This window comes from Manis javanica, chromosome 10 (genome assembly GCF_040802235.1).
Source record: "Manis javanica isolate MJ-LG chromosome 10, MJ_LKY, whole genome shotgun sequence".
NCBI lineage: Eukaryota > Metazoa > Chordata > Mammalia > Pholidota > Manidae > Manis > Manis javanica.
Genome location: NC_133165.1, coordinates 24,018,239 through 24,150,100, shown reverse-complemented (window position 1 = coordinate 24,150,100; position 131,862 = coordinate 24,018,239). Strand labels below are relative to the sequence as shown.

General features: G+C 53.0%; 4 protein-coding genes and 1 long non-coding RNA gene across 25 annotated transcripts; 2 read left to right on the top strand and 3 right to left on the bottom strand.

The window, feature by feature from the left end:
- Positions 1–17,177: 17,177 nt before the first annotated feature.
- ENDOU (endonuclease, poly(U) specific) lies at positions 17,178–32,392 on the bottom strand. 5 transcript variants are annotated; one of them, XM_017652743.3, is made up of 10 exons: positions 32,186–32,392; positions 27,679–27,801; positions 25,458–25,529; positions 24,891–25,025; positions 24,305–24,476; positions 23,718–23,917; positions 20,790–20,903; positions 20,065–20,171; positions 19,188–19,330; positions 17,178–18,598 (listed from the first exon to the last, which is right to left on the bottom strand). In XM_017652743.3, exons 1-10 carry the CDS (start codon positions 32,238–32,240, stop codon positions 18,478–18,480), a joined length of 1,242 nt encoding a protein of 413 aa, XP_017508232.2. In that variant the 5' UTR covers positions 32,241–32,392; the 3' UTR covers positions 17,178–18,477. The 5 variants fall into 5 exon arrangements, with proteins under 5 accessions (XP_017508232.2, XP_017508233.2, XP_017508234.2 ...); XM_017652744.3 differs by having other exon boundaries at positions 24,305–24,473; XM_017652745.3 differs by lacking the exon at positions 27,679–27,801.
- A 7,444-nt stretch (positions 32,393–39,836) lies between these two features.
- RAPGEF3 (Rap guanine nucleotide exchange factor 3) lies at positions 39,837–60,891 on the bottom strand. Of its 5 annotated transcripts, XM_017652738.3 has the most exons (28): positions 60,586–60,886; positions 59,897–60,109; positions 54,412–54,465; positions 54,222–54,328; positions 53,917–54,038; positions 53,618–53,786; positions 52,906–52,990; positions 52,535–52,595; positions 52,357–52,433; positions 52,060–52,206; positions 51,429–51,541; positions 51,055–51,143; positions 50,683–50,761; positions 50,337–50,487; positions 50,174–50,256; positions 49,345–49,384; positions 46,882–46,963; positions 46,426–46,572; positions 44,510–44,607; positions 43,900–44,025; positions 43,630–43,811; positions 43,280–43,370; positions 43,100–43,150; positions 42,138–42,225; positions 41,729–41,793; positions 41,255–41,309; positions 41,087–41,158; positions 39,837–40,259 (listed from the first exon to the last, which is right to left on the bottom strand). In XM_017652738.3, exons 1-28 carry the CDS (start codon positions 60,589–60,591, stop codon positions 40,141–40,143), a joined length of 2,772 nt encoding a protein of 923 aa, XP_017508227.1. In that variant the 5' UTR covers positions 60,592–60,886; the 3' UTR covers positions 39,837–40,140. The 5 variants fall into 5 exon arrangements, with proteins under 5 accessions (XP_017508227.1, XP_017508222.1, XP_017508221.1 ...); XM_017652733.3 differs by having other exon boundaries at positions 43,280–43,316; positions 52,060–52,433; positions 60,586–60,891; XM_017652732.3 differs by having other exon boundaries at positions 52,060–52,433; positions 60,586–60,888.
- Positions 60,892–61,104: 213 nt separating this feature from the next.
- SLC48A1 (solute carrier family 48 member 1) lies at positions 61,105–79,425 on the top strand. Of its 2 annotated transcripts, XM_073214879.1 has the most exons (5): positions 61,105–61,235; positions 69,953–70,170; positions 72,228–72,599; positions 77,650–77,770; positions 78,312–79,425. In XM_073214879.1, exons 2-5 carry the CDS (start codon positions 70,015–70,017, stop codon positions 78,446–78,448), a joined length of 786 nt encoding a protein of 261 aa, XP_073070980.1. In that variant the 5' UTR covers positions 61,105–61,235; positions 69,953–70,014; the 3' UTR covers positions 78,449–79,425. The 2 variants fall into 2 exon arrangements, with proteins under 2 accessions (XP_073070980.1, XP_017508230.1); XM_017652741.3 differs by lacking the exons at positions 61,105–61,235; positions 69,953–70,170 and having other exon boundaries at positions 72,367–72,599; positions 77,603–77,770.
- An 865-nt stretch (positions 79,426–80,290) lies between these two features.
- On the bottom strand, positions 80,291–113,595 carry HDAC7 (histone deacetylase 7). 10 transcript variants are annotated; one of them, XM_037009074.2, is made up of 27 exons: positions 113,135–113,333; positions 99,013–99,063; positions 97,251–97,313; positions 95,672–95,856; positions 95,456–95,546; positions 95,095–95,206; positions 94,384–94,499; positions 94,046–94,171; positions 93,584–93,675; positions 93,326–93,436; positions 93,016–93,196; positions 92,604–92,800; positions 92,198–92,371; positions 90,808–91,027; positions 89,647–89,780; positions 89,367–89,487; positions 89,125–89,174; positions 87,831–87,938; positions 86,838–86,893; positions 86,566–86,653; positions 85,375–85,494; positions 85,060–85,157; positions 84,008–84,126; positions 83,247–83,380; positions 82,859–82,943; positions 81,588–81,723; positions 80,291–81,437 (listed from the first exon to the last, which is right to left on the bottom strand). In XM_037009074.2, the coding sequence occupies exons 1-27, from the start codon at positions 113,151–113,153 to the stop codon at positions 81,392–81,394; spliced, it is 3,033 nt and encodes a 1,010-aa protein (XP_036864969.1). In that variant the 5' UTR covers positions 113,154–113,333; the 3' UTR covers positions 80,291–81,391. The 10 variants fall into 10 exon arrangements, with proteins under 10 accessions (XP_036864969.1, XP_073070977.1, XP_036864981.1 ...); XM_037009098.2 differs by lacking the exon at positions 80,291–81,437 and adding an exon at positions 82,326–82,417 and having other exon boundaries at positions 81,600–81,723; positions 113,135–113,498; XM_073214876.1 differs by lacking the exons at positions 97,251–97,313; positions 113,135–113,333 and adding an exon at positions 113,577–113,595.
- A 347-nt stretch (positions 113,596–113,942) lies between these two features.
- On the top strand, positions 113,943–129,126 carry LOC140844010 (uncharacterized). Of its 3 annotated transcripts, none has more exons than XR_012122073.1 (3): positions 113,943–119,664; positions 119,797–126,191; positions 126,932–129,126. It is a non-coding gene; the product is annotated as an uncharacterized lncRNA (long non-coding RNA). The 3 variants fall into 3 exon arrangements; XR_012122071.1 differs by having other exon boundaries at positions 113,943–126,191; positions 126,932–127,046; positions 127,765–129,126; XR_012122072.1 differs by having other exon boundaries at positions 113,943–126,191; positions 126,932–127,863; positions 128,198–129,126.
- The last annotated feature ends 2,736 nt before the right edge of the window (positions 129,127–131,862 follow it).

Below are 131,862 nucleotides of genomic sequence, written 5' to 3'. Positions count from 1 at the left end.
ATTATCAAAATATTTACTGATGGAATGATTCTTAGTTTTTTGTGTTAGGGAAATAGATAAATTCTTTTTAATTTTTGTCTTTTAAAATTAATAAATAATTTTAAGACAGATACTGATTTATAGATGTTCTTAACAAAAGCAACTATTTTTTTAAATTAATTCTGGCAGAGTCCATTGAAATGAGAGAGAAGGGAGCCAGCTGGCTGCTCTAGTAAAACCTCATAGACCCTTGGGTAAACCCTCTCTCCTTTCTCTTACTCTCTGGTCACATATAAGCAAACAGTTGCTCAGTGAATACAGAATCAAAGTAAGAGGAATTAGTCAAGTGGCTTGATGGCCATCATCACCTAATTCTTAAGCTCCTCTTGTCCTACAAAAAACTGCCTATAATGGCAGCCTTCTGTGAGCTCAGGTTTGCTTTAGCGTGAAAGAAAACCTAATATAAGAGTGTCTTAAACATGAGAGAATAGTATTTCTTAATAAAAGAGGGCTAACTATAAGCAATCCAGGGTTGGGATGATAATCCCAGTGTCCGACCCAAGTGCCTTCTACCTGCTGCTCCATCATCGTCAGCACATGGTTTCCCTTGTGGTTCCAGAAGGATGCTCAAGCTCCAGCTATCTTGTCTGGGAAGGGGCAAGAGTGAGAATAGTGGTACCCCCTGGCCTTTAAGAACAGTTCCTCTTGCATGCCCTTGGCCGGGACTTAGACACATGGCCACTTATGGCTGCAAGGAAGGTTGAGAGATTTTACCCTTGGCAGTCATGTGCTCATCTAAAAACTGGGAATTCAATGATTAAGGAAAGAGAGAAGAACAGCTGATATTGAGGGACAAACAGTAACCTCTATCACAGGACTTCATAAGTATTCTTTGAGAGAATAATGAAATAATGAAGTCCAGGCTTACTACAGCCCAAGGAGAAAGGTTGAATTTTATAATCCTGATTCTACTACTTACTGAGACTGTGGCTTAATTTAAGCCTCAGTTGTCTAGGTAAAATTAAAATGGTGAAGATAAAAATACCTACTGGTGTGAGAAAATGTACGTAAAAAGCCTACCTAGCACAGCCTGGGACATGGTGAGATCTTAAAAAATATTAGTTCCTGCTCCACCTTCCTGCATAGCTAAGGTACAGACCCTGGGATATGGTAACTCCAACATTTCTGTCTCTGTCCTTTGCTTGACTGGCTGGGAAAGCTTTGAAAAAGTCTGCAAGGAGCACACGTACTAGGCACCAGTAGGTGGAAGTGAAAGTGAAGGTTAATAGAAGGAAAGGTGAACTGCCTCTCCTAGTGCAAAATAAAATCTGTATAATAAATGAGACAGGTAAGAATTATTATAAGAAATAAGCATATTATTTTACACTCCTTATCTTACAACAATGGAAACATTATCCTCATTTTACCAATGGGGAAATGGATCTGGATAACTAAGAAATTTGCCCATATAGCCAGCAAGTGACAGAGACTGGCAAGGCTTCTGGGCAGTCTGACTTCAGAGCCAGCTCCTGTGACTGCCATGTACTACTGACTCCCTGTCTTCCTCATTTGATTGTGAGCTCCCCTAAGGAAGGGCAGGACAAGGCCCTGTTTCAACCATCTTCACTCTAACTTGCCTGAGGAATTCCTTCATACCTGGCATTTTCTTAGCATCTGTGGGCTACACAGGTGAAAAATCTGTATGACAACTCCTTCTCCCTCAGTTTGGTCAACCTCTGCAGCTCTAGAAGCTGCATCCAGAGGCATCCTTCCATTCCTTGTGTATGTGGTCAAGGGGTCTACCTTTCAGGGCAGGGGCCATGGGTCTCCATTTACCACCTCCCATAGTCTATGTGCAATGCCTCTTCCATTCTTTTTTTAAAGACTCTATTTTTTAAGGCAGTTTTAGGTTTAAAATAAGTTGAGAGGAAGGTACAGAGATTTCCCATTTACCTCCTGCTCCCACACATGCATACCGCCCCCATCATCAGTGTCACTCACCACAATGGTACAATTTTTTACCAAGGATGAACCTGCATTGACACATCACAGTTACCCAGAGTCCATAGTTTAACTAAGGGTTCACTCATGGTGTTTCACAATGGGTTTAGACAAATGTATAATGACATATATCCATCATTATAATATCCTACAGAGTATTTTCACTGCCCTAAAATGTGCTTTGCCTATTCATGTCTCTCTCTCTCTCCTAATCCTGGCAACCACTGATCTTTTTACTCTCTCCATAGTTTTGCCTTTTCTAGGATGTCATTATAGTTGGAATCATACAATATGTTGCCTTCTTAGACTGGTTTCTTTCACTTAGCAATATGAATTTAAGGTTCCTCCATGTCTCATTGCTTGCCAGCTCATTTCTTTTTAGTGCTGAATAATATTCCATTGTCTGGATATAGCACAGTTTATATATCCATTCACCTACTGAAGAACACCCCAGTTGCTTCCAAGTGCTGGCAATTATGAATGAAGCTGCTATAAGCATCCACATGCATGTTTTTGTGTACACATAAGTTTTCAACTCCTTTGGGTAAATACTAAGGAGAGTGATTGCTGGATCATATGGTAAGTGTATGCTTAGTTTTGTGAGAAACTGCAAAACTCTCTTCCAATGTAGCTGTAGTACTTTGTGTTCCCACCAGCAATGTATGACGCCCAGCAGTTGGCGTTGTCAGTGTTCCAGGTTTTGGCCATTCTAATAGAAGTGTAGTGTTACTCATTGGTAAAGAGTTTCCCTGATGAATATGATAGAGAGCATATTTTCATGTGTTTATTTGCCATCTGTATGTCTTCTTTGGTGAGGTGTCTGTTAAGGTCCCATTTTTAATTGGGTTGTTTTCTTGTTAAATTTTAAGAATTTTTTGTATATTTTGCATAAGTCTTTTATCAGATGTGTCTTTTATCAGATGTATCTTTTATAAATATTTTTTCCCATTCCTTGGCATATCTGCTAATTCTCTTGATAATGCCTTTTTCCAGGCAGAAGTTTTACCTTCACTGAAATATAGCTTATCAATTTTTTCTTTCATGAATCGTGTCCTTAGTGTTGTGTCTAACAGGGCATTACCATACCCAAAGTCATCTGGATTTTCCCCTATGTTATCTTTAAGATTTATTGTTTTGTATTTTAATTTAGCACTATGACCCATTTTGAGTTAATTTTTGTTCACAGTGTAAGTAAGGTCTGTTTCCAGATTGATTTTTTTGCATGTGGATGTCCAGTTTTTCTGGCATCATTTGTTGAAAAGAGTCTGTAAGCTCCATTGTATTGCTTTGCCTCCTTTCTCAAAGGCTGTTGACCATATTTATGGGGGTCTATTTCTACGTTCTCTATTATCTCCGTTGACCTACTTATCTTTTCATTCACTGATACCACAGTGTCTTGATTACTGTAGCTTTATAGTAAGCCTTGAAGGCAGGGAGCAAAATCCTCCAGCTTTGGTCTCCTTGAATATTGTATTGCCTTTTCTGAGTCTTGCATCTCCATATATACTTTATAATTGGTTTGTTGATATCCATAAAATAATTGCTGTCATTTTGATTGGGATTACATTGAATCTATAGATCAAGTTAGGAAGAATCAAAATCTTTACAATCTTGAGTCTTCCTATCCACGAACATAGAATATCTCTCCATTCATTTAGTCTTTGATTTTATTCATCAGAGTTTTGTAGTTTTCCTCATAAAGATTTTATATATATTTTGTTAGATTTATACCTAAGTATTTCATTTTGGGGGTCCTAATGTAAACAGTACTGTGTTTTTAATTTCAAATTCCACTTGTTCATTGCTGGTGTATAGGAAAGAAATTGACTTTTTTATTAAACTATCATTGATATACAAACTTATGATGGTTCCACATAAACAACACAGTGGGTTCAACATTCACCCATATTATCAAGTCCTCCCACACCTCACTGCGGTCACTGTGTATCAGCATAGTTTGATACTATAAAGTCATTACTTGTCTTCTCCTTGCTGTACTGTCTTCCTTGTGACTTACTATATTGTGTGTGCTAATGATAATACCTCTTAATCCCCTTATCAGAACCTCCCCACCCACCCTTTCCAACCCCTTCCCTTTGGTAACCACTAGTCCCTTCTTGGAGTCTGTCAGTCTGCTGCTTTTTTGTTCCTTCAGTTTTGCTTTGTTCTTATACTCCACAAATGAGTGAAATCATTCGGTACTTGTCTTTCTCCACCTGGCTTATTTCACTGAGCATAATACCCTCTAGCTACATCGATGTTGTTGCAAATGGTAGGATTTCTTTTCTTTTTAGGCTGACTAATACTCCATTGTGTATATGTACCACCTCTTCTTTATCCGTTCATCTACTGATGGACACTTAGGTTGCTTCCATATCTTGACTGTTTTAAATAGTGCATCAATAAACAGGGGTGCATATGCCTTTTCAAATCAGGGATCTTGTTTGGGTAAATTCTTAGGAGTGAAATTACTGGGTCAAATGGTATTTCTATTTTAGTTTTTCTAGAAACCTCTATATTGCTTTCCAGAACAGTTGAACCAATTTACATTCCCACCAACAGTGTAGGAGGGTTCCTCTTTCTCTGCATTGTCACCAGCATTTGTTATTTCTTGTCTCTTGGATGTTGGCCATCCTAACTAGTGTGAGGTGATATCTCATTGTGGTTTAAATTTGCATTTCCCTGATGATTACAGATGTGAAGCATCATTTCATGTGCCTGTTGTTCATCTGTATTTCTTCTTTGGAGGAGTGTTCAGATCCTCTGCCCATTTTTTTTCCTATCATTAATGTACAATTACATGAACAACATTATGGTTACTAGACTCCCCCTATTATCAAGTCCCCACCACATACCCCATTACAGTTACTGTCCATCAGTGTAGTAAGATGCTATAGAATCACTACTTGTCTTCTCTGTGTTATACTGCCTTACCCGTGTACCCCCCCCACATTATATGTGCTAATCATGATGCCCCTTTTCCCCCTTATCCCTCCCTTCCCACCCATCCTCCCCAATTCCTTTCCCTTTGGTAACTGTTAGTCCATTCTTGGGTTCTGTGAGTCTGCTGCTGTTTTGTTCCTTCGACTTTGTTCTCATACTCCACAGATGAGTGAAATCATTTGATAATTGTGTTTCTCTGCTGGCTTATTTCACTGAGCATAATACCCTCTAGCTCCATCCATGTTGTTGCAAATGGTAGGATTTGTTTTCTTCTTATGGCTGAATAGTATTCCATTGTGTATATATACCACATCTTTTTTATCCATTCATCTACTGATGGACACTGAGGTTGTTTCCATTTCTTGGCTATTGTAAATAGTCCTGCAATAAACATAGGGGTGCATATGCCTTTTTCAAACTGGGCTGCTGCATTCTTAGGGTAAATTCCTAGGAGTGGAATTCCTGGGTCAAATGGTATTTCTATTTTTAGGTTTTTGAGGAATCTCCATACTGCTTTACACAATGGTTGAATTATTTTACATTCCCACCAGGAGTGTAGGAGGGTTCTCCTTTCTCCACATCCTCTCCAACATTTGTTGTTGTTTGTCTTTTGGATGTTGGCCATCCTAACTGGTGTGAGGTGATATCTCATTGTGGTTTTAATTTGCATTTCTCTGATGATTAGGGATGTGGTGCATCTTTTCATGTGCCTGTTGGCCATCTGAATTTCTACTTTGGAGAAGTGGCTGTTCAGATCCTCTGCCCATTTTTTAATTGGCTCATTTGCTTTTTGTTTGTTGAGGTGTGTGAGCTCTTTATATAATTTGGATGTCAACCCCTTATTGGATATGGCATTTATGAATATATTCTCCCATACTGTAGGATGTCTTTTTGTTCTACTGATGGTATCCTTTGCTGTACAGAAGCTTTTTGGCTTGATATACTCCCACTTGTTCATTTTTGCTTTTGTTTCCCTTGCCCAGAGAGATATGTTCATGAAGAAGTTGCTCATGTTTATGTCCAAGAGATTTTCGTCTATGTTTTTTTCTAAGAGTTTTATGGTCTCATGACTTATATTCAGGTCTTTGATTCATTTTGAGTTTGCTTTTGTGTATGGGGTTAGACAATTATCCAGTTTCATTCTCTTACATGTAGCTGTCCAGTTTTACCCACACCAGCTGTTGAAGATGCTGTCATTTCCCCATTGTATATCCATGGCTCCTTTATCATACATTAATTGATCATATATGCTTGGGATTATATCTGGGCTCTCTAGTCTGTTCCATTGGTCTATGGGTCTATTCTTGTGCCAGTACCAAATCGTCCTGATTACTGTGACTTTGTAGTACAGCTTGAATTCAGGGAGTGTAATTCCCCCTGCTTTATTCTTCCTTCTCAGGATTGCTTTGGCTATTCAGGGTCGTTTGTCATTCCATGTGAATTTTAGAACTATTTGCTCTAGTTCATTGAAGAATGCTGTTGGTATTTTGATAGAGATTACATTGAATCTGTAGATTGCTTTAGCAGGATTGCCATTTTGACAATATTAATTCTTCCTATCCATGAGCATGAGATGTGCTTCCATTTATTGGTATCTTCTTTCATTTCTCTCATAAGTGTCTTATAGTTTTCAGAGTATAGGTCTTTCACTTCCTTGGTTAAGTCTATTCCAAGGTATTTTATTCTTTTTGATGCAGTTATGAACGGAATTGTTTCCCTGATTTCTCTTCCTGCTAATCATCGTTAGTGTATAGGAATGCAGCATATTTCTGTGTATTAATTTTGTATCCTGCAACTTTGCTGAATTCAGATACTAGATATATGGCCTTTATTATGTTGAGGTACTTGCCCTTTATACCCATTTTGTTGAGAGCTTTTATCATGAATAGATGTTGAATTTTGTCAAATGCTTTTTCAGCATCTAAGGAGATGATCATGTGGTTTTTGTCCTTTTTATTGATGTAATGGATGATGTTGATGGATTTTCAAATGTTGTACCATCCTTGCACCCCTGGAATGAATCCCACTTGATCATGATGTATGACCTTTTCATGTATTTTTTAATTCAATAGTATTTTGTTGAGTATTTTTACATCTGTGTTCATCAGTGATATTGGTCTGTAATTTTCTTTTTTTGTGGTACCTTCGTCTGGTTTTGGTGTAAGAGTGATGCTGTCCTCATAGAATGAGTTTGGAAGTATTCCCTCCTCTTCTACTTTTTGGAAAACTTTAAGAAGAATGTGTTAACTTTTTTAAATGTATGATAAAATTCAGCCATGTCACCATCTAGTCCAGGGATTTTGTTCTTAGGTTGTTTTTTGATTACTAGTTCAGTTTCATTGCTGATAATTTTTCTGTTCAGATTTTCTGTTTCTTCCTGGGTCAGTCTTGGAAGGTTGTATTTTTGTAGGAATTTGTCTATTTCCTCTAAGTTGTCCAACCTATTGGCATATAGTTTTTTGTGGTATTCTATAATAATTCTCTTTTCTGTGGTATCCCTTTTGATTTTTCCTTTTCCTTTTCTGATTCTGTTTATGTGTGTACACTCTTTTTTTCTTGATAAATCAGGCTAGGGGTTTGTCTATTTGGTTTATTTTCTTAAAGAACCAACTCCTGGTTTCATTGTTTCTTTCTATTGTATTATTTTTCTCAATTTTTTTTCTCTGATCTTTATTATATCCCTCCTTCTACTGACTTTGGCCTCATTTGTTCTTCTTTTTCTAGTTTCACTAATTGTGAGTTTAGAGTGTTCATTTGGGAATATTCTTGTTTCTTGAGGTAAGCCTGTATTGCTACATACTTTACTCTTAGAATGACCTTTGTTGCATCCCACAGATTTTTGGGCTGTTGAGTTGTTATTTTCATTTGTCTCCATATATTGCTTGATCCCTGTCTTTATTTGATCAATGATCCATTGATGTTTTAGGAACATGTAAGCCTCCATGTGTTTGTGGACTTTTTCATTTTGTTTGCCTAATTTATTTCTAGTTTTATACCTTTGTGGTCTGACAAGCTGGTTGGCACATTTCAATCTTTTGGAATTTACTGAGGCTCTTTTTGTGGCCCAGTAGGTTATCTACTCTAGAAAACGTTTCATGTACAGTTGAGAAGAATGTGTATCCTGCTGCTTTTGGGTGGAGTGTTCTATAGATGTCTGTTAGTCCTTCTGTTCTAATTCATTGTTCAGTGCTTTTGTCTACTTACTTCTTTTCTGCCTCATTGATCTGTGCATTGGTGTGAGTGGTGTGTTGACATGTCCTAAAATAAATGTATTGCAGTATATTCCCCCCAGTCCTGTATGTGTTTCACAGGTTCAGGTGCCCCTGTGTGGGGTGCATGAATATTCACTGAGGTTCTGTCCTACTGCTGGGCTGACCCCTTCATCATGTCATGTCCTTTGTGTCCTGTTCCTTGTTGCCTTTGTTCTTTTTCCATGTTATCTTCTACACTTTTAATGGATTTTATGCTTTTTCTGTTTTTTGAGTTTTTATTTTTTTTATTAAGTTATAATGGATATACCACCTTATGCTCAGGTTTCACGTGAGGAATATTGTGGTTACTACATTCCCCCCTATTATCAAGTACCCACCACATACCCCATAACAGTCACTGTCCATCAGCATAGTAAGATGCTAGAGTCACAAGTTGTCTTCTCTGTGCTATACTTCTTTGCCCATGGCCCCCCCATATTATGTGCACTAATCATAATAACCCTTTATCCACTTATCCCTCTGTTTCTACCCACTCTCCCAAAATCCTTTCCCTTTGATAACCACTAGTCCATTCTTGGAGTCTGTGAGTCTGCTGTTGTTTTGTTCCTTCAGTTTTTACTTTGTTATTTTACTCCATAAATGAGTGAAATCATTTGGTATTTGTCTTTCTCCACCTGGCTTATTTCACTGAGTATAATACCCTCTGGCTCCATCCATGTCGTTGCAAATGGTAGGATTTCTTTTCCTCTTATGGCTGAATAATATTCCATTGTGTATATGTACCACCTCTTCTTTATCCATTCATCTACTGATGGACACTTAGCTTGCTTCCATTTCTTGGCGATTGTAAATAGTGCTGCGATAAACATATTGGTGCATATGTCTTTTTGAATTTGTGATCCTGTTTTCTTAGGGTAAATTCCTAGGAGTGGAATTCCTGGGTCAAATGGTATTTCTATTTTTATTTTTTTGAGGACCCTCCATATTGCTTTCCACAGTGGTTGAACTAACTTACATTCCCACCAGCAGTGCAGGAGAGTTCCCCTGTCTCCACATCCTTACCAGCATTTATTGTTGCTTGTCTTTTGGATGTTGGCCATCCTAACTGGTGTGAGTTGATATCTCGTTGTTTTCATTTGCATTTCTCTGATGATTAGCAATGTGGAGCATCTTTTCATTTGCCTGTTGGCCATCTGAATTTCTTCTTTGGAGAAGTGTCTGTTCAGATACTCTGCCCATTTTTTAATCAGGTTATTTGTGTTTTGGGTGCTAAGGCATGTGAGCTTTTTATATATTTTGGATGTCAACTGCTTATCAGATATATCATTTATGAATATATTCTCCCATATTGTAGGATGCCTTTTTGTTCTACTGTGGTGTCCTTTACTGTACAGAAGCTTTTTAGTTTGATGTAGTCCCACTTGTTCATTTTTGCATTTGTTTCCCTGGCCTGAGGAGACATGTTCATGAAAAAGTTGCTCATGTTTATATTCAAGAGAGTTTTTCCTATGTTTTCTTCTAAGAGTTTTATAGTTTTGTGACTTACATTCAGGTCTTAGATCCATTTTGAGTCTACTTTTGTGTGTGGAGTTAGTCAGTAATCTAGTTTCATTCTCTTACAGGTACCTGCCTTCAGTTTTGCTAACACCAGTTGTTGAAGAGGCTGTCATTTCCCCATTGTATATCCATGGCTCCTTTATCATATATTAATTGGCCATATATGTGTGGATTTATCTCTGGGCTCTCTATTCTGTTCCATTGATCTATGGTCTGTTCTTGTGCCCGTACCAAATTGTCTTGATTAAACCGTGGCTCTGTAGTAGAGCTTGAAGTTGGGAAGTGTAATCCCCCCTGCTTTATTCTTCCTTCTCAGGATCACTTTGGCTATTCAGGGTCTTTTGTGGTTCCATATGAATTTTAGAATCATTTGTTCTAGTTCATTGAAGAGTGCTGTTTGTATTTTGATAGGGATTGCATTGAATCTGTAGATTGCTTTAGACAGGATGACCATTTTGACAATATTAATTCTTCCTACCCAAGAGCATGGGACATATTTCCATTTATTAGTGTCCTCTTTAATTTCTCTCAAGAGTGTCTTGCAATTTTCAGGGTATAGTTCTTTTACTTCCTTGGTTAGGTTTATTTCTAGGTATTTTATCCTTTTTGATGCAATTGTGAATGGATTGCTTTCCTGATTTCTCTTTCTGCTAGATCATCATTAGTGTATAGGAATGCAACAGATTTCTGTGTATTAATTTGTAACCTGCAACTTTGCTGAATTCAGATATTATTTATACTAGTGTTAGAGTGGATTCTTTAGGGTTTTTTATGTACAATATAATGTCATCTGCAAACAGTGACAGATTAACTTCTTCCTTACCAATCTGGATGCCTTTTATTTCTTTGTGTTGTCTGATTGCCATGGCTAGGACCTCCAGTACTATGTTGAATAAAAGTGGAGAGTGTGGGTATCTTTGACTTATTCCCGATCTTAGAGGAAAAGCTTTCAGCTTTTCATTGTTAAGTATGATGTTGGCTGTGGGTTTGTCATATGTGGCCTTTATTATGTTGAGGTACATGTGCTCTGTACCCATTTTGTTGAGAGTTTCTATCATGAATGGATGTTGAATTTTGTCAAATGCTTTTTCAGCATCTATGGAGATGATCATGTGGTTTTTGTCCTTCTTTTTATTGATGTGGTGGATGATGTTGATGGATTTTTCATGTTGTACCATCTTTGCATCCCTGGAATGAATCCCACTTGATCATGATGTATGACCTTTTTGATGTGTTTTTTCATTAAGTTTGCTAATATTTTGTTGAGTATTTTTGTATCTGTGTTCATCAGGGATATTGGTCTGTAATTCTCTTTTTTTGTGATGCCTCTGTCTGGTTTTGGTATTGGAGTGAAGCTGGCTTCATAGAATGACTTTGGAAGTATTCCCTCTTCTGCTTTTTGGAAAACTTTAAGGAGGATGAGTATTAGCTCTTCTCTAAATGTCTGATAAAATTCAGAGGTGAATCCACGTGGTCTGCAGGTTTTGTTCTTGGGTAGTTTTTTGATTACTGATTCAATTTCATTGCTGGTAATTTGTCTGTTCAGATTTTCTGTTTCTTCCTGGGTCAGTCTTGGAAGGTTGTATTTTTCTAGAAAGTTGTCCATTTCTTCTAGGTTATGCAGTTTGTTACCATATAATTTTTCATAGTATTCTCTAATAATTATTTGTATTTCAGTGATATCCATAGTGATTTTTCGTTTCTCATTTCTGATTCTGTTAATGTGCGTAGACACTCTTTCTTTCTTGATAAGTCTGGCTATGGGTTTTTCTATTTTGTTTATTTTCTCAAAGAACCAGCTCTTGGTTTCATTAATTCTTTCTGTTGTTTTATTCTTCTCAATTTTATGTATTTCTTCTCTGATCTTTATTATGTCCCTCCTTCTACTGACTTTGGGCCTCAAGTTTTCTCCTTTTTCCAGTTTCATTAATTGTGAATTTAGACTGTTCATTTGAAATTGTTCTTCCATCTTTAAATAGGCCTGGATTGCTGTATACTTTCTTCTTAAACTGCCATTGCTGCATCCCATAGTATTTGGGGTGTTGAGCTGTTGTTTTCATTTGTCCCCATATATTGCTTGATCTCTGTTTTAATTTGGTCATTGATCCATTGGTTATTTAGGAGCATGTTCTTAAGCCCCCATGTGTTTGTGATCCTTTTGTTTTCTTTGTACAATTTATTTCTACTTTTGTACCTTTGTTATCTGAGAAGTTGGTTGATACAATTTCAGTCTTTTTTAATTTGCCAAGTATCTTTTTATGGCCTAGTATATGATCTATTCTTGGAAATGTTCCATGTGCACTTGAGAAGAATGTGTATCCTGTTGCTTTTGGGTGTAGAGTTCTGTAGATGTCTGTTAGGTCCATCTGTTCTAATGTGGTGTTCAGTCCTCTGTGTCCTTACTTATTTTCTGTCTGGTTGATGTATCCTTTGGAGTGAGTGGTGTGTTGACATCTCCTAAAATGAATGCATTGCGTTCTATTTTCCCCTTTAATTCTGTTAGTATTGTACATATTTGGGTGCTCCTATGTTGGGTGCATAGATATTTATAAAGGTTATACTGACCTCTTTATCATTATATAATGTCCTTCTTTGTCTCTTGTTACCTCTTTGTTTTATCTATTTTATCTGATACAAGTATTGCAACTCCTGGTATTTGCTCCCGATTAGTTGCATGAAATGTCTTTTTCCATCCCTTCACTTTCAGTCTGTGTATGTCTTTGAGTTTGGAGTGATCCTCTTGTAGGCAGCATATAGATGGGTCTTGTTTTTTTATCCATTCAGTGACTCTGTGTCTTTTGATTGGTGCATTCAGACCATTTACATTTAGGGTGATTGTTGATAAGTATGTACTTATTGCCACTGCAAGCTTTGGATTCATGGTTACCAAAGGTTCAAGGGAAGCTTCTTTACTATCTAACATTCTAACAATCTGCTTATTATGCTATTATAAACATAATCTGAAGATTATTTTTTTCTCCCTTCTTTTTCTTCCTCCTCCACTCTTTATATGTTAGGTGTCATATTCTGTACTCTTAATGTACCCCTGTCTGACTTTGTGGGTAGCTGACTTAATTTTCCATTTGGTTAGTCATTAATTGGTCTACTTCCTTTGCTGTGGTTTTATTTTCTCTCTGGTAACAGCTATATTGCTTTAGGAGCACTTCCATCTAGAGAAGTCCCTTTAAAATACACTGTAGAGATGGTTTGTGGGAGGTAAATTCCCTCAACTTTTGCCTATCAGGGTATTATTTAATCCCTCCTTCAAAGTTTAATGATAATCTTGCTGGGTAGAGTAGTCTTGGTTCAAGGCCCTTCTGTTTCATTGCATTGAATATATCATGCCACTCCCTTCTAGCCTGTAAAGTTTCTGCTGAGAAGTCTGACGATAGTCTGTTGGGTTTTCCTTTGTAGGTGATCTTTTTTCCCTCTCTGGCTGCTTTTAATACTCTATCCTTGTCCTTGATCTTTGCCATTTTAATTATTATATGTCTTGATGTTGTCTTCCTTGGGTTTCTTGTGTTGGGAGATATGTGCACTTCAATGGTCTGAGAGACTATTTCCTTCCCCATATTTGGGAAGTTTTCAGCACTTATTTCTTCAAAGGCACTTTCTATCCCTTTTTATCTCTTCTTCTTCTTCTGTTACCCATATAATGCAAATATTGTTCTGTTTGGATTGGTCACACGTTTCTCTTAATATTCTTTCATTCCTAGAGATCCTTTTTTCTCTCTCTGCCTCAGCTTCTTTGTACTCCTGTTCTCTAATTTCTATTCCATTTACTGTCTACTCTACCTCTTCTAATCTGCTTTTAATTCTGTCCATTGTATGTTTAATTTCAGCCTCTGTATTTTTAATGTGTCTATCTCCCTCCTCAATTCATCCTTTAGGTGTCTTGAATATTTTTCTATACTTCCATTAGCATGCTTTGACTTTTATTTTGAATTCTTTTTCAGGTGGATTGGTGATTTCAGTCTCACTGACCCTTTTTTCTGGTGTTTAAGGGATTTTGGATTGAATAAAATACTTCTGCCTTTTCATAATCCTAATGGATAGTGAGAAATACTTTGTGTAGGCAGCACCCTCTAGTGCCCAGATGCTCTGCTCTTTGGGGCTGCTGCCCAGTACCTGGAGGGATGGCAGTGGTTGCAGGTGAGCAATGCCAGTGCCTATCCTAAAGAGAGAGCTCTTTCCTGCTTCCCAGCCACAGTGCCTGTCTCCGCTATCAGGGTCAGTGAGCTGCCCACAGGGCTAAGGCCCTAAGCTTCCATGGACAGGGCTGCCCTCCAGCTGGCCTGGAGCAATGGCGGGGGTTGCAGGCAAGTAATGCCAGTGTCTGTCAGGAGGACAGATCCCCTTTCTGCTTCCCAGCTGCAGTACCTGCCTCCACTGTGAGGACCAGTGAGCCGCATGCAGGGAGCAGCCTCTGCCTTAATCCCCTAAACTGCCATGGGCAGGGCTGCCCTTGGGCTGGCCTGGAGCGATGGCAGGGGTCGCAGGCAAGCAGTGCTGGTGTCTTCCAGGAAGACAAAGTCCTTTCCTGCTTCCCAGCCGTAGTGCCTGCCTCTGCTGTCAGGACCAGTGAACCATGCACAGGGAGCAGCCTCTGCGTGAAGCTGTGTACTTGCTGTAGGTGGGGCTGCCCTCCATCTGGTCTGGAGCAATGGCTGGGGCAGCAGGTTTACACGCAGGTGCTGGTGGGGAAGAAGAAGTGGCAGGCTGCTTATTGTAGTGAGGGGCATCGGGGTTGCATTGCCAGCCAGGAGGATGGAGCACCTGTAGCTCCTGAAAGTTCCCAACCTGCTGGGAGTTGCATTGCCAGCCCAGAGGATGGAGCACCTGTACCTCCTGAAAGTTCTCAACCTGCTGGGCTGAGTGTGCTGGGACAATTATGCCCACCTGTTCCTTCTACTGAACCCTTGCCCCTGTAGCAGCTCTCTCACTGTCGGGAAGTCTTTCAAAGCTCCCACTTTTCTTTTGTCCCAGGGCAGCTGGTTGTGGGAACCTGCTTGCAGTCTCAGTCTCTGAGTTTGGTTTTCACCCCCTCTAACCTCCAGAGCACCATGCAGTGTGGGTTTGTGCTCCCAGAGTAGATTTCCTGGGCTGGGTATTTAGCAGTCCTGGGATTCTACTCCCTCCGCACTCTGATTCTCTCCCTCCCACATCCGTGACTTGGGTTGGGGGAGTGCTCTGGTCCCACTGGGTCACAGCTTTATTACTTTACCCTTTCTCTTCTCTCAGATGTAGAATGGCTGGTGCAATCTTAATTCTAGGCATTCTTTAGGAATAGTTGTATTTGCTGTATTTTCATATTATATGTGGTTTGGGAGATTTCTGCCTCACTTCTCATGCCACCATCTTTTTTCCCCTCCCGGCTTTTATGCTTTTAATTGAGCATTTTATGATTCTATATTCTCTTCATTCTTAGAAAATCAGTTATACTTCTTTCATGGTTTCCCTGGGTTTTGTAATATATGTTTACAACAAATACACGCCCACTTTCAGATAATAATGTAGCACATCACAGGCAATGTGAGTACCTTACAACAAAGTAATCCTAATCCCTCCCCCATCCTGGTACCTGTCATTAGTTCCACTTATATAGGCACATGTAAATATAGATATGCATGTATATATATAGAAATATAAGGACACACATCAGTGTATATGTATATACTTACATAACTGAATACATTGTTATTACTATTTTGAACAAACGGTTATCTGTTAGATCAATTAAGAGTAGGAAAAATAAATATTTTATTTTACCTTCACTTATTTCTTCTTTGGATACTCTTCCTTTCTTTATATAAATCTGAGTTTCTGGCCTGTTATTTTCCTTCTCTCTAAATAATTTCTTTTAACATATCTTGCAACGTAGGTCTGTTGGCAACAAATTCCTTCAATTTTTTTATCTGCAAAAGTCCTTATTTCTCCTTCACTTTTAAAAAGATAATTTTTTAGGATACAGAATTCTAGGTTGGTGGGGTTTTCTTTCAATAATTTATGTATTCATTCCACTCTCTTGTTGCTTGCATGGTCTCTGAGGAGAAGTCATATATAATTCTTACCTTTGTTCCTCTATCAGTATAAATTCTGTGGCTTCTTTCACAATTTTTAAAATTTTATTTTATTGTAATTTAAAAATATGCCAAAATACAGGTTTTTTGGCATTAATTCTGTGCTTCATCTCTAAGCTCCCTCATTCTGTGGTTTAATGTCTTACATTAGTTTGCAGAAATTCTCAGTTGTTATTGTTTCAAATATTTCTTCTGTTCCTTCCTCTCTTTATTTTACTTCTGGTATTCCCATTACATGTAAGTTATACCTTTTGTAATTGTTCTTCAGTCATTGGGTGTTTTGTTTTGTTTTGTTTCAGTTGTCATACGATTTGCTTTTTAGTTTTTGAAGACTGTATTGAGATATCCTCAAGCTCAGAGATTCTGTCCTCAACCATGTCCAGTCTACAAAAAAGCCCATCAAAGGCATTCTTCATTTCTGTTACAGTGTTTTTTTATCACTAGCATTTCTTTTTGTTGTTTTTTTTTCTTAGAATTCATGGAATCTGTGATGTTGCATCTCTGTGCTTACATTGCACATCCATTCTTGCATGTTGTCTGCTTTTGTCCATTAGAGCACTTAGTGTATTAGTCATAGTTATTTTAAACTCCAGGTCTGATAATTCCAACATCTTTTCCATGTCTGGTTCTGATACTTGCTTTATCTCTTCAAATTGTGTTCTTTTGCCTCTGGTATGCTTAGTAATTTTTTTCTTGAAAAGCCAGATATGATGTTCCTGGTAAAAGGAACCCCTGAAACCAGGCTTTTAGTAATGTGGTGGTCAGGTGTGGAGAGAGGGGTAGTATTCTACAGTCTCTGGTGTGTCTCTGTGTTGTGTCTCAGTCTTTCAGTGAGCCTTTGACTCTCGGCTGAAACTGCAGAGGTGTTTCTCAGGTTTTTTCCTCCCACTTTGTGTGGGGAAGGATGGCTAGAGTAGGGTGTAGCTGGGTATTTCCTTTCTCCAGGTCAGTTAGGCATTGATAGTACTCCAGCAGGTTGGCCTCTGGCTAACTAGTTTGCCCAGAGGACAGGCTTTCTTAAGGACAGAGTACTCTGACCACTTAAAAATGATCCCACTTCTCCTCCCTGGAAGCCCCTGGGGATTTTTCTCTGATATTTACTATGGGAATCTGGCTGAGCTCCTAGAGGTAAGTCTCACAATATTGTGGAGGCCCCACTATGACTGGGTCCTGGAGTTTTAACACTCAGGCTTGTCCACTTTGAGCCTCCAGTAATTCACCAGTTACCATGCATGTTTTCCTATCCTGGCAGTGGTTTCTGCTTGTGTCTCTGCTCTAGTAAGCCTTGTCTCTCTAATCTTACTCTAATCTATCCTTATTCCAATCCATATTCACCTGTCTGTACAATCTTGAGGGCAGCGGTTTGCCTGTGTTTTCCCCTCTTAACAGATCCAAGAAGAGCTGATTTTTTAGTCTGTTCAGTTTTTTATTTATTATTAGGATATGGTACGGACTTCCAGGCTCCTTATGTGTAGAACCAGAAGCCCAAAGTACACTTCTTACATTCTTCAGATTACAAGTCCACGAGGAAGAAGGCTTTTACCCTCTTGGCTAGAGATACTTATGAGTCCTCAGGGACTTTGGGATACCACGTTCTCCAGGCATTCTGAAGAGACACTAACACCAGAAGCATCCTTTCCAGCCCTGCTCCGGGGAAAGGCAGGGAAACAGATAGCTGAGGGCTATGTACAGAGAAAAGACACATTTCAAGTTTTCTTAAATGACTTGGGTTGGAGACTTGAACCTTCCAAACCATAGTTCAAGCCTGGCTCTGTGGGACGCGTGAGGTCAGGGGAGAAATTCATAATTGAGGTTGAAGTAGGGAGCCCCACTCTCCCTAATCTTCCATATTAGAGTTTATGCAAATTATGGCTGCTAGATAAGCCTTAAAATAATTATGTTAAAGGCAGTGAGCTATAGGTTCCCTTCTTTTGATGTAAAATCTTTCATCTTGAGGAGCTCTTTCATAAATTATTTGGGAACAAAATACAGCTCTGTAACTACACTAAACATCTACAACTGGAGGTTTTTGATGCAGTTACCAAGCTGGGTGCAAGAACACTGAGGCCTGGAGAAGTCCACTCCCCTGATCCCCCTCATTGTGCCAACCCATTACCCTCTCGATCCAGCATCAGAATTCTCCCAGACCCTCTTTGGAGAGTAACTAATCACAGAAAAGACCAAATACCCAGTACTTGATTTCTATGGCCTGATTTCTTTGGGGCCCAAATATAGGACTGAATTGCAGTTTGCAGTAGTAACAGCCATTATAGTAATCTTGATTGTCTAGCAGCCTTTCTTCCTAAGAACAATTAAAAACACCTTCACAGTAATAATATCATCAGGTTTGCCTTCTCACTAACCCAAAAGAAGAAGAAAGGGACAAACCACTTCCCTTTACATTAAAAGGAAAACATGAGGCCCAGAAAGGTCAAGGACTTGCCCATGGTTCCACCTTCCATCTGGACAAAGAACTATCAAGGCTCCCACCTTCTCTGTCTGGACTGTTTCCAAAATGCTAGAAAAAAATATTTGACTATTTTCTGCATTTTTCTTATTTGTATCTTTTCTCTCTCTCCCATATGGGTATTTCTGGGTTCAGGAATCCCAGGCTCCACACACACCCCCACCCAGCTCAGAGCAGATAATACCTCAGTCCTGAAAGACGTATTATCTGCCCTCATTCCCCTATCCGGCTCCAATCTCTAGTGGGTGGAAGATACCACATAGGCTGTGGCAATGTACTTCTTGCCATTTCCATAGGTGGACTTGTCCCAACCGAATGTCTGGATGGCCAGGGGATATCCACCCAGGCTTAAATGGCACCTGTGGGGAAAGAGTACCAAATTATAGGGGCCTGCCACTTCACTCTACCTCTGTGCCCTGGCTGCCCATGCGGAAGGGCCCCCCACCCTACATGAAGGGACCCTTTCAAAATCGATGCTTATTTTATGTCTTCTTAAGACATGTCCTCATCTTTCCCAGAACAGTATTTTAGAACCTCAGATCCTAGAGCCGAACCCCCAGAAATTAAATCTTAGGATTTCAGAAGTAGTAGGACAGAAAATCCTCAAATGTTAGAGAACATGAGGCCCAGTAATTTCAAAGTGTGCTTTCTGGGGCCATAGGGTTCCTCAGGCAGCCTCAGGGACCAAACAGGGAGGCATAGAGCACCAGGGTAATGCCATTTCCGACTCCTTTTTAAGGTCATGCCTAAGATCTTGCTTGGAGAGAGGAGCAGCGGCTCTGCTGCCAGGATGACATTTGGCAGCCACCAATCTACTCTAACAACCTTTTTTCCCAAGTGAGAAAACAGATCTAGTCACCAAGTGGCAGAATCCCATCCTCCTGGCTGTCCTGGCTGAGAACAGTCTGAACCCAGCCTGCTCCCCAGGCCTGGCTGGCCTGTACTTACACTTTGCCAGGCCTGGCGATGAAACACAGGGAGTAGAGTGCAAACTCAAACTCAGGGCTGCTGCCGATGAAAGCCGAGCCCACTTCCTTATAATAACCGTCCCAGTTGAACTGCATGGCTAGCACGTCTGGGTAGGAGTCCCACTGTGGAGAGAAGGGCAGCAAGGGGGCTGGTGAATGGCACAGAGTGGAGTCAGACAGGGGTGGCAAGTGGTTATAGTCAGCCAGGATTTGTTCATGGCCCAGTAGGAACCTATGTGAGCTTTCCAGGGAGGCTGGATTCTATAAATTGACAGAGGGAACCATCTGCCCTGCTCAGATGTCTGAGCCCCACTTGGACTATCGGTCTGCAGCTGCCTGCACACCTTCACCAGGGATGTACACCGGAGTCAGCACCCGTATGACTGATGCCAGGGAAACAGGGACATAACTGTTTCCTGTGGCCCTCACATCTGAAAGAGGATTATTTATTACCACCAAATAATTTCCAAATTGTTCCCATAGCAAAAGTTTCTTTTTTATAAAATGTAAGGGGTTTTAGTCAGACTAGCTACAGAAACTTCTAGCCGCAGCCACATTCTATAGAAGTTCAGTCATAGGGTAATTGCATGTCCTTTGTTTGGTTCTGCACTCTGAGGACCTCCCGCCAGGGATGGTGCCTTCCATCTTTTGATCTCTGCAGCTCTAGAGCATTCACTGTTTGGAAGAGAATCCCAATGTCCTGGCTGCCTAAAGCCACTCTCCAGCAGAGGGCAGTCCCCATCAGCTGCTGGTGAGGGGACGAGAGACAAGGCTGACTGTTTGGAATGCAGAATTAAGGCAGAAGTTAGGACACTAGCAAGGCTTTTCCAGCCCATGGGTCAGCACTCAGTACTCACAGGCCCATCATAGATGTAACTATAGTAGTCAACCAGTCCCTCCTTCTCCTGCATGTAGAAGCGGATCCAGTTATGGAAGCCAGTAACCTTTCCTTTTTTTACTTCACCTGTAAGGAAGAATCCAAGGTGGGTGATTTGGGCCTGTAAGCCATGCCACGGCTGTCCCTCTTCTCCAGGCTTTGACTCTAGTGTGAACACCTCCTAAGCCCCTTGCCCTGACTCCCTAGAGTCCCTCACATCCCTCTCACCTCAGGAAGCCCCCCTAACCTTCCAGCTCTAGCCCTTAGGAGAATTCTTCCTCCTGGCTGACCCTGGTGACCAGTCTGGGACACTCCTCTCAGCCACTTCTCCAGGACCAAGCCAGACTTGGTGGGATCTTTACGGGGAGGGCTAGTGGGGAGAAAGACCAAGGGCCTCTTAGAAACAGTTGATCAAGCCCTGGGAGCAGAAGACCACTCAGAGGTAGACAGCATGCTGCCGAACACATCGCCCCTCCTGTGTGTGCCCCTTGGGAGCCTCAGTATTTGGTCTTCTTTCCCCCTTTGATACTCCAGAAAAGACTGTTTCTCAAATAGGGCTCCTTGGAGCCCTTCCTCTGGGTTTGGAAGTGTTTGTGTCTCTCCCTGCTAGCTGGCTGGGCTGCTGCTCATCAGTGACCTTGCTCCTGAGAGAAGCTGTCTCCTTCTATCCTTCCAACTCTTTCTTTCCAAGCAGAGTGATCCCACCTGAGAAGACATGTTCAAAGCCACTGGAATCCGCCTTGTTATCGCCTCTTGAATAGAGCCCGAACCACATGTTCTTCAAGTCACTGAAGAACTCCTGTTCTGAGCTGTAGCGGTCTTGGGAGAGGAACACAGGAGACTTAGGAGAGGGAGAGGTGAGGCCAGATCCTGGCCTCCTGCTCCTGTTGGTGGGTTCAGCCAACAAATGTATTTAATTGCTCATTCGACAGTTACCTTTGGGGCCCCTGTCTTGTGCCCAGCCCAGTTCTAAAGGCTGAGGATTCAGCAGGGAATAGCAAGGACAAGATTCCTGTCTCCATAGTTAACATTAGAGTGGAGAAGACAAGTAATAAACAAACACTATGATTTCAGGTAAGTGCTGGGAAGAAAATAAGGCAGAGATCCCCTGACGGCTGGAGGTGGGGATGGGGTGGGAAGCCCTCTAGAAAGGAAGGTCAGAAAGGCCTCACTGATTAGATAGTGCTAATCAGAGACCTGAAGGATACGGAGTTGGCTATGCAAAGATCTGAGAAAAAGATTCTTCCGCATACAGAGAACAGCAAGCGCAGGGCTCTAAGACAACTTGAGCCCCATGTTCAAAGAGCTGAGTCACTGGGACTCTAGCAGTGAGCAGGAGGGGAGAGTGGTCTAGGAGGAGGTCCAACAGGTAGGCGGCAGCCAGGTACCGCACGCCCCTGCAGGAAGGTGGGCTCTCAGCCAAAACACAATAATAACAAAAATATTTTAGAGTTAGTGACTACATTCTATGTGCTTGGCACCGTTTTAAGTGCTTTTAATCCTCACATTGAATCTTCACATAAGGTTGATACTAATTAATCTCCAACTTGGAAATGAGGAAAATGAGGCAGACAAAGGTTATATAACTCGTGCGGGGATTACACAGCAAGAGGCAGAGACAGCACGTGAGTCCATGCAGTCTGGCTCCAGAGGCTGACGTCTTGACTAGTTTCTGGAAGGTGGGAGAGCCACTGATGGGTTCTAAGCTGGGGAATTGTGTGAAAGCACTTAGGCAGGAGCTTTGTTTTTAAAGGACTGCTCTGGTTGTGTATGTAACAGGGTTAGTGGGGTGTATGAGCAGCAGAGAAACCAGATTTGAGGCTAACGTTTTGCTGGGTTAGTGTGGTGGTGGCTTAGTCTCTAAGGTGCCAGCCGTGGAGGGGGTGGGAAGTGGGCAGATGAGGGATAGGCTTTGAAGGTGGATGTGAGCAGGAGATGAACATAGGAAGCAGTGAGATAAAGGGAAGAGTTGAGTATAACTCCTGGGCTTTCGGCCTGAGCAACTGGATGGATATTGGTATCATTTATGAGACAGGGCAGTATGACAAAGGAGCCAGTCTGGAAGAAGAGGCAGGAACCCTAAATCCTCTTTCCCCCACCTTCTGAGTAGCTGCTGCTGAGATAGGCAAGTGGAGATGTTGAAAAGGGAGTTGCAACCCAAGGGAAAGGTCAAGGCTGGGGATCTAAATTAGGGAGCCATCAGATTTACTGTCCAGAATTTTGTATGGAGGATACAAAAGAGACATATTCCCTGCTTTCAAGGACTTAAAATACAGTTGGAAAATAAGACTAAATATACACAAAATAACAATGGTTTCACAATCTGAATGGCTACCACTAACCCATGCCAGGCTTCCCACTGAGTGCTTCACAAGCATTAGTCCAAGACCCCATCTCACAGATAAGGCTCAGGGTCACACCAGTAGCAAGTGGAAGAACCAGGAGTCTCTTTGGCTCAAGGCTGTATTGGTCCACATCATAAAGCCTTGATCTCCGAAGAAATGCTGAAAGCCAGCTGTGAGCTGGGGCAGATGGAGCTTCATGAATGGGGTAGGATGTGAGCTAGACCTTTATGGAGGAGTAGGATTAGACAGGGAGAGGGATGGAGTAATGCAGCAGCCTGGCCTCAGCATCGGAATCCTGGGTTCCAGCCCGGTTCTGCTTACAGCTTCCTGTGTGGCTTCAGACAAGTCACCTAGCCTATCTGGGCCTCCACTTCTCCTTTGAAAAGTTGGCGAGCTCAGGCTTGACTTCCAAGACTCTCTCATGTGTTTACTACAAAGAGAACACTGGGGGGTGGTGCAGGATCGCATCTTCGTCACAGGGATTGCTTATGTGCAGGCTTTACCTAAAACCAGAGTGTGGAACTAGTGCTTAATCGGAGGCGGGCAGATGGAATGCAGCAGCTCTGAGCCGAGGCGACCCCGGGGGCCAGCAGTGAAGACCTGAATGGAGCTGCCCCTGAGGCACAGCCCAGCTATGTGGAGTTCAGAAAAGGAATCTAGAGGACACTAACAAACAGCCTGTGCCAAGAAGTCCTGCGGCCCAAGCCTTTTTTGGTCTGATTGGCAAATATCTCTACCTGGAGCCACACCAACCAGAACCCTTCTGAGTAGATTTCCCCTCTTGAATCTTTGTTGATTTTCTGTTGCTGTTTCCCCAGCAAAAATGTGGAGCGGGTCAGCCTCCTTAGTAGACTTAGAGCAGGAGAAGAGAGTAGAATCAAGGACTCTATGTGCCTGGAAAGTGGTGCTGACTCTGGGATCAGCTGAGGTGGGTGAGAAGTGGCCCAGGGTGGAGTGAGGTGACTCAGAGCCCTGCAGAGGACCCTGAGACCGAAGCAGCGAGTGGGGGTGGGGGGGTGGCGGGTAAAAAGGCAGCTAAGAGTAAGTCGAAAGGTGAGGTGACTTCCAAGCCAGACAGAGGTTCTTTGGCTCCTGCTTAGGCCTGTGATCTCTTCTGGGCCCATCTCTGGTCCCCTCCATGCCCCCTCCAAACACAGGCTGGCCTCCACCTAGTCCCCTCCTGCCCTCTTTGCCTCCCTTCGTGGAGCCCGCCAAGGTGCCCATTTCTCCAGCAGACAGACCCAAGTCCTCAGCACTGCGGCGAGAGCACTGGAGAGGGCTCACTCACTCTGGTGGCGGAGGAAGCTGTAGAGTTCTGCCATGACAGCTGTCTTCATGACCTCTCTGAGGAAAGTATCCTGCTCAGCCAGCTGCTGGGCACTGAAGTGCTCCCCGCGGCCTGTCGCTCTCTGGTAGTTGTTGAGGAGGTTGATGAAGGCTGCGTAGGTCGGCTTGGAGAACAGCTGCTCATTGACATATGTGAAGAGCCTGGGGGAGGTGGAGGGAGGCCTAGTGAGACGCCTGCATGTGGAACAGAAAGCCCTCCAGGAGCTGCCCGGGGGACCCAGGGCAGGCATGGGAGGGCGGGTTCGGGGCAGAGCGGGGACTTCAGATTCTCTTGAAGGCTATGCATGGGGCCCTTCTTTTCTTCCACCTCAGCTCTTTGGAAGATCAGTTCTATTCTCAGCCCAGCCAGTCACAGAAACCCTCCCAACTGGATGCCCAGAGTCCCTCAAGATGGCTTTGTCTGTCTCTGGGGGCCTATATTTTCCCTGTCCTTTTGACCTACCTGTCTTGAGGAGGAAAGTGCTGAAGTGGCACAAGGAACAGAGCTCGGGGACAGACTGCTCAGGCGGGGGAGAGACGGGGACTCACGGCTCTGGGCAGAGGTCCACTTGGTCTCCCGTCTCCGAGGGCAAGATACATTTTTGGCTATTGAGGGTGATGTCCTCCTTCTGGGCTTTGTTCGTATCTGCCCTGTAGATCTTCTCAGACACGCTCTGCAGCTTCTCCTCAGTGATGGCGTCCCTGCTGTGGGAGAAGCCTTCTGGGAGGAATTGGAGAGAGGCATCTCAGAGCCCCAGGAAGGCCGAAGTGGGGCATCTTCTGGGCATCCCCTCCTGGGTGCCTTCCAGAAGCCAGCAGCACAGAGAAGGGCTGCAGTCAGGCACCCTCATAATCGGAGGACAGGGTCCTCGGGCCTAATGGGCCCTCAAAGCCAGCATGTGCCCTTGCCCACAGAATGTTCCCTTCCTCTACAAAGGCTCCCAAGCTTTGACATGTATTGGAATCACCCGAGGGCTTGTTAGAACAGACTGGTGGGCCCCACCCAGGGTCTCTGGTTCCGTAGGTCTGGGGGAAGCCTGAGAGTATCTTCCCAGAGGGTACAGCTGCTGGGCAAGGACAGCACCCTAGAGCTCCTCTGGCTCTTGGACTGTGCCACAGAGAGCAGGACACTGACCGTGGCCACACAGGGTCTCAAAGTCCGCGCAGCAGTTCCCAAACTCCCGGCAGCGGGAGTTGCAGTGACAGTGGTGGTGCTTGTCAAAGGCTTCCCGGCAGCGGCCCTGGCAGGAGTTGGGCGCCACATACAGGTCTGAGAAAACAGAGGGGAGTGGGTCCCGGGCAGGCCTCCAGAGGTCGCACCAGCGCGGCCAGGCCCCCCTCACCCTCCCTTGCTCTTCCTGTTCAGGATCTCCAGCGAAGGAAAACAAGCGCGCCTAACCGGTGCACGCCCAACAGGCAGGAGGTCCTTTCAGAGGCTGAACTGCATTTTCTGGCCTGTTGTTTTTATAATCTTCCCACTCTAAAAATAAAACCTCTTCGACTTCCCTCTCTGTCTGTCTTCGGTCCCAGATTCTCCTTCCTGCCTAATCCCAGGCTTCCTTCCACATGGGCCCAAGAGCCAGTGAGCCCCTCTGGCCGCGTCTGGGTGCTGGGTTTGGGCTCCGTCTGCTGTGGGCCTGGGCTGCTCCCCCGCCCTGTCACTCTTTACCCAGAAGGCCCCCGGAAGAGGAGGCAGACTCACTGCTGGCCGGGGCCCCCTCGGCCTCTCCCTCCACGTCCAGGAACAGCTCTGGCTCTTTGGGGTCTCCTTCAGCTGTAAGTCAGAGAAGTAAAGCCATCAACCACCCCCAAGGGTTCCTTCCATTTTTATCTCTGGTTATTAGTTCCTCCAGCCTCAGGGACAAACAAGTTCAGTGGAAGAAAATATAAAACAGTCCCAGGTACAGTGAACAAGTACTAGTGAAGGAGAAGAAAAACTAAGCCTGGAAGACAAGAGGCCGATCACTGAAAACTTACAGAAAGTGAAAAGAATTCTGCCAGGGGACCCCCTCCTCCCTGCCATTCTGGTACCCAGCGTGCTCATCTCTACAATGGGGAGGGAGCCAGGAGGTGGTCTTTCCTGCACCAAAGACTCTGGTTTGGACCTGTCATCAGTGTAAAGCTGATAGATGGATGGGCTTGGCCTTCTGCAGATCACAAGGCCCTCACTTAGGACCATCCCTTAGGTCTAACTCCCAGTCAGAGCCAAGGGTGAACTCCTCCCAGGGCCTCCAGGAATAACTTTCCTGACATACCCGCTTCCCTTCTTTCTTTGCAGTACTTGGCAATGGCCACAGAGGCTGTTGTGGGGGAGGGCGTGTTCAGAAAAGCACATCCCCACTGTGGCCTGAAAGCTGAGTGGCCCCGGCCTGGGCTCAGGACAGAGAAGGGTGGGGTGTGTGGAGGGGGGAAGGGGCAGGGATGTTCTGGGGACTCCGGGCTCCTCTCTCCTACTCTTGGGGGAATAATTTACCCCCAAACAGCACAATTATAAAGTGTTCCAGAACCTCTTAGTGAGTTTGCTAGGTGATACTGCATTATTGCTGTCAGAGCCTCAGGTCCGATTATTCATTCGGCCAGCAAACACCTTCTGATCACATGCTTCATGCCAGGATGTGTTCTAAGTCCAATGATCCAGGGAGTTCTTAGCTCAGCTACATTTTATGCCACATAGACTTTAGTGAGCAAACAGAGAATCTCAACATTCACTTCTGAGTTGCAAATAACAGACTTAGAGATGAAATGGCTCCTCATCTGAGTACTGTCTCTATATTAGAATGCCTGCAGGATGATCCGAGATGAACATGCCTTCCTGTGTCTGCTGAGTGGGGCACAGGGCAGCAAAAAAGGAGTAGGCTCTGATTCTGGCACTGAGCTCTGGGCCAGGTTTCCCTATCTGGGCCTGATCAGCAGAACTTCTGCATATATATATATATAGTGTTTATATATATATGGTGCTTTTGTATAAATTGAATAAGGGTTCCTTCTGGGTGGAAGCAGTTCACGGGGCACTTGGTTGGGTCAGCAGATACTGCCTTTGGGCAAATAAGTAAAAACTACTCCTTTCTCTCAGCAGACAGGTCTTCACTAAGGTGTATGGCTTAGTAAGAAGGGTACAGATTCAGTTTGGGTCCAACGTGCCTTCACAGCCACGTGCCCTTCTGCGGCACACAGCCCCAGCCATATTCAGTGGCCTTGCTGACCATTGTCCACCGTGACTTCAGTGACCATGTTTTCCAAAGTAGGAGTCAGCACAGAACAGGGCTTCATACCACAAAGCAGAACACTATTTATCTGGGAGTCTAAGATATGGGAAGCATCCAAAGAAGGGATCAAAATGATTTTTTCAGACAATTCCTTTAAAACAGTGTTACTGGAGTAGCAGAGGAACAATCGGTTTTTGAGTGTGGTGGATGTCGCGTGTGACTGCTGGACTGGGAATGACATTCTGGAGGTGTTGCGGCCCCTTGATCCACCTACTGCGGGAGAGCAGTATAAACAGTGACAGCCAGTGTGAACCATGCAGGCTTCCTGGCAGCATGCAAGTTGGGAAAGTTCATTGCCATTTTTACTCTTCTTAGATTGAAAGTGTTAAATAACAATCAGTAATGTAATACATGCTAAAATAATGTTTTTGTCATTTTACTTTTTTGGGAATCACTTAGTAACTTTCAAAATATTATTATTTCTGACAGTTCAGATACTCCAGTTAAATGACATCTATTTTATTTTAAATGGGGTTTTATGTTGGTGGCATCCTAGACTACCTGGGATAATGGCAGCCAAATCCCTGGCCCCTGCTCTGCCCCCAGTGTTCTTGTTCTGGCCTTTTGAACCCCATCATCTGTCCTGAACACTGCTCTGGACACCCAAGCCAGCAGCCACCCATGCCTTCTGGACCCACCACCCCAGAGAAGCCTCACTGGTACACAGGTGCTCGCAGTCCTCACAGCAGTCCCCATGCTGGAGACACCGGCGGTCACTCTGGCAGGCAGCCTTCTGGTTAAATGTCTCATTACGGCAGAATGCACATGACTCCATTTTTCCTACGGGCAGTAAGGTCCACAAACTCGGTTCTTTGGGAATCCTATTCTCCTCATCCACGTACCCCCTGCAGGAGGGCTCAGAGATGGGAGCAGGGGCCCCCGCTCAGCAGAGAAGGTCATTACTCTGAAAGGGAGAAGTGCATGCACAGCTTCCCTTGTGTAGCATATGCATCATCCCCACTGCCCGCCACCCACCAGGTCTTTCAGGGCTCATAGTGTAGATCAGGATCTCAAACTCACATGCCTGCTGGGCCAGACTGCAGCGTAAATAAGTAAAGAAGCAGGGAGGTGGTGGAGGTGAGGACCATGACAAGCCCGGGAGCCAGGCCCTGCCTGCAACTGGAAACCACCATCAGCTCCATCCACATTGGGAGGCAGGCTCAGTCTTGCCAGAGCCTCCAGTTTTTCAAGCGAAGCCTTCATTTTTTACATGAAAAGTTCCATTTTGTAAAAAATTCAAGTAAACCAAAAAAAAAAAGCCCACAGGCCATCCGTCACTGTCATGCACATGAAGGCGAGTTGCTGCACTCCAGTGATCCCACCTGCCTCTCCCCTTTGACATACCCCCTCCTCCCCTCCTGTCCCTTTTATATCTTCTGCTGCTTTGTTCTCCCCTCCCATTCATCTGGCTCCTCTCACCCTGCTTCCCTGTGTCATGTCTTCCAGTTTCTTTGAGTCTTTGGAATGCGTTCAGGTTCATTTGTGTGTGGGGTGGGGGATGAGGTGGGTATAGGTGAGAACTGGGCTACGGACTAGGATCTGTTATGTAACCACAGGCCACATCCCTTGCTCTGACAGATGGCTGGCAGAAGCAAGCTTTTGGTCACAAGGGTATAAGACAAGAAATTCTGACAGAAATGGTCCAAACCCACCAGCCCTTCTAGCAAGTCAAGCCCACCCCCAGCCCCTGCCCCACAGCAGACAGTGCAGGGCACGCGCCTGGATGACGGCTGGCGCCGGGGGCCCTTTCCTTCCTCTCTCTGCTTGAAGGGTAATAACAAAGCCTTTGTTTCCATTTGAGGTTCCTGAGGTTTGGATATAGAGATGGGCTGGGTTTAGGGGGTCAGGCTTTGGGTTTCAGAGAATGTCAAGATCAGAGGCAGTTACTGTGAGTATCAGAATCTGTATAAATGAGGAAACTGAAACATAATTTGAACCTGGGTTAGGGTTAGTCAGGTTAGGATTAAGAGCTACAGTTAAGGTTGGGCTTGAGGTAAATTTATTGGTAAAGTAATAGCTTTGTATTGCTGTTTGGGTAGAGGAGCCTACAAAGGACCGACGTGTGCTGGAACAGTGAGTCAGGTGCCTGCTTAGGTTTAAGACTAGGATAGGCTAGGTTTAAGACTGCATTCAGGATTGAGAAAATATTCCAGTTTTGCATTAGATTAGATTTGGGACTTGGTTCTGGTTGTGATCCCACACAGGTATAGTGTCTCAATTTAAGCCTGGGTTGGGTTGGAGGTGAGCATAAGGGCTATGAGTTTAGTTACCAATTTGGATTCTGGGGTTAGATTTTATACTGTGCCACCAAGGGTGGCATAGCCGAGAGGGCAAGAACCAACTGTGTGGAGCTGGAATTCTGGTCTTGCCACTTTCTAGCTTTATGATCTTGGGCAAGTCATTTGACTTTCTGTGCCTCAGTTTACTTATCTGTAAAACTGTGATAATAATGGAACCCATTTCATAGAATATTTATAAAAGTTAAATGACTTAATATCTGTAAAGCACGTAGTACAGTGCACGACACAAAGTAGCACCATATATACACGTTTGTCGGATGGATAAGCAATGTCAGTATTCCATGCCTGTCCTCCAGGTGGCATGCATTCAGACTGGCTGGAGCAGTCTTCCCTGGCAGCATTCCTGACCTTGCTGGGTCTCAGCTGGGCCATCCCTTGGGCCAGGGTGTCAGCGCATTTATGTTACTGACTGACATCATTGCTGAGTCTGTGTTCTTTACATCAAAGAGGTAAAGTTAACCCAGGTCCTGAGGCAATTTTACACTGTGTACAAGGCCTCCAATGCAGCTAGGAAAGCAGGCCTCTGATCCAGTGTATTGTCCCTGAAAAAAAAACAGGCTTAAGGCCACTTGGCCCTTCAAGCCCTGGAGAACTACTCTTGAATCTTAAATGATGCTCCACTGGAACCTGAATGCAAAGATCTTAAGGAGCAATTTTAAGCCCTGGAGGAAGGCTCTGTCTGCTGCCTGCCCAGTCAGCCTGGCAGTACACCCAGAATCCAAAGGAGAGAATTCAGACAAATCAGGGCAAGATTTATAATGGGCCAGATCAGTAGAGTCCAGGGAAAGAATTCACTCCATTCCAGCAGCTGGCACCAGTTGAGAAGGGCTAGCAAGTGAATAGCCAGCTCTGTGGTGCTCAGAACACCCTGCACTGGCCCAATGAGTGGACTTTCTCATCTCTGTTCAAGAACTTTGTCCCCAACAAGAAGTCCCTTCTAGGGACTCTTCACACTTCCTGTAAGCTTGGTCTGCCTCAAGATGACCTTGGAAGTGGAGGGCTAAGGGGAGGGGTGGGACGGACCTCTCCTAATAGGCACCTCACCATGCTGTTCTGGGGACACTCAGGTGACTAGGTGTCCTTTCCTGACTCTTCACTCCGGCTCCCCTGCCCTGTATCACCCACTCACACAAACACTCCATATGCCTCGCACACCAGCCAGGCACCTGAATCACTGCTCCGGCACACGTCAGTCCTTTGTCCCTCGGCCTCATCTCTCTGACTCCCTGCCTTTCTTTATTTGGGCCTCTTTTCTCTCAGATTCTCCCTCCATTCCCTGCTGAAGAGCTTAGCCACCCTGTTTCCCAAGAAATGCTAAATGTTTCCGTACCTTCCAAAACCAACATGCTATAATGCCCACTCCCTACCCATACTGCCCAGTGAAAGAGCCTGGTCCCAAGCCTGGATGTCCCTGCCATGTCAGTGCTCAGTCCTCTGATGGTGGGGGCTCCAGCATCCGTGCCCCACACGCCGTTTCCATGAAGACTTAGTCAACCACGAAGAGTCATTTTCAGGACCAGCATCCTGCCTCAGTTCACTTGAAACAGCCAAAGACTTGAGGCTGGCAGTGACTCCTCCATGTGGTTCATGTTCTTGCATCTGAGTTCTGAGATGTTAGAAATAAGCTAGACAGGAGCAGAGCCTCTTCCCTCCCATCTTAGGAAAGCAGGAAGCATTACCCACTGGACCCTGACTTCCCCGGAGTCCAAAGGTCTGGAGTTGCTCTCCTCTCCTGAGGCTGGGATGTGCCAGTCTAGCAGCCACTCCTTCACATTAAGGTAGAAGATCTTACGTGTGCACACCTCTCTCTACCACAGGCTCTCTGCCACCCAGAGCCCTGGCAGAGCTGATTCTTGGCTGCTCCGCAGACGGGCTGGAGTAGAGATACCCAATTCCATCCTGTGTTGGGAGGACTGGGAACAGCTCTCCCCAGCACAGTTTTCCATTTAGGAATCCCATTAAGGTCTCCTATCCACAACCTTTCCAGAAATGACTCTAAAATGTACATATTATTTATATAAAAATATATAAATAATTGTATATTTAAATCAAAACCACAGTACATTGAGATTTCACATGTGGGGTGCTTCTGACGCATTATCTTACTTAATCCTTACAACAGTCCTATGTAGGAACAACCTGGGTTGGGTGGGATGGGTATTAAGCTCTGATTTGTTCTTCTCTGGGCAGGGGAGGATTCTCCCTCCACCCCTAAGCTCCGCCTCTTCCTTGGGCACTCATTCCCACTCACCCATTAGCCACCACCTAACACACCAGCACCTGCATCTCACCCAGCTATGAAGCAGGGAAGTGTTCCTTTTCCTTTGGTTCCCTCCCTGTACCTCTAGTAACAGGCTCTTCTCTGTGCTTTAACTCCCCTAACACTGGGACAAATTCCTCTGACCTCTCGTGCATCCCCAGGTAGCATGCAGCCCACCTCTCGGTCAAGGCTTTTCCAGTTTCTTCCTGAGCCTGCCCATCTCCTCACCCTGAGAAAATGTATCCAGAACACCTCAGCTATCCCTAGCACTGGAGAGAGTGGCAAGGGCAGCCCCAGCTTTATCCCATAAGTGGCTTGGGAAAACAAAGTCTTAGTGAGATCAAAAGTCAGGGTGGACTAAAGGATGTTTGTGGCTGGCCTTCCAAGGTGTCCCTACCATTAGGCCTCAGTCCTGCAACTCCCTTTACTCAGTCGGCTCCACTCCAGAGGCAACTCCTGACCTCAGACAAGGGCAGGTCTAAGCCACGGGGCTTTAGGATAGAGCTGACTCTCCCTTGTCCCACTGCCCTCCCCTCTACCAAATTCCCCAACTTTCTGCTTCTTTATGCAGGACCCCTTCCACCCCCATCAGACAGCAACTCACCAGCCCAGGCCAGGCCGCAGAGCATGGCCACTATCAGGGACACACCAGTCTTCATGTTGCCCGGTTGGAGCCAAAAGCCAAAAGGGGATTGGCTGTTGGACCTCTACTAGAGTCAAGGTGAATGTCTCAGCTCTCAAATGAACCTTATTTCCCAGGCTGGTCCCTTTAAAAACATCAGAACTTGTGGCTCTGGTACCTCCAGATCCATCCAGGAAGAAAAGAGGGGAGGGAGGGACCACAGATGGGTAGGAGGTGGAAAGGGGGTGGAATCCAACAGCTGTTTGAAGCCGGAGGGAAGGTGACTCAGCCGGCAGGTAATGCCAGATGTTTAGAACAGGTAATGCTAGCTCTTTGTAGCTAGAAAATAGGTCGTGAAAGCAGGCACAGCGCGTGGGCCTAGTTTGGGGGATTCTCTGTCCAAATTAGGAGCATGCCTGGACTTATCTTTGGGTGATGCCCTCCAAGTACCCACCTGCCTATAAGCCACAGGCCTGACCTCCAAGGGGGCTACAGGCTGGCTTCATCTTTGAACTGCTGGTGCTTAGCATAGGTAAGGAACATAATGAGATGATCATTACAAGTGTGACGAACAGTAAGTGCTTGAGCAAGCATTAGGGTCATTGGAAAGAGAGTTACAGGAGGCATGGGTCAAAAACAGGGCTGTTTTTATTACTGTCAAGCTGGACTGACATGCTAAATATTATGCAAATGAGTCCCTAACTCTTACTGAGTCAGCATCTCAGGTTTTACGTTTCAGGGTCCCATAGGTTGAAGGTTTATGGGGCCAGGGAGAGGCTAAGCCCCTTAGAGGCAGCCGAAGGACCCACCCTTCTTTCCCTGGGGCCCACGGCCCCGCTCCTTTCATCCCCTACTTACCCCCTCTCCCTGAGGACCCCTCCCAGAGAGGGGTGACGCTTCTAAGGGCTCCTTTCTTCCCAAGTCCAAGAGCAAAGGTACAACAACTTGGGGCTGCCAAGATTTGCCCCAATAATAAAGGTAAGATGGTAAGATCTGCTAAGTAAAATACCCTTTCCAGAGGGCGCACTGCATGGAGATTCTCAGCCCTCTCAAAACTGAAAACTCATTGAAAAAGGCAGAGCTGATGGACCATCGAGACCATTCTACAGGTATTTTTTCTGGGGGTGAGCATGTGCCCCTCAGCCAGTATGCTCTTAACAACTCTCTCTCTCTTTGTCTTCAGTTTTCTCATCTTTGAAATAATGAACTTGGATCTGATAATCCCTTACAGTTTGCAGACTATAATTCTGAGGCTTCCTGTCCACACCCAGGTGGAGCCGCTGTGGTAGATTAAGGGGTACCTCCAACCCCTTGCTGTGCGGAAATGAAACCAAGTGTGGGGCCTCCTGGGTGGAAAGGTTGGCCTGGGGCAAGCCGCCTGGCAAGGGACTCACACCAGAAACGCAGCTGAGGAGTAAGCCTGGCTCTTTCCTCCAGGAAGGAAGCCCAGTCAAAGGGAGAAGGCGCAGGAATGGCCGCTTCATTTGCATCAGCTTTATTTGCACAACCCAGAAGCAGGCTGCTACGTCCCTGACAGGCAAATCCTCATCCTACCCAGCCTGGCAACTTGTGAACATTTCTCAGACTCTGGTTAGTTTAGGGAATAAAGGAGAGTGTCACTGGCTGGTCCAGGAAGCAAGGACGCCTCAAAATTTGGTATTAATTGTCTTTGTCTTCCAAAGGCCCAGCTGGGGGAACCCTGGCTGAGGCCAAAGCTGTCAGAGTGGGAATGAGGTCTGTCCAGGGTGGCCCTGAATTCAGCTGAACTGACTATGGAATAGACCTTCCAGGGCATGAGTGCCTCCCTCCATCAGGGGAATTTTAGGTCAGGAGCAAGGCTGGGAGCTGGAGATACAGTTGAGACTGACCCCTAGAGCCAGGTGGGTAGTCTGAAGACCTGGGTGCTTCTGACCGTGTCTCCCGTGTCCCTGACCGTGTCACGGCATGTGAGCCGTGAGGGCAGCCACCAGCATTGGCTGAGCACCTGCATGCCACACCCCAAGGGCTTCCGCATTTGCGAGTGCCTCCATCCTCATGACAACCCTTAATGGCTATAACTGTGGTATTTTTCAGATGTGGAAACTGAGGCAAAGATGTGCCCAGGAGCACACAGTTATTAGACCTCACTGCCTAGAGGCCATCCGCATGAACATGATGCCACATCACCACAAAGTCACACCATCTAAGTGCATCAAGCAGCCGCAGCAGTAAAGGCGTCTGGGTCACTAGGTTACTATCAGATTCTCTGGGATTAAAGGGACCTCAGGGGCGGCTAGCCCCACCCCTCATGTGATGCTGCACTGCCCTCAGCAGCTGAAGTGGTTGTCCTGCCTCCGTGGGAATGCCTCCAGTGCCTCTCGGGGCTGCTCATCCTCACCTCCCAGATCGGATTCCCAAGCTTGGGGACTTTATACACCAAGACATGCTGACTTGGAAAAAAGTAGATGGGACAATAGGAAAAAAATCCATTCAGCCAGTATATGAATGTATATCAGTACATTCATACAAAGATGCCTCATAGATAAACTTAGATGCACATAAAAATGTATACAGAGACAAACACATTAAATTGTATTTCAGACAGCTTTCTCTTCCTGGCTGGCCTGGTCTGGGCAGGAAACTCTGCTGCTCCTCCTGCCAAGTTTTCCCCCAGTCAGGTCTTCACATCAGCTCTCTGCCCTTGACTGAAAGCTCTTCCAGTCAGCCACTGGGGGCAGCCAGCAGGTCAGGGGTCCCAGGAGGCTGGGTCCTGGGGGCCAGGGGTGGGAAGGTTAGCCAGAGCTGCAGGGGGGATGATGTGCCCACAGTGAAGACACCAACAGGGTGCCTCCTCCGCACCAGGAAGTGAGGCGGGGTGCAGCTGCGCCTACGTGGAGGCCTGGAGTGTGGGGAAGAGGGTGAAGCCACCTGGGCAAGGATCCAGGAGGCAGTCAGCTGTCAGTGGTGCGGGGAATGGGAATTCCATCAGGAAATATTTACAGAGTGCTCACTATATGCCCGGTGCAGTGATGCTGTTACTGGACTGGCAGGGCTCAGGCTGGAAAACTGCTCCTGGTTTCTGGTGGGGCAGGGGTCAGAGAAGTTCCAGCATTCAGCCACTGCTTGAAGTAGACCCCACTCATCTCTGGACTACCAAGCTGGTCAAGGGTCTGTTAGGACCAACAGGGTATGGGAGATGCTGACCCAGAGGACTGCTGAAGGGCACATACGCCCAGGCCAGCCTATTCCACACTCTTGTCCCTGTGAGACCAAGGAGGGGACCCACCAGCACAGGACCAGAGACTGACAGGCCCAGAGGCTAGCCCAGCACACAAGCCTGGAGTCGCCTCCTGAGGGCATCCGCAGCTCCTGGAGATGCTGCATCTTCAGTCTCCATCCCACTATGGCCTGGGAGTGTCCCAGGATAGATGCCCAGGAGGTTACCTACATCTGATCACTGATGAGCCACCTCAGTCTGCAGTTACCTCTTACTGAATGTGTCCTAGAATGGCTCCATGTGTGACTTTCTCACAGTGGTTTGTATGCTGTGTACCACGTTTGCATTTCCAGGCATTTCTTTTGAAGTTGGTGGGCAGCCCTGACATTCAGCACACATACCGCCTGCCCTCTGCACATTAGTCAGACATACCACCTGGGCCATTCATCACAGAGACCTAGGCTGTGCTTCTGGTTCTGCTGGCCAGGTCCCATGCCAGTCCTCTGCTCACCAGCTGTCCATCTCCTACACCCCCTCCAGCCCCAGCACAAATCCACCCGTCCACAAAACCTGACTCCATCCCTCCCACCCTGAGGGTCCCTCCTGCCTGTGGACTCAGCTCTGGACAGCTATGCTGTACGCCTTTGACATGTCACAGCCACCTCTGATAGATACTGTTTCCAATAAAGTGTCCTGGGCCCCCTCTGCTGCTTTCTATTGTCATCCAATGTGTTAGATAAGTGTCAGCATGTGCTGAGCCCAGCAATGAATGAATGAATGAGCAAACTGAGCCTTCCAGCCCATTTGTGCTAAAGGCTGGAGAGAAGACAATGAGTCCAGCATAGAGCATATGGCTCCTGTTACAAGATTTGGAGGCCCCAGTTGTACATGGGTGGGGCTTATGGGCAGTAGGTGGAAATGGGGTACAGGGACTCACAGTGTGGTTGTGTTCTCATAGCAAACACACTGTTTTCAGCGGTACTGTAAATTTTCTGGAACTGATGGAAACTTGAGGGGACCAGGACCCCCAGGCCTCCCCAGAAACCACCGCAAGGAGCAGCCACCATGGGGGTCAGACAGAACCATCCACAGTGGAGCATAACTTCATTCTGCTTTTCAGGAGCCTGCCTGTATTTTTCTCTAGCTGTGCTAATGTTTGTTTCATGCTGCCTAATAGTAATTATAAAATAAAATTTCTATTCATGTCCTCAAACCCCAATGGCTTTGGAGAGGATCTAGAGGCACAAATGGAAACAAAGAGAAGCAGATAAAGTAGGCAGACAGTGATGATGCAGCCCTGAGATAGTGAGGGAATGGGCAAGGGTGAGATGGAGACAGAGCCCGGCGGAGGTGGCCGGAGGAGCAAGGTGCTGGCATGAGGCCCCTTCACCAGCCTCCTATCCCAGGTGTGCTTCTGACCTCACAGGACTGGCAGGAGCAGTTCCTACCATGGCCTATAGATCTACAGTCTCAGAATCATAATTACTGTGCTAAGGTAGGTGGATTGTGGGTATTTTCCCCCTTTCTCACTCACTTGTTCATTCATTCCACTGTGCTAACGAGGTGGCTGCCGGGGTGAGGAGTTCAGCATCCGAAGATGGAGGGAGACTATGGACAGAGTACACTGAAAGCTGTGACTGGGGGAGCAGAACACAGTGCCACAACCACTGGTTCCAAAGCCAAGCCGCCTGGGTCTGACTCCCAGCTTGGCTTACCCACCAGCTGACAGCTCTGGGCAGTGGCCCTGAGCTCTCTGTGCCTCGATGCCCCCAGAACTATGAGATCTCTTGCAGGAATCTTGTAAAATTGAATGAATCAATATTTGGGAAGCTTTTAAAACAGCGCCTGGCATGTAATGAGACCAGAAGAGAAGTGCTTGTTCAAAAAAAAAAAAAAAAAAGAAAGACCTAATTTAGGATGATTAGGGAAGGCCTTCCAGAAAAAAATGACATTTAAAACAGAAACATGAAGCACAACAAAGTGGCAGTTTATCTAATCTAAACTCTCCATAATGTGATTTCTTTTTATAACTCCAAAAAAAATTTTATATTTTTAAAATGTTCACTTTTGAGTATTTTTGAGTCTTGGGGATGACTCTACATACTGTCACACTGCCACACCATCTAACTCACCTGGTTTGGTTGCCAAAGGTGACCACCCATTTGCTAGGGGTGTGACTGCAGCCCAGAGAACAGAGCTCTCTGTGGGAAGCTCGGAGCTTCGGCAAACCCTCGGTTCTGGCCTCCGGGGTCTTGTTCTCCGTTTGATGAGATTACCACCAGCTGTCCAGTGCAGAAGCCAGGCAGCGGGAGAGGAAGAGGGACAGAGAGACGGCCACTCTCCTCTGTGGGCTACAAGGGACAGCAAGACTAGCAGGTGAAGCCGGATGTGCACCGCTCCCTCCGACTCTCGCCCTGGGGCGCCTCATGAGAGCTCCCCTGATACCAGTGCCCTGTGGCTTTTCCTTCCCCATTGCCTCTTAAAGTGACCCTCAGAAGTACTAATTAGAATCCTGACCACGGGACTATTAGAATCTTCCCAAGTTATGAATGTACACAACAGGGGCCTTCTGCAGGCAGGCTGCAGGAGGCAATACTTAGGGGTAGGGAACTCTCTGAAAATCCTTCTAATAAACCTGAGCCCAGCCTTCTCCCTTCTGGAGTCACTAGGCCCATGCTCCTTCCTCGGTGTTCCCCCTGCCAGGAGCAGCACCTCAGGCCTGGAAGGCACCCTGCTCCAGGAAGTCCCCAGGCATGGGAGAGAAGATGCTCTCAAAGCACAGCTGAGTCAAACTCAGCTTCCCAGTGATCTGGTTTGTCAACACTGGGAGGGTGATGGCCACCCATCATCTGGGCCACAAGCCCCTTCACCCTCAGGTGCCCTGGCAGGCTGGGCTTCAGGTGGGCCAGGCTTAGGTCTGGAAGAGTCCGGAATCTGAGAAAGGGGCCCCTGGCTTGCCCAGGGTAGCTGGGCAGGCCTGAGAGGAGACTTGCTTAGTTTGGGACCACGGCCCTGGGAACAGGCTATTTGGGCCTGCCATCTCTTCCACCCCAGGCTCTGTCTGGGGGACTGGGCTCTGCCCAACTTCACCCAAGGCAATGTGCCCCTCTCTAAGTCCGAGGACACAGAACTGCCCACACCTGTCACCTTGGCAGCAGAGGCAGAGCTACAGTTTGACTTGTCCCTGAGATCTTTGCACCCATCTTGCAGGTGGAGAAATGGAAGCCGGAAACTGTTCATTGGCTTGCTCAGATTTACTTAGAAGCCTGAGATACAATCCCAGTTGCTGCCTCCTGCTACGGGCTCTGACCCTTTCTGGAAGTAGTTTGCTTGTGTGTCCATGCCCAGGGCGTTGAGAGGGGTCTGGCAGCGCAGGAGGTAGGGGTGTGTCCTGCCTGAGCGCCGGAAGATGTTCCTGCTGAGCAAGTACAGGGCCATGCTAGATGCCTGCTCGCCTTCCAGAAGTGGGCCTACTTCCTCCAGGTGCCCTCGGGCACTGCTGCTCAGTACCTACACTAGGATCTTCCCCAAGGCGAAGAGGTTCCTCCGCCTCCTGGCTCAGGGTCATGGGGAACAGAGGAGGGAGGCCACCCTGCAAGTTCCCTGCATGAGCACTCCAGGCCGAGGGGTCTCTGCCGTAGCTGGTTCCCAGGGGGCTCAGTGCTGACAGGGCTCACTGGGACCATTCTCATCACTAAGAAATCTGACTTCTTAGAAGCCCATTAGGCCTTAGCAAGGGATAGGCTCCCCTCAGAAGTCTCTGCTTCAGTGTCCTCTCTATCACTGGTCACCTCTCTGGGGCCTCGGTTTAGTGTGATGCCGACTGGGGCTCCAGGCAGAGGGACGGGAAGTGCAGAGGGTGGACAGAGCCTGTTGCAACTGGGCTATAACTGTGTTCTCGGACCACTGAGGAGAGCTGACAGTTACCCCGGCCAGCCACTGACAGGGCTTCAGGTTCCCACAGCTCCTGTGGCCAAGGGGTTCAGACTGGGACACTAGTTAGCCATCTTGGTGCCCTGCCTGGGTCCCAGAGACCACGCACCTGGTGGTGGGGATGCTACTCCATCAGCCAGCCCCTCTGCGTCCACCGCAGGGTGCAGCACCCCTTCCTCAGCTCCAGCCTGGGGACAGGGTCTTTGGCTTCTTTGCCACACCCCCACAGGCTGGCCTCAGGAACCCAGCCTCTCTCTTCATTTACCATAACAATAGGCTCCTCAGGGACCACCACTCCCACACAAGCAGCTGGACCACACCCAGCTGTTTATCTCCCAGGCGATGAAAAGGAAAGCAACAAGGCCCCCACCCCTCCCCTCCCCAGACAACAAGCCCTGCAGTCCTTCCACACACTGCCAGATGTGCAGACGCTCCCTCCGTCCCCTGGGAGAGCAGACCGCAGGGGCCTGGACATGGCTGGACAAAGCCTTGAGGCACACAATCTAGGAAAGACCTGGTGTGGAGAGCTCTATTGAACACAGAGTCCCAGCGCCTGCTCCACTCTCCCACCCACTCCAAGGCCTCTCTGTCCCCCATTCCTTGGCCTTGGGCCCTGCTCATTCCACTCCAAAGTCCTCCTCGGCCTCCAGTCACCACAGGGGACCGCTGCCTCCACGTTGCCCACTCCAGGGCCTTGAGTCCATTCCGTGGAGAGCCCTGCCCAGCTGTGGCCAGCCTGTGGGCCTCTTGGCCCAGGCGCGCCCTGGCCTTCTGGCGGGAAGTGCCTGCTCCGGCCCCAGCCCCCTCCTCATGGCTCCAGCTCCCGGGAGAGGCGGGACAGTTCCCTCTGGCTGTCAATGACCTTCAGCTGCTGGACACAAGCCCAGGTGCTGGCCGGACTCCGGGTGCTCAGGGACTGCTCCGAGCCTGTTGAGCGTGGAGAGCAGTCAGGGGGGCCACTGACTCCACTGTGCTGAGCCCACCCTCTCCCCCTCCTCCAAAGAGCCCCTTGGCCTCCCTGCTCCCCACCACCCATTCTGCCTCTCGCCATGACCAGTCCAGGAGATTGTGCCCCTGTTCCCCTCTTACCCTCATCTGGGGGTGAAAAGCACAGACCCAGAAAAAAACAGGTCCCCAAGATCACATACAGTGTAAAACCCCTTTCACTAAGTGCAAAAATAATAAAAACTGATGGGTATTTTGTCATAATGTATACATTATATATGCGAAGCATTTTAAAGATATATTTGTATATATTTGAACATACAAATATAAATAAATATACATGATAAGGCTCTTTTTAAAAAATAAGAAAATGAGTAGCTCCAAATTCAGGGGAGTGGTTACCATGGGTAGGGAGAGGCAAGCAGACAGGAGAAGGGACCCCACAGAGGGAGGTGTGAGTTACTGTCCATGTGCTTATTCTTGGCTTGGTCTAGGGGCGTTCATTATATCATCAGAATAGATACATACATAAAAGAAAAGGCCAGTGGCGGCGGTGTGGTAGGAACCACAGATTATGATTAATCCTGTTTCGTGCACCTGAAAGCCAGTTAGGACGATGTAGGTCTGGAGTAAGATGCCTAGGTCCCAGCACTCCTGCAGGATGCCTTCCACAAGCCACTTTACCTCAAGCCTGTCTGTGCGTCTTTACCTGGGGACATCCTCCACCTGCCCCAGGGGACTGTGCAGAGCGAGCAAGCGCCTCTAAGTGCCAGCCCGGCCAGCCACAGCACCCAGCCCGCCCCACTTACATGTGGACATCCTCACCACCTGGCGGTCCTCGTGTAAGTGGGACACACGGCTCCTGAGCGGCGAGAGGGGCACTGGGGGGGGGAGAGGGAGTCAGGGAGCAGGGCCCAGCGGGAGCCGCCGGGGTCCCGGGGCAGGGGCTCCCGCAGGGCGGAAGAACAGCTCCTCACCGCTGCTGTGGCTCCGGCAGCGCTGCACGGTTCGTACGGCTCTGGCCATCATTCTCTGCAGGCAATGCAAGGACATGAGACCGGCCCAAGGGGCAGGGCCCTGGCGTGGCCTGTGGGGCAGCTGGGGACCCAAGCTCCCTTAGACTGGTGTGCTTCTAGGGACCAGGGGCTGTAAGATGTGGGTTCATGTCTGCTCCACCCTAGCCACCCTGCGGCGGTGGGTGGAGGCAGTGGGAGGAACACGGGTCGGGAAGGGCTTAGAGAGGAAGAGGCCTGCAGAGGACTCTGGTGGCAGGAGGAGATAGTGAGGCTGTGACCCCAGTCCCCCGAAAAGACACCAGAACCACCAACATGGAGTAAGGTGGGGGCTGCTTTGAAAGAAGTACTCATATTATTAATAACTTCAGACTGTCTCTCACCCCAACCCCTCCCAAGGCCATAGTCACAACCCTAACCCGCTCTCCTTGAACTCACCATCTTCTCAAAATTGATGAGATTTTCCACCAGCGTGTGGTTTCCCTCATGGATGAAGGTCATGTCTGCAAAGAAATAGGTTTTGCTCCAAGGTCCCCAAAGTGTTTCCCGTCCTGCAGCCCAGGAAAGGTGGAGGCCAATAATGGGGAGCCACCCCCACTGCCCTCTTCCTCTGGCACCCCCGACCTCCTGGAGCAATTTTCTTATATCACTTAGGCCTCATATCATAGACTATCTAATGTCACCAATATTTGTCCTCATATCTTATCGCTGCTTCTAGCCTGTGAACTCCTGAGTCATCTTTGTGCTCCCGAGGCATCGGCACAGTGGGGTCTTGCAGGGGTTGAGTGGACACACGGGCACAGGAACGGGCAGGGCGGAGGCGGAATGTGCATGCTGCTCCCATTACCTTTGAGGAGAAGGGGCATGAAGGGGATGATGGGAGGCGAGAGCTTGGTGAGGGCCAGTCGGTACACCCGGTGGTTCCATGAGGGGTCCTGAGAAGGAAGCAGCCACAGTGAGAGAGGGAGGGTCCTGCACACCATAACCCCAACATACCCCAACACAACCAAATGCCCATCGCCTCCGAGCACAGCTTCCTCCCAGCTCAGATCACCAGGGCAGGTGTGGGGGCAGCTGGGGGGCCCAAAGTCCCTGGCCCCCAGCTAGTCCCCAGAGCAAACTTCAGGGCTCTAGTCACAGGGGCTCTGAGATTTCCCGGAAAATTTGTTCTCTCTTCTCTGTCTCTGTTTCTGTCTCTGTCTGTCTCTTTCTAGCGGTACATTCCTTTGACCTTCTTGGTCCCCACGAGGCGAGGATTCTCCTCCAGGTCTCAGAGCCATGCTGCAACAAGCACTCTGCCAGCCCTCTCACAAACGCTGCCCAACCTGCGAGGCCCCCAGAGACTCCTGGCAGTGGGGAGGGTTCATCTCCTCAAATCTTTCCTCATCTTTTGGCCCAGTGACCTGCAGGCCCCTCTCAGGGGCCACTGATAGGCCCTGACACACCAGGGGTGCGTATGCCCTGTGAGTCCTGAGGGAGGTCAACTGGAGACCACTGTCCCCTGGTGGTGCCCTGGGCAGCTCAGATTCAGGGCCAGACACCTCCTGTACCCTGTCCTGGTCCTCACACAAGACCTCAGAGCCAAAGCAAATGACCCCCATACCTACACGCCCTGAGGGACAGAATATATTGTGCCCCCAACCATAATACTGAACACCCATTCCTCAGCCAGCTCCCCAAACCCTCAGGCCAGAGGCAACCAGGCCATGGCCCAGGGTTGGGAACCCTGAATGGAGCCAAGGACAGGTAGATAGAGGGGCTGCCGGGAAGCTGGGCTCCTGGAGGGAGGACCTAAGGCCTGGCACTCACCAGCAGCCTCTCGAGGGCCGAGTACAGCTTCCTGACTTTGTGGGGCAGCCTCTGTTAAAGACAGGCAGATGGAGCCATCCCTGCTCTGGGATGGAAGCCCCATCCCCAAGCAGGACTCCCAGGATGGGCGTGGGGCCTGACCTCATGAGGCCCTGGCCTCCCACTCCCGTTTGCACCTACCTCCCAAGTGTTGGCCAGGCGGCTGATGGCTGAGTTGCTGAGGCCAAACATGACAGCAAAGAAGGAATTGAGATTCTTTTGTTCCTTGAGGCTGTGAGCAGAGACCCAAGGACCCTCAGGGGAAGTGAGGCCACACCACGGATCCCTGCTCTAGACAACAGACGGGCCTGGGGCCCAGAACTAGGCCAGGTCCATGGTGCCTGCTGCCTCGTGGACAGGTAGAGACTCCAGGGCACCAAGGGAGGCAAGTGGATGGCAGATTTGGCAACAGACTGTCCAAGGGTGGGGGGTTTAAGAAAAGGCAGCCTCAGGACTCAGCCACATACCCTGCCCACCCCACAGGCACTCACTGAGCCGCCAGCTTGATGAACTTCCTGAGCAGCTGGGCTCGAGGTCCGAGCACAGGGCACAGACACAGTTCTGTGGCCACCCAGTACTGCAGCTCATTGAAGCGGCGCATGAAGCGCTCCAGGTTGGCAGTGGTGACGTCCCGCAGGTGCTGGGGGCCCAGCACATAGTGGATCAGCTCCACCTGGGTGAGGAAAGCATGAGAGGCCAGCCTGCGCCAGGTGCTGTGGAGCCCGCCACCTGCTATCATCCCCTCAGCTCTGCCACCTCACCTGGTGGATGCTGTTGAAGAGGTTCCAGTCATGGTCCGTCAGCTGGCCCGCCAGGTCCTTGGCAGTCACCAGGTCCAGCCCCTCAGCAGAGCCCACAGTGGGCCCCAGCTGCTCAGGGTGTGGAGTCTGCAGGTAGGAGAGTGCTCAGGGGGGTGCCTGGGGAATCCAGGGGAAAGGCATGGGGTGGGAGGAGAGAGTTTGGGGCAAAGCCCCTGCCTGTGGATACAGAGGTGTAGGGGAGGGCAGGGGTGCTGCAGGGAGTAGAGCGGCCTCTCTAGGATGGGCTTCCCAAGGAAGCATCTTCCTGACAGCCCCCCATTGCTGGGACAGCCCTTTGCAGGGCATCTGTCCCCTGGAGAACCACTAAGAAGGCAGGTCTTCCTCTTTCCCCTTCAGAGCTTCCAGCCAGCTCTCCCCCTCTCCCAACACCCAGTCCCTGGATCCCCCCATCAGCTGAAGCCCACTCCATCCTCTCCCCACTTAAAGCCCAGCAGCAGCCAGAGCCAGGGCCCCTCTCTACTCTCTGCAACCCCCCAGATGCGCCCCCACCACCACCGCCACTCCTAAGACATAGCTCCCGCCCGGGCCCTGGCATCCTGCCTGTCCCTACCAGCTCATGCACTTCCTGTGGGTTGACAACGAAAAGGCGCTCATTGAGACCCAGGGATGTGGCCACTCCACGGGCATCTGGCTGCAGGCCAATGGTATCTGCAAAGAGAGCAGAGGCTGCACTAGGTGGGGACAGAGAGGGAGGCCAGGCAGCAGCCAGAGGCAGGGTGGAGCAGCCAGAGGCTTGATATACATGATATGCTTGATATACATGAACGGGGATGCTTAGTGAGACAGGCGGGACTTGGGTACCACTGGGCCTCCCTGAGCCTCCATTTCCTCCTCTCTCGAGTGGAGATGATAATTGTTCTGACTACTCACAAGTCAAATGAAAGAGTTGATACAAATAGTGGCTGTAAGTAAATGATGCATATATAAAAGCCCTTTGAAAATTGGAAAATGCCTTACTGAAGTCTTGGTGCTGATTTCACCAGCTCCTATGGACTGAGACTGTTTTGAGTCATGTTTGAGTCCCCAGTCCCTAGACCAGCAGCCTCCAAAGTAAGGCACACAAGACCATCTACATGGTCAGATGAAAAATATTAGCTCTTCTACTTACATTGATTTTTTTCATGTTTTGCATTTCTATTTTGTGGGTAGCTTTAAATAATTATTTAGCAATAGTGTAGGAATATATGTGTATGACTTATAAGGGAACATGAACACAGCAGAGGGTCTGTAATAAAATATTGGTTACGAGTGCCGATCAAGAGTATCTGGCGATCAGAGCTCCCAACACTGCCTGGCACATAGCAGGGTCTCAGTAAGTACAGCTTTGGGCAACCGCAACTCTGCAGATGGCCAACAGAGGGCGGTGCTCCCAGCACTGTGCCCAGGCGCCGAGGTCTCCTCCTCTCCCCACTCACAGGAGAAGGCTTTGGTCTTCTTGCCTCCACTCCTTGCCATTATTCTCTGGATGCACCAAATTCCTGTCTGCCCTGGGCTCCAGCAGTCAAACCTGGTCTGTGTCTTTCGTGGAGAACAGTGGTTTTTAATGTCCCAGGTTCTCCAAAGGCAGGTCTTAATAATCCTCATGCGGCCATTTCTGAGCACTGACTTTGTGCCAGGCCCCTGCTGAGTGCTTGATATACATGATCTCATGTAATAGCCACAGCAGTCCTGTGTGACAGGTAGTTCTGTGCTCAGTGGACACACGAGGAAATGAAGGCTCAGACACATTAAACAATTTGCCCAGGATCACACAGCTAGTAAGCAGTGGGTTTGGGATTCCAACACAAGTCTTCGGGTCCTGTTTATGCTCTTAACCTTCAAGACACTCTGTCTTATCTGCCCTGGTACCTCAGCTCCTAGCACACTGCTGGCCCTTAGCTAAACCTCAAATATGTTTGTTGACTTACTAAATGAATGAAAACCACCTTAGTCCAAAGGCCAGCTCCATCCTCACTGAGTGCCTGGGAAGACTGCTTCCTCCCCTTGAGCTTTTGTTTTTTTGTTTGAAAATATGCTGATAATACCTATCTCATAAGAGTGTTATTAGGATTAAATTAATATATACGCAAGATAATAACAGTACGAGCTAATACCCTGTAGTGCTGTGTGCCAGACACCATTTTAAACCCTTTAATAGATTAGATAATTTAATCCTCACAGTTCCTCTGACTCTTATCATCCCATTCTACAGATAATGAAACAGTACGGAGAGCTTAAGTGTCATGCCCAAAGACACGCAGACAGTGAGCTAAAGGGCTGGATCAAATGCAGACAGCAAGCTCCAGAGCACATGCTCTTATATATGACATGAAAGCAAGAGACATCATAAACCTCCCATAAACACTGACCATCATTAACATTGATGAAAATGATAAAGATGATGATGATCTTAATTTGGAGGAGTCTAGGCATAGATCTGAGGGGACCCCCTCCCTTGGAGCTACCCTACCCAGAGACTCAACTCACCGCCTGCAGAGTTGACCTTCACGAGCACCTGCCCCTTGGTCCAGCCGCCCTCCTGGGCCAGCGCTGCCATCACCTCTCTCACTGAGGCTGTCACGGGCAACTGCAGGGTCAGCACTGAGTGGTCTGGTCGGCAGATGTCATAGGGGACTGGAGAGGAAGACCGGGCTGAGCTGTGGGAGGGGGCTGCTCAGTCCACCCACTCCAACAGGGAGAGGCAGCAACAGCCGTAGGAGGGGTCTCAAGGAGGTGGGAAGGGTGCTAAGGAGAAGCCTGGGTGCATATGCTGGGAGCAAAGCAGGAAGGAGGCCCTGAGCCGAGAGGCAGGTTCACAGAAGGCAGAGTCTGCCTGGCAGCCTGGAACAGAGACCTTGGGGAATACAGCATGACAGGCCCATCAAGGTCAAGGGTGACAACAGCAGGGTGTGGGCTGTGCCCTGGCTGGCTTGGACCACCAACCTTTGTCTCCGACTCGGATGGCACAGCTGCTGCTGGGGAGGGACTCGTCCTGGCTGGGAAGCCAGACAGGCATGTTCCTGGCCTGGGAGGGAGAGAGAGTAAGGCCTGGAGGACACAGGGGAGAGCATGTAAGGCCAGGAAGGGGCCTCTGTCACTGGGAGCACAGAGCTCACACAGCACAGCAGTGGGCTCTGCTGGCAGCATGAACCGAACCCCCCAGGATGAGGGACAGCACAGGGCTGAGAGGAAGCCTGCCACTCCAAGTGTTTTATCAACCCCTCTGACGATTACATCCAGAGCTGGGGACCCTGATCTTCTCTTCCTTTTTCTCCTTTGATTACCATTTGCTAATTTGCTCTTTGCTACATGCCAGGCTAAATGCAGGTCAACTGCCCTGTCAAACCGTACAGCCCCATCCTCCATGGGTCTCAAGCACAGTGGGCTGACGAGGCCCCCGCTGGGTAAAGGCCTCCGTGATGCAGTTCCTCTGCTCACCCTGATGGTACTTCCGATGCTCGTTCTGACTCCCTTCCTCCTGCCAGCTCCAAGTGTGGCAGGCCCCCCAAGTTCACACTCAGCCTGTGGCTCTCCCCTAGATTCCCAGGGCTCAGAGCTCTCCTCGGAGTCCTTCATCACCTCACGTACCACCTGTGTTGGCAGACTCTCAAAACCACTCTTCCATGCCTCCCGGGTCCTTCCACATCTCTGCTCCATCACCCCAAATCCAGCACGTCCCCCAGGAACCTGCATCCTGCCTCCCCGACCTGCTTCCCCACAGCTGGTCACCTTGTTCTGGGGATCTTAGAAATGGGTGTCCTTCAGCCCCTCCTCCCCAGCTGAGGCCCCCCACCAGTTCCACCAGCCCATGATGCCTCACTCCTTACCTACTGCAAAGGCCCAACTATCCTCCTCCGCCCTGGCTCCTGGGCGCCTCCCTCCCTCCTTCTCCAATCTGCCTGGCCAGAGCCAGGTTAAGCTTCCGACAAAGCTTCAAGGCCATCATTGTCCACTGGACACTGGATAAAGCACGGGTTCCTTGGCTGACTGATTCAAAACAAATTTAATCTTTTCGATCTGTAGCTCAAACCTCTTTACGGCTCGAATTGCTCTGAGTGCAAGGGCTAAACCCCTTCCTGAGGCCCACAGGACCCTGCCTGCCCCCCCAGCCTCCTCTGGTGGCCCCTCCTCCAGGTCTCCTAAAGGATGGGTTCCCTTCCCCTGTACCTGCCCGCAGCCCTCTTCTCCCCCACCTCAGACCCTCACCCTCTGCAGCTCTCAGCCCAGCAGTCGCTTCCCAGGGACACTCTCTGCCCCTGAACCTTTGTCAGCCCTTCCCCTCCCTGCACTTAGAGACCCCAGTCTTTGCCACTATGCATAATGAGATTGTTCAGGAGTTCTGTCCCTTGCTTGCCTATAAGCCCAGGAAGAGCAGAGGCGGCTCTCCCAGCCCTCTGCAGCACTGTCGGCACTAGCACAGCAATGCCACGATGGCTCCCGAGCATGTCAGGTGCTAAGCAGCATGGGAGCCCTGGGGAGACAGAGGTCAAGGCCCCTCAGCCATGACGCAAGCGTCCCAGTGCCCTGTGACAGGCACTAACAGACAACAAGCAAGCAGACAAATAAACAAGGAAGACGATTCCAAGTGGTGATAATGCTTTGAGGAAAATCAAGGGGACCTTAGAGGGGAGCAACTGGATGGGTGGGGAGTTGCCTTGGGAGGGAACCTGTCTGGGCCCTGACATTTTAGCTGAGCTCAGAAAGATGAAAAGGATCCAGGCAGGCAAAGAGCCAGAGAAAGAGAAAGCTCCAGGCCCTGATGGGAACAAGCTTCACCTATGGAAGAAGAGAAGAAAAGCCGTGGGAGCCTTCAGCAGGGAGGGGGCAGGACGTGGTGGCAGAGGCAGCTGGGTCTGCAGCACTCAGCCTCAGCCGCTGTTCCCGCCCTCTCTCCTGGCACTCCTCAAGAAATCCCACCTCCAGCCACATCTTCTTGAGGCCCTGTTTCCCCTTAGCCCCTGCCGTTCATGACACGGGCCGCTGCAGACCCTTGGGCTGGGGCCTGCCTCCTTTGGAGCCCCCACAGCTGGCCACGAAGAGCCCGGGGCATCGGAAGCCTTCGGGTATCACCCCTCACCTCCCAAGCAGAGTTGCTGACTGGCTTTCACTATGAACCACCTCCCAACGGAAGAAAGGCCCTCGGGGTGTGATGGGAGGATGTGGGGGTGACCTCAGACCTCTGTGTCCCCTGCAGGGCCTGGCCCCCCATCACAGGCAGCTCCTGCTCTTGAACACCTATCCCAGCCCCAAGGGTGTGTCTGTGCTTGGCAATGCTTCCCCTGCAGAGCCCTTCAGGGCGGGGGCTGAGGGAGGGGGACAGGGATGGGGATGGATAGGGACAGGGTGGACTCGGGGGCAGAGGAGAGAATCTGGGGCCGGACAGAGGTGGGAGGTTCAGGCAGACACCTTCATCTGAGGAGATGTATTCGCACAGCCGTTTTCCAACCTGAAACAAAGGAGGGAAGTGAGCCGGGGCCTCTACCAACAGGACTTGGCGTGGCAGTGACCCAGAGGCCTGGCTCTGGATTCCACCTGCCCCCACCAGAGGCTAGGAGCTTTGCAGCTGGTGACTGTCACCTAGAGGGGGCAACCCTGGGGCTCAAAACCCAGTCCCTGGATTCTGTGATTTCCCCAGGCCAGCAGGGGAGGGGAAAGAGTTCAAGAGAGAAACAGGGCTCCAGTGCTGCCCCAGGGGAGCACTCCCTGAGCCCCAGCTGCCCCTGTAGGAACGTCCAGGAAGGCCTAGGAAATTTGCTGAGTGGGGACAGTAGGAACTGGCACCCACAATGCTCGCTTGGTAATACATGTGCCTGAACCGGGGAGTGGGAACAGCGAGGCCCTCGGGGCAAGGGAAGGGCAAGTTGGCTCTGCGATGCGTGAGAACGGGTGACTGGCGTGAGGGCGAACAGCGAGAAGGCTGGGAAGCCAGCCAACCGATGTGAGCAGGGCTAGACGGCTCAGCAGCCGCGGCCGCGCTCGCGTGCGCACCGCAACAGGCGCTGCTCGGTGCCCTTCAGGCATGGCCACCCATTCCACCCTCCAGGCGGGGGCGGTGCTTTCCCGTCTCACAGACCGGGGCCCGAAGCCCGAGGGGGAAACGGGCGAAGGCAGCGCATCTCTAAGAGGGTGCGGCCTGGTTGTGAAGCCTCATTTCTGGCCCCACCCACAGGGGGCGCTCTGTCCCTGCGCACTGCCGGTCCCCAGACGACAGGCTGACCCAGAGCCAAGGCACCACCTGTGGTATCGCCGCCTCTCGGGCCACTGCTCCCGAAGCAGGTTGTGGAGTCGGGTGTCTCTGTTCACCAGGTCGGAGAGTTTCTGGGAGGAGCCAAGAGGCACTGAGCCAGCGGCAGCGGGTCCGCCCTGAAGCCCTGGTGCCCGGCCACACTCCCAGGTACCTGCAGGAAGCTGATGGCCACGGGGTCCGTGTGCAGTGTGGGGGCATACAGGGCCACCCACCGGCTGACCAGCCGCAGGATCTGCTGCCTCTTGTTGCAGACATAGGTGCTGCGCTCCTGCTCACCGCCTCCCGCGGGCTCCGCATGGAAGGTGGGCACCAGTCAAGGAATCCCAATATTCAGCTGGACTGCCCACCCACCTCAGGCAAAGGAGGGGCAGGACGCCCAGGCCCAGGGACAAGTGGAGCCAGGCAGGAGGCTGTTCTTTGGAGGGCTTGGCACAGCCCATAGGGGCCCCTTCTGCCTGCTCCACATGCCATCTAGTCACTCTGTAACTGAAGGATATTGGTGCAGGAGGGCAGCGCAGAGCTGGGCACTGGGCATGAAGACGCTGTGGGTCAGGAGGAAGTCGCTGAGGAAGGTCTCTGTAGGACAGGGACAGGGGGACAGCAGGGGTTTCAGAGGCCAGTCTACAGAGCACAGGTATATGCCCAGCCAGAGCATCCCCGCTAGTCCCACATAGGCAGGAGCCAGCCACGCCTAGCCCGTGACAGCACCCCCAACCCAGCCAAGAGCACAGGAATGAGGACTTCCTGCTGACCGGCCACAGGGGCCAGTCCAGTGCCTGATGAGTTCTGCGGCAGGCGCCTAGCCCTCCCCAGGCTGTGCTTGACCACCCAGTGAGTCAGAGAGCAGACAGGATGTCTCCTACCCCTACCTGTTGGGTCATGAGCACTGGAATCAGGGCGCATGGCCTCCAACAGCAGTTCTAGGATCTTCTCTGGGGTGCCAGACATCACTGTATACCTAGCAGAAATGGCAACCCATTGTGTTTGTGCCCCCACTCCCCACATCCACAGCTGGGGCAGAAACCAATAATCAATCACCTCTCCCTTCCCTGTTTGCCAGCCCTGTCCTGCCTTGGGGTGGAGAGGAGGCTGGCTTAGGGGTGTACCTTAGTCCCTGAATGCCTTTGCCCCCATAGGAGGCCAACAGGCCTCAGTATGACATGGGGGAAGGGAGTAAAGCCTGTAAAGTGGAAGGAGAGAAACTGGGCAAGAGCATGGCAAGGGGGTGTGGTGGGTGTGTTACCGGCTCCTGCCCGGGGCTGGGGGCCGAGGAGGTCCGGCGCCCTGAGAGGCTCGCTCTAGCACCAGCACCACCTTCCCGTGTTCTTCCAGCCTCATGGTCTTTGCTTCCACGTCCTGGAAAACAGGCCACACCCATGCTCAGCACACACCCAGGCTCGCCCCCCATGCTAACATCTCTCCCTCCACCCCTTCCATTCCAGGCCTTGAGCCTCAGAAGGCTTCCACAAGAACCCTCGGCCCTTTTCCCACCCCATTCAATGCCCACGACCTTGGATCTGCCCCTCACGCTCCCCTGCCCATCTTACAGCCTGAGCCCATCCTCCACCCGTCCCTCCCCGGCCTCTCTCCATAGATCCCTCTCCATTACACTGCCTTTCCTTGCACCCCAGCCCCCCAGCCCCCAACTACTCCCTGGTCTCCTGCACCAAGCTGGCGGTGATGAGTCTCCCTGAACATCCTCAGCATGCCAAGGGCCTCATCACACACCCAGGGCTGTGCCCCCACCTCCAGTCATCACGTCCATTTTCTACCTATCCCTGCTCCTCCCAGGTTCTCTGGACCTGCCTCACAACACTTCTCCAGAGAAGTGTCCCTGCCTGGTCCACTGCCCTCCCCACCCTCAGTAATGGCACCTTGATGATCCGGTTGAAGTCCTGTTTGTCCACACGGAGAAAATGACAGTTGTCTTCTCGCAGGATGATGGTGGCTGCCCGGGGTGCATCGTTCACCAGAGCCAGCTGTCCAAAGTCGTCTCCCTCATGCAGCGTGGTCACAAGCCCCTGCAGCCGGACGTCAGCCCTCACCAGGACAGACCCGCCACGGGGAGAGTGGCCAAGGCAGGGAAGGCCTGGGAGGTCCCCAAGGCCCTGCCCATGAGCACGTGGACAGGGACCAGTCAAATGCAGGGGCTGGGAGGCAGCAGGACTCACCCTGCCATGGGTCACCACGTTGACAGACCCCTTCCAGATGATGTACCATGAGGTGCCCTTGTCCCCCTGGCTAAACACTGAGAGAAGCACAGATCAGACATGCACCTGCCACTTCTCCATGGCCTCTGCCCATGCCCAGGCCCCCTATGCCCAGCTTGCTGTCCCCTGTCTGACTTACACACTGTCCCCGCCTTGCTGTGTGGCTCAAAGAGCAGAACTGCAGCTAATTCTCGCTTCACCTGTGGGGGCAGGCAGAGGTCAGTGGGGAGAGTCCAGGGGAACAGGGGCCAGGCTAGGGGTGAGGAAGTTGGGTCTGAAAACAAGAGAGCTTGGGGCAGAGATGTGGCTAGATCAGGTGGTTCGAGATTCAGCAGCAGACAAACCAGGAGGGGCAAAGAGGCTAAGAGAGGCAGAGGATTTTCAGATGAGGATGCTGGAGGCAAGAAATTGATGGAAATTCCCAAATTTGTCCTCTGGTTGAGCAGCTGGGACCTCAGGCTGGTCATGGGGAGAGGGTCCAGGGGCAGGGGCGGGGCCAGGTGGACTGACCGAGTTAGAGAGGTGGGCCACGGCCTTGATGTGCAGCAGCTCCTCGAAGATGAGGTCCAGCTCCTCATCCGTGCGCTGACCTGGGCTGCGGGCACAAGAGGGCCAGGAAGCAAATGATGAATTGTGGGTCAGAGGCCAGGCGTGGGGAACCACTTCACCCACAAGCCCGGGCCTGGGGCCAGCCGGTGCCTCAGCAATGATCGTTACCAATAGTGGGCTGACCTTTACTGAGTGAACACTGTGCACGACATACTGGCTAAGTGCTTCACACAGATTATTTCAATCTACTCTTATGACAGCCCTGTGACACAGGTACTATCCTCCTCCTGTGAAAGAAGAGAAAGCTGCCATGGAGAAGCCCAAGGTCACCCAGCTGGCAACCAGTGGAACCTGAATTTGAACCCAGACTTGCCTGCAGACTCCAAAGCCCACTACCCTCTCACTGCTGTGCCTCAGAATGGGCAGGCGCTTCAGAGGCCATATGCCCCACACCCTTGGTCACAGAGAAAGAAACAGGTTCGGTAGGGGAAAGAGGCCTCAAGATCATGCAGCAAGTCTATGGCAGAATGCAAACCGGAGTTCAGGCATCTGGTCCAGCCAGGGTCCTTTCCCTCAGCGAGAAGTAAGGGAACTCCTCAGAGATGAAACTGAGAAACTAGAGTCTGAGGGCCATGCGGGACCAGGAAATGCAGGGTAAGGGTGCTCCACTCACAGCTTTCGAAGTGCCACAGTGAGCAGGGCATCAGGACCCCGCTGGGAGAGCAGGGCCATAGCCTCAACAAGCTCCTCCTCCAGCTCATGGACTCCTGCAGGCTCTGGCTCTGGCCCAGGGAAACGGTAGAACTGGGTGTCTCGGTCCTGGAAGGTCCAGTCGTGTTTCACTAGGGAGCAGAGGCAATTGAGGCCATATGGGTATGAGGCCCCACTGCCATGTCCGCCCCCCTCCTCACCCCAGATGCCTGCTCCCCAGGACTCCTCACCCTCAGGTGCCCACCCTGGGCTTACGCTCACCATGGCAGAGGGCCCCTTCATCCAGCAGCACCTGGCAGATCCCCACAGCTTGGCTCCGGGAATGGACCCCAAGCCCCACGGCCAAGATCCCATCCACCAGCTCCCGGCCAGAGCAGCACTGCCTACAGGAGGTGAGGGACAGGAGGAGGAAGGGGCACCGAATGTCAGGAGGTGAGGGACAGGAGGAACTCAATCAGAAAGGCGCCTTCCAGGCTAGAGGCAGGGCTTGGCCCAGATGCCTGGAATAGAGTGAAAGGGAAAGAAAACAAGGAGATGGGCAGGGAGGCAGCCGAGGCCCCACATACCGATAGAGCCTAAGATGGTACTTTCGGTCTCGGATGAGGTTTGGGCAAGTGGCCAGCAGATGTCGATGCAGCTGCTTCCCAGCCTTGAGCACTCGCTCCATGGAGGCCTAGGAGGGGAAGCAGCAGAGCTGGCTCGGACCCTGAACCCCCAGCAGCGCTGCCCCTCCAGTTCCACCCCTTGGGCTTGTACCTGTTCCAGGCTCACGCTGAAATCCAGGGACTCCTCACTGTCAGCCAGTGGCGTCTGAGGGCAGAGGGGTGGGTCTACACATTAGTGCCAGAGCTTCAGATCCACTCATGGCCCCACCCCTCCCTCATCTCCCCTCCTCCTGAGCCAGTCCCCAAAGGCATCCACTTAGATACTTACGAGCACCACTGCATGCCCCACCCCCGGCCCTGCCACCCAATCACCACACCTGTCCTCCTTCCAGACCCAAGTGCTGGGTGCCAACAGATGAGACCCCAGCTCTGCTTACTCAGGCCCAGGTACACCCAGGTGCCCGGGCGAACAGCTCTGCCAGGGAGAGGCCCATGAGATGGAAGAGCTAAACATGAGGGATAAGAAGGCCAGTGAGGGGCCAGGAAGTGAGCAGTGTGGAGGCCTGCAACTCTTGCTCCTGGGCAGTGGTCACAGGCCTGACCCCCAGCCAGGGTCCGTCTCTGACGTGGGCAAGCTGCCTACCCTCTGTGGGCCCCCATGCAGCCTGGCAGTAAAAACACAAACTGCCTTCCAATCCCTCTCCTCCATTTACTAGTGGTGTGACCCCAAATACATGATTCGACTGCTCCCTGACTCAGCTTCCTTGTCTATAAAATCTATAAAACAGTAATAATACCAATTTGTAGGCTTTGGGAAGGATTATGTGAGGTAATGTATATTGAATGTTCAAAGTGCTGTCTGGCATAGAGTTGTATGCACATGTTAGCTGTTATTACTCTCCTGGGAAGCAAAGGACAGGTGCTTGCTGAAGGCCCCTTTCCTCTCTGAGATGCTGCTAGTCCACCTGTAAGAGTGGGCTCTGGATCTTGGGTTTATGGAGAAACATTGGTTAACAAGGTTTCCCTGCCCTTAGTGCCAATTGAGCCATCCTGGACTCCTGGGCATATGCTCTGGGATGTCAGCCATGAACAGCCCTCCCCACCCTTCTTTTCCTGCCGCCTGAGAACTGGAAATTGTGGACTTCTCTCCACAGGATGCTCTATCCTCTAGGAGCCCTCCCAAAGACAGAACATCTTAGACTTTACACTCAACTCCTACATAGAATAGGATCAGATATGAAGTAGGCAGAGCAGGGCTTACCTGTCTCCTTTGACTTATGAAGCAACAAAAGTCTTGAGGTGAAGTGCCTGTGTAACTCAGTCACATACCTGGGACAGCAGGACAGCTGCGGGTAAACTCGAGTTCCTACCAGGCATGCTCACATTCTCGGTCTCACTCCACCCACCACACCTGCTGGTCCCTCTCCCTGTCCCCTTCTCTCACCAGCTCTCTCTCCTGCTTCCCCATCTGCTCTCAGACCCCTGAAGAGAATCTGGCTGGGGGGCTGGGGCACAACCAGGCCTGGTCCCAGCACATTCCCACTGTGCCCCAGGCAGAGGCCAGAGGTCTGGCATGGGTAGCCAGGCGGAAGTCCCTAGGTGTCCCTGCCTGGGTCATGGGGCCCAGCCCAGTGCCAGATGCAGAGCCTCAAGGCTCAGTGACAGGAAATGAGGAGGAGGAGGAGGAGGAGGAAGGGCAGGGACACTACCCAGCCAGCCCCTGCGTCGGAACAAACAGTGCTGAATGCTAACGACTTCTTGTTGTTCATGTCAAACTGCACAGGGGTCCCAGTATTGCCCCAACTCCCTTTGGTGCCCACTGCCCAGGCTCCAGCACAAGCTCCTTCCTGGTATTATTCTGACCCTGGAGGGCACTTCAGGAGGGGAGGTGCCAGGTCACGTGGCCAGGCTGGTCACAGGCAAGATCCCAGATCCACAGGCCTTGCTCAAGCCATTTCCTGTCCTGCCCCAGGGAATGAGCACAAGGTCAGAGGAAGGGGGCTCTGGCCTATCAGAGCTGAGGAAGGGACCTGAAGGCATCCCTCTCATTTTGCCAAGGGAAGCGGGAGCCCAGAGAGTTGAAGTAACTCACCCAGAGTCACACAACTGCTTAGAAATTTAAGATCCTACTCAATAACTCTGCTACCAACACTAGCCCTAGAAATACATGTTTGTCTCCTATTTCACAGCTAGAGTGGAGGAGGCTCTGAGGTTATATAACCTGCCCTGAGAACTGGCAAATAGGGGCACCAGCATTCACACTGCTCCCATCTGATCCCAAAGCCCATGTTCTCGGGCACCACGCCCTCCCCTCCCCACGGCACCTCCACAGCCTCATGTTCCTGTTGCTGCCCACCACAGAAGCAGAGATGGTACAGGTTAATTCTGTCCCCACGAATACTCTGGGAGCAAGTTAGAAAACAGCAGGTTGAATGAAGTTCCATAGGTCTGCCATCATAGTCCCTCTGCGTCCCCACCATGTTCATGTGCACTGCTAGCCTCCTAGGATCAGGCGGGGGTACTATTCGGGGGCAGTGAGTGGGCAGGTGTGTGGGCTCTGCGGTGGGACACCTGGGCTCACATCTCAGTTCCTCATTCCTGGCTCATTCAGGGACCGTGGGCTGCTTATCAACCTCCCTCTGCTTCAGTCCCCTCGTCTGCAGAATGGGGCTGATGATAATAGCACCTAGCCCATGGGGTAATTATGAGGGTCAAAGGAATTAATGATGTGAAGCACTGGAGCAGAGCCTGGCTTGTAGTGACATCTTAGTGAATGTTGAGTGACTTGATTACATTTTATTACTGTATGATGGGCACCTGTTACCTGGGCTCAGTGCAGGAAAAGCTGCTGCTGACCCCATCCCTCACCTGATAACCCAGAGCATCAGCTTAGGGGTTTTCAATTGGAAAGAAATAGCAGGCCCAGGTAGGAGTGAAGGCCTTCACCCAGCACCGCCTCTCATGCCAGTACAGAAGGAGTCAGGGTGGGAAAAGGTGCCAACTAGCTTCCCTGGCAGTGGCACCACACCTGTCCAACCTTCCCTCCCTGTGGGTGTCATCGCCACACTAGCTGGACCGGCACAGAGCCAGACAGCCACGTGGTGACCCGTCAGGCCAGTTTCCTTAGGCTACCACTAGGGTCTCAGGCCAGATCAGTGCTTGGCAGTTGGGGCAAGAATGAAGTAGGTGGGGTTGCTTTGGGGTGTCAGTGTCACCATCTGCAGAAGAGAAAATACGCCAAGAGCCCAGACTTCACAGTCAGATCTCCGGAAAGCAAAGCCCAGCTTCACCCCTTAGCAACTGCATAACCCTGGACCTATCACTTTGCCTCTCTGGCCTCAGTTTTCTCATCTAGAAAATGACGTGATGACATTAGTGCCTATTCAGAGGGCTGTTGTACAGTCATTTGACATGATAAAGGTAAGGCTCTTATAGTAGTGCCTGGGGCATAAGTACCACCATTATCTGAACAGGTTGCCTAATAACACGTTTTCTGAGTTAAAGAATAGAGCCACCTCCGCAAAGGAGTCATCTGAAGGAAAGCACCCCACACTTCTCTGAGCTCCCAGGACCACAAGAGCTCATCCTGATCTTGGCCCGTCTCTAGAGAGATTGATCCCTCTTCTGGCTCCCAGACATCAGACAAGATCTTGTTCTCCTGTCATGTCTCCAAAGGGGATGTTCTTCCATCCCATTCCAGTGCCACCTTGGCCGTGGCTGGTAAGTCCTTCCAGCCTCTCAACTCAGGCCCTCCTGCTATAACCTGCTTTCATTTTCTATTGTTCTGCTCTCGTAGGAACAGAAAGTGCTGTCTTCAGATCTCACGAGGTAGATGCATTTTCCCCTTGGTTTTCTAAGAGGCAGGGATGGTCTGGATGACTCCCGGCAATAGCCTCCACCTCCTTTACAACATCCACCCTTCTCCCTGTGTGTTCACTCCCTGCCCAGCACTTGTTCCTCCTGTGAGCCCTTCCTGGGCCAAAGGTGTCACACAGAGGGGTAAGGTGCAGACTCACAGGTACCCAGAGCCTCCTAAGCACAGACGCAGTGGACCAAAACCACCCTCCCCACATTTCCCAGAGGCAGCCATTATGAGAGGGCATTGCCCCTGCCCCTAGCCCTGAAACTCTATGTTCCCTCTCATCACCAAACCTCATTTGCCTGTCCCCCCAACCTGGCAGGGGAGCAGCCTTGTTTCTGCGCCTTTGACCCCATTTACATGCCAACAACCATCACCCCACCCTTCCGGCCTCCCCAGAACACCAGCCCTTCAATTCTGGGGGGTTGGGAGAGTCAGGAGACAGCCTGGCAGCCTCCTCCACCCCCTACCAGACTTTCAATCCCAGGGGATTCTCCAGTGACCTCATGGTCCTGGCACCTGACCTTACCCCCACTCCCACCTTGCCTCTGCAGGCTGGGAAGGGGGGGGACAGGAAATGCACAAGTAATTATAGCTTGAGAGGGAAGGAGGCGGGGAGGGTTCCAGCCCACTAGCTCCAAACTGCAGCTACTGCCAGTGACCTGGAAGGGGTGGGGGCAACAGCTAAGCCCCTCAAGGGACCTGCTGCCCTGCCCCCTCCAGAGCCTCAACTTGAGCAGGACCCAGGCCCAACAGGCCTCCTATCAGGAGGACCCAGGGCAGGGAGAGATGGCCGGAGGAACTGGGCTGACACCTAGGTTCTCTCAGTTGCAGTGTGAGGAGGACCCCATCACCTTGGTGGCCTTGGTTTTCTCAACTCAGCCTCACATTTTGGTAAACATAAATGGTGGTTGGGCAAGGCAGGAGGAAGAAGGCAGAAGGTGGTGGTCATTCTACTCAATGGGACTGCTGATAAGAGATGAGCTCTCTCAAGTACATCACCTGCTCCTGCCTTCCCTCTACCCCTTTACCCAAGCACTCTCTTGGCACGCCGCTGCCCCAGGTGAGCACACATGATAGGCACACACTGAACCTCAGAATAAGGAATTCTATTAAATCTGGGTGGCTGTAAAGAGTTTCTCTGCTGACCTGCATCGTGCATGCATTATCCAGCTGCCTACCCCTCCATTCTTTCCCCCTCCTGCTCTCTCTCCTTCATTCTTGAAGCTCCAGATATGCTCTTCACTGGCAAAGGAGCTCTCATCATCTCTAATTCTCCAAACTTCTCAGAATCTGCCCCTGAGCCCCACCAAAGCCAGATGCCAAGCACTGCCCGCACAACTGCCTCACTCCCAGATACAAAAGCAGAATCAGCACAGTTTAGTTGCTCACTAAAGGAGAACATTACCACAGTGATGTATCAAGAACAGTAACCAAGCTTACCTGCCCCCCTGACTTGACCTGGCCCTCAGTATTTGACAGATGCCTCCCACCCCCATCTGGAGAACACAGAAGCACCTAGCTCAAGGCACACAGAGGTGATGGATAAAGGACAAATCCTTTTTCTCTTCCCCCCATGCCTGAATAGGGGGACTTGGGTGCCACGTGCACACAGATGCACACGGTGCGGCTGTGTGAGCCACATACACACATACTGCAGCCTAGCCGACCCCTACACTGTCTACCCCGGAGCAGCTTCTATGCCCCTAGAGTGAGCTGGGCCTCCAGCAACATGCCCAGGGGGCTGGACTGGTCTGGCCAGGTGATGGGCACTCACCCAGCGAAGCCCCTGGATGCGGCTGGGGCGCTGGTGTTCAAGCCGCAGCTGGTAGGAGCAGCTTCGGGGCCGGTGCATCCTCCTCAGCACCATGTCGAGCAGCTTCCCCTCTGGCATGACATCGGGGAGGCCACCCACTGGTGGTGCTCCCAGAGCTGAGCTGTCCTCCACAGCCAGGCCCACCTGCCAGCGACTCTCCCCTGGCCAGCCCACCTGTGATGGGGGAGGAAGGCAGGCAGCCATGGAGCTGGGGCTGGGGCTGTGCCTGGGGCAGCTGGACAGGGCCCAAATGCCCCAGGCAGATCCACTTCCTCAGAGTCTGCTGGACTGGTCAGGCGGAGGTGCTACAACCCGGCCAGGAGCCCGGGGAGGAACAAGAACCTTCACCGGCGGCCTGCCAGTCGGGCACACTCAGGGGTCTCCAGCTGGCACATGGGAGATTGAACCCTTCTTTCCCAGCTTCCTTGGACTTCTGCCCATCCCACTGCTCATATCCCTGCAGGGATCTCCACCACCTCCCAGTATGAGGCTATGGACTCACTGGATCCCCTCAGAAATGCAGCTTCACCTCAAATCTTTCTTCTCCCCTCTTCCCTCAACCCTGAACAACCCCCTCTCTCCACCCAAACTCCCCTCCCACCTCAGCTTCCTCTTGGGCTCCTCCCCGCCCCTGATCCCACCTTACCCACCTTCATGTTCCTTCCCAAGCTGGCACTGCCAGCGCAGGCTCTAGCAAAAGGTTGGGGGACCCCCGGGGAGCCCGTCTGCTCCTGGAGGGGTGCGGGCTGTAAGTCCCAGGAGAAGTGAACAGGGCCAATTCCTGGCTGGACCAGCTGCCAGGGCAGCAAGAGGCAGTGCTGGGTGGGGAGGCTCGTCTTGGTGGGTAGAGGGCTGGGGGCGTGAGGAGGGGGTCCACCCCAGCGACAATAAGCCCGGAGCCTCCGCCTCCGTCCCAGACGAAAAGATCCAGCTGGCTCCGGGCGCTGAAGCGAGGCTGCAGCCGGCACTGGTCCGGGCGGGAGCTGTCACACCCCCTGCGCTGCCCGCCCCCTTCCCCTCCTCGGGCGGGCAGAGCCGGCAGGGGGAGGCGCCCAGCCTCGAGAGCTGAGGGCATAGGGCAGGGGCCGGGGACGGGCACGGGGTGGAGCCCGGACTCAGGGCTGCGTGGGGGGCGTGCCAGAGCCTGAGCCCCGCCAAAGCCCAGGGCGCAGGAGCGGCCCTGGCTGGCGTGCTGGATCCGCAGCGGCCGGGTGTCCGGGCAGGGGCGGTGAATTACGGCACCGGCCGCCATGTGGCCGGGAGGAGAAATGCAAACAAGGAAACGGGGAAAGGGGAAGGGGTGAGTCATTACAGCCCCACCCTGGAGGGAAATCCGGGCTGGGGCCGCTTCCCGGCCGGGGGCGTCCTGCCTCCTGTTGCGGCCCAGGATCCCTATCAGCGGCGGGGACGGACTGGGCTGCTTTCCCGTGGGGAAGCCCGCTGCTGAGCCTCCCACTGTCACACACAACCCCTCCCCACTCCCAGCGCATCCCTCGGCCCTACACACACACCAGGCGCGCTGGGGGACATTGCAGCTGGGGAGGAAGGCCTGCGCTCCAGGATGGTTGGGGGCCGAGCTCTGGCTGAGCTCCGACGGAGAGCGGGTTGGAGGGAGCCGAGGCCCCACCGCGCGCTTCCTGGCGGCGGGGCGGGCGGAGGCCCGGCACCGGGATTCCTGCGTCCTGCGCAGGCCTGGGCGAAGGCCGGCGCCTCCCTGCGCCTTTGTTTCCAACCCCGCGCAGGGGGTCCCGCGCCGCCCTTTGTGCCCCGCTCCTGCTTCTGGGAGCGTGAAGCGCCTCGCTCCCCCGGCGCCTCGTCTTTTTTTGCCCAGAACGTTAAGGAGGGTTTGGGAAGGAGTCTCACGCCCCGCCCCCAGCCTTCTAGAACTCGCTCCCTTTCTGCCCCCTTTCTCTTTGCTGCTAAGCCTGCCGGGACTGGGGGAAACATCTTACAATCTGTCCCCCTGCCCTGGGACGCCGAGCCCCCATCTTCCACAGATGATTATTTTCTTGGAGGTGGGGATATTTTAATGGCTTAAAATCTCAATTTTAATGTATACTGAAAAAAATTTTCCCAGGAACTTACAAAAAAGCAAATTCCATCCTCCCCGAATTTAGAGTTCGTCCTATAAGCATGAAAACGAAAATCTGTATTTTGAACATATGTCCCAAACTTATCTGCTGGGTTCACACTTTGAGAAATGATGGTAGAATTTTAAATGGCCCTTCGGGGAAAGAAAGGAGCCTGGGAATGAATCTGGCCCCAGGCCCAAAACCAACCTACCCAAATTCTGGGAATTTGGAAGAAGGAAGAACATATGGGCAGGTGAACATGGTGGGGGGAGAGCTGAGAGGCAATTAGGGTGGGAAGGCAGGTGCGGTTTCAGATTGCTGGGGCCAATGACCTGACCTAAAAGTTCTTGCAGGGGAGTGTCTGAAGCCTGGCAGTGGGGTCAGAAAGGGTTTCCCCACTTCTATGTCTACTACTCCTACTTTGGGCAGGAGGAAAAGGAGCTGAGCAGGGAGGTGGGACATGGGCGCACCTGTAGCCCTTACAGCCCAACAGCCAGCAAGTGCCTGATGCTGTTCCAAGTGTTTCACAGGCTTTAATCTCTGCCACTACCCTGTGAAGCACTCTATTCCTGTTACTCCAACTTGACAGGTAAGCAGCAAGCTCAGGGGTACTAAGTAACCTGCCAAGGTCCCACAGTTAGTAAATGCTGGGGTTGTGGCTTGAATCCAGGTTGCCTGGCTCCACTTTAACCCATGCTATACTTCCTTGCATATACATCATTCATTCTTCTAATCTGGACCTTATGCCTAAGAGAGGAAGCTATGGAAAAGGGAATGCATGTGAGTGTGTGTGTGTGTGTGTGTGTGTGTGTGTGCGTGTGTGTGTCTCGGGGGGAGGGCAACGACCCAATGAAAGTCATTCGAGACTGAGAAGATGGCCTGGGATGACTACCTGTTCACTGGTAGCCAGAGGAGACCAAAGGGCTTGGACCTTCCATTTGTCTCACTCTTACTACTGACACGCAACCCCACCTCCCAACTTCTGCTGAGGCAGAGGATGGGGCAGGTTTTTCTTCTCAGGACTCCTAGGTGGGAACTGGCCAGTGGAATGACTGCTCAGTAGATAGTTGATGGAGGCTGAGGCCTGGACAGGACAGGGGACTAAGGCGGTGTATCTGAGGAAGAAATCCCAAACCGGATGGTGAGCCATCTTGGGGACAGCCATGCCACACCCTGCTGCAGCCTCCACCTCCCCTGGCTGTCACTAGATGTGTAGCAGGTGTGAGAGGACAGATAAATAATAACAATACTTAACATTCAACAAGGCCCTGTAGCTGGTACTTTATGTGCATTCACTGATTTAATTATTGCAGCAATCCTATGAGATAGCTGTTATTGTTATCCCATTTTACAGATGAGGAAAATAAGAAGGGAAAAGTTTAGATAACCCAAGATCCACAACTTTCAAAGATATGGAGCAGTAAATGATTCTACCCAAGCAGTTAGAAGTCCTGTGGTTAACCTCTCAGCAGTCCTGCCTCTTGGATATACCAGTAGCTCCCATGAAGGGGAGAAGCCCCTTACTGGAGTCACTCACCCCACACCTGGGAGCACAGCACAGGCTCCAGAGGTGGTGGGGGCGTCGTGAGATGTTGGGAGCTGCAGAGCAGAGCCCCTTAACACAGTCTGTCCCTACAAGGAGCTCTCTGTCAGGGCAGGAACCTCCACAAACCCTGCCTATTTCCTTCAGGCAGGTCATAGGGGCCTGCAGAGGCCCCCCCCCCCCAGAGAATAGTGCAGGGTGAATGAATGGCAAAGGAGGTCCTCTTGGCTTCTGGCTTTGATAGCTGTGTTCCTCCCACCCAGGCCTCTTTGCTGAGCTCTAACTTGTGGAGCCCACAGCTTCTTGGATCTTCACAGGGGCCTCTCACTAGGCATTTAAAACCCTTGTCCTCCCCCAACATGCCCCTCCTGCCCCACCTCTCTCAGCTCCCAGCTCCTGAAGCCCCAACAGTACCTCAGCAAGAAACCTGATACCTTGGTCCCTCCTCCCAAGTCCAGTCAGCCACCAATCTGGTTGATTGAACCAGTGAATCATCTGTTGTATCCATCCATTAGCCCCATCCCCACTGCACTTACTGTGTGCAGGGTACTATGTCATTTTACAGACATCATCTTTCAATCCTCAGAATAATCCCTTTATTTGCAGTGAGGACCCCGAGGCACAGAGAGGTGGAGCTTGCCCAAGGTCACAAGCCGAGTTCCGGAGGGCCGGACTCAGGCAATTTGACTGTACACTGTTAACCATTATTTTTACTGCCTCCCTGATCACCACTCTCAACCTTGCCTTCCTTAGTCTTTCCTATATACTGCCACAAGAATCTTTAATCCATTCAATATTTATTGTAAATGCCAGGAACTCTGCTATAAACTGGAGATCTAAAACTGAGCAGATACTGGGCTTCAGGACCACCGAGTCCAGTGGAATTTTCTTTTGTCTCCCTAACACACTCATCTACCCAGCACAGCATCTGGCATAAAGTAGGTGTTTAACCATTACCAGGAGAAGTGGAAGGAAGGGGAACTACAGCAGGTCAGCTGGTGCCTGCTAAGGGCCTACACCCCACGCAGGTGGAAGGGAGAGGGGCCAGTTTCCGAGTTCATTTTGGGGGAGTTTTGTCCCATCTCCCTCCCTCCATGCTGCTTCCTTGTCTCCTACTGTCCTCTCCTGTCCCACGCTGCAGTTTGCTCATGGGGCAAGGCTCTCACATTTGAAGGTGGTGGGATGGAGAGTGGGATGTTGGAGGAAGTCTTAGCCAACAAGCTTCCCGCGGAGCTGCAGAAAGGGGCCGCTTGGAGACCAGAGGCGGAAGGGCTGTGCCTGGCACCTTGGACTGCCCGGCCTCCCTCAGCCTCCCTGGGATTCCGCCTCAGCCATGGTCCATGACAGGGGAAAGGAACTGAGAACTGAGCCCAGGACCCTCACATGGGCTCTACCTCCTGTCTCTGGAAGGTTTAAAGTCCTCCCATGCATGTCCTGGCTCCTTCCCCCAAGGGTGGTTCCGGCTCACTTCCCCGGTCTCCCCTCTGCCCGTTCCTGGGGTGGGAGGCAGAGGCAGGAAGCTGGAAGGTGGATGGCACTGAGCCAGACCTTCCCAGGGCTAGCAGGTCACAGCCAGTTGCTCACAAGCCACTTACGAAAATGGTGAAGAGGGGAGGTCGAAAAGAGATGGACTCCTGCCTTCTCCAGGTGTTGGGGGGCAGGTGGGGAGGCAAGCTGGAGGGATGTGCTTGAGGGCTGGGGGCCAGCAGGGAGCCGACCAAGGCAAGAGCAGGGGCCCCACGTTTTCCTGGAGGCTCGTGTTTCTGGCTGGTGCTCAAGGCACCCACGTGTGGCGGGGCAAGGACACGATCACTGCAGAGCCCTGTGGTGGTGAAGGTGGCGGTGGCTGGGGGGCAGGAGAGGCCGGCAGAGCCACAGAGAAGGCAGGGCAGGACTGCAGCTGCCAGAGGCAGGGGAACAGGCCTGCCCGCCAGGCAGATTTGGTGTTACATGAATGTACATAAATTAGCAGCTGCCTTCTTGCCCCAGCTTCTGTTTCTCAAGGTTGTGCGTGCGTGCATGCATGTATATGTTCTGAATATCTAGGAGTCGCTACATGTGACCTTGAGTGACAGGGCTCTGCAGGGGCGGCTCCTGACCAGTGTGGCCACTGTTGCTCTCCTTTTCCTTCACTCCTGCTCTGCCCTACTAGAGCGGTCTGCCCTGGCCTTTACCCTGACCTACACGCCACCCCAGCCTCCACCCGGGACCAGCCACCACCTCCCTCTGCCCGCCATTCCCAGCCTCCCTGAAACCTTAGTCCTGACCACTCTGATCTTCCCGTCCATTCTGGGCCCACAGACTTAGTTCAGGACTGAAATGCTGCACTCATTTTGCCCTCGTGCTTTAGAGATCCTGCAGGGGCAGCTGCGGGAACCTGAGTGGGGGTCCTGGTAGGGCCCTGGCCCCTGCTCACGAGCTGCCTGGTTCTGTCTGGGTCCAGAGCACTGCCTGAGGAAGGGACAGGGACGTGGGTAATCAGGCAAGCAGGCCAGGGAGAGCAGACCCCAGTCCTGTCCCTAAATCCGACTCAGGAAGTCCTGGGGCCAGAGAAGATGCTGAAGAGTCCCAAGATTTCCCAGCACCAGACCCACTGCCATTTCCTCCCTCCAGAGAGGACACAGCGAAAGGCTGGAGCAGGTTGCAAAGATGGGGTCCAGAGAGGGAAACGGAAAAGAGGGAGGAAGTCTGCAGTCCTGACAGAGAGGGCCAGGCCGCTGCCCTGCTCCTGGCACCAGTCTTCACCTATGGGATGGAGAGGCTGAGCTGCTCAGAGGGTCCACTGCAGGCCTCAGGGAGCCCCTCCTGTTTTCGGCCCCGGCCCCTCCTCCTGTCTTCACTTTACCTCCAGAGAAATGGAGAGCGGGCTCACTTACACATGCCGTGTGACAGGCACAGAGCCCACCCAGCATTCTCCTTCCCACTCCACAGAGAGCCCTGAGGCTTGAATCCTGACTTAGTCGTCCCCAGTGGCTTCAGCCCCTCCCCACGCCCCAGGATCCGCAGGCCTTGTGCAGGCCGGCCGCCTGCTGGGACCCTGGGCATCAGACAACTTCTCCTCAGCTCCCTCTCCAACTCGGGCCATCCCTCCACAGAGCCCAGCCTGTGCCAGGAAGCCCCCAGCCACATGCCTGGCATCACATTTCCTAATGACTAGTGATTCCTCCTCCAAAAAGGACATACGCTCCCTCAGGGCAGATACTGGCTCTGCTCTGCCCAGGGCTGCCCACCCTGCACACAGGGCCTCGTACACAGAAGGCCCTCAAGGGAGGTTTCTTGAGTCAAAAAGGCAAACTAAATTCTCCCTCTGCTGCCACGGTCCTTTCTGCCTGCCTGATGGCTCCTCAGATCGGTCTTGCTCCCTGCGGCCTTTCACCTAGTTCTTGACCTACATCCATTGCTCACCCTGCCTTAGTCTCCAGCCCACTCTCTTCTCCAGGAAGCACTCTCAGCTGTGGCCACTCGAACCTCTCCAGGGGGGACTCCCAGGTCCTGGACTAAGCACAGGTGACAGAAAATTTCTAATCCCTTTACTTTGCCCAGTGCCCTTGCAACTAGAGAAGAGGAGGATCTGCTGGGGACTTTTTTGTTTGTTTGTTTTCGGTTGATTCTTTTTTTTTTTTGTCAGTTTTTGTTGTTGTTGTTGTTGTTATCATTAATCTACAATTACATGAAGAACATTATGTTTACTAGGCTCTCCCCTACACCATCCCCCCGACAAACCCCATTACAGTCACTGTCTGTCAGCGTCGTGAGATGTTGTAGAATCACTACTTGTCTTCTCTGTGTTGCACAGCCCTCCCCGTGCGCCCCCCCCCCACATTATACATGCTGATCATAATACCCCCTTTCTTCTTCCTGCTGGGGACTTTTATCATTCAATAAATCCATCCCCAAACTCAGATTTAATGGATAAATATGTACTCATTCCTGTGGCAAGCTCTGTCCTTTAGGAAGGTCCCTCCCCTCCTGCCCTAAGTCTCTTATTCTTCACTTGCCACTGCCCTGAGAGTAAGTCTGTGCACAGGCTAACTGCAGGCCCCTCTCCCCCTCTTTACCCAACAACTCCACAGTGAAAGGGAAAGGAAAAGGGAGTGGTGTATGTACTGGAGAGTGGGGTTCAGGTCAGGAGATGAGGTCGCCAGAGAAACATGAAGAGAGGAGCAGGCGTGGACCCCAGCCCCCGCAACACTTCACTGCCAAATGTCACTGCAGCTGTGAGAGCACAGGCATGCACACGCATGCATACATACACACATATGCACTCATGTACACACCCCCTTTCCCGTCACCTCACCTTGTTGTCTCTGGGTCTGCCTCTGAAACTCCTTTAGCCCCTGAGCTCAGAGGCCTGTTGTTCCCACTCAGCATCTTCTCACTTAGCATCCTGCACTCTGCATGGACTTCCAGGCTGTCAGTGGGCAGACAGAGGAAGTGGGGCCTCAGTGAGAAGCCAGACTCTGAGCAGTTTCACTGGAGCCCTGAGAGGTGAGGACATCCCTTCCTAGGGGCAGAAGGCAGCCCCAGCCATGGGGAGCAGCACTGGGTGGGGTGAGTGGGGGCAGGAAGACCCCAGATCTGAGCCCTCAACTTAGACACCTTCTTGCAGAGATACTCGTGATGGGGCCAACCCCTCCCTGCAGTGAGCCACCTGCTCCTCCTCTCTAGAACAGTCCTTTCTTTTCTGTGGTCTACAAGCCTGACCTCAGGAGAGGGACAAGGCTGCAGGAGGTAGGGCTGTAGAGAGGTGGTGAGAGGGGGTCCACTTCTGTGTCAGGCACAGCCCCGGCTGCCTTAACTAGGGTCTTCAGGCTTCAGCTCCACAAGGGCTGGGGTGGGCAAGGGGACCACGTAAAGTTCTGGGCAGAATCTTGTGGAACTCACCACTTAAATTCAAGCATAGGAGACTTTTTAGCTTAACCTTGCCAAGTTGGGTCTCAAGGCACAAGGTTGAAGAAGGCTGCCCCCTAGAGCCAGAATCCAAGAATTCTTTAAGGACAGCCAGCCATTCATTCCTCCTTTACTTAATGCACAAGTATTTATGGAGTTCCTACCTATGCACCAAGCATTGGATTCGTTACTGGGAATACAGAAGTGATCCAGGCAGGCAGTAGGGTGACTGACTATCATGATTTGCCCTAGACTTAGGAGTTTCTTAGATGTGGGACTTTTAGTGCTAAAATCAGGTCAGCCCTAGGCAAAGCAAGAGGACCTGGCCCCTAACAGATAGCCCCTGCCCTCGTGGAGGCTGTATTCTGAAGGGATGGAAGGGGTGTGACGTGGAAGGACAAACAAATACATAAGACAGTTTCACATAGTGGTAAGTGCTATGACATATAAAACAGAACAAGGGATCAGACAGAACATGGGGAGGACAGGACTGCCTCTCTAAGGAGGTAACATTTGAACTGAGATTTGCATGATGAGGGATCAATCTTATGAGCACTCAAAGAGCTTTTCAGGCACAAAGCACAAGGACTCGGAGGCAGAAACAAGCTTGGCATATTCAATAAACAGAAAGCAGTGCCTGAAGTGAAATGAGCAGAAGTGAAACTAGTTGGCATTGGAACGGCCCTGATCAGTGCACTCTCAGAGAGATGGGAAGCTGCTGGAGGGATTTAAGAAGGGGAGTACCATGTTCTGGTTGTTATTTTGAAGGTCATGCCAACTTCAGGAGAAGGGATTGGAAGGGAAAGAATGAGCAGAGGAGGTCAAGTGAGGAGGCCCTTGTAAGTGGGCAGGCGATAACAACGGGGGTTGGGTCGGGTGGTGCCAGGAGATGGAGGGAAAACACAGGCCAGACCCAACTGTGCTGGCCAACGGACTGGAGGCAGTGGGTGAAGGGAAACAGGACCCAGAAGTGATACCCAGGTCTGCAGCAGAGCCACAGTAAGTGAGGGTGTGCCCTGGAGAGCACCGTGGGTCTCCATGGGGATCACCGAGCAGAGAGGAGGGAGCCCTGCAGGTCTGTCAGCTGCAATCAGCTGGAACACAGCTCAGTGGGCTTATTCTTGGGGTAGCACTGTGGTAGGAGATGCATGTCTGGAATGGGCTTGCTTTTGGGGAGTGAGGAAGAAATGTCTCAGAGGCAAGACGGGAGTCTGCAGTGGGGAGTTAGGGGTCTGTCTTAATGTTGATGGGACCCAGTTTAAGAGCGACTCCAGAGGGGCTGATAGCTCAGACAGTTGATCCGTACAGGATATGTTTATACGGCCTGAAAGGGAGTGAGGGATGGCCGCTGAGGTAACAAGGTCAGTTGTAGCATGCGAGCTGGGGATCTCAGTGGCTCAGCACAACAAGGTGTGCTTTTCACTCACATTACAGTCTAATGAGGGTCTGGGGGATGGAGGGAGTGATCCTGTTCCATCCATTCACTCAGGGGTCTCGGACTCTTTCCATCAGGCGCTGCTGCAGTTTTCAAAATCCAAAATCATCACAAAAGACGAAGAGTGAATGGAGGATGCATGGGAGATTTTTATGGTCCAACCTGGAAATGGCATGCACTTCGCTTTGATTTCATCACTCAGAACTCAATCCCAAGGCATCAGTTCAACTGCAAGGTCACCGGGAACTGTCCAAGTTCAAATTTCGTAGGTCATGTGCAGGAAGAGCCCCTGTTGGTGAGCATCACTGGTCTCTGACTCAGGCAGAGAGAATGGCCGTCTGTCTTGAGTCGGGGGACAGTAGTGTCTGTCTTGGGTTGGCATGGGGGTGCACTTTCTGAAGGCAGTCTGGATAGGAGACTGGTGTGGGAGACACGTATGTGTGGTGCACACCGTGTGCTCTGTAGATCCATGAGCCTTGCATTCTGTCCATTCTCGTGGGCTTTCTCCAGACATCTTAATTATCCCACACTTTACCAGTGAAATAGCCTCATGAATGCTTTCTCTTCTACAAATTTCTTTTCCTGTGAAATCTAACCTGAATATCACAGTCTAAATAATCTTCCTAAGACACCATTTATGTCATGCTACTCCTGCTCAAAAATAACAATTTTTAACAGCAATAATACATTTATTGAGTTACTGTATTGAGTGCTTTAACTGTAGTTAAATATCTCAATTGTTATAATAAGCCTATGAGGTGTTATCATCATGCTCATTATATAGACAAAGCAGCAGGGACCGTGAGAGGTTCTATGCTGTCTAATATAGTAGCTGCTAGCCACATGTGGCTATTTAATTTAAAATCAAAAACAACAAAAATTCAGATCCTCAGTCACACTAGCCATATCAAGTCCTCAGTAGCCACATATAACTATAGCTACCATTTTGGAGAGTACAGATGGAGAATATTCTCTTCTTGGCAGAAAGTTCTACTGAATTAGGGTACCTGCCCAGGATCACACTAAGTGGGTGGCCCCATCTACGTATAAAGTTCTTCAGTGGCTCTATATTCCTTCCACAATTGAGAAAAAGTTTCAGCCTATTCTTAACCTTCTTGTACAACCTGGGCCCCAGCTACCGTTACAGAATAATTTCTCATTATTTTCTTGTGCAACCACACAGTCCAGTGTAACAAGTGTGCTCACTACTCTTCAGTAGTCCTAACATGTCCACTCATGACGCTTTTGCTCTCCTCCTTGCTGTCTGGCTGACTCATCCATCTTGCCTCTGGACTGCACACATGCCGTTCTCACTGCTGGGAGTCACCCCGGCCGCCGGCTCTGCAGCCGCCTGCAGCACTGAGCTCCGGGCCCAGGGGCTTCTGCCTCCTCCGAACATCCAGTTGACTCCTTCCAGCAGTGGCTTCCGGAGGAGTGCTGGGTGCTCAGCATCTCATTAAAACATATATGCTCCCAAGATTCAAATTTAATGGCCAGAGGTGGAGTCTGGGGGTCTTTTTTTTTTTTCCTACCTGACTTTTGATGCTGAAATAGCTAAAATGTCTCTTGAATCAGTTGCCTTTTCCATTCACACTGCCTCAGCCTGAAGCACCTTTCAGTGTCTCCTCATCTCTTGCCATGGAAGCTGTAATGCTGCTTCTAATCATACTTGCTGACATTCGTTGAGCACCTACTAGGTGCTAGACACTTTTAAGCACTGACTCATCATCACAACTCTTGAGACAGATATCGCTGTTGCCCCCATTTTACAGATGGGATAACTAAAGCACAGGGAGGTCAAGGATTTGTCCAAATAACCTGTTTCTAGCCTTTTAAAGGGCAGTTCACCCTCATTCTAGTACCATTTCTAGAACACATAACTCTTATTCCTCTGGCCCCACAGGAAGCAGGACAGCCCTCTTAGCAGAGCATGCAAGGCGCTTTATATTAGAATATTAAAAAAAAAAAGCCCCCCATACTATTCTAAAGGGAGGCAAAATTGGTTTTTATCATTCATTTGGCAATTAATCATGCCCTGCCTAGATTTCTTCTGTATAATCACCTTATCATTATTTAATGTTTATCTTCATTCACTTGCATTCACCTATTCAAAAATGTACACTAAGTGGCCACTATGCGCTAAGGAGGAGTTCTTCTAGGTGGTTCATGTGAACAAAAATGGTGCAGTCCCCGTTCATGGACTTTACATTCTGGAGGGGTGTGGTAGGCAGAATATGGTCCCCCAAGACGTCCATGTCCTAAGCCCCAGAATTCATGACTGTTACTTTACACAACAAAAATATGCTGAAACCGCCGGTCTGAGGATGAGCCCCGGCACTCCCTTTCCAACAGGCCCCCCGGGAAGGATCCAGCGGCCGAGGACCTTCCTGCGAAGCCCGGGATGCACAGCCCGTGGCTCCGGCGCGGACGGCCTCCGACCGCAGAGGGCGCTGTGCCGGCGGCGCGGGGCGGCGTGGGGCGGGCCGGGGGCGGGGCGCGGGCGGGCGGCCCGGGCCCCGGCCCCGGTCCCGGTCCTGCACCTGTGTCCGTCGGCCGCGCTCGCCTTCCGCGCCCGGCGCCGCGGCCCCATGGCCCCGTCCCGCCTGCAGCTCGGCCTCCGCGCCGCCTACTCCGGCCTCAGCTCGGTGGCCGGCTTCTCCGTCTTCCTCGTCTGGACGGTGGTCTACAAACAGCCGGCGACCGCGGCCATGGGGGGGCTCGCAGGTACCACGGGGCGCGCGGCTGCGGGGAGGCGCCGTCAGCTGCTGCGGGAGGCTCCTCACGGGCGGCGCTTCCCGCGGGAGCGGGTGGAGTGTTTGCCCCAAGCCGCCCGTCGGCGGCGCAGGCCCCGCGTGGGCCAGACACCCGGCACCCTCCCGCGCCCCGCCGAGGGCCGCCGCCGCCCGCGCGGGCTCGCCGACCCCTCCGCTCAGCTGCGCCACGGCGGCGTCCTCCCGCGCGCTCTCCCGCCACCCTCTGCACGCGCCCAGCTGTGCGGACCCTGCTCGCCGAGCACCCCCGCGGCCTGGGAGACCCCTGCCCCGCAAGCGCCGCTTCCCTGGCGGGTGAGGGCCGAGGAGGAGTGAGTGGAAAAAAGGGCTGGGGGCTCCCGGGGAAGCCCATATGCGCCGCCCAGGGGGGACGTGCCCAGCAGCGTCCTCAGCCATACCCGGAGGACCGCGCTAGGGCTCTCGTGGAATCTGGACGTTTTCTTCCCACGACGTTGCTGCCTCTGTGCCACTTCCCTGCTGCGGCTCGTCCGCCAAGGCTGCTAAACTCCGCTGGCGCCCTTTCGGTGCCTCAAGGAGCAAAGGGGAGGCATGTGGTACAGTAAGAACCTCAGGGCTCTCGTGGGACTGGTGCTCACCAGCTCTGCACTTGTGCCCCTTGGGCGCATGAGGAACCCACTCTGTCGTAGAACTAATGTGAAGATATATTATTTCTACTTGCTAACAATTCTTTTTCAATACTTTCTATGTGTCAAGTACTGTGTTAAGCAATCTGCTTTCATTGCCTCACTTAATCTTTACATTAGGCCATGAAGTCGTTATTATTATTGTGCCCATTTTACAGATAAGGCTTAACTGAGTCTTAAGAGTAAATAAGTAGGTTTCCCAGGGTTACACACTACATGAAATAAAATGTGTGGGAAAAGAATTTTGATAAAAAATACGTATAAGGATAACACTTTTAAATGTGGTGACCTTACTCAATTACTGCAGCCCTCTGCCAAAAGAGCCCTAAGTGGACTAACTAAAACTGACTCGATTTACTCATTTCTATCCGCTTACTGAGAGCCATCCCTGGGTAGAGAAGGAATGGGAGGTAGGGTTTCTGCCTTCTCAGAAAGACGTACATGGCCACAGCCTGAGCTCAGGTGGATGCTCTACCGCCTGGGGGCCTCTTCCTCCCTGGGGACAGTCAGCCCATCTTAGCTAAGTTACCTACAGACCCCTGGCTCCTTGCCATCTGCAATTCCACCATCTACCAAAGGTTCTCTTGCAGTTTGTTTTCTGTTTCCTATCAGCCCTGTGCTTTCCCTTGGTGTCTCTTCAGGCAAGGCCCTGTGGTTGCACTGATAAGACCCGAGGTGAGGGGGCTGGTGGCAGGAGGAGGGAGGGCCATCCCTGGAGTCAGAGCTGGGTGTGGTAGCATCAGCCCCACCTAGTCGTGTGACCTTGGGCACATCAATGCCTTCTGAGCCTGTTTCCAGTCTGAAAGGAGTGAAAGGAGTTGCCCCTGAAAGATAATCTCTGAGACTCCCCCCAGCTCCAAAATGTTGGAGATTAGCACCTTATCTCTGAATCGTGCATCTGCTAGCTGCCTGTTAGAGGGCTGTGGAGAAGGCCCCGTGGCTTATGCTTTAGGGTGGCTGGGGTTTCCCTCCAATCCAAACTGCCCTCTCTCCCTCCCCAAAGGCTTCTCTTGGCCTCTGAGGCAGGCTAGCTGCGGAACAGGGTGGGCTTAGGAGCCAGGGGGTAGCCGAGGAATATCCAAGGCCTCTGTGTGGTGGTGCGGCAGGTGGAGGAAAGGGTTGCCAGGTCAGGGCCACGTGCCCTCTGCACCCTGCATGGGTTGTGAGAGGGTGTAGCCAGTCAGCCTTCTTCCGCTTTTGGGGGTGAAGCATCAGCAGATTTACTGACTTGTGAGCACCCCACTTCTGATTTAGCATTTTCCAACCCAGAAACTGCTGAGTCACCAGAGGGCAGCCCCAGCCTGCCAGTTCTCTGTTGTGTACCTGGCAGGGGTTCTTTGGGGGTGCTTGTTTCTTGGACAAGACCCTGAAGCCCCTGGTCGGACAAGGAGAGTGTTTTTGGTGGAGACCCACTCTTTCCCAGCCTCCTGGGTGTCTGGGAGGAAGTGACTTGGAGGAAGGGCAGTTGCAGAAGAAATGGTTTTGCTGTGGGAACCCTGGGGACACCTAGACTCATGCTCTCTGGGTCTCATAGACCAAGGAGAGAGGAAAAGAAAAGTTGCCACAGGGGTCTAACAGGCCCTATGTGGGCTGAGAGGGAGAGGGGCCCTGGGGCCAGGAGTGCAGGTCAGGGATGCAAGAACACAGCAGCACTCTGGCCCAGGCCCTGTGTCCTGCTTTTCTGCATTTCCTTGAGCTCCCCTGGGCTCCTCCCTCACCTCCACCACTGGAAATGCTCACTGACCAACTGCGTGCCTTCGTTGGCCAGCTGTGGGGCCCTGAGCAGAGCCAGAGCCCTGCTCCTTGAAGCAGATCTGGGGGAGTGAGGAGTGAGTCTGGCCGGGTCCTGCAGCCTGGGAGGCTGGAGAGTTGTCCATTCTGCTCAGAATTAAGCCGACCAGGTTCCTGGAATCCAGTGTCCTGGGCAAGGCAGCAGGGCTGAGGAACAAATGCTTTCTGCCTGAGGTGTGGGAGGGAATCAGGGGGGGGCTCCTACTCCTTCACTGACTTCCTTGGGTGGGGTTGGGGGAGGTCCCTCTTCCAGGGACAGTGGTAGGAGCCAGGGTGGGTGGGAATGGGCCTGCTATCAGACATGGTTTATGTTTATCTGGTGGGGAGGCCAGTGTACAGGAGAAGTGAGAGGTGGGTAAGGCTGTGTCTGCTTATGAACAAGGAATTCGGACCTCGAACACCTCAAGCGGCCATCTTCCCTTTCCTCCTGCTCAGCCCTTGTGGGTATGTGGATGTAGTGGGAGTGGAGTTTGGGGAACTCTGTTGGAGAATGGCCGGTGGCCTAAGAGATTACATTTTCACAGGCCCCTATTTCAGCATTTCCTGACCTAGAAACCGCTGAGTCACAGAGGGATTGCTCTGATCCCCTTGTTTCTCTCCCAGGCTGCCTTCTGCATCTCTGAGCGGTGGAGGCCCTTAGAGCTCATCCGCCCCAGCCCCTCCATGGCATGCTGAGCAGGTGGAGAGCAAGTATCGCTATCCCAGACAGGTGCCCATTTGATTGTTCCTTGGATGTGCAAAGTGACAAGTCTCCTTCCTAGGACTCTTTAAGAAATCAAACAGCCCTCCAGATGAACACTTAGGATGCATGTGAGAAGACTGGGAAAGACTTCTGGGAAGGGTGGCTGGCCCACTGTCCAGATCACAAAGGGTAGAAGTGGAAGCTGTGGGACTGTCACTCTGTCCACCTCTGGCCTGCTCCAGCTTCCTGCTGGCAGCGGGGGAGAGATGCTTGTCCTGGCCCACCCACATTCCAGGTCTCAATCTCTGCACAAAGCTGGGAGCAGGCAGGGGCAGAACTGGCAGAGTATGGGAGGGGAAGCGGCAGGCCTGGCAGGGCTGAGCCCTCAGTAAGGTGGAACCCTGGGGCTGCTAAGCTTCCAGGCTGGCGGGGCCTTTGGGCTCGACCAGTTCTGGATGTAGAGACACCAAGGCTCTGAGGAATCATGAGCTGCACAGTGCCAGCCCCCAGGCTTCCTGGCTCGTGGTCCTGTGATTTCTGTCCCTCGCCAGGCTGCCTAATTGTGATAGCTCCCGAGCTGATAACCAGAGCATAGCTCTGTGATGATGATACCCTGGCCCTTTTTTTCCTTCTAACTTAAAAAATATATATATATGCAATATCTTAGGCATGTGATTTAGCAAATTCCCTATGTACCATCCAGCCTAAGAAATAAAATAGATTCACTCAAAGCACTCTCCCACCACAATCTCCCTGTCAACTTCCCACCCTTCCTGTGCATGAATGCTGTTTACATGTAGCATGTGTGGCTCCCTTTTTGAAAGTTCCCCTGAAGCCTAGATGTGTAGTCCACACACAGGTGGCAATAGCCTCTCTTCATCCCTGCCTTGCTGGGACCCTGCAGCCCTGCTCCAGAGCCTTGCCAATGGAGCTGATATTTGTTCCATTGTTGGGCTGCACTGGCAGGCACAGCCTGGCACGATGGGCATCCACTGTATTGGCTGAGTGGCAGCTGGCTTTGTAGGGGAAGTGCCCATCCAGGCCCACAGGGCAGGCCTGAGAAAGGCTAGGGGTGTCTGGCATGCCCTTCGGCAAACAGGAGGGAGTGACAGGGAGTCTGGCCAAGAGCAAGAAGGCAGCCACTTGGGAGCTAGGTAGCCCTGGGGATCTCAGCCCTGGGCCTCCTTATCCTACAAGACCAAACCAAGGACTTCGGAAAGATCCTCGCTGCCCTAGAGCTCAGCCCCAGGACGTGGGGCGCTGAGGCTATAGCCTCTGAGGGACAGGTGGAGCCCAAGCATCAGGGCACGGGGGACTGCTTCTCGGGTCGATGGCTCTCCAGGGGTAGGCAGTGGGAGGTCCCCAGAAAGCAGGCTGGGGACAGTTCTCAAGCTTGCCGATTTCAGGACCTTTTTACCCTCTTAAAAGTAGTGAAACCCCAAGGAAATTTTATTTATGTGGGTTATATCTATTGATATGTACCATATGAGAAATTAAAACATTTTAAAGCCTCTTGATGTAACGTTAAAAATAACATTGTCTTAACTTTTTTTAAAGAAATAATCATGTTTTCCAGAACAGAACAATAGGGGAAAATGGCATGTTTTTATATTTCTGGTAGTCTTTTTAAGTCCTCCTGGCTTAATACAAGGCAGTGAGGTTCTCTAATCTGCTTTTGCATTCAAGTTCCGGTGACGTCAGAACCTCTGGAACCGCCCCTGTGCAACCCGGAGAGGAGAGTGGAGGATCTAAAGGGCCCAGGACCCCTGGGGTCACGGGCGGGGCAGGGTGAGGAGAGGGCGCTGCAGTGCCCCGCTCTGACCCCGTCTGTCCCAGCAGGCGTGCTGGCGCTGTGGGTCCTGGTGACACACGTGATGTACCTGCAGGATTACTGGAGGACTTGGCTCAAGGGGCTGCGTGGCTGCTTCTTCGTGGGCATCCTCTTCTCGGCCTTCTCCGTTGCCACCTTCTGCGCCTTCCTGGCGCTGGCCATCACACAACACCAAAGTACGGGCTGCTCAGGGAGGGGCTGGTGCGGGGCCTAAGGGTCGGGTCCCGGTTCCAAAGATAAGGCTCAAGGGACTGGGCAGATCGCTTAGCTTCCCGGTGCCTGGGTTTTCTCCGTGTTAAAGTGGGTAGAGTGAGCGGCCCGCCTCCTCCCCAGGGTTGGAAGAGCTCAGAGAAACTTGTGCCCCACCGACCTGGGCCCTGACGTTCAGGGCCTCCCGGGGCAGAGCTCTGGGGTGGGAGCGCCCCCTGGTGGCTGCGATCCGCAAGTAGGCAAAGGCCCTGGCTGCCTGCCCCTGGGGATTGCGAGGGTGGAGCAGGTTGGGGTAAATGCCACAAACAGAGTAGATTATCTAGACCTATGATTGGCCAGCCCTGACCTCTCCTCATCCCCGCCACTCCTCTAAAACCTCCATCACAGCCTCTCCAGGATGGGCGCAGACTCTGTTGGCAGCTGTGGGGAGGGCAGCCCTCGGCTTCTGTGACATGATGGCTGCAGCAAGCCTCTCTCATGTTTGGTTTGGGTTCTTCTCCCACGCAGGCCTCACAGACCCCAAAAGCTACTACCTCTCCTGCGTCTGGAGCTTCATTTCCTGCAAGTGGGCCTTCCTGCTCAGCTTGTATGCTCACCGCTACCGGGCTGACTTTGCCGACATCAGCATCCTGAGCGATTTCTGACCCAAGGAGCGAGACCTCTGCACCCTGGGGGTCGTCAGCCTGAGACATTGGGCAGGCCTACCACACCCCCTGGGAACCCCAGCACTGGCAGAAAATGGATCGCAGGATACCTGTAGTCTCCCAGGAAGCTGGGGGCAGTGGAAGGGGTCCTTCCATGTTGCTCCTCATCAGCCTGGCTGGAGGGCAGCTTTAGACCTTTTCAAACGGATCCATTTTTCTTAGCACTCAGTGAGGAATCTTTGTGAGCAAGGCCAGGGCAATAATTGAGAGGTAGGGTGGTGAGGCCTTGACCTATGTCTGGGTACCTGGGGAGGTCAGGTCAAGGAAGGGGTCTCTAGTGGAGACCTCTCAACTCCCTACCCTTTGCCCACCCCCCACTCCCCAACCCATCATAGGTCCAGGGATGATAACCTTTGGTACTCTGTCCATCGCCTGGGGATTTGAGCCGAGTTCAAGTGTGTCCCTTTTCCCACCCTGTTCCCCAATAAGTGGTAGAGCCAGTCGTCTCCTCCACACCCAAAAAGCTCTTATGTGTGCCACACACCCAGAGCAAGGCTCCCCAAATGAGACCAGACTAAGTGTCTGGGGAAGGTGCTTTGGGGGAGCGGGCAGCATGGGGTAGTCTGGAAGGGGTGCCCTTCAAACCTGCCCTGTGCACCTCCAGCCTGCATTGCCACTCCACCTTCTCATGCCTGCCCCCTTCCCACCCTAACCGTGAGACACCTACCCTGCTCCTGTGCACTGCCCTTCACCTAGAGCTTCTGTCTTTTTAAATCTCCCTTCGGAAGAACAAAATCTGCTTTTCTGCCTATACAGTAGCCGAAAGGCTCACCTAGCATGGGAGGGAAGGGGCTTTTGTTACATGTATCTTTTGTTAAGTTGCTATTTTGCACATCTACCCTTCCCACCTGATGTGCCCTTTGCCTTATCTGTGTCACCGTCACTTTAGCAGAAATACAGCGGCCATTTGTATTAGACAGCCTCTGGTTATTTCTTGTGAGGTGGGAATTCAGGGTGGTGGACTGTGGGAGTATGGGCAGGAAGGGTGGTAGTGGTGGGTGTCAAGTTGTCTCATTTTGACATTTCCTTAGTTCAGCTCTCTCCGCATGCCTCAGGTGGGGCAAGGATGCCCGTAGGCACAACCTTGCAACCCCCTGTGGGATTAGTGTCTTACCCAAGAGGCCAAGACAGATGGAAAGGAGATGAACCTGCCTCCCTTCATCTGCTGCCAAGCTGTGCGGGCCTGGGGCCAGGTCTGAGGCGAGGAGGCTGCTGGCTGGGGAGGCCTGGCTGACTCAGAACTGTGAAGATGGGTGCTGGCAACCCCAGTACCTTCCTCTCTTCTTACACTGGATGGGCTTGTGCGGGCCCGTGGCCTCACCCATTCTCTCTTTTAGGCTTAACTTGTGCTTAAGAAGTCATGGTGCATTAGAACAGGAAAGAATCATAAACTGTCTATTTCTGTAGCCTTTCACTGATAAACAGAAGCCTCAGGAGGTGAGGTGACTTACCTGAGCTTCCAGTGGGACCTGAACCCCAGCAGGTCTGACTGACCACTCTTCGAGGCTCCCTTAGTGCACTGGGTCTGGACACCTGTATCCCTGATGCTGCAGTGGGCCCTCTGCCCATGGACTCAGCCCAAAGCCGCTGCCTCTTTATTATCCTGAGGTGGGACAGCAGGGCAGCTAAGGTGTGTCCAGGATGTCCACACGAAGGCAAGGAGCCAGAAGGGGGCTGCCCGTCAGCCCCACCTTCTTCACACCGAACCAGGCGCACACTGGGCTTACAACTGTATGCCCACTGCACCCCCCCCCCACTCCGAGAAGCCTGTTTGCACGTTCCTTTAAAGCAAATAAAACATTTATTCTTCAGATTTTTTTCCATTTTTTTCTTTTTTACAAAAACATGCATACATACACAGGGTATGGTAGTCATAGAGAAGACACACACACATTCTGTCACATACACATTCTCTCTCTCTCTCACATGCACACACTTTCCTTCTTAGCCCCAGGCCTAGGCCCCAGAAGCCTTGAAGACTTGGCCAAGGCAGCTCCCCCTCCGCCATACCTTGCACCCACTCTCCAACCCCCTTTCCTCCCAACCAAACTAGTCATGGATGGGGCAGGAGTCAGAGTTGGGGTGGGGGACACCCCAGAAAGAGAGGAGGCTCATGGAGAGGTCAGTGACCAAGGGATCCCTGGGCATCACACTGTGCTTCCAAGGGTAGATGGAGGGGCTGGCACCATTGATCAGAAGCACAGAGCTCCAGAAGCACCTGTCTGCTCCACCAGGGCGCTGAGATGGCCAACCTAGGGTGGCCCCTATCAGGGGCAGGGACCAGATGGGAGGCCTGCCAGCGGCTGCTTTTGGAAGGAGCTTTGTCTCCTGCCCATTGGTGGTGGCTGGCGGGGGGTGGGCAGCTTCCTGAATCACTTGAAGAAGCTGGTGAGAGGAGGGACTCCCACTGCACGCAGAGATGGAACCCCTGGCTCCTCCCACCTCTGCCCATTCCCCCCATGCAGCCCTCAGAACCAGGAAGGGCTACCCTGGCTGAGGCCAAGTTCACATTTCTGTGTGGAGCCTGGGGCCATGTGCAAAGTTTGGGGTCTACAGAGCCAGGAATAGTGGTTATGGGTAGGCCACACTGAGCCAGTCCTCCTCTCTGCAGTCCTGAGGAAGGGCGTTCCCAGCCAGGGGCCTGGAGTCCAGAGCAGTGGACTCTGCTCTTGAGAACCCTCTGGGGCCTGGCTGGCTACCCAGCCTGCCTCTTCTCCGCGTCCTCTTTGGGCCCCATCCTAGGCTCCTTGGGGTGGCTGTGGGGTCTGTTCTCTGGCTCCAGCTCCCTGCCTGGAGAGTCTCTGAAGGCCCCAGGATTGGGTCCTGTTGCCAGAGGTTAGGCAGGAACCAGGCCCAAAGGGTGGGTGGGCGGGTCCTGGAGCCTCAGACATTCATGGGTTCCTCTTCCTCTACCAGCTGCTCTGAGGTCCTGGGAGGGACAAGGACAAGATGCCGGGAAGACCTCAGCCCAGCTTCCCAGGAGGCCTGGAAGGCTGGGGCAGCTGTCCGAGGATGTGGAGCCCTCACGCTGGGAGGATCCGAGGGGTGGAAAGGCTGTTGGCCAGAAGGCTGGCCTTACCTGTCTTCAGCCAGGATGCCCACGGAGAGGGACGCCAGTGCTGTCACTGCCTCCACTTCTGCATCAGCCCCTGGTACCCTGGCCACCCAGGAGTCTGGACAGGTGGCCAGGCGCTGCATGCAGCCCCAGTATTTACCTGGGGCAAGAAGCCCAGTCAGAAAGGATTGGAGAAAGCAAGCCCCTCCACCCTGCTATACCACACACCCTAGACCCACATTCAGGTGCACCTCTCAGGCCGAGGGCCCGTATCATAGGTGGGGGGTGAGCTCTCTCTCACCTGCCTCTTCTATCTCAGCACACCTCCCCTGCAGCTCTCACAAGGTGAGTGGAGCAGATTCAGCACTGCTGTGAGGGGCCCTAGTCAGTGCCCTGGCCATTCTCCCACTGCTTTGGCTGAAAGTCCACCTCTGATTCATTCCCATAGGTGTGGGGTTGCTGGAACACCAGCAGGGCCCACTTCCCCTTGATGGAGTCTGTATCAGGGTGACCTCACAGATCCCAAGCCCTGGTCTCCTGGAGCACAAGGTCCCCCTCACAGGCAGCCCCAGCAAGGCTCAGCCAGCAGCAGGATGGGCATGTGGGAGCGGGAGGGCTGGGCATTGGGAGGGCTGATCACCACAGCCACTCGGTGTGGCCGTTGGCAAGCCACTTACCCACCCCGGGCTTCCACTCCCCACCCAGACCATGGTCACAACCATCCTGCCTCCTGTTTTAAGAAATAATGTCCATGGGACACACCAGCACACAGCCTGTCCCAGGGTGAGGGCTCTGTCACAGACGGCTGCCTGAGTCCCAGACGTGGGGAAATCTGTTTTCTCCATTTCTATACCCTGGTGCAGAACATACTGCTTTACATAAAGTGCTCCACAGATGCTGAGTTGAACTTGAAAATTTAGTATTTTCCGTGTGGGGTCATTCTCAAACCCAGCCCCCAAAGCAGGCAGAGCTCCTAAGAAGACCCCTATGGCCAGGCGTGAGGACAGTGCCTTCAGCACACAGGCCTGAGTGTGGCTGTTGGTCTGGCCCTGGCCCAAGGCAGTGGCTGGAGATGGAAAGCCAGTCCTGCCTTGAGGGGACTGTATGGTGGGCCCTGCTGGGTCCAGTGGGAAGGCCCTGAGGATATCCCACCATCCCTACGGGGGTAACTTACAGGGAGCCTATTCCAGACCAGCAAGCAGAGCCCCTGGCCTGGGTGGCATTGGAAGCCCTGGGACCCAGTCACTGGGGACAGCAGACCCCTAAGGGTCTCCCAGCCTGCGGTCCACACTCACTGTGCACCCGGATCACAGCTTCTAGAGAGCGGATGGCGTTGGGGTTGGGTTTCCGTTTCCAGCCTTCTTCTGAGAGGGGGTCCACCTGCAGAAAACAGTACATCAGCCACCCATCTCAGGGACCCACAGGCCCAGCTCTCTCCTACCCCAAGGTCCCTGGCTTTCCAGGCACAAACAGGCATGTGATCTTGGCTCTGCCAAGAGCAGAGACACGGGCCCTAAACCTGACGTGAGGAAGAGGCATCCACTCTGTCCCTTTCCTTCCAAGCCCGGCCACCCACCCCACCTGCAAGCCTTCAGGAAGACACCACACTGACAGCTCAGAGGTCATCCAGGAAGAGCTGGGCTCTCTGCCCCACAGATGCAGCAATGGGGGCGGGAAGCTCACCTTGCTGCCCAGAAGAGCAGCCACACAGGCCTCGGAGGCATCACAGATGGCTGTGAGGTCATGGCCTCCCTCCAGGGCGAGCACCACCGCGCCCCCTGCCAAGCCCGTCAGCTGCTGCGTCATGTACCCGAAGCCTGGAGGATGGGAGGGGAGCAATGTGAAGGGTGTGGGGGGGACCCGGGACCCTCTCCACCCATGCCCCTGCTTCTTCCTCTACAGGTAATGACTCAGACGCACAAACCCTAGTTTCCAAGTATGTTCACAAGGAGCCCCATGCAAATCCTACGAGTAGCTCAGAGATGTAAGGGGCTTGCACAGGGCTAGTAGACAGACAGCAGGGCTGGCTGGAGCCTGGGACATCAACTCCAGCCAATGTCCTTTTCACTAAGCCACACCATCCTTTCTGTCCTCCAGCCCCATGGCCCAGTCGGCTGAGTGGGCTCCCTCTGTCCTAAGGACACTCCCTCAGGAGATGCTGCCGGCCCAGCCTGGGAGTGGCAGCTGGGACAGGGGGTGTTCTATGGCTGAGTCTCCCGGATGTGTGGGAATGGAGTCCTAGGGTGGCGCAGGCCTCTCATGGTGAACCAACATGGTCATGAGCAAGGGCCCTGGGCTGTGCTAGACTAGCAGAGCCCAGGGACTTCCAGAGCCAGCTGCCACTCCCCAGTCCTCACTCATGGTGGCCATGACTGCCTGTTCCTGTACTTGGGCAAGCCCAGTCCTCGTTCCCTACACCTCCTCCTGGGCTGGGCCCTCCTTACATTTGGCGGAAACCCGGTAGCCACCCAGCGGGGCTGGGTGGCCCTCAGCAGCATCAAATCCGGCTGACACCAAGACCAGGTCTGGAGAGAACTCCCGGGCGATGGGCATCACGACCATCCTGCAAAGGTGTCGGGAGCTCACCACACTGTGCAGGGTTGCTGGGGGCAGAGGCCCTTTCCCGCCAACTTCACTGGGGGTACACCTTCCTCTTAGGACTCCAAGATACCCAGTGTCCCAGCAGGACTAGGGATCCCTCTGATTTCCTTGACCTTGGCTGGCCACCTATGTCCCTGGCATCACCTAAGGATATAGCCATCCAGGACCTCTAACTGTCAAGAGGCAGAAAGGAACCAAGGGTGGGGGAGCAGAGGGAATGAAAGAGGAGAGTGCGATGGGTCGGGGGTGGGGGATTGCAGTGGGCAGGGCCCCAGGGAGGGGTCAGACCCAGTTGGGGACTGGAAACACTTGGGACTGAGGTGCTACCCCCTGTACACTGAGTTGGCCAGACCTCACCACTTGCCGCCTAAGACCTGACTAGGGCGACCAGACCCTCCAAGGTCTGGGCCACCCAGAAGGACTCTCTGCCAGGTCCCCACAGCTGCCTCCCTCCATCCCTGACCCAACTCTGGGGGCCATTCTGACGTCTTCCAAGGTCCCGGGCTCTGCACACAGATGCCAGCAACCCCAGTCCAGGGCTCCAGAGAATTAGCTCTCATGGAGAATTATCTCCAGAAAGGATTCTGAGACCTACTTGCTGGCTTGTCTTCTCCCAAATGGAGTATAATGACTCCAGAGTGGAACATATAAGCACTCTTAAATCAGAGCCCAAAGCTCCTCTTCTAGAATGGCTTTTCTTAAGCACTCCTGTGATGTGGGTGCCATCTGCTCTCCCTCTTTCTCTACAGCTTAAGCTTCTCATCTCCCAAGCAAAACCCACCTCGTCCACACAGCTTTCTTTGAATCAATGTGGCAGCCCCGCTCGCACTGCCCGTGCCCGTCTCCCCTCTCAGGCCAGCAGCTGCTCTTGGTAATGTGGCCCCAGAGCATTTACCTGAAGGCAGCTAAGTACTCAGGATCTCCCATCGGGGGGTCCAGGCCTCCCATCCAGGCCACGTTGACATTGAAGCCTTCACCACTGCCAGCTCCCACCTGGAAAACAAGAAGCAAGAGAGACATGAGGAGTGCAGTCCCGGGAGAGGAAGCCCAGGGTGTGGCCGTGTGACCGCTCACCCAGCCTCTTCACTTCTAGGAGAGATGGAGGGTCAGAGAGGCTAAAACGTCTGCCCAACATCACACAGCTGGTTGGGACAGAGGCAGAATGAGGGCCACAAAGGAGGCAGTGAGCCTGGGCGGTAACGCGCGTCACCTCCTCCACAGCCCCGCTGCCTGGGAAGAAATTGCCATCGTCGTGCCGATGCAGAGAGATGTAGAGCACACTGCGGTCCTGGTAAAAGGTCTGCTGGGTGCCGTTGCCATGGTGAACATCCTGTGCAGGGAGATGGGCAGTGGATTAGGGAAGGCCTGAGAGCTGAGAGATGGAGCCTGGGACAGGTTAGAAGGGTTTCTAGGTCAGTGCCCAATCTGAGGGTCAGGTCCCCAGACTGGAGATAAGGAAATGGGGTCCTAGTGGTAAGCTGTTGAGTGACCCCAGGCAATCTGCTGGCCCTTGCTGAGCCTCAACCTCTCCATGTATGTGTAGACATGTATATGACACACCAGAGGAGGGCAGGTGTGAGACCCTGAAGTGGGGCAGGCATGCCAAGGGCAGGCCAGCCAGAGAGAGTTCAGTGTGTGGGAGTGGATTAGTGGCAGGACAGGGAAGAGTCCAGGGTCACACGTGTCAGGAGACGTTGCTGCTCTATCTTGCCCAAGGTCATGGAGTGATGCAGGTGATCAGAAACAAGGTCGGTCACAGAGCATCACGAAAACACGGCCAGTGCTGTCCCCAAGGAAGAGCTAAGGCCTGCCACGTGGTGACCCCTAGGACATGTAGGGTGCAAGGGGCGCAGTCCCTCTGCTGTCCTCAGCCTGTGTGTAAGAACACTCCATCCACGGTGCCAGTGCAGAGTGCTATCAGTCAGGTGCATGTACTCTAGGCTAACAGGCCTGGGCTCAAATTGCAGCCCAGGACTTACTGGCACGTAGCAGTGTGTAAGTGACATGACCTCTCGGTGCTCACTTTCCTCATCTGTAACTGGGTTGCAGTCAGGATTACACAGTGTTTGGATGTGATTACAGGCATGTTGATGCTATCTGCTAATAGTGTTACTGTAACTTTGCAGGGAAAAAGCAGACATTACATCTGCAGAAGGATGTCAACAGAGGCCAAAGGAAAGCACTCAAATGGCTCCTCCCACTGTGCGGATTTGTTAGGGCTGAAGGCCTTCCCAGTGTCCTCTGGGCCTCCCCCAGGAGGTGTTATCTTCACTTGCATTTTATACATGGGGAAACTGAGGCTTGGGAGGCTACCGACAACTAGGCCACAAAGCCCTATCTTCTGATGCCAGGCTCTTTTCACGGGGCTCTTGGATCTGAAGGGCAAGGAATGGGGACCTACCCAGTCCACAATGAGGATCTTGCTGGCCTTGCCCTGTTCCTGCAGCTGCCGGCAGGCAATGGCCACTGAGTTGAAGAAGCAGAAGCCCCTGGGAGGAGAGAAAGGTCCTGCCAGCCCACTCCTTCCCTGTGCTTCCACCTCTCAGGCCTCCCACAACTGGCCCCAGCAACCCAGCCCCAGAAGGCATAGGGGAAGGAGGGGAAAGGTCTCAAAGGAAGGCCCTGGGGGCCTGCCCTTCACTGCCCCCCACCCAGGCCTCCCTCAGGCCTTACATGGCTGTGGAGTGGTCTGCATGGTGTCCTGGGGGCCGAACCACAGCAAAACCGTTCTGGAAACAAAGAATGCTTATCAACCAACCAGTCGGCCAGCCTTCTGACCCACATCTCCATGCACCTGCCCCCAGCCCCAGGCTCATTCCTGGCTGCCAGCACGTGGCATGTCTATGACCTAGTGCTCAGCCCCCAGGCTGGGCATTCTCTGCTTTTAGGTGGCTGTGAACACAGAACCCTCACCCTGGTGTGTCCTGGCAGTTATCACTATAACAACAGCTACTATTTCCTGGGCAAAACCCACCTGCCTGGCACTGCACTAAGCATTTTATGAGTGCTGGAGTTCCTCTTGACATCTCAGAGGTGCGTGCTGTCTAATCCTTGCAACATCTCCATAAGATAAATGTTATTATTACCTCTAGTTTACAGGCTAGGGAAAATGTTGTTTACAGGAAAACATCTTGTGTGAAGTAACCTGGTTGTAAATGGTGGAGCCAGGATTTTAAACCCAGTGTTGTGCCCTTAATTGCAAAGCCCATCAGGAGCTGTCTGACAGGAGCACAGCGGGACTGCCTCAGGCTGTGAGCCCTCAGGCAATGGTGTGTGGTCCTCAGCACAGGACCCTGTCAGATGCCCAGCCCAGAGCAGCCAGCCAGGCCTGAAAACAGTACGTCAGCCTCCCCAAGAACCAATCTGCCAACATGCAGAAGTCCAGAGCACCCAAGGTGTGCCTGTGGTCACGCCGCGGGTCTGTTACATGATCCTGGATGATCACGACCCCGTGTGTCTTACAGAGACCAAAGGCCCAGTGTCCCGGTGCGCTGATTCCTCACCAAGGAGCCTAGGACTAGTGTTCAAATCTCACTTTGGTCCCAGAACTCTCCACATCCCTTCCAAAACCCCGTGGTGATATCCAAGAAAAATAACGCCTGTGGTTCTGGGTCTGGCCCTCCCCACGCCTTCTACATGCACCCCCTCCACGCCCGGCCCGCCCACCTTCAGCTCCTGGGAAGCGACCCTGAAGGCGAGATCGGTGACGCTGCCGGCGGCCCAGCGAGCCGCACTGGAGGAGTGCAGCTCGCTCCAGACGGTGTCGGTGTCCACCTGCGGGGGCCAGAGTCAGGGCCGGCATCGCCCCAGGCGTCCGTCTCACAGGAGCCGGCCCCCACGGCCAGGACCCTGGGCAGGGAGCCGGGCAGGCAGCGCCGCCCCCCAGTGCCGCACCGCCCGCCCGAAGGCAAGGCCTCCTGCGCCCCCCAGGCCCGGCACGACTCCTTCCCAGCGCCAGTGCGCTGCACCAGCCCTCGGGCGGACAGCGCGGCAGCCTCGCCCCTGCCTCCCGGTCGGGGGCGCGGCGTTACCTGGGCGGGACTTGGGGTTTGGGCCGGGAGGGGTTTAAGCCCCAGCTGACTCTGCTCCGGCCCTGCGGGATGGTCGGAGCTCGAGGGGCCGTCTGCACCACTGTCTTCCACTCAGGGCCCCTAGCCCAGGCTGGGAGGCCCCCCAAACCCAGTCCCTGGGCCTCAAGGCTAGGGAGGGGCCGGGGGGCATGATGGGGAGATGGGGAGGGCGAGGCGGACCAAGAGAGGCGAGGAAGGCAGAGAGAGTCGCAAGAGGCTGGAGAGAGAGAGAGACAGAGACAGAGAGAGGAGGGAGGAGAAAACAGAGGCAACAACAGTTGGAAAAATCAGAAAGTGGCAAGAAATGGGAAGTTGTGAACAGGGCGCTGACTGGCTCCCCCAAACAGCCCCCCAGCTACGGCTCCCATTTCCCTCCACAACGTGGCCTCCATCCCCTGCCTTCACACAGCTGGCTGGGAAACACTGCAGGGACTTTTTCAGGCGAGGAGAGCCCCGCCAGAGGCGGCAGGAGGAAGGAAAGCTGGGGAGTGGTAGAGGAGGGTACCCCTCAGCCCCAGGCCAGGCAGCCCCGAGTGGACAGAGGCCCACTCGGGGAGGGCAAGGCCGCCTGGAGGCTGGCGTGGAATGGCCAGTCCTGAGCACCAGGGCATCACAAAGGGAGATGACCCCCAGCCCCACTCTCGGCCCTGCTCTTGGAGCCTTCCTCATCATTTATACTGGCTAAGTGTGAAGCCCAGGGCTCCACGCTTAGGAAACACTGACGGGCCTGCAAGGAGCTTCTAGCCAGCAGAGGGACACTATGGGAAAGCCCCTGGCCTGCTGGGTCTGGCAGACCCAGAACAAGCAGGCAGCGGATGGGCCTGGGAGAAGGAGGGGAAGGGATCCAAGAACCCATGGCAATGGCCGCGTGAGGCCACAGGCACACTTACCCCAACCCCACCACAGGGCAGCGTCACGAACATCCGCTGTGCCAGAAGCCCTGCAGGGAGAGGCCCAGAGCATGAGCCCTGCCAGGGGCAGCGGTGCACAGCAGAGGGACAAGGGGCAGTGAGGGTACATCCAGCGTGCTGGAGGGGCAGGCTGGGCAGAGCTGGACAAGAGGGCACAGGAGAGGCTGGGGCTGGGTGAGCCAGGAGGGGTACAGGAACAGCAGGCGCCCCCGGGCCCCTACCTGCCAGCTTCCCGTTGTCCAGTTTGAGGCGGCTGAGCGGGTTGGTGCCGTAGAGGAGCACATGGCGCTCGGAGTGCACTGACTGCAGCTCCTCCAGGGAGGCCTTCCGGCCCCGGAGACACTGGGGAAGGACCACGGAGCTCCTGAGCCCCATTCAGCCCGACCCCGCCCTGGCCGCTGCTCCCTTGGCCCCGCAGCCCACACTGCACCAGGGCCTCCCGGCCCCTTTCCTTCGTTACTCTCACCTCATCCATTCTGCAGACCCACCCCGCCTCCTCACCTCACACTGGCTCCGGAGGCCCCGCTCCTGCAGCCGGGACCAGATGCTCTGGATACGGCCCGCATGCTCCGGGTGCCTGCTGTTGTCTCCACAGGAGCACTGGTGCTTCAGCATGACCGAGTCGTAGACCAGCCCTGCCGGGAGCAGGGCTCAGGCCTGGACCCCAGGGAGTTCCCCACCATCGGCTGCACATGGAGCGCCCACACATGGCCAGGGTCAGCATGCCCCCCACACCCACAGTACCACATACCCCATCCCGCCCCTTGGCCCTGCACACCTGTATGCACACCCCCTGGCAGCCTCCCCGGGCAGTCTTCAGGCATCTCATAGCACCACCACCCCCTGCAACACGACTGCCAGATGGCCCTGCCTTCTAGACACACCGAACCCTCCTTATATGGCCCAATACATCTACTATGGCCTCAAGAGCTCAAAGCCTAATCAAGGGAGGTCTCACACTGGATGTCATGACCCAAGCAGGCTACAAAGGGGAAGCAAGAGGAGAAAGAATTCTTCAGAACCCCCAGAACTGGGAGCTGGGAATGAGACAGGACAGATGCAGTCTGGGGAAAATGCTGTTCTCAGGCGACCGGCAGGAAGCCGAGAGGACCCTGCACCGCTGCTGGCAGGGGGCTCACTGTCAGTGCGCCTCTAGACATCAGCATCTTCAAGTGTTGGTACCATTTGGCCCAGGGATGCCACTCCTGAAGAGTGACTTTTGGGAAACAGTTCCGGGGATGAGGAAAGATTTATGTACAAGGAAATTCAGATAAGAATGAGTGCCCTCTAATCCCCAACCAGTAAGAAATCTTAAATCAAAATAAAATACTCCAATGAAATACCACAAAAATCTCACTTCTAAAGATTAATTATATTGCAAGGTATTCAAAACATGTTAACTGAATAAATGGGGGACACAATGTGGTTACGTGTATTTGGTATTTGTATGTACACATAAGGCCAGAACAAAGACTGGACAGAAGTAAAGCAGCATTTAAGAGTGGCCACCTCAGAGTGGCAGCACTGGGGGACAGTTTTCATTCTATTCTTCCGCTTTCCTGTAATGTCCCAGTGACGCCATGACACAGACAGGGACTCACGCCCTGGGCCTGTGTGTGCCCCCAGCCCCGTCCTCTTGCCCCACTAGAATCCGGGTCTTACCTGTGGTGAAGGGCAGGGTCCCGGCAGGAGTCTCTGAGCCAGGCAGGACACGGGGCTGGCTGGCCGGCTCTGGGGTTGGTAGTGAGGCAGGTGCGGCCGGGGATGACTGAGCCCTGGACAGGGGCCGGTGACTGCCCTGAGCCAGAGGAAGCAGCACAGATTCCCCAGTGCCTCCCCGGGCAAGCCGCCCAGCCAGCCGCTGCTGCTCCCAGAGGAACACCTGAGGGACACAGGGGGCCTCAGTCTCCAGGTTCTCAGGACCCTGCTCCGTCCTGCTTCTGCCCAAAGTCTCAGAAACCTCCAGACAAGCCCCTTTTCTGGGTAGATTCCAGGATGCCTATAGGCCTGCCTCCCAGCCAGGATCTGGCCTTTTGACTCTATGAGCCCCTCACCCCTGCCAGGCCCCCAAATGTCTGCACCCCAGACTGACCACCCCATTCCACCAGAGCTCCCTGGGCCCTGGGGACTCCAAAGTCAGAAACCAGGTGAGAGGCCTCAGGACCAGCTCTAACCCCATCTCTTCTTTTCCAAGGACTGTACACCTGCCCAAGGACACAGGATTCTGGGTGAGCATGTGTTAGTGGTACCACATATCATGGGCTGAATTGTGTTCCCCTTCCAACTTTGCATTTAGGAAGGAAATCCCACCCCCCAGTATGTCAGAATGTGACCTTACTTGGAGATCGGGTCTTTACAGAGATAATCAACTTAAAATGAGGTCATTAGGGTGAGCCTTAATCCAATATGACTCTTGTCCTTCTAAAAGGGTGAATTTGGACATAGACATGGCCAGAAGGAAGACGATGTGCAGACACAGGGAGAAGACAGCCAGCTACAGCCAAAGAGAAAGACCTGGAGCACTGCTTTCCTTCATAACCCTGAGAAGGAGCCAGTCTACTGACCTTGACCTCAAACCTCCACCTCCAGATTTGGGAGACAGTGTATTATTCTGTTTAAGCCGCCTAGCCTGTAGCCTGTTACAGCAGCCCCAGCACAGCTTCACTCAGGTGGGGGAGCACTCTGGCTGGGGTGCTTGAGCCCGGCTCTGCCCCACTTGCTCCCTAGCCACCTTCCTGGAGGCAGCATACCTGCTCACAGGGAGAAGCACTGGGGCAAGGATGTGCACGGCTCCATGAAAGGCCAGCCTCACTGCTGGACAAGGGACATGGCTTCACGGGAGACTGGCTAGCTGGCTGCTGGACTGTGCACATATATGTGCATGGGTGTGTGTGTGTGTGCCTGTGTCTGCACCTTGGTGTGGATCTGGCAGGGCAACCATGGGTCCCAGAGCTGTTCCTGGCCCTGACCCCCTATCTCCCTCCCTCCCGTCTATGCCAGGCCCCAAGGTTCCCTGGTGATACCCTCCAGGAACAGCTGGGTGCTATCTTACCTGCTGGTGCTGCTGGAGAGGAACAGGGCCTCTGGCGTCATGCTGCCTGTGGCTCAACTCCCTGTGTTCCATACTGTCCCCGCCCACGGGCCCCACTCCACCACCATCTGTCTCTAGGTCCTCAGCAGAAGGTATCTGCCGCAGTCGGGGCTTCTCACTTGACTTGGCGGGCCTCTGAGGAGGGAAGACGCTCAATGAGAAGCCATCCTTGAGTGTGGGGTGTGGGCTAGGCTTGGTGGCTGCTCCTCCTGCTGGGACTTCAGTGGCCACACAGCTCTTGGCCCTCAGGAGACACGTGTTCTCTGGCCCTTCAGCTCCCTGCTCTTCCTAAGCCTCCCTTCTTCGTTCAGCCCCAACAGGCCCAGTTAAGCAACCCTCACCACCACCCCTACCCAGCTGCCCTCACCTTGATCAGCTGGATGTGGGGTTTGAGCCGCTCCAGATGGGGCTTCAGGGGGCCCAGCGGTGGGTGGGCGGTGGCCCTTGGGGGCAGGGGTTCTGAGCGGGTCCGGCTCAGCGGCCGGTGGAGGCCTGACCCAGAGAGCCGCTCGGTAGTCAGTAAGGACTGGGCAAAGTGGAAGGGCAGGGGTCCCAGCCCCGGCACTGCAAAGAACAGGGTGGGGGTGGGGCATGAGGAGGGAACCGCAGGGAGGAGTGGAAGCAGCAAGGGCATGCAGCGGGGGGCAGGGGCTCAGCAAGGATGTGCACAGGAGGACAGGGGGCTGCAGAGGAGGCCGCGACGGTGGAATCCCTCCCCAGACCAGCCCTGAGCATGGTGCACAGACCCAGCCCCTCCCTGGAGAAGCAGCAGGACTCACCCGTCAGCAGTGGGGTGTGAGAGACTGAGGGGTCCAGGAGGAGAACGGGCTGCAGGCGAGAGGGCAAGGGGCCCCCAGCCTCAGGCTCCAGGCCGTGGGGCAGGAAGAGGGGAGCATGGGGGCTTCCCAGGACTGGCCCCCGAGGACTCAGTGTTGGGTGGGTCCTGCGGTCACCATCAGCCTGGGGGAAAGATAGAAAGAAGTCACAGGGAGAAGATTCAGCAGAGTGGTAAAGGTAGAAAGATAGGCAATAGAAGGAAGCAGAAGAAGCCAGGAACATGAAATGGGGGAGGGCACCTCAGCCACTCACCCTGACAGGGGCTGGCAGCCCCAGTGTGATCGCGGGCAGCAGGGACACTGTCGGCAAACCGAGCGGGGCCAGAGAGGTCTCCTGCAGCCGCAGCCGCGGGCCCAAGAGCGCCTGCCGTGGGGAGCAGGGCCGGGTCACTGGCCCCAGAACTCCACCCGGGGCACGCCTTCCCCAGGACACCCAGAGGCCGCCCAGTGGTGGCCCAGCCAGGTCAGGGCCACCTGCTGAGAAGGCAGAGCCCAGCCTGCGAGGCCTTACCTCTGAGCCCAGGACAGGGTTGGGGCCATGCTCGCTGTCATTGGGGGAGCTGCACCCTGATGCCGGAGTGCTACCACTACTGGGGGAGGAGTCTGAGGGTCGGGGAGACAGGGAAGTGCAGTTAGAGGCCAGGTGTGGCCAGGAGGGCAGGGCTGGGCCCCTGGTCCAAGGTATCCAGGACAACCCCTCCCCAGCAGGCAGTCTCTGCTTCCTGCTTTCTTCCCATAAGGGGCAGAAGGCAGGCTGCCGTGAGTCTCCGGTAAGTTTGGACACCTTTTTCCTAACAGGCTCCTTCTGGGTGGACGCCGGCTTGGCCAAAAGAGCAAGGGCTGCTCTTAGCGTCCCCTCAGTGTGTAGGATACACCCTGCATAGCCAGGCATTAGCCCTGAGGAGGCGACTGCAGTCCGGGTGGGACCTCAAGGGCACCCCCTGCCCCGCCATGCCACCCTGATGGCCCTCACCACCGAGGGACTCCGCAGGCCTCCGCCGGAGGCTGGGCGGTGCACTCTCCTTTCTGAGCAGTGGATTCTTCCTCCGCTCCAGGGACTTCTTGGGCTTGTAGCGCAGCTTCAGGTTGGGCTCAGAGACTGCGGGAGCAGCAGCTTGAGAGCCTGCAGCACCCTCCTCTCCGCCCCTCAGCCCTCCCTCCTAGTCACCTCTGAGTTAAGGCAAGAGAAGGGGCAGCCAGGGAGAAAAGCGCCCCGTGCTGCCCTTCCCCACTGGCTCCCGCACCCCAGACCTCTGCCCGAGCCCCTCCCCGTCTTGCCCCTGCAGGTCCCTGCCTGCCCAGCCCACTCACCCGTCTTCCGCAGAGGGAAGTGTTCTGAGGCATCACTGGGCAGGCTGGGAACAGGGGGCAGAAAGCTGCTGAGCAGGGAGCGGGTGGCTCCTTCTGTCTCCAAGGGCTCAAGAGTTCTGTGGGGTGAGTGCCAAGAAAGCTTCAGAGGGGTATGGACGCCCACAGGGCTGGCAGCCGCCTCACTCTGCCAGTGCTCCTTCCAGAGTCCTGTGCCCCCGAGATGCTAGGGGGTGGCAGCCAGCAGGGCCAGGGGGTCTGTGGCTGGCAGGCATGGGGCCAGCCTCCCTACCAACAGCCCTCTGATTGGGACTTCGGAGCCAGGGTTCCCTGGCTTGGGTGAGGGCCAGATGCTGGGACTCTTGTCTCCTGCAGGAGGAATCTGCTCTAGAAGTGAGGATATTTTTGAGCTTAGGGGAAGACCTGGAAAAGGGACTTGTGTGGGGAAGAAAGCCAGCAGAGTACACATGTGAGATTGTGAATGTAAGAGGGAGGACGGGCCTTAGGCGGGGTGGGGAGAGGTAAGTAAAGGAGAGAAGAGGGCAGGTGTCAGGTGGGACAGGGGGCTGGGCAGGCAGCATGGTCACAGGTGAGGAGTAAGGATCAGGTGGCAGACAGCTGGGAGAAGCAAGGGAGGCTGTATGCACTCACAGGCTGACATACAGGGAAGAGGGTCATGGCAGGGATAAAAGAGGACAGGTGGAAGAGGGCTACCTGTAGGGAATACTGGAGCTATTGGGATGGACTGTTCTCTCCAGGGCTGCCTGCTGCTTCTTCAGAATCACCTCTGCCAGCTTCTGCTTGACCACACTGCTGGCTACAGCACCTGTGGGGCAGAGAATCATGGGTGGGCTGCAAGGGATAGGGGGGTGGCCCCCCTGGCTCATTGTGTGCCCTGTCCACACGCCCAGTACCGGGTGTCCCAGGCACTCTTCAGACAAGACCCAGGCCCGAGACCCGGCCACCCACCTGACATCCCCAGGCAGGGCCCTGCAAGCAGAGGGAGACCCAGGCTAGCAGTGGCTTCCCCAGCCCAGCCCTCACAGGCCCACCGGCAGGGAGTCTCCATCCTTACTTCGCTTGCTCTTGTCCTTATTGAGAAGCTGCCGTAGCTCTTGTTCCTGCTGGCCCATCTGCAGCTTCGGTATTGGCGTGTCCATCGGGAGCTGTGGGCAGGACCACGCCCAGGAAGGGCAAGGAGGTGAGGACATCAGGGTCATGGAGGATGAAGGGAGGGAGGGGGCCAGGGCGAGCTCAAGGCTGCCCTGTGTGCAGGGAGCTCTATCTTTACCCTCAGGGTCTCCACGGAGCGCTGCTGCACGCCTGCGAGGAAGAGGGGATGGTGCAGACGCGAGGGGTGCTGCGGGGCCAGCAGCGTGGGCTCGGGGGGGTGCTCCACTGGTGGGCGCTGACCCACCCGCAGGTCCATGGGCTGGGGCTGAGGGCCTGGTGTGTCTGCACAGGGCCTGGGGCAGCCTAAGGACACAGAGGGAGGGCACAGTCAGCCGGAGTTTGTCTGCAGGCCCACAGTTACTGCCTAATCAGCCCCCTTCAGGCTCACCTGTCAATGGGAACCCCTCCCCCGCAGGAGCCTTTTCCCACTCCATCCTCACCACGGCTCTGCAAGGTCCTTCAACTCCACTTCGTCCGTGGGCAAGGAGGTCAGATAAACTGTGCAGTTAGCCTATAGCCGGTTATTTGAATTGAGCCTTCTGACACAAAGCATAGTGCCTTTCCACTAAGTATGTCACCTCTCCAGGCCAGGGGCTGAGGCTGTGGCAACTTAGTGATGGGTTGTGAGCCCTGTGGCATCTGGGCTCTGTCATCCCCTTCCCTCTGTCCCTGCTAGAATGAGTATCTGGCCCAGTGGCCCTCTAATGAGCTGCCCTCAAAGACAGCGATCTGACAGGCAAGCACTCTTCTCTGTCCAGCCTCCCAGCCACAGGTCCCCATAGGACTTCTCAGTTGTCCCCCTCCTGTGCTCTATCCCAGGCCACTGGGCAAAGGCACAGCATCTCAAGCCCACAGCCAGCCCTGGCCTGACACTCTGGGCCTGGACAGCCCTAGGCACAGGACAGCTTCCTCAGCTCGCTGGGACCTCACACCTGTGGGCCCTGCCCCCAGGTACCCTCATGCTAGCCAGCTCTGGGCCTGGCATGGTGAGGGCAGTGGGCTCAGCTGCCTCTTCTTGAGTGTCCTCTGCACCCATGCCAGGAGCACCCTTCCAAGGCCATGGGTGCAGAGACTATTTATAGCCAGCTACCAGACTGTGCTCTGTGCCCACTGGGCCAGGCTGGGCAGGGCAGCAGGACACTTGGGGGTGGAACTGCCATAGAGCAAGTATCCTGGCGAAGCGAAGCAGGTGGGAGTGGGAGCTGGTGTCCTAGGACAGAGCACACAGTCAGGGAAACCTTTCTGGAGAGCCTCCTTCAGCTTGTCCAGTGCTGGGCATCCCCCTCTGGGGCCACCACAGGCTGTCCTCTGGGCCCAAGGCTGAGGGGAACTAGAAGGCAATTTGGCCAAGCACCGCGGGGAGCCAGGAGAGTCAGCCTTCAGGCCCTAGTCCACAATTACCCGTGCACCTGTGCACCTGTCTGCAAAACCCTCCCACCCGGTCACGCCGCAGGCCATGGGAGGCATCACTGTCCCACCACCCCAAAAGAGGAAACCGAGGCCCAGGTGGCAGGTCTTAGCCAGGGCCGCCCCGCAAGGGTCTGAGTGAGCCTGTGCTCCAGCCCCTCTGAGGCCAGTGTTCTGGCTCAAATTCCCATCAACTTTCAGGAAGGACCCCTCCAATTCCTGGGGGGCGGGTCTCACTGGGCAAAGGAAGAGAGGCCTGCAGTGGGTTGCCACGAAGGGCTTCCACTCACATTCTCTGATGGTAAGAAGCAGACGAGAGGGCAACAGAGCAGGGAGTTGCCTGCCACAGCTCTCTAGATGTCAAGAAGGGAGATGGGCATGTGCCCAGATGAGGCCCGCAGGGCGCATGGCTCTGAAACCCCCACTATTTGTCCATTGACCCCTGGGCCCCCGATTCGTGCTCTGGTTGGGCCTGATGCCAATGGCTTCCTGCCCCAGAAAGGGTCCCATCCTCCCAGGCCCGGCATCCTGGCTCCCAGGGTGACTCCCCAGTGATGTCAGAGGGACCCCGAGGAACTCAAGGCAGGCCACCTGGACGCCCAGCTAGCCGCATCCCTCACCGCAGCACCACTGAGGCCTCCGGGATAGAAGCGCTGGGAGTGCGGGGAGGTTCTCTGCCTGAAGCCCTGGGAGTGCCTCTCAGGGTGATTAAGCACTTGGGGATCTCCACAGTCTGGCATTGACCTGGCTTCTCACTGTCTCCTACAGCTAAACCCAACCTTCCACCCTGGCTGGCAGGTCCCGTCCTGACTCTTACCCATGTCCTCTGGGCTGTGGCTCAGTGTCCCCATGCGGGCACCGCCCTCACCCTGCAGTTCAGCTTTTCCAGATCCTACCCTTTCTTCCAAGCCCAGCTGGAGTCTTCCCTCCGACCTGGACCCAGCCCAGCATACCGTGTCCCTCCCCTCTCTAGATTTCAATCATGCTGGCAGTTGTGCCTATAAGAATGGCAGACAGTTTTGTTTCTTGTTCACTTTTCCAGCATTTAGAACAGTACCTAGCACATGAGTCTCCCCGTAAATAGTGGTTGAATCCAGGAATAAATCTCTGTATCCCTCCTAAAATGCCTAGTAAGTGCCTTGACACAGAGACAGGGTTCGTTAATGTTTTCTTCCTTTTTTAAATTTCTCTCTTTAATTTTTTTAGAAAAGTACACATCTAGGAGAAGTAAATGATACCAGGGATGAACTCATTAATTTACCGTTCCCTCCTTTTGTCCTGGTCACACACTGCATTCTATTATTACGTCTCTTTTTATTTGTGTTATCTTGTCTTCCCAACCTGCCTGTAAACTTTTGGACAGCCAGGATGGAAGCAAAGAGGATACCTGGCCTTCATGTCTCCCTGCCACCTGCAGCGATAAGGCATTAGGTATGACCCTTGCACCCAGCTGGCTCTAAGTGGATACTGGATGAAGTGAAGGAAGGGGCAGCCCTTCTCCAGTGCAGCCCAGCCCTGTGGGCAAGTCCTCAACTAGGGCAGCAGCATGAAGGCCCCTCTAACATGCCCAGTGCAGCCTCACAGCAGAGGTTTCAGCCATACACAGAAAGTGCAAGAGGGCTGAGAAAGGGCCCTTCCTCCCCCAAGCGGCGTGAGGCAAGGCCACGCCCACCCTGCGGGGTCAGTGTGAGGACTGAAAACCACTGGATAGAACACGTGGCCTCGCCCGGGGCCAGGGTTTCACCCAGACCTCAGGTGGGGTTTACGTATTAGCTTCCTACCTGCCTCCCACCTTGCTGCACTCAGCAAGGACCAGAGTACCCTGCCTTTCCTCCTCCTGCGCTCCTGGGGCTGGAGCTGCCTCTCCCATCCCTGCTCCTCGGCTCTACCCCGTGAAACCCCAGCTCTGCCCTCAAACCCTGGACCCCAAGCTCCCCACTCACTGGCAGGTGCACCAGTGACCCCACTGCCCCACCCCTCACTCCTCGCCCTCTGTCCTTTCCGTCCTCGCCCTCCACCCCCCACCACAGTCTTCCTCAAGCCTGACCTTACCTGGGCCAGGGGCACTGGGGTGGAGGGTACCCGGGCTCACCTGGGTCCCATCTGTAGAGAGAACAGAGAGGGCATGAAGGGGTGGCAGGGAAGGGGAGAAAGGTGAGGGAGGAGGAGGCCACAACGGGCAGGCCCCGCGCCAGCCTGAGCACCCCAGACGTAGCACCCGAACCAGAAGCCAAGGAAAAGGAGATCCCGCCCCGTTCCTCTCCCCAGATTCCCACGTCAGGCAACGTCAGCCCCAGCCCCCTCCTCCTCACCCACCCTACTGCCCAACTCAGATCTCGGGTCTGGCTGGGGCGCAGTTCACCCGACAAGGCCTTCAGCCCTCCCTGCTGTGCTCAGACCTATCCTCCTGGGTCCAGAATCCTGGGTCCCCAAGGGAGGCGGACAGCGTAGCTGCCTGGAGGGAGACAGGGAGGAGCAGGCCTGCAGAATAGGAAGGGGTGGGGGCTGCAGATGCTTCCCAGGTGGGGGCAGAAAGGAACAGGTGGGAATGGAGAGGCTTCCGGTGGGGGAGGGCGTGGGTACAGCCTGGAGGTCAGGTCAGGTCTGGTGAGAGCTGTGCAGTGGCAGGTCTGGAACAGCCCCAGGGCCACACAGTAGGAACCCCTTTTGTCCCCAGTCCTGTGTCCTGCAGCCTCTGTACCCCCAGAGAAGAGAGAACCACTCAGCCTTTTTCTTGCATAACCTGAAATAGAAGTCTTTCTTTTTGGAAATGGCTACCTCTCCCAGCCTCCTAAGCTTGGCCCAGGACCCCCTATCCCATGCAGAACCCATGGCACACCACGGTAGGGCCCAGCTAGTACACAGCAGAGAGGCCTGGGGGAGAGAGTCCTAAGGCCACCCGCCCAAGATGGATGTGTTCCCTCCTGTTAACCCAGCTCAGGGCCAAGGGGACAGCAGCCAGGACACTGGGAGGCCACCTGACACACAGACTTCTGAGAGCCAGACTTGGGCAGAAAGGGTATTTTCTGAAGGACAAGTGCTCTTTTGGGCCTGTGTTTAAGGGGCAGCCACAGTTCCTCTTCCAGAGGCTGAAAAAGGAGAACTCCCTGCAGGCAGGCGCCACTGCGGCAGGGGCAACCCCAGGCACAGCCAGCCTCCCTCCAGCACTCATGCCCAAGCTCCAGTGGCTGAGGGCTAGCAGGGAAGTGCCACTGCTCCGCCTAGCCAAGAGAGGTGTTTTGGGGTGATGATCTGGGATATAAACCCTTGAGAAAAGCTGCGTGTGCCTGCATGTGCCCGCATGCCTGTGTGTGCACCTTCATGTGTGCCTGGATGTGCCCGCATATGTGCCCGCCTGTCTGCCTGTGTGTTGCCAATAGAGGCCACTTCCAAAGCAATTCCTGGAAAAAGTTCTGCTTCTCCCCCAACTCCCTGGCTCTGTGCTGAGAGCTTCTGAGTTCAGAAGAACCCAGAGCAACAGAGATCAGACCTGATCCTATGTCAGAGAGAGGAAAGGTATCCAAAGGTACCCAGCCATAGGCTAACCTAAGCCCAGAAAGTGAACAACCCGTATCCCAGGGATGGGGGTCAATTTGGGGTCCCTTACAGGATGCTGTTACCACTACTGCGGGGTGAGGCTGAAATAACATCAGGAGTGAGTGGACCTGAGGGACTGAGAACACTGCCTAGGGGCTGGACCCTTCTGCACACAGCTCCCAGCCAGGGTGGAGAGCTCTTCTTTCTGGAATCCTGGCTACGCCCTTTTCTACCTCCTCCAGAGGCTGAAGAAGCGCCTTACCTGGTACTGAGCCATCTGCGCCTACAGGTCACTTTATCGCACCAGAGCACCTAGTCTCACACCAAACCAGAGCCCCAGAAACTCTGCCTTAGTGGGTTGGCCCCAGCCCTTGGCAACCTCCAGCGCCACCCTCCTCTCCCCGGAGCACCTGCACAGGCGACCTTCTGCTCCCACCTTGTTGACCTGGGCCTCACCTGCAGATGTGAGGTTGCCCCAAAGCCAGCACACAGCAGAGGAAACCTGAGCCCAGCCTGACCACCTGCCTCTGTCAGGAGAGGGGTTCCCCAGGAGCACTGCTGCCCAGAAGCCCTCACCACCCCACCCCCACCCCCCATGCCTCCAGATCTTTTTGAGGCTGTTCTCCCCTCCCTGGTCTCCCAACTAGCTGAAAAAGAGGAGCAGGAAGACCTGGGCCCCAGCAGGCAAGAGGAAAGCAGGCAGCGGTGGGAGACCAGTTCTGGGTTCAAGGCTGAGTCCCCCAAGTGGCAGCTCTGGTCCTCCTTCCCTGACTCAGGCCACGCAAAGCCAGACTCCATGTGGGGGCTGGCAGAGAAGAAAGGTGGGGTGAAATAGCTTCGGGAAGATACGAGGATAAATAAACATGAGAAGAACATCATGGTTGCCAGGCCTGTATGACAGGGTGAGGGCTAAGCTCAGAGCAGCTCTTCATGAAGGCATCAGGTCACAGAATCTGAGAATGTTAGGGGCTGAGGGGGCTTTAGGGATTGCCCAGGCCAACACTTGCACTTTGCAGATGAAGAGTAGAGAGAGGGGAAGGGGCTGGGTATGGTCACCCAGCGGGTCTGCGATACAACCAGGCCAGGCCAGGCCAGCACAGGAGAAACCCAGGCAGTCCCAAATGCAGTTAGTAAACACCTCCATGTGAGATCATGGTCCTGGGGACTGAAGGGATGAAAATATGAATGAAACCTGATTCTCATTTTCAAGGAGTTTAAAATACAGCCCACAATTTTTTAAAAATTAAGAAGTATACTACTGCAGATAATAAAAAATTCAAAGAGCCTCAAAAAGTATAAATCAAAAAGGTTCTCACTCATCCAACTCCCTAGGACTTCCCTAGAATCAACCCTTTTTAGCAGTTTATGTCCCCCTTCCAGAAATTCTCTTATTATTAATTCTAACACTCATTATCTCGGCACTATGCTCCTTACTCCTTAGCATTATCCAGAACCCTGGAGGCTACAAACTGGCTGGAATCTCCTGCCACACGAAGCGACAGGAGTGAAGGTCCACAGCGTGCAGGATGTTGACTTTGAGGTCAGGTGGACCTGGGTCCAAAATGGCTCCCTCAGTGGCTGGCAGAGAGAGCCAGGGTGCAACGCACTGGTCAAGCCTTGGCTGCCCAGTATGTAATGAGGGTAAGAATATCTACTTGGAAGAGTTCATTTGAGATTAGCAACACTGTGTGTGAAGCAGCCAGCACACGGAAGGTGCTCCCTCAGTGGCTGTGATTACACTGTTTGGCCCTGAACTTGTCTGCAGCCTCCCACCTGGCAGAAGCCCTTCAGAGTCTGGTTCCAACTGCATCCTCCTCAGCCACAGTCCATTTCCTCCCAGGTGTATTTCTGGCCTCATCTCTTATTCCTGCCTCTGCTAACCACAGTCTATTCTCTTTCTCTTCCATCTCAACCTTTATAAACTAACACTTTACTGTGTGCCAGGAGTTATTCTATTTGCCTTACATTTGCTAATTCATCAAGCCCTCATGAAAAACCTATGAGGTATTTACTATTTTTATTCCCATTATATAGATCAGTAACCGGGCCAGTGGTATCAAATAGCTTTGAAGTCACGTAACATGGAAGTGGCTGAGCTGCGACTTGAGCCAGCCAATCGGGCTCCAGAATGCATGCTCTCAATCAGGGCTCCCTCCTGCTCCTCCCCAGCCAGCTGCTAGAGAGCAGATACCAAGACCCTGCTGCTCACAGGGAAAGAGCAAAACATCACACAGCCACAGGGGCCCACACCTGTAGCAGAAGCTCCTTGGGTCTCTGTGAAGGCAATCCCAATCACTTACAGCACCTGTTGACTTTGCATGTTCTAAGCAAGGACTTCAGACTGCATGTGGGAACAAGGAGCTGGCAACAGGCTCAGGTCTTAGAGGAGCTTGGGCTTCATTTTCCCTGCCCTTTGGTGCCCAGCTGTATCATTTTGCTGGAAGCTCCCAAGTGCCTCCAGACTTTCTCATTAGCATCCCAAAGCAAGCTCCCTGGTGCAGGCAGAGGGGTCAGCTGCCCATGGGCAGAGGTTCGGCTCACAGGTGGGTGGCCTGCCCAGACAAAAGCCTTCTGTCCGCCCACGGTAAGGGGACTGAGGCTGGGCAGGCTCAGGAGCTGTGCACCAAGAAGGAAGCAGGACGTGATAGGCCGGCCCGCCCGCCTCTGCGGCCAGCATGCCCCTTTCCCCGTGCCTGGGGCCCTGCAGCAGCTATTTTTAGCTCTTGACACCTGGGTATTTTGCAGCCGCAGGATGTCCGGTTTGGAGTCTCTTTCTGGGAATCCCACATGCGGCTGTTGTAAACAGCCCCATGCAGCAGTGGCCCAAGCTGGGAGCCGGCACCCCCCTCTTTCTGCTGTTTGAGATGAATCAAACAGGAAGCAGATGTAACCATGGCAGCAACAGCTTGAGCTCCCAGGGGTGGGAAAGCGTCCTCCCTGGTTCCCTGCCCCCAGCCCATGTCCTCTGCCCCTCTGTGGCCTCCCCCCCCCCCGGTGAAGGCAGGGGAACCTGGACCATTCTGAGCTGTGAGTGGCTGTCAGTTCCCGGGGCTGCTGCTCTGGAGAGCTTCACTGTCTCTGGCCAAGGGGAACAGTGGCTCCCCAGGCTCTGCCGGCCTCCTGGAGCCTCAGACCACCCTCAGTCTGCCCTGCCTGCCCTTCATGAAGGTGTGAAGCAGAAGGCAGAGCTTCTTTGCCCAGGGAGGCGGGCTTCGAGAGCCTACATCCCCTTCCATCACCCACACTTTCCCTAAGGCGAGGTGGCAGGCTCCCGCAGTCCCAGCCCCCGGTCCAGACCACCCCAGACCTCCTCAGGTCCTGAAAGCCCTGGACGACACATGTTCCACGTGCCCTCACTTCCCTTCTCTGGGAGCTCTAATCCCTGAACAGGACGTTCACTGTTATGTCTAACCACCATCTTCCCTACCATAAACAAAACATCCTGAGCAGTCAAGATGGGGGCCCCAGGTGTAGTCTGGGGAGAAGAGGTGAGGTTGTCAGCTTCTGCCTTTGTCTCCCCCTCCCCCAACCCTGGCACCCCACTCGGACCAGCTGCTGCCTCTCAGCAGCAGCCCAGACAGTCTTCTCAAGGGCAGCGCTTGCCCCACAGGAAGCACAGTCACCACCCCGGGGCTGCCTCTCAGGGCCGCTCCTTCTCCCTCTGAGGCTCACACTCATTCCCCTACACACCGTGCTGCTCCGCCTCCTCACCAGACCCTGCCTCCCCATGTCTCTCGCTCCTCTCCCAGCTGCACATGAACCAGGGGCCCTCCTCGGCTCCGTTCACCTGTGCTACCCACAAGCCACTCCGTCCACTGGAGAGACTGCCAGTTATATGAACAATTCCTATCTCTTCGTGATTATTTATAATATGGGTGACGATCAGTCACGTATTGAATGCTTACTGTGTGTTTGTTACTGTGCTGGGCATGTCTCATATAGTCCTCTCAACAATCCTAGAAGGTAAATACGGTTATCATTTTACAAAGGAGAAAACTGAGGCTTAAGAGATGTCCCATAGATGGCAGGTAAGTGGAGATGTGGGGCTACAGAACCTAAGCTTATAATCACTACACTGTGTGGACACCCAGTTCCACCCACTCGCCTCAGAGAGGGCCCAGAACACAGTGCAGGCCCACATCAGTGCCTGGCGTGCCTCCGGCACCAGCATGGCCCTTCTGTGTGCTGGCACCCCATCCAGAGAACAGCAACAGCAAAAAATAAGAGATCGTTATCTCTGCCTGTGTCCCTCCATATTTTTGTCTCCATGGGGCACTCCCGGCCTGAACTTCACTTCTTTTGTCATCTTATATTTTCCCTGCTTTGTGAATGTACATGTTGCCATTTTGTTTTCTGTAAGCTGCCTCCAGCAGGATATAACTAAACAAGCAAACTCCCAGGGCTGCCAGAGGGTCAGGCCCTGTGTGGAAGCAGCCTGGAAGCTGTCAGGCCCTGTATCAGCTGCAGGTTGCACAACCAGAGCAAGTCGCCCTTGGAGTGGCTACTCAGGAGCCGATTCCCTTGGGGAGAGATGCTCTCTTCTCCTCCTCTCTCCCTTACTCTCCCAGGCCTCACACACAGGCAGGCTACAGCAGGTAGAAGGGATGGAGGTGCCCACCAGTGCAGGAGACACCCACCTTTGGGGCAGGCTCTTCGGACCAGGAACACAGCCAATGGCCATGGCACCTTGGACTGGGTGGGGGAAGGCAGAGGCCACTAGGGAGATCCCAGCCTCTTCCATGGCCTGGGGGCATCACGGATAAGAGTCCATGAACAGCAACAAGCTATGGATGCTGGCACTTGCCAAGGTGTCACATTAATATTAACAACAGTAAATACCCCAGAGGTCCCTATCCCCATTGTGCCCTGGAAGCCCCCTCATTTTGCCCTCTATTTCTGGAAGACTGCAGCGGTCTGTTGGACAGATTCGCCATGTAATGTGACTCCCTTATGCAGACGATGCTATCCCTGAGACCTGGTCAGCCAGGGTTTCTCCAGATCACAAATGCAGCCAGGGTGCTTGCACAGCCTGCAGAGAACTCAGTAGCCAGATGCATGGTCCCAGGTATGGAGTCGGACAAACCAGCTGCGAAGGACAATTTCTGGCTGCCTTGAAATTCAATAAGGTGATAATTTACTGCAGTGGAAGGTGGAGATCACTGACCAAGGAAACAGCATACCCAGTGTGATCTCATTTTGGTAATAGTATGGCATATAAAGGCCTATCAGAAAATGGAAGGTACGCACTGAGGAACCGTGGCAGTGCTCTCAGGCTTCTGGGATTGTGGTTTTTTATTTTTAAATTTTTGCTTGTCTGTGTTGTCTATCTACAATGCACACGAACTGCCTTGGTAATAATAAAACAGAATACAGATGCACATATACACACACAAATATAAAGATGGTGCAGCCAATGGGTGGCAAAGTCAAGAAGTAACCTCTGGTTCTCACGAGAACCAGCACACAAAGCTTTTGTTGACTATATACTATATTCTTGGACCTCATATTCTCTGAGGTTCTGTGTTATCTACCACCCAGGGTCCTCTGCCTCTCCTGAATCACCAATGGGTTTGGGCACAAAGTCAGGGATGACTTAATGAATGCCTGTAGGCTGAATAATGATCATTTCCTGAAAGAAATGCCTCCTGCCTCTTCTACGGCCACAGTGCTGGGAATACTATTGCTGACATCACTGGCCTTCCCATCCCTCCTCTACCTCATGTTCCTCTTAAGAATTGCCAGGGATGGGCTAAAATAAAGGTCACCTCAGCAGATGCTGGCCAGGTACCAGCACCAAGGCTGTCAGGAGATCTGTCTCAAGCCCTCCCCAGTGCCAGCTGGCTGTAAGACCTTTGGGTCCCTCACACCCTGCCTCACTGGGGGTGGCTGCAGGCGGCAGAGTGAACACGAGGAAAGGGGTCCACCCTGCGACTTCTGGCTGTGGACTCCTGCCGCTCCAGGCCTTTAGGGTGGAGGAATCTGGAACAGTGAATTTGGCCTGTTTTTTCCTGTGATCTGGGGCTGGGCCCAGTTTCTGTTCTTCATGTCTCTGACATTCCCTATCCCTGACCTTCAAAAATATGAACAATAACACCAATAATAATGATGAATATTCTGTGTGCACTGACTTCATACCACGCATGGTTTTAACATTACTTACATTAATCTTGGTAGCAACCCCATGAGGTTGAAACTGTTATCATCACATGACTGAGACAGAGAAACTGAGGCACAGAGAGAGCCATGTGCCAAGGTTACACTTAACTGTTTGCAGAAGAAATAGAGACTGCCAAAGCCATCCCTTACTGGGAGGCCTTTCTGCCAAGCTTTGCAACAGGCACAGTGCAGTCCAGGCTGGATTAACATTGGTAGGGTGCTTTAGAGCCCACCAAATGTTAACAAATGCATATGAGAAAATCCCCACTTGGAAGTGGAGGAAACCAGGACTGGAGAGCCCTTGGCAGCCTCACACAAGGTCCCACAGCCAGTTGGCGGAGACTTCCCCTGAATCACACAGTGCCCCCCCACCCCCCAGGCCCAACTCTGGAGGGGCTCTGAGGGCCTGGAGGGGACATGCACATCCTCTGGAATGTGGGGGTGAAGCCTGCGCTCAGCCCCTCACCCCAGCTGGGGGTGGCGGTGCTGTGCCGGCTCCTCATCAGTGTCTCCACAGTGACTCACTCCTGGGACCCAGGGGAAGCACAGCTCTGTGCTGCGGGCAAACACTGCCTGCTGCCTGCCCCGCCTCCAGCTCCCCGCCTCCACATTTGCTAACCGAAACCCGGCTGCTGCTATTTTTAACCCTCCAGCTCCCCCTTGCCTGGGGCTCCCCCTTTCACCCCACCCCCACCCTCTGCCCCAACCGGGTGCCACCAGCCTGTCATTCTGAGAGCAGTTCTACAACCTGAACGCCCTCAAGGGCGCAGCGGATGCCCATGCAGGTTTGTGGAGCAAGAAAAACAAGACGGTTGCAGCCCAGGCGCCGAATTCCCCCACCCAGGGCTCTTTCCGAACCTGCGGCTCCCAGCCTGCCCTGCTTCCCCTGGCCGTGCTGGGAGCTACAGGAGGCAGGACTGGGACTTGGAGGGCTGGGGTGACAGCAGGAGCCAGAGCTGGCTCCTCGGAATGGGCTCTGCGGGGAGTCAGGCAGGACTCCGGAAGGGGAGTGAGGTACCCCTCTTTCTTCCCAGGACATGAGGCGCTCCCCGAAGGCCTATGGTCCTGACAGCCAGTTTCCCATCCCTGCAAACTACATGGTGGGGGGTGGGAAGGCATGGCAACAGAGGGTATGAGTTTAGTCCAGGGTCCTCCCATTAGGAAAATCCCCTCCCCATCCTGCTATGGGGGTTGTGGAGCCCCCAGAGTTGAGCTTGGGTGGGAAGGCCAATAGTCGAGGGGGTTTGTGCACTGAGCAGCCTAAAGGAGGCCCAGGGTGGAATGTCAGCCAGGGGGGGCAGGGGGAGACAGGGTCTTTTCTCTATACTCAGGTCTCTAAGCCACAGGTACTACAGGGAAAATCTACCAGGAGAAGAGGTTGGGGATGAGAGGGTCTGAAGGCTACTTGTGTATGTGAAAGAGACCCTCCTGAGGGCGAAAAGGATAAGACTGTAAGGGGACACTGCCTTCTAGCTGTGGCTGCCCTTCTGGGCTCAGGGTCTCTCCCAGGGGGGAGGCAGGTTCCAAGAGCCCAGGAAAGGCCCTGCGGTGCTCAGCCAAAGGGCTTTCCATGCTCTCTCCTGCCCTGTCCTCTCCTCCAGGGCCAGGTCCTCACCAACCTTGACCCCCTCTCTCCACTGTGATTCCTAAACCAAGTAAATAAATCCCAGTGGCCACAGAGGCAGCCAGGCTAGACCCAGAGGGGAGGGACTTGGCACAGGAATTCCCAGGTAGGGAGATGATGTGGGGAGGAAGGTGACGCAGAGGCGTCAGGAATGGGTGATGCTTGAGAGCTCCCAGAGAGTGTCACCTTCCCAGCACACACAATACATCCACAGGGCCCTGGACTCGGCCCCGTGAAGGGAAAAGACTGTATCCCCACTCCATGGAGCAGCCTGCTTCAGCCCTGTCCAGCCCTCCCTCCTGCCAACCTCCACGAGCCGCTTCTGGAGAAGAAAGCTTGCTGGCTTTGATACCAGCACTCAGCCCAGGTCCCGACCTGGATCCAGGTGATGCCCAAGCATGGCTGGGAAGCCTCTGGGGCTAGCGTCTCATCTAGGCATCAGTCACCTTCTCAGCAGGCCTCCCCTGGCCACCCTAGCTAAGTCCCACCTTGTTAATCTCAGTTGCTGTACCAGTTCATTTCCTTGTTAGGGCCTTTACAATGTGTAACTAGATACACACTCATTTCTTTACCTGCCTCTTTGTTACTGTCTGTCTCCTCCATGAAGTACAAGTTCCCTGAGGTCAGCACTCCACTTCTGTGTTCACTGCATGTCTGTGCCAGGTGCTGGGCACACAGCAAGGCCCAGAGCGCCTCCAGTGAATGCATGGAGAGTTGATGACTGGCTTGGCACATGGGGCCTCTGGCTGCCAGCGTCACCTTTAGGGGTGATGCTCAACAGTTCCAGGATTTCCCCGAGGAGGACAGAGCAGGATATAACAGGAAGAACAAGGTCAGGGAGCCTGGGACCCCAGGGGAAAGGTCAAGGCCCAGTTGGCATCCGCACCAGCCTTATCTGGTCCCCTTCATCGTGCCGCCTATGGACACAGGCATACTGCAAACACAGAGTGTGCACAGGTGGGCTAGTCTTGGAAGGCCTGAGGTTCTGTCCTGGTTCTTTCTCTTAATTACTCTGTCTTCTTACACAAACCACATATCTTCTATGGGCCTCAGTTTCCTCAAAAAAAAAATGAAGAGGTTGGCCCAGATCAGTGCTCTTCAAACACCGCTTTGCAGAATTACCTGAAGCACACATTAAAATCCACATTCCCAGGCCCACCCCTGCAGAGTCAGTCTGGAATGGGATTTGAGGATCTTATTTTTAACATACTCCCAGGTGACTCTGAAACAAACGGTCCAGACACTAGCATTTGAGAATCATGGATGACATGGTACTTGCCAGACTTCTATTAAAAAGTCACTCCTGCACAGGTATACACCCCCCGTCAAACATGTCGGTATACTCCATGCAGAGCCATAAATTGCAAAGGTGCACACCTATACATGACACACATTTGTACTACATGTGTGCATACTCCAAAAACACACGATGCAGAGCTACCACATGGATCACATATTACCACAGAACCACATGTACATACAAAGCCTGGGGGCATACACACAGACCCCCATCACACACCCAGTGGGCATGTACACCCGTCACACATTGACCCACGCTAAACAGACACTATGCTGAATTTATTTTGTCCCTGGGAACTGGTCCAGGACCAAAGGAGTTGTGCTCCACTGATGAAAACATCCCTCTGCCACCCCCACCACTACCTGTGCCCCAGGCAGCATGCTGTCTACCTAGGGGTAGGGCTGCTGGGAAGCGGGCAGCGGAGAGATGGGGTGAGGGAAAGCCTGCAGCAAGGACACCCAAAGGGGCCTCCACCCAGCACCCTAGTGAGGGCTTGCTCAGCCCACTCACCTAGACTCCCAGGCCCTGGTCCTCGGGAGCCAAAAGGGTTAGGGAGGTGGCCCAGTCTAGGGACTCCTCCTAACATGCAGGCTGAGGAAAGGGCTTCCTGCAGCCTGAAGGTCTGGGTTCCCCTGGGAAGGTTACCACAGAAACCCGGGGTAGGGGGTGGAGGGAATATCACAGGGAAACACAATACCCGGCAGGGTCACCTGCTGACCAGGCTTCCTGCCATGTTGCCCACCGCCCCCCTCATCCCACTGCCCTCTCAGCCTCCTCTTGCTTCTGCCTGGGCCTCCTTACCAACACTCTCCTTCCGGCCACCCTTGGGTTGGGGGGAGCAGCCTTATGCAGAAACTCTACCCCCGTCAATGGGTCCAAACAACAATATGAGGGATGGCCCAGGGCTAAGCCCCCACTCCTAATCCTACTAATGCCCCCAGCACAGGAAATCAGGAAATCAAGCTTCCTGCCCCAGAGGAAGTGCCCCATCTAGTGAACAAACTCACCACCACCACCACCACCACCACCACCACCACCACACACACACACACACACACACACACACACACACACACACACACACAAACGCGCACGCGCGCGCTCGCACAGTCTGAGCCTTACACACACACACACACACACACACACACACACACACACACACACACACACACACACACACACACACACACACACACACACACACACACACACAGACGCGCGCGCGCACAGTCTGAGCCTTCCAGCAATAGCCCACACCGCACTACTGGCCCCAGCCTCAAGTCTGACTGAGGACAGGTGAGAGCTAAGGTGTGAGGGGTGGACACAGGCAAAACCTGCGCCAGGTCACGGAGACCAGAATAGGCACCAGCAGTTAGGTCTGGTTCCTGCCCCCCAGCCTGCCCATTCCCTGGCTGGGTGACCCTGAGCCTTGCATTAATTCATCTTCTCTAAGGTCCCCCCCAACTTCAAAATTACCAGCTCTTAATGAAAGACCAGGAGAAAAAGACAGAAAGGAGTTGGAAATTACATGGACTTCTGCCTTCCGGGTCCTTCGGCAAGCATGCCGACAGCTATAGGAGGTCCCCACTCTCTACTCCTACGTTGCGTGAATTTCTCACTCCCAAATGTCTTACAACAGGATTGGGTAAGATAAAGTTCCAATTCTCATTCCCAGAGGCCACCAAAGATGAAAACTGGGGTCCATTATCCTTGAAGTAAGTAGGGGGCATAAGAGCCCCCACACTGGACACCAAATACACCTCTTTATAATCAGCCTGCCCTCCTCTGCTATTGAAAGTGTACCTGAAATTTTCTTCACATTCTGTTGATGGGGAAACAGTTCTAGTGTCAAAGCAGAGTGACCAGTTTAGACCCTTGGGAGGGTGAGGGCCACTACAAGACCTGAGTGCACCCTTCCCAGACTCAGGGTCCCAGCTTGAGACCTGGCAGGCAGAGACACCCACCCACAGGCTCAAGTCAAGCAACAAGGCCTCAGGAGACCACTGCCCAGGGCCATTCCAGATGTAACACCAAGAGGCAGCTGGCCCCTCTGAGCACAAGGAACATCAGGGACTAGATGTGGGGGAGGGGTCCCACTGACTCCAGGATCTGGTTCCAGCCTAGGTTAATTGGACACCATAGTGGACTGCTTTGTGCCTCAGTTTCCCTCAGAGGTGCCTGCAGAGATTACTAATTAATTGAGGGCAAAGAGAAAAGAGAGCAGAAAGTAACAAGAATGAGATGCTAAGAGATGGCTTGCAGAAGCTGAAGGGACCTGGGAATTATAAGGGGGTTGGCATGAGAGAAGTGTGTGTGGCAGCCTAAGCCACTCCAGGGTCCTGGCCTATGGGGTCCTGTTAAGGAGAAATGGGCTGCCAAAGTGCCCCACTAGGGGGTGGAGGGCCGAGTCACAGCCTCCTTTCAGCACAGTGGCTGGGCAGGGGCACTGAGGAAGGTCCCCTAGGGTCCAGGTGCAAGGCCCAGGAACAGGCTGAGTCCAGGTGCTGAGTCCTCAGCAGGGCCGCCGAGAACCCATGCCGTGCTTCTCGCCCTACGAACTGGCAGGCAGAGCTGGGCCTCAAGCAGATGCTGGATGGTGGTGTGGGACCGATGGTCAGCAGCAAGATAGCTGGAGTCCAGATACAAGGGGAGGCCTGGGTCCGCAGGACTGCCAGGAGGGACAAAGGCATGGCCTGGGCATGGCGGGAGAGGCAGCAGGGTTGCAGATCAGACCGGAAGGGGCAAGCAGATCTTAGGCAGGGGGAACTGGGCGGCCTGCAGGTCCCGGAGAGCTTCTCCCAGCCCAAGAGCCTAGACGCTCCAGGCGTCAGAGCCCAGCCCAGCTGCCAGGTCTGCCGCCTGCCGCACTCTCCCCAGCACCAGCGGACTCCAGGCTTGGTCCTGCCCTCCCGCCCCAGTACACAGCCCGCGGCCCCACCTTCCCGCGCCGCGGCCCGCACCTCCGCGGCTCTCTCGGGCACAGGTGCCTCTTCGCCGGATGGTGAGCAAAGGCGGGGGACGGCGCTCAGAGAGGCCTCGCCGTCCTGACCCTCCCTCCGGGGATCACTCTCCGCCGCGGAGCAGGCGCAGGGCGGCCCTGCCGGGATCCGCGGATGGGGGCGCTGATGTCCAGCGCCGCTAGCCCTGCCCCAACTCAGTGGGTCCTGCCCTTTGCCCTCGCGCTTCCAAACCTTCCGCCCCGGAGCACCGCCCCCTCCCGAGGCCGCGGCGGCTGTCCCTCCCTTCCCGGTTCCCCGGCCCGTCCTCGCCGGGACTGAGGATTATGGTACGGGGACCTGCGCGCCGGCGGCCCGGGGCCTCCTACTCCCTCCCTCCGGCCTGTCGCTGCCCCGGGGCGGGCGGATGTGGGCGCCCCGCGGGAGGCCCGAGCCCTCCGGCCCCGAACCAGCTCCGGTCGAGAGCCTGCCGGAGCCCCGCGCAGCCGGGGGGCGCGGGCGCGGGCTCGGGGGGCGCACGCAGGGCCCGGTCCGCGCGGCCGGCCGGGGCCGGGCGGCGCCGCGCGCAGGGCGGGGCGGGGGCGGCCGCCTAGTACTCACCGGCGCGGCGGCTGTGCATCCAGGGGCCGGAGCCCTCAGAGCGGGGGGCTCATGGCGCGCCGGGGGCTGGGCGCCGGCCTCACATCCCCCCAGTCGCCGAGGCTGCGGAGCGACTGTGAGACGCGGGAGGAAGGGAGGGGGCCGGGAGGGGGAGGGCCCTGGCAGCCCGGCCGGCCGGGTAGGATGACAATGGAAGGAAATGCTTTATCTGAGGCTGAGAGCGGGCCAAGGGGGAGGGGAAGGAGGGGGCCGGCGCTCGCGGCCCTGGGACACGCCGCCCCGCAGACCCGGAGCGGGGCGCGCGCGCGGGCGGGCGGCAGGCACGGCGCGGCCTGACCGCGGCGCTGGGCTGCAAGGCAGCGCCGACCCCGGGACGTGGGACGCGGCCCCGACCCGCGCCGCGACGCACTGACCCGCGCACAATTCCCGGAAAGCCAGATACCTGAGCGCACGCACCCGTGCACACACAACGCACGCGAGCACACATCCGTGTTTACACCCGGCAGGAGCCTTCGCGCTCCCAAGTACAGACACGTAGAGCCCACAAGCAAACCACCACGCACGGGCACAGTGGAACACACGTGGGATCCCAAGTCCCGTGCTAGGAATCCCAGACGGACCCCCCACCCCCACCCCAAGAACGACTTGCCTGAGGAAAGTTCCAGGATCTGATTTGAATCACTGCCCAGCCCTCCCCGTCTGCCACTCCCACCCCCACGCCTGCTGAGGGGAACAGAAGGGTCCAGCCTGTTCCTATTAAAAGAAAAGGGGGCTGGGGGTGGTGCGGATTTTGAAAGTTTTCTTTTTTTAAAGGAATTTCTCAAGGGATTTCCTCCCCTCCTCTCCTCTTCCTCTCTTCCTCCCGTTTCTCCCCTCCCGCCCCCTCCCTCCCCGTCTTTACCCCTCCCGGTCCCTATGAGTCAAACTTCAGCAATGCGCCCAGTGTCTCCCAGTGCATTACAGCGGATCACAGAAATGTTCCAGTCTGTGAGTCGGAATGCGGCCGCCTCCAGCCCTCTCTCTGCTAGTAAACTCGGCTCCGGTGGCTTTACGCAGCAACCCTCCCTGCCCCCTCCTTTTAAGCAGGTCGAGGTCATATTCAGGGGTCAGGGGCTGCGGACCCCACCGCTGCGCTTCCTGGCCTAGCCTGTCGGCCCTGTCGCCTCTAGCAATCTGCTGGGTCAGAGACACAGCGGTTCCTGGGAAGGGAAGAGCTCCACGGCTCTGAGCGGGCTCTCCTGTAGTGTGAGGAAAGCACCAAGGCCGGTTGCGGCTTCTCTCCATCCCATCCTACCTCCCTCTGTTCTGGGAACCCCAAGATTCTCACAGTTCTGCAGAAGCAGAAACTGAGGCTGAGCCAGACAAAGAGGCACATCAGAGGTGAAGCAAGGGTCCACAGTGGCCTAGCAGGGCTTGGCCACGCCCAGGTCTAGCTTCTGCCCACTACTCCCTGTTCCTGCAAGCAGTGCCCTCCTCACTGCCTGTTGCTACCTTGGAGTTCAGCTGCTGGCTTCCTACTTCAGTCCTTTCCTCCCTCTCACTCAAGAGACAGACCCTAGACCTCTGCTTTTATTAAATTATCCTCACACACTCCTTTCCTGCCCTCCATGCCCTGCTACAACATGGCGCCACCGCATTACACACCTCTCTCTCCTACTGTTCTGCTCAGTGCCTCCTGGTACTTAATGCTCAATAATGTTGGTCGTTATTATTACTATTATTATTTCAGCCAAACTGGTCTGTTTGCAGCTCCCCATCATGACCAACTCCTGACCTTGGTTTATCTAGTTCCCTCCCAAAATGGACATCTTCCCAATCCCATTCTCTTCCTATGGAAATCTTCCCAGTCCTCAGGGTCTATACCACCTTCTCCACTTTCCCTGATTACCATAGCTACAGGGATTCTTTCCTTCCCTTAAAGTACCCCCACCCAGCACATTGTCAGTCTTTCTCTCTACATTGACCTTCACCCACCTACTCTATCTCAATTCTCCTTCTCTTTCCTGAGAATGTTCAAAGGTGGACATCCTCTGAACCCGGCTACTGTCTTAGCACAGTTCTTGTAGGGTCTTGCCAAGTGCCTTGCACAGAATTCAAGCTCCCTGTGGGTTGTTGAATTGAGACATTGGTTCATGGCCTTCAAGGACCATCCCCTCGCTAGACACCGCCACTGCACCCTTTTTTCCCATGCCTCCCCATGGTGACTTGGCAAGATGCATGTCCCTCCACCTCGCATGTGTGCTTCGCAGCCCTCACCTTCAAGCCAGACCTCCCTCCTTCCATATCCTTTCTCTGTGCCCACAGCCTCCAGAAGAATTGCTTGGTTACTTCAGACTCCCAGCCTTTCCCCTGTTGTCTCTGTCCTTTTGCGCCACAGTGTCCCCACCTAATACCCACCAGGACTCCTGTACCTATTTCTGGACTGAAATCAGGCCCTTGTTTGCTCATTTCTACCATGAGCATCATTCATCTGTTTGTGAGCCTTCTTTTTCTTTTTGACCTGATCACTGAGTTCTGAGAGATTTCAACAAAAAGGGTATCTCCCCCTGCCTCAGTCTGTCTCCACAGTGCCCAGCACATGGCTTTTTACACACCGCAGGACTCACTTCCCCCAAAGTATAGACAGAGAGAAAAACAGTATGTAAGATTTACATCTGGGAAGCTGGACTGTGCTCCTCTTTCCCCTCCTAGCTTTCCTTACCTCTCCATCACTATCACCACCCCCACTGTGGAGTCTTAAGCCAGTTTCTAAGTCACACATCCCCTGCTGGGGAATCTTAACAGAGCCACCAGGAACCCTAAGAGACATGAGGCCGAGAAGTGCAGACAACTTCTCTTTCCTCTACCCTAATCACCATGGGAAGTTTTTTAAAAGGCTCTTGACTCCAGGCCTCTCACAGACTGCCCAGCTAAGCACCCAGCTGAGGGGATGGGCCCTGGGAGACCTGCCTTGACTTCCTCAAGTCTTCCTGGGGGCTCTGGCCAGGACACAGCTTGAGGACTCCCCCCTTCTGCTTCTCTTTGGGGTTCTGGGCCTAGACCTCCTTCTCTTTTTCTTTCTCCTCTCCTTCTACCTTTTACTGACTGTTTACCATGTAGCAGCCTTCTGCTATCCCCTTGGGAAACATTAGATAATTTAATCTTAACAGTAATCCTTACGCTCATGATTAAAGAATGACCTATAGAGGTTGAGAAAAACCTGACCAAAATTATATAACTAGTAAATGATGGGGCCATTCATTAATTCCACAAATATTATTGTTGCCCACCTTGTGCCAGAATTCAAAGCTCCAGAAAGTTGTCTGGTCTAAACCTCAGGACACTGAGACCACTTCTGTCCCAGCCTTCTAGATGTGGTCACTGAAGCCACAGTTCCTCCCCTAAGCCGCACTTCCCACACTTCGTCTACAAAGCCAGTGAGACAGTGCTCGGCCCCAATGCCTCAGTGGGATTTCAGAGGACAGCCGTGGTGGGAGGTTGGGTTGGGCTTCGCATTTAAGTTTCTAAACCTGGAATCAAATGCTAATACACAGGGTTTGGGACTGGCAGACTAAAAGGGGAGGTAGATCCCCAAGGGTTTGTTTCAGGGGACCAGACATAGCACGTGGAAGGCAGGTGGGCAGAAAGGAAGAGAAGGCAGGAAAGGAGGGAAGGATAGGAGAGAAGATAATTAGGACTGAGTGTTCATTTGTATTATGTGCTGCTCAAGGCCCTTACACCTATATCTCATTATTGTCCTCAGTGTTTTAGTGAGCAAACTAAAGCTTAGAAAGACAAAATGATTTGCCCATGTCCACAGAGCCCGCAAGTGACTTAATCCCAAGTGTGTTGGTTCAGAGCCTGTGCAGTTTCTCCTAGCAGGTGGAAACAATGCAGAAGCTGCTGCCGGCATCCTGTCCCAGTGTGAACCTGGTCACTTGAGGTCCTGGCCGATCGGTGTGTGACATCCTAGATGCCAAGTTACCTCCCTCACTGCCCCCCACCATGCTGTCTCATCCCTGGTTCCCACCTTTCCCTGTTGCACTGTAAGTATTCTAGCTAGGCTTGAGGTGTGTGTGGCTTTGGGGTGCAGCCAGCTGGTCCTTCATCACTATTTCAGGACCTAAGAAGAGGTTATACATCTTCTTGGGCTGGATGTATTGGTTGGATAGTCTGATGGGCAGAATCAGATGAATAAATCAAGAAGAGGCTGGGACATGGCTGTAAGACCAGATGGCTCGAGTCGGGAGGCGAGATGACCATGGGCACCAGGCAGGTGGAGAGAACCAAGCACGGCCCTCCCCCCGTCCCCCTACAGTGTCAACAAGGTGATGTGGTTTCCCCTGTGGTCTGTTGCCCTAGACACCTGCAGTTCCGAGTGTGTGTGTGTGTCTATGTGCCAACAGTGTGGTGAGGGGACACAAGGAGAAAGCAGTGGGCCAGGATAGGGAGGGGCAAGAAGCCAAAGGCAGGGTCTCTTCAACCCCAACATGATGAAGGCAAAATGAACACAAAAGATGGTAGAGGTCACTCCCTTGACTGCTCCAGGTCCAAGTCAGGGACAATAGGAGAGAGCTGTAAGAGAGGCCTGTGAGTATCTGGGCCCTGGGCTGGGGCTGGAAGTCAGGGGCCTTGAGTTCTAGGCCCAGTCCTCCCATTAACTTCCTGGGTCACACCTTTCTAAGTCTCAGTTTCCTGCTCTGTGAAATAGCAATGTCTTGGCTATCTACCTCACAGGGCTGATATGAGAGCATACGAATTACATATGCAAAGTTTGTACCCCTGTGAGTTTTTGAATTGTTATAATTGCATAAGAAATATTACAGCTGCGTACTCTGGCCTCTGGATATACAACACACACAGTGGTGATAAAAAATGTTAAAGAGAATATTAACAGCCTCGGCCTTTGGATTACAATATGTATGGGGGAAACAAAACAAACACATAAAATACTCGAAAGCCTCTTGCAAAGGTAGCTATTTAAAAAATCTCATTATCTGTGTGATATTGGCCAAGTCACAACCTCTCTGGGCCTTAGTTTTCCTATCTATCAAATGAGGAAACTGGTTTAAATCCATCTCCACTTATTTTTCTGAGTCTGAAGCAATTTTCTGATTCTGTTATTCTGAGTACAAATGAGAACACAGCAAAGAGGAAAGACCAGCGTGGATCAAGGCCTGAATGAAATTGGGAAATTTTGAGCTGGGTTTTGGAACAGCCCAGATGTGTGAATCAGTGTTGGGGAGGGTGGGTGACATTCCAGGTAGGGAGCACGGCGTGTGCAGGGCAGGCGAGAAAGCAGAGGGGTGGCAAACAGATTAGCTGGGCTCAGGAATGAGGTAGGACTGGCAGGAAGCTAGGATGGGGCAGTCCCCAGGGCTGAGGCAGCCGAGACACAAGAGTGGGTGAGGAAGATGGGTGGGAAGACACTCTCTTAGCCCCAGAGGTCCCTGCCAAAAGCCCATGCAGCCGAACTCCACCCAGGAGACAGGGAAAGAAAGGTTCTCTGGCCAAGAGGCCTCACCCACCCTTCCCTGCTCTACCAGCCCCACTCCCAGCATGGAGGGGAATGAGGGCTCCCTGAAGCGAAAGCCACGTCCGTAACAATGCCAGCAACAGAACAATAATACTGACAGTTACTAAGACAAGATGGAACTAAGTACCTGTCACCTGCCCTCTGATAAAACCCCACAGCCCCAAAGCCTCTTGCTATGACCATCCCATATATTACCATGTCTGCTCCTAACAGCTATAAGTGATGTATAAAATTATCTAATCTGTGGCATTCCCCCAATCCTGATATGAAATCACTTAGATGAACATGTGAAAAACAGATTCGTGGGCCCCCTCACAGACCTGATCAGGCTCTGGGGTGACAGCCCAGTAATGGGAAGCTCGTGGGCAGTTCTAAGGTGGGGTTAGATTTGGGATGCCCTGACCTAATGCAAACTACTCCTTTTACAGCAGAGGAAACTGAGCTCCCCCCTCAACCCGGGGGAAATAGTTTGCCAAAGACAACATAGTCTATCAGTGCCCGGGGAATAGGCAGAGAGTGCAGGGGTCCAAGCTTCTAGCTCAGCACCCCTTTGGCAGCCTGCACTGCCCCCCCCCGAGAGAGATGCCTATTTCAGCAGAGACCATGGTCAGGAGCCACTGGGCCAGGCGCTAACCATGAGCAAAAAGAAATTTGAGTTGCAAAACGTCTTTCCGCAGCCAGCTCACAATTTCTCACTCCAGGGTCCCCTGCAGGGATGCAGTGGTCCCCCCACTGGTGGGCTTGGGGGTTCAGCCTTGCCACACGCATCCAACAGGACCCGCTGCAGCCCTAGTGGCAATGTTGGCTGGAAGGCAGGGTCCCTCTTGGTTACAAGCCTAATGGTTCCTCTTTGGAGACACTTAACTCTGGCCACAGAGTCTTCCAGGGAAGACCTTGGGAAGGTCCTGGCCTAAGGACACTCACCTCTCTTCTTCAGGAGTGTCTTTCAAGGTGGGTCTGGACTATGCCTCTGTGTGTTCAGGGAGTGGAGATCAGAAAGGAGTGACAAACTGAGGTGAGAGTGGCTAAGTAGGGTGAGCGGGAATGTCCTTGTCATGACCTTGAGGTGCCCCACCCACATGTGACCACCCCAGACTCTTTTGCATTAGTATAATTTCATATTTATTAAGCACCTACTTCATGCCAGGTTCTTGGGCACAAAGGCCAAAGAAGCCACAGTCCCTGTCACCGAGGAATTTGTCATCTCCTGGAGAGAAGGGCACAGCTACAAAAAGGCCAGGGAGGGAGAAGACTGCCAGGAAGGACTCCAGCGGCCTGCGCTGCCAAGGACATCTGTGTGCACAGAGTCATGGGAGGCCCACACTGAAGGTGGTGTAGCTGATCGCCAGGTCCTCGTGGGCCAGGGCAGCGCTCTGACCTGCCCACTTCTGTGCTGGGAGCAGGGTTCTAGAAGTCTCTGCCCTGCCAAATCCGTCATGCCAGCTCTGCGTGAGTGAATAGGGGCAGGAGGACACTGTCTCCCCATGGCAGACCCTGAGGCTGGGTTCCATGCTTCTCCACTATGAGCTTTCAAGGAACCATTTAGAAACCTGTAGAGGAATGGCTGCAGCCAGGCAGTGGTGTTGCGGTTAAAGCCAGACCTGGAGTCAGGCTGCCTGGCTGGAGCTTGTTGCTCACCCACTGCATAATCTAAGGATGTTCTTTGGCCCCTCAGAAGCTCCTCACCTGCATACTGGGGTGTGAAGTGCCTGTCACCTTAGGGCTGCTGGGAAGATGATGAGATGGGGACGTGACATGCTTATTACAGAGCCTGGTGCACCCCAGGCTCCCCGTAAGTTTCCAGCTGCATGCAGACATTAGAAAACTAAGTCCTGTCTCTCTGTCCCACTAAACTGCAGTTTTCTTCTACAAATTCGGTCTGAAAATGAATACTGACCTAATTTGTGCAAAGAAATCCAAAGAGGTTTATAGCCCAAGCTGACCCTTCTGAGACGCACAGGATATGGCCAGGCTGTGGGAATGGGCAAAATATGTGGAACCTTCCCAACCCTGCTGGTACTCAAGGTGTGGCCTCAGAGCTGACTCAGAGTTGAGGGCAGCCTGGACTGGGGTACAGGGAAAGCCCACACTGACTGCAAAGGGCCTCACCTCCGCTCTGGCACTACATCTGGAATGACCAGCACATCTGGTTACATCCCTGGGGCAATGGCCACAGCTGCTGACATTTGAGAGAGGAGAGATCTGGCTCCCCAGCAAGGGCCTGGGGGACTATAAATAACTAGCTAAGAGGACCAGGGGGATGAGGTTGACCTTTTTGGGGGGCAGGAGTGCCTGGCTACTTTCCCCACCCCCTTGGGTCCAGAGCCAGAGTTTTAGCAAAACAGGAAGAGGCAGCAGCTGCTGGGAAAGTAGGAGTGGCTCCCCTTCCTCCACTTGCCTGGGGCCTTCGGATCCCAGCCAGGACCTGGGAGAGGTGGAGTCTTGGGGATGTTGGGGGAGGGTGCAGAGGGAGGGGCAGACCCATGCAGACTGTGGTCCCAGCTTCTGGTGCCCTCCTATGGCTCAGCTGGGGCATAGGCTGGGGAGAATGAGCCAGAGAAGGGCAGCCTAGTGTTCTGTGCCCACCGCCCTTCCCCCTCCTGTTCCCTTTCTGTTCCCCTTTCAGTGGGACAACAGGGAGGACAGGCATTACAAACGAGCAACATGCCAGTGAGCCAGAGAGTGTATCCAGAGGCGCAGCATGACGTCAAGCCCACCCTTTTCTCATTCCCTCCCAGACTACAGGTGGGCTGAGCCTGAGCCCAGGAGGGCTGGACAGAGCCCTCTGGACAGGCGGATGCATGCCTCTGGGCTTCTGGAGAGGGGCCCAAGGCCTGGTCCAGCGGGATGATGGGGAACTTCCCCATGGACGGTTTGAGCTGGGGAGATCCAAGGCTTTGGGGTGGCTCTCGGTGGCTGTTTTCCTGGAGTAACAGAACACCCACAGGGGTGAGCTCTGGGGGGCCACGGCCTGGCTCAGAGGGCCCCAGGAAGTCCAGGATCAAAGGAGCCTTGCCTGGGGCAGACAGACCACCCAGAGTCTGTCCTTTGGTGTTTAGCTGGCTGGTGACGTCCGGCCGGAGCCTCAGCTGCCCAGGCTCCAGACTGCGTCTGCCTCTGTCACGCCCCCTCCCTGTGCCTCAGCTAGGAGCCCCGTGTTTTGCCTGCCAGAGAGTCTAGACATGCACCACCCTATAGAATCAGAAGGTGACCCACATATGTAACCTTACATTTTCTTTAAAAAAAAAAGCTAAAATAAATAGGTGATGTAATTTTAATAGTATACTTATTTAACCTAGTATATGTAAAACCTTTCAGCATATAATCAAAACAAAAAGTTATTAATGAGATATTTTGCATCCTTTTTATACTAAGTCCTTGAAATCTGAAGTGTATTTTAACACTCACAGCACATTCCAAATCTGGCCACGTTTCAGGTGCTCACCAGGCCGTGTGGCTTATAGTAACTGCAGTGAAGATCTAGGTTTAAATGACTTGTACCTCTCTTAGCCTCTGCCTCAGCCTTTCTAGTCCTTGCTGGCCAGTAAGGTCACTGTTAATTTGTTCTAGGAGGTCAGCCATTCCTTTCAAGCATCTATCTGTAGACCTGGAACCAGTCCTAGCATACAGGAAAGCAGGGAAACTGAGTCACAGAGCAGTATCTTTCCAGACAACTGGCCTTCTCCCCTTCCCTGTCCTCTTCCTCTAAGCTGAAGGTTGACTTACACTTATTTCCTCTTCAGGCATGCTGACCTCTACCCTCCTCTTTCCCCAAACCCAAAAGGTATTCAGGCACAGAGCTAGGGAATATGGGAGGAGAAGCAAATTTGGGGAGAAATACAGAGTCAGGCAGTGGACATGTGGAGTTGACGGGCTGGTGGGACAAGCACGGGTGTTGGGTGGCCAGTTGCTGTCTGGAGCTCAGAAGAGAAGGGAGGGACAAATAAAGATCTGGGATCATCAGTGAGAGCTGGAGTTGCAGGTGGGAGTGGGAGTGGCCACAAGAGCGGGGAGAAGGAAAGAGAAGCGGGAAGATGGCAGAAACTCGACAGAACAAAGATTTCGGGTGGGCAGAGGGTGGCAGCCAGTAAAGGCAGCTGAGAGGGAGCAGATTTAGAAGAAGCAGAGGAAGTGCCATGTCAGAATCCAGAGTGGGAGAGAATGTCAAGAAGAGATTTGCACTTGACGGCCATCGACAATGCTTTAAAATCATTCTTACAGAGAGAGCTCACACAAACTGATAGTAAACATTAGAGCAGTGGTAGACTGAAGTTCAAAGCACAGAAAAGAACTCTCCAAAAAGGAAACACAGCTAGCAAGGAAAGATAGGGTTATGTTTAGCCAGCTCGTCATCAATGTACATAACGCCAATCAAACCAAGATGAAGGAGGCACTTCCTCCAGCAGCACTGAGGGTGAGATATCCATGTCGTGGAGCAGCGTCTTTTGAAATCAGTTTGGTGATAGGTAGTAAGAGCTATAAGCTGTTTTCATCCTTTGACTCAATAACTCCATCCCATGTACCCTAAACTAGATTTTTGTAGCCCAAATGCAGGGAACAGAGGAATTGTGCATAATGATGTTCACCACCAAATGATTTACAATACAGAAAAATTAGAAACAATTCAAACATCTATAATTGGAAAAATTGTGAAATAAATTATATTTCCACTTAATAGAAAATTATGAAGCCATTAAAAAGATTTTTATGAATGCAACATACCTTCACAGGGGAACACAGGTTTGTGCATGCCCTGTGATGGCAACTGTTTTAAAGAAAAAAATAACATAGGCACAGGGAAAGAGATGGAGAGGAAATACATACACTAGGTAATGTTAACAGAGGGTGGCATGAGCATGTTTTCTAGTCACTTAAGAATGTGGGCATTGTGAAGAGTGGAGTGTGAGGATGGAGGTTGAGCAGAAGCCTAGACTGGGCTACTAGGAGGTGCTAACAACCTCATGGAGGTCAGGAATCCAATCCTCCAGCAGGTGTATTACTGGGCTCCGTCCATGTGCCAGGAGCTGTCACTGTGGGCATTAGCTCAACGCTCTTCTAATGGAAAGAGCACAGATTCTCTGACACTTCCAGCATAGTCTGCCCCCTGGAAACTCCTGGAGCTCTGCTGGCTCCTGTACCACTGCTGGGGAGCAAGGCCTTGCCCTGGGTCTGCAGGGACAGCCCCAGAGGACAGGACTCAGGGAAGTCAAGAGCAGGCCTGGGAAAAGGGAACAGAGTGTGTGGGTAGCAGTGGCCCCAGTGAAGTTAGGGGAGGGTTGGGGGATCATCAAGGAGCTCTGGGTGTGTGAGGGAGGGGGAGGGTTGGTACCCTGTGGCCAGCCACCTGCTCTTCATATCACCTAAGCTGACACAAGATGTGGGTGGGCCGTCACCTGCACCCCCCAACACCGGAACTCTACCTGGGCCCCCACCTCCCGGCGCCATCCGGCCTGGGCAGCCTCCTGCTCCTCCTCCCCCTCAGCTGCCTTCCTACAATTACACACTGGGGCCTTGAAATAACACATCCTTATTTACACCATCATTTCCACATAATTTGCCTATGATTCATTTGTTGTCAAGAGTCATTAAAACCTCCAGCCCCAGCTTCCAAGCCCCCACCAGCCCCAAGACCACCACTCCCCTTCCCACCGCCTCCCATCCGGAAACCCTGGGGCCCCCAGCCTCAGCACCTCTTCCTGCATAACTCCTCCATACCTGCTCTTTGTTGGGGGGCGGTGGGAGTGCAGGGGCTGGGCTGTAAATGGCTCTGGCCTAATCCCTCTGCTTTCCCAGCCCAGACGCTAGCCTGAGGGTGGCCCTGGGGGGAAGACCTCTAGCCTTAGGACTACTTGCAAGGTGACCTCTTGCAAGCAAGCTCTGGAAAAGGGAAGACACATCTCTTTGCCTAGGAGCCAGAAGCTGTGAACCCCAGAGGCAGGTCCTCACCTGGCCTGGCTGTGACCCACCACCCCTCATTCCCTCAGGCTGGATTTTCCTCACTCTGTTTCCTACAGTGCACAGGGGTAGAGAGTTTCCACCGTGCATGTAAATGTGTGTGTAAGTGCGCGTGGCTGTGGTGTGTGGGGGTGGGGGGTGGGCGGGTGTCTTCTCACATCGCCCAGTAGGACTTTAAGGCTTTGGGGGCCCCTCTCCAGCCCTCCCCAGAGGGATCTGTGTGGGAGAGGCAGGGGAGGAGGAGGGCAGGAGGCGAGGAGGGGCCGCCAGCAGGGGCCATGGGGGGCCGCTGTGGTCGGGTTATCTGATGTGAGGGGCCAGGTGCGCTCTGGGGGCGGGGGGAGCAGGCTGAGGGCAGCAGAAACCGCACCAGTGGCTGAGACACAGAGGCAGCGAGGAGCCTGCAGGCCGGATAAGTGGAAGACGCGGGAGGCTTCTAGGTCTCTCCCTGCCAGAGACCAGCTTTCCTCTCCCAGCTCTGGGGGCGAGCCAGCAGTGGGGACCTGTGTTCTCCTGGCCACCTCCATCTTTGGTCCTGGAACACCTGGCCCCCAGCCCCGTGTGACAGAGATGGGGAAGGCCAGGGGGTGTGGGTGTGGGACGAGGGCCCAGCCTTGTCCCTGAATTAGAGCCGTTGGCGACAGTTGAGGGTCTATAATCTCGGTTGGGGGTTGACGGGTGGAGAAGGCTTTGTGGAAGGAGATAATGGGGGCAGCAGAGCACTGGTCGGAACAAGCTGCCCTTGGGCCAGGTACCCCTGAACCAGCTCCCCACCACCAGCTCCTGCTACCTCAGGGGGCCCCTCAAGACAGAAGCTGCCTGCCCACAGGAGGAGCTGGGGGCATGGGCGGGGCTGTGAGCACCATGGGGTGCCAGCCTGTCCTTCACAAGAGGCACATGTGCCCCCCAAGCCTGACTTGGAGTGAGCACACTGGGGAAAGGTGCTCCTTAAAAGGCGGAGCCGTCTGGGTAGAGGACAGGGTCCCCAGATGGTGGTGAAAATTCTAAGAGTAAGGGCTACTAGTCATCAAGCGCTGACTGCAGCCAGGCCCCAACCAAACATGTTGTATTAACCTAGCCCTCATAACAGCCAGCAGTAAGTGCCATTCCTACCCTCCCCGCAGGAGCCAGAACAGGTACACAGTACCCACACCCCGCAGCTGGTTCAAACCCTGCTTGCCCTAGATGGGGTCCTGCTGTTCCTGCCCCCTGCCTGAGTGAGGCCCTGCCAGGCACTTGCCACAAGCCTGCCTTCGCCTTGGCCTCACACACTGTACGTTCCCATTCATACATGAGGTAACTGAGGCCCAGAGAGCTCAAGTCATTTCCCCCAAATTACACAGCCAGTAAGAGACACCCTCAGGATTCAGGATGACCGACTTTTAAAGGTCATGCGCTTATGCTTATTTGGCACCTTGGCTGGGGAGGGTGTGAGGGGGGTGGGAGAGCGCAGGAGCCCCCGCCTGCCTCTGTGCCCTCACAGCCTACTGCTGGCCTGTGGTAGGAAGAGCTGCGGCAAGCATTTGCTCAAAGAACAACCAACAACCAACTGAGCCACCCAGGAACTGTCATCTTCCAAGGCCACTGGTCTCCTGACCCCCTCCCCCCACAGCATTCCCTCCCACCCCTCCACTCCTCTACCACTCAAGGCCTTCCTATGAGCACAGCAGAAGTCAGGGAGCCCCTGGGTGGGGTCCCTATCAGAGAGGAAGTGGGCCTGACTTCTCTCCCACCCGCTTTATCACTTCTCCCTGTCCCTGCCTTATCACCCTACTGCTCCGCCAGCCCCTCCCTGACACTCCCTAAGGGCTCCAGTCAGGGAAAGGGGAAGAAATTTAAATCAGTGGAACTGGGGGTGTGGTTGGGGGCAGCAGAGGAAACAGAGGGGGCATCAGGAAGGGGGTTCCTTGGCACTCTGAACTGGTGCTCTCAGCACACCATGTCCAGGCAGGGCTACCCCTGGTGGCCAAGCCTTTTCTGATAGGCTGCTCGATCAGCTGGCAGTCCTGGCAGGCAAATGAAGAAGCAGGAGCCAGGCGCAGACACGGCTGGGGCCCCAGCTCTCGCTCACCCTAGCCCCACCCGAGCAGCCACAGATGTTCATAGGCCCGTGCAGGGTTCTTAATTAGATGGGGCCGGGTCTGGGTGGCATGCGCCTTCCCAGACACCCCACTGGGCTCTCAGTGCAAGTGAAGAGGGTAACGGGGAGGCCCCATGTAGTCAAATATGGGCTGCCAAACTGGGGTACATGTGACTCTCCATTCCCCACCAAGGCACAGGTGCCTAAGGAAAGTTCTACCAATTGCCCACTGCCTTCCTCCTCCCAGCCTCCAGTGTCTGGGAGACCACACTTCCTCCCTGAGTCTAGCTCAGACAGTTCGCAGAACCAGCCAGCTTGGCATTTGATACTTGATCCACTCCTTCCTGCATTCCCGGTATCAGGTATCTCTGGATCTCCAATCCTTGCTTCAGATCTGGTCTAATTCTTTAAGAATCTGTTCTGACTTGGGGTGAGACTGCTGGGTCCTGATGGGGGAGGGTTGTGGAGGCCCTGACAAGTTCCCCAAATTCCTGTGATGTCCTTGTTGACTCTGCCCGTCTCCTGAGAATCAGTCATTACCCATCCCCTTCCCTTGCCCCCAGTGAGGTCTTGAACCAAAGTATTTCTGGCCCATGTGCTAATGTCAACCCACAGGAGGGCATAGTCTTTGACTCTGTCTCAGTCAACCTGTATGTGGTCTGCAGACCCAGTGATGGAAGATGCAAGGCCAGGAGAGACAGTCAGAATATTGGGTAACAAATGAAGATTCCAAAGATCTGAGCAGGTTAAGATGTGAGATAAATCAAATCAGATAAACATGAAGAGGGATGTTAGGTTCTGCACTTTGGTCCATAAAACAAACTGTCCTCATACAGAAAGGGAGATGTAACAAATGCTTTAGGGAGAGGTAGTGAGCATGTGGGTCTGAAGCCACAGGGAATTTCTCAGTTTCCAAAGTTCAAGGGAAGGTGTTTAAATTTGCATAAGTCTGTTTGCATTTCATTTTCTAGCAGGGACCCAAGCAGAATTTTAACTTGACATCTATTTGAAGAGCAGATCTTTGCTAACAGAAGTGAATAGCACATTGCCTCATATTCACTTACTAATCCATTTATGCAGCTACATTTATGGACGTACATTGTTCCAGTCTTGTAGGGAGCCCCAAAGGCAAAACGGAAATTTAAAACACACCCAATGGATGCTTCATTCCACAACAGAGTGAGTGCACAACTCTACCCAGATGGGGCAAGCAGAGGGCATGGCACGGGGAAGTCCAGCGAAGAATTTGTGAAAGACATGAAGCCTGAGCTGGAAACTGAAGGAGCCATAGGAGTTTGTCCAGCTGAGGAAACTAGGGGACAGCAAGCAAGGGGAGGGCATGTCAGACCAAGGAAACAGCACTTAGAAAGGGGTAGGATGTGAGTTTAAAGTGGCCAGGGGACCCTGTGGGCTCCTGAGCCCCATTCAGGGGCTCGGTGAGGCCAAACTCCTTTCATAGTAATTCTAAGACATTATTTGCCTTTTTTACTCTCATTCTCTCACTTGTGTACAGAAGAGTGTCCCGGGGGTCCGTGGCGTGTGATATCCTAACAGGTGGAATGCAGAACCAGATATGAGAATCTAGCCGCCTTCTGTGAAGCCAGAAATTTCAAGGGATTTGCAAAACTGTAAAATAATACCATCTTGCCACTATATTGTTTTTGCTCTGGAAAATGGTTATCTTCTTAATAAAAATTGTATTATGTTAACTTAGAATAGATTCATTATTCTAATTTTCTAAATTTTAATAAAATTTTAAAGGTTCTCAATTTAAATTTCTAATACGGTAAACATTGGTGTCTAATAACCTACAGAAACAAAAGCTCTTTGGGGCCTTTAATTTTAGCAGTGCAAAGGAGTCCAGGGCCAGAACTGCGGTGTGGAGGCAGGGCCCTGAGGCCCAGGGCCAGGACAGCAGGGGGTGGGCTGAGCCCGGCTGGAGTTTCAGCGTGGGCAGTGACACGTGACCCTGGACAGGCAGACAGGCTGGGTCTTGGTGGGCTTTGCACCTCACCAAAGGACCAAGAGCCAGCAAACGCTGGGGTAAACGAATAAGAAATGATGACACAACACACACATAGAGCAAGCCCAACTCTTGGAGCTCATATTGGTTCCCCTCTGGGCATGAGCCACTTCCCACCAGGTCTTACTGACGTTGATTATGGGTCGGTGATATGCCTGCAGTGGAGTCAGGTCATTGAGGCAATGATGCTGGCAAAGCAGCACCATAACTGAAAGAGGCTGGGACAGTATTAACTATACTTCGTGTGCTTCAGTCCTGTGCCTACCTTCCGGTCTCTTTCCCACTGTGCAGGGGGGCCATTTGGTTTAGTAAGGTGCACACCTGCCCCCTGGTGGCCAGATGGCACAATGACACCCTCCCCAGCTCAAGCAGATGTTCACCAAGCACAGGGCCCATGGTTCCAGAAGCTGAGATCTGGATGGCGGGGCCAAAGAGATCCCTCTGGGCCAGTCCAGAGGTTCCAGTACCAGTGGTCAGGAGATGGGAGCAGTATCAACTCCCAGTGAAAATTATTTGACCATCCCTCCCTTCTGTAATCTCGTAATAATGCTGGCCAGCATTTTGAGTTACAGCTCCATCCAGGGACTGTGATAAATACTTTGCACAGCTTATATCACAACAGACCTAGAAGTAGGTACTATTATTTTGTTGCCATTGTATAGAACTGAGGCTGAAAAACATCAGGTACTATCCCAGGGTCGCAAAGGCAACAAGCGGCAGAGCCAGGACAGGGAGCCGGTAGTCTACACTGCTGTGCCCCATGTGGCAGCTTCTGCTTCAGGAGGAGTGACTCTGAAGCACCCAGAAGCCACGTTAATATTGTCTCAGCCTCAGTCTCTCAGTTGGCCCATGGGCCTGCGTCCTCCCACTGGGCAGTGGATGTCTCCCTCACTGCTTCCCCCCAGCACTGCGCTCTGCTCCTGGCTGTGTCTAGGAAGCCAGGACTGCACAGCCAGGCCACACCTCAGAGGGACCTGGGGCCAGCACGGAAGGTGCCCCAAGGCACCAGGCACGAGAGCTCGGCTGTGGGGAGCCCTCGGCTAAGCTGCAAAGCCAGGTGTCCCTGGCCGTGGCCCCAGAGATTGCCTGGAGAACCAGAGAGTGGGCCCCCTATCCATCCTGCTTGGTCACTGGCACAAGGAGAGGGCAGGAACTTGGGCTTTGCTGTATCTCAGTTGTCTTTGCAGAGATACAGTGGGAGTGGCAGGTGGAGTGAGGGGACATGGAGGCCAAGCTTGGAGCTCAAACCTGTCCCTGTGAGAAAGCAGGACTGTCCAGTGGCAAAGCTCAAGATGACCTGGTGGAAAACCATGGAGTCCAGAGCTGGGGAGAGGCTGGGAACACGCTCCTCTGCAGGGTCTCCAGGGGCCGTTGCTCTCCCGTCCCCAGCCAACAGGAAGGGCCTGCAAGCCTTCTGGCCCCTCCCCAGGGCAGAGCGGCCCACTCTGAAAGGGCCTGCCTGGCTGCACAAATGTGAAGAAATATTGCCCCGTCCTACCCACCTTGGCTAAAAAGAGCCAGCTAACTCAAGGTCTCATCAAGGTCACACTCTTGCTGGGGACTGCTGCTTCCAGTGACTGGCTGGCACAGCAGCGTAACATCTGTCCCCCCAGCATGGGGGCATACTGAAGCACCACCTCAGCTGAGAACTCCCCCGTAAGGGTTTGCTGGACCTAGGCTGGAATTGCACTGCAGCCCAACTTGTCCCTCTACCTGACCCTATTTCCTTCCCTGCCAACAAAGCTGGTGGTCCCAAGACCTCTCCCCAATAAACTCCCTGCACTTCCATCTACCTTCATTTTGTGTATGATATATGACATGTCTGAATACAGAGATTCAGAGCAGTTGGCTGGCGCAGAACCCCCTGCTTCCCCCTGCCCCTCAGCCACTGCCCCACAGGCCCACTGTGCTCCTCTGTCAGCCTGAGCTTCACAGCCTTGCCCACAGCGAGCACCACCACCACCAGGATGTCAACGTGACAATGCAGCCCCTTGGCTACGCTGGGAGTGCCAGGTGTCCCCTGTGGAGCCACAGGGCGACAGACTCCGCACCACGTAGACAGCCTCCAAGGAGCCCTGGCAGCAGCTGGAGATGCCGACCGGAGGGCTCTGACCGCTGCGGGCTGGTCATGTGTGTGCTGTCCCCAGGGCTGCAAGAACCAGCACTTTCTGGCATACTGCCAGCCTTCCACCACACGGAGCCGAGCCTATCAACGCCATGCCCTGTGGGTCCTGTGGGATGCTTTTCTTCTGTGTCTCTCTCAAGGAGCAGACCTGTGCACAGCAGTCTGGGCACGGTATTGCTTGACAAAGAGAGAGGATATTCCCTTCATACCTTCCATTCAGTGCCAAACAACACAGTGGCGAAGCCAGCAGATGAGCAGAGGCACATCCTCTACAATCACCACATGGGTGTGCGCTGCAGACAGCAACACTGTCCAGTAGATCCGTCTGGGGCGGTGGAAACGCTCTGAGTCTGCACTGTCCAATTCCGCAGCCCTGGGGCTACAGAGGGCTGGAAACGTGGCTAGTGTACCTGAAGAGCTGAATATTTACTTTTATTTACCTTTTATGAATTTTAATTTAGATAGGCATACAGTGAGAACCTTACTGAAGAGCACAAGTGTAGAACCAAAGCTTGGAATGTGGAAACGTAAAATCACTTTATCCTAATTAGAAGCTTTCCTGGGGCAAATTCCTCTCAGATCACCTAGAAAAGCTTATTGTTAACATTCAGCCCTGGAGATTCTGTGTTCCTCTAGCTCATCGATAAAACATTAAACAAGATTCTCCTGACAGTTTCTCAGAACTTTGTTGTCACACTTCCGCGGAGCAGACATGCCCATTTAAGCAGCGGTTGATTTCTTTTCTCTAGGTTCATTCATTTTTTATGATAAAATAGCCCTGAAGCTCTAGTCCCAGTTCTTCTACCCCTATCCCATGCCACAGTGACACAGGTTAGCCTTTGGTTTGAAATCTTTTCAGATACTTCTGAAAGATGTAAGTAAATCACATCCACAGGTTCTCAGGCCAACTCACCCTAACACCTAAGTTGGGCACAATGTTGCCATCCACAGGTCACCACTAAGCCTTTGCTTGGTTATTTTTGCTTACTGTGTTTTGTGATGCTGCCCTTTACCGTAAACCTCACATCCC

What these genes read in the sequence shown, in the direction of transcription:
- RAPGEF3 (XM_017652732.3), bottom strand. An exon ending in GAAGGTCAACTCTGCAGGCG is followed by an intron (nt 44,608 to 46,425) that starts GTGAGTTGAGTC and finishes CTCTCTTTGCAG; the next exon opens with ATACCATTGGCCTGCAGCCA. An exon ending in GGTGGTGAGGATGTCCACAT is followed by an intron (nt 40,260 to 41,086) that starts GTAAGTGGGGCG and finishes CACGCTCAACAG; the next exon opens with GCTCGGAGCAGTCCCTGAGC.
- ENDOU (XM_017652743.3), bottom strand. Translation starts at nt 32,240, where the DNA reads ATGAAGACTGGTGTGTCCCTGATAGTGGCCATGCTCTGCGGCCTGGCC. An exon ending in CGAGGGGGCCCCGGCCAGCA is followed by an intron (nt 25,026 to 25,457) that starts GTGAGTCTGCCT and finishes CTGTTTTCTCAG; the next exon opens with ACCTGTATGTGGCGCCCAAC. An exon ending in CTTTGAACATGTCTTCTCAG is followed by an intron (nt 20,172 to 20,789) that starts GTGGGATCACTC and finishes TCTTCCTTACAG; the next exon opens with GTGAAGTAAAAAAAGGAAAG.
- SLC48A1 (XM_073214879.1), top strand. Translation starts at nt 70,015, where the DNA reads ATGGGAGATTTTTATGGTCCAACCTGGAAATGGCATGCACTTCGCTTT. An exon ending in GGCCATGGGGGGGCTCGCAG is followed by an intron (nt 72,600 to 77,649) that starts GTACCACGGGGC and finishes ATGTACCTGCAG; the next exon opens with GATTACTGGAGGACTTGGCT. An exon ending in GGCCATCACACAACACCAAA is followed by an intron (nt 77,771 to 78,311) that starts GTACGGGCTGCT and finishes TCTCCCACGCAG; the next exon opens with GCCTCACAGACCCCAAAAGC.
- HDAC7 (XM_037009074.2), bottom strand. An exon ending in CTTCCCTCTGCGGAAGACGG is followed by an intron (nt 94,172 to 94,383) that starts GTGAGTGGGCTG and finishes CTGCTCCCGCAG; the next exon opens with TCTCTGAGCCCAACCTGAAG. An exon ending in GAGTACTTAGCTGCCTTCAG is followed by an intron (nt 84,127 to 85,059) that starts GTAAATGCTCTG and finishes ACACCTTTGCAG; the next exon opens with GATGGTCGTGATGCCCATCG.